The sequence below is a fragment of the Salvia miltiorrhiza genome, unplaced genomic scaffold (genome assembly GCF_028751815.1).
Source record: "Salvia miltiorrhiza cultivar Shanhuang (shh) unplaced genomic scaffold, IMPLAD_Smil_shh original_scaffold_259, whole genome shotgun sequence".
NCBI classification, from domain to species: domain Eukaryota; kingdom Viridiplantae; phylum Streptophyta; class Magnoliopsida; order Lamiales; family Lamiaceae; genus Salvia; species Salvia miltiorrhiza.
Window position 1 is genome coordinate 242,804 of NW_026651511.1, and position 126,271 is coordinate 369,074.

The 126,271-nt window shown below is 37.2% G+C and overlaps 5 protein-coding genes, 1 long non-coding RNA gene and 2 other non-coding genes across 12 annotated transcripts; 2 read left to right on the forward strand and 6 right to left on the reverse strand.

The window, feature by feature from the left end:
• Positions 1-13,268: 13,268 nt before the first annotated feature.
• Positions 13,269-16,427, reverse strand: LOC131003699 (uncharacterized). The gene has a single exon (XM_057930245.1). The coding sequence runs from the start codon at positions 16,425-16,427 to the stop codon at positions 13,269-13,271; it is 3,159 nt and encodes a 1,052-aa protein (XP_057786228.1).
• LOC131003688 (gibberellin-regulated protein 6-like) lies at positions 15,242-113,530 on the forward strand. Its single transcript, XM_057930234.1, has 5 exons — positions 15,242-15,252; positions 112,532-112,621; positions 112,726-112,761; positions 112,865-112,898; positions 113,109-113,530. The coding sequence occupies exons 2-5, from the start codon at positions 112,559-112,561 to the stop codon at positions 113,288-113,290; spliced, it is 315 nt and encodes a 104-aa protein (XP_057786217.1). The 5' UTR covers positions 15,242-15,252; positions 112,532-112,558; the 3' UTR covers positions 113,291-113,530.
• On the reverse strand, positions 30,500-30,573 carry TRNAN-GUU (transfer RNA asparagine (anticodon GUU)). The gene has a single exon. It is a non-coding gene; the product is annotated as a tRNA-Asn (tRNA).
• On the reverse strand, positions 55,401-57,000 carry LOC131003686 (zinc-finger homeodomain protein 9-like). Its single transcript, XM_057930233.1, has one exon. The coding sequence runs from the start codon at positions 56,615-56,617 to the stop codon at positions 55,616-55,618; it is 1,002 nt and encodes a 333-aa protein (XP_057786216.1). The 5' UTR covers positions 56,618-57,000; the 3' UTR covers positions 55,401-55,615.
• TRNAT-UGU (transfer RNA threonine (anticodon UGU)) lies at positions 68,473-68,544 on the forward strand. The gene has a single exon. It is a non-coding gene; the product is annotated as a tRNA-Thr (tRNA).
• Positions 77,728-79,920, reverse strand: LOC131003700 (uncharacterized). The gene is made up of 6 exons (XM_057930246.1): positions 79,884-79,920; positions 79,700-79,819; positions 79,293-79,588; positions 78,987-79,142; positions 78,270-78,803; positions 77,728-77,748 (listed from the first exon to the last, which is right to left on the reverse strand). Exons 1-6 carry the CDS (start codon positions 79,918-79,920, stop codon positions 77,728-77,730), a joined length of 1,164 nt encoding a protein of 387 aa, XP_057786229.1.
• Positions 80,039-92,339, reverse strand: LOC131003689 (uncharacterized). 5 transcript variants are annotated; one of them, XR_009094769.1, is made up of 4 exons: positions 92,211-92,339; positions 90,461-90,539; positions 80,926-81,004; positions 80,039-80,327 (listed from the first exon to the last, which is right to left on the reverse strand). It is a non-coding gene; the product is annotated as an uncharacterized LOC131003689 (long non-coding RNA). The 5 variants fall into 5 exon arrangements; XR_009094767.1 differs by lacking the exon at positions 92,211-92,339 and having other exon boundaries at positions 90,461-90,806; XR_009094771.1 differs by lacking the exons at positions 90,461-90,539; positions 92,211-92,339 and adding an exon at positions 82,673-83,101.
• A 2,218-nt stretch (positions 113,531-115,748) lies between the features above and the next one.
• Positions 115,749-119,765, reverse strand: LOC131003701 (uncharacterized). Its single transcript, XM_057930247.1, has one exon. The coding sequence runs from the start codon at positions 119,763-119,765 to the stop codon at positions 115,749-115,751; it is 4,017 nt and encodes a 1,338-aa protein (XP_057786230.1).
• Between the last annotated feature and the right edge of the window lie 6,506 nt (positions 119,766-126,271).

Below are 126,271 nucleotides of genomic sequence, written 5' to 3' on the forward strand. Positions count from 1 at the left end.
TGTATAGATAGTATATTCTTTGTTTGCTTCTGGAACGGCTAGTACTGGGGCAGTAGTCAATCTCTTCTTCAATTCTTGAAAGCTTTGCTCACACTCGTTCGTCCACAAGAATTTGACTTCTTTCTTGAGCAGATGAGTTATAGGCTTGGCTATTTTGGAGAAATCTTGTATAAAACGACGGTAGTAGCCTGCTAATCCTAGAAAGCTACGAATTTCGTGAGGTGTCGTTGGTGATCTCCATTCTTGCACTGCTTGAACTTTGGCAGGATCCACTTTGATTCCCGCAGCTGAAATGACGTGGCCTAAGAAATTGACTTCTCGTAGCCAAAACTCACATTTGCTATACTTAGCATAAAGCTTTTCAGCTCTTAGCTTCTCTAGCACTGTTCTAAGGTGCTCTTCATGTTCCATCTCATTCTTTGAGTAAATCAAGATGTCGTCTATGAATACCAACACGAATTGATCTAAATATTCGTGAAACACTCGATTCATGAGATCCATGAATACGGCGGGGGCATTTGTTAATCCAAAAGGCATCACTATGAACTCATAGTGTCCGTATCTCGTGCGGAATGCTGTCTTTGGAATATCCTCAGGTCGTATCCTCAATTGGTGATACCCTGTCCTTAAATCTATCTTTGAGAAAGCGCGTGCTCCTCGAAGTTGATCAAACAAATCGTCTATACGTGGCAAAGGATACTTGTTCTTTAGGGTCACCTTGTTCAATTCCCGGTAATCGATACACAATCTTAAACTTCCATCTTTCTTTTTGACAAACAGGACCGGCGCTCCCCAAGGCGAAGCACTGGGTCGAACGAATCCCATGTCCAACAACTCTTGTAGTTGCAACTTCAGTTCTTGCAATTCTGCTGGTGCCATCCTATATGGTGCTTTGGATATTGGTGCTGCTCCAGGCTCCAAATCGATCGTGAATTCCAATTGTCGGTTCGGGGGTAGACCTGGTAGAACGTCAGGGAAAACGTCTTGATACTCCCGCACTACAGGTACATCTTCAATCTTCACTTGTGCTTCCTCTTCTTGGTTCAAGTATACTAAATAGGCTGTCGCGCCCTTTTCTTTTAGTATCTTGTTCGCTTGCACTGCAGAGATGATAGGTGTCTTCTTCCATTTCCTATTGATGGCGTAAAAACATGTAGGTTCCACGCCTGGTGGCTGGAATGATATCCGTCTCTGTTCGCACTGTATCACCGCATGGTGTTCTGCTAACCAGTCCATTCCCAAAATGATGTCTGTGGTCCACATTCGCATTAGTCTCAACGTCTTAGCCTTAAGCTTAAGAGGTCCTAATTCGAATTCCAAGTTAAGACACACATGAGTAACTGTGGTGACCTTTCCTAAGGGAGTGGCTACCCTTAGTTGTAGCTGGGCTGGTTCTATATTCAGTTCTAACGTATCCACACAGGTATGTGAGATGAAAGAATGTGATGCTCCCGTATCAAAGAGAATAACAATGGGTACACCTTTCAGTTCCCCAATACCTGTTAGGTTTCCTTGGTTCTTATCCTGATTCTTCTGATTGATAGCATACATCCTTTGATATTGCTGTGGTCTTCCTGCTTGCGGTGCAGGTAGCTGCTTGTGAGGCTGGTTTGGACGGCGAAAAGGTTGTTGCTGTAGTGGTTGAGGTAGAGGGAGAATTCCTTCCATTGCCCTGAGCTGTGGGGTTGGAAACTGATTGGGTCTTCCTCCACTCATCCCTTGCTGTCGGTTGGGGCACTGGCTCGAGAAATGCCCTGGTTTTCCACAAGTGAAACAATTTGGGTTTCCAGCTTTGCACACTCCTGTGTGTAACCTGTTGCACTTAGGACAAGGGGATATCCCTTGGTGTCCGGGGTGTGACGTCGCTGGTCCACCATAAAAAGACTTATCGCCCTTCACGAAGGGAGGCTGAACATTCTGGCCTTGCCATGGCTTCTTGCCGTCATTTCTATGATTATCCCATTTGCGTTTTCCTTTCTGTCCTTGATTAGAGTAGGGAGTGTTTGATGCTTGCGTGTAATGGCCTGATGGAGGCGTTGGTGCGTGTGTTGCTTTCTCCGGCTGCATTGCTAGCTCCATATCTAGAGCTCTGTTCAAGGCCTCGGCATAGGAAAGTGCCGTTTGACTTGCTAATACCACTCTTATCTCTTGCCTCAGTCCGGCGCAAAACAACTCGGACATCTTCTCATCTGTATCCACTCTATACGGTGCATAGCGGGCTAGATCACAGAACAGTCGATCGTACTCCACTACAGTTTTATTCCCTTGCTTTAAGGTAGTAAACTCCATTTCTTTCTTTTTCCTATAGCTTCTGGGTATAAACTTTTCACACAGGGCAATCTTAAAAAGATCCCAAGTGAGTTCGTCTAACTGCTCTGGGGCCATAGTTTTCTGCTTTGCTTCCCACCAATAGTCGGCGGTTCCTTTCAGCTGATAAGACATGCACATAAGACGTTCTGCGTCGTTGCATCTCAGAAATCTAAAGATTCGTTCCATAGCACGAATCCATTCTTCCGTTTCAGCAGGGTCTCCCGTGCCTACGAAAGTCGGTGGGTTCTGTCTTAAGAAAAGTTCTTCCACTCTCCTATCTTGAGGTGGAGGCGGCGGCGTAGGTTCTCTGGGTTCTTCCTCATTCTCGGGTATATTTCTATTCACTCTTCGTGGAGGCATTATGTCAATCTACAAGTTTGATCAAATATAAGTTCCTCTATGTGACAAGGCTTCTCATACTCTAATCTCATAGCTGAGAAATTTACAACATATCATGCATCTCATATATGTATCATGCATCTCATGTATACACATATATATACATATATAAATATATACTTTCACATAGAGTATGCTTAATGCGTCAAAGTACTTTGCTTTCAATAAATGCTTTCAAATTGACAATTACTTCATAACAATGCATCAAAACAAGTAATCTCATTACTCATTTCGTCAAAAATGGCCACTTTGGCCCATCATGTATATACCGTGAAAATTGCCTCAGCGAGGACTTCTTTTGTACAAAATGTACACTATGATCTATAACTGCTATAGGTCAGTACAAAGTACTACTCTGTTAAAGACCTAGCTACTGCATCAATCCTGCGTCTATGTACAATCAGCCCTACAACTGGGTACAGATACTATCCATTACCCGTGTACTATAGGGGCCTAACAAAATAAGTACAAGCCCTGGCCTGGGATGGAACTATCCATTGCCAGCCAAAACTATGGGCTATCTAAACAAAGCTACTATATACATATGCATCTCTACATAATACTATCATATCAGTACCATATTCACCTATGACCTCTACCGTCATCCCGGCTACCCTCGTCACTCCCATCCTCCGTAGCATCATCACCGTCATCCTCTCGAGCGTCGCCCAATCGAGGCACATATGGCACGCCGTCCTCACTATCAGAGTCGGCACGGTGAAACGGGTCGTAAGAGGCTCTCTCTCGAAGCGGATCCCCTCGAGGAATGTCCGTCTCGAATGCCAAGCCCATGCTAGGAAGATCCAGGGGCTGTGAGACGAGAGTCCCAACAACCGGGACTGATCCTGCGTCGTCCTCCGCGTCTCTAGCCATCCCCTGGGGTCGTGAAGGCCCTGGTGCGAAAGGGTCAACATCAGTCATGGCAATCTCACCCTCTCCAACCGTAGGGAGGGGTGGAACAGGGAGGGTCTCACGAATGGGGCTCATCAACTGCTCAAGAGTGTCGATGGCCTCAGTAGTGTCAATGGTCATCGGGGTGACATAGGATAAATATCCAAAAGTCGGGGAGTACATCCCGGGAGAATACATGGGGTAGTCAGGGTCCAAGATAGCAATAGGAGGAGTCTCATCCTCGGGCAGAGTGCCCTGAGGAAGTGAAGAAATAGGGTCATCAATCGGCTGGGAGCTAAGGAGATCTAGTCCCAAGGCCGTCAAAGGATCCTCAGTCTCAGGAAGACCCTGAGGCTGACTCTCTGCCTTCCCCTCTCGGGTGTCACTCTCCGTCAGATAAAAATAGGGTGGGTTCGCATAAATCACGAACCGGCTCAACAGAATGGATAGGTACTCCGGAAATCGCACCTCAAATCCTCCCGGTGCCAACGGGCTATAGAAGTCTGGGGCGATAAAATGACACCAGGCCTACCAGTGGGGTGGCATCCTATGTGGTAGTATCTGCATGGCCTGTTGCGCTGTGACTCCGTACTCCACGGCGTCTATCCACCTGTGGTGGAAACGGGCCAAGAACTCCCCAATAGTCTCATGGTGCTCTAAAGTACAGTCGTAGAAAGCCTGTACTATATCGAATCCCTCTGCCATGCTATAAACAAAATAACAACTCTTGTTATTAAGTCAAGAATGACTTACTCGTTTATTCTCAATAACATACTTGCTTGCCTACGATTCTCGTAGTGCATCATGCACTTATCGTGCCACTTTCTCAACTTATAAAACACTTTCTCATTAACTTGCTCAATTGCATATCTCATGCTCATAAGAAACTTTAACTTACTCAAATGCATATCTCATGCACATAAGTAACTTTAAACTCAATCAAATGCATATCTAATGCATATAAGTAACTTTAAGCTCATTCAAATGCATATCTCATGCATATAAGTAACTTTAAACTTAATCAAATGCATATCTCATGCATATAAGTAACTTTAAACTTTAACTTTGCATACCTTGTCAAGCTGGCGGAGATGGGGTGTTGGCTCTTGTCAGTGACATAACTCTTTTAGTCTAAGACTCTAGCTTAGACTCAATCAAGAAGGGACTCTATAAGGGATTATGCTCAGAGCAGACGAGCTGCTCTGATACCACTCTGTCACAACCCGATATAGCCAGTGATAGCGTATACCAAGTATCGTACGACTAATAAAAATAATCATGAAAGAAATAGAATTTACGTCTTGCTTTAGCGGAAGCATTTGCAACTATACTCTTTTTCAAGAAAGACTTTAAGACTAAATTAAATTACTTGCTTGGTAAAACATAATTCGAGACTTCGCAAGGTTTGAGAGTATTTTCCCTTATGGGATATTACAGACCAGCAATATAAATAAGAGGTTCATCAGAGTTGTGCAGCGATGCATTACTATATGTGTGAAGACATATAGCAGGGAGTATAATATCCTATAGAGTCAAAGCAATAAGATAAGCATGAGACATAGAAAGACACTGTCAACTGACAATTCCAACAGCCTTCACCCATCCTCGCGCCAAGCCAGACCTGCACATTTAGAAATATATGCAGGGCTGAGTACCAAAAAGCACTCAGTGGACACATGCCGGAAATAATTGAAATTCTGCTCTTAGAGCTATATGTTAATCTTGCCCTTTTCAATGCATCAACAGGATTTAACTGAGATTTAAAATACCTGTTCATGTTTTTCTGTCATAAACTCATATGCATCATAACAATAATCTCATTTGTCTGCAGACAATATACTCTGGGTATGTGCCAACTATGAATACTCATATAATATATATATATACTAGGTGAAGAGAATGAGGCCTCCTTCAAATCACCGTGACCGGCCGACTAGAGACGGCTCACGATCACCTCTTGTGCACATAACCTTTACTGTCATCTGGATCAGTTAAAGGCCGATATCTTGCTTCATGAACTTAGTCATGTCTTTCATAAGGCAACATACCATACTTCTTTCTCATCAATAATAAATATGGCAAGATGACAATTTTCATAATATGCATCAGTAATGCTTCAACATGCTTCATTTTCATAATACTCATCAATAATGCTTCATCATGCTTCTTTTTCATAATACTTTGCATTTGAACTCATTATCATGGTAGCTAGCCATAATAGAGTTAGAATAAAGCCCACCTGTCTCAGGAGTCGATGACGTAACGCTCGGGGTCGTACTAACGCCGGCCGTCACTCGAACCTTTAGTGGCGCACGTGTTTAGATTGCCATGTGACAAAATAAACTCTAGTTAGAAACTCATCTAACTCATATCTCATACTTAAGCTTAAACTTTCATCATGTGCTTAATCTCATCTTATAACTTCTCCACTATTTACCCAACTGGACTTCCCAATATAATCGGATATCTTATCCAACTAAAGGACTCTCAATCCTAGGCAAATAGCATTCAAAAATCACTTAATCATACATGCTTCAAATAATCACTTATTTCACATAAAATGCATATAACTTATCTTAATAATCAAATGACTTAAAAGTCATTATATGAACTTGAAATCTTTTTCCTTGTAGGGAAAATCTCAAATATTCATATAAGCCCCGAAAAATATTTATAAAACTTTCTAATAGCATTTTCATGTCATATCATGGTGTATAATTCCACCAAAACCCTTTAAAAATTCTTAACACAAAATCAAAGTAAAAATTTTCGGACCTTCCAGTTTACCATTCTGTTTTGTCTCGACTTTAATGAATAAACTGCTTTAACTCAGGAATCTCCTGGATTCGAGACTTATACCGAGGAAAAGCTCTTTGAGTCTAGTTTCGTTTTAAAAAAAGTAGACTGAAAAACTCCAAGTGGTTTAAGAGATATGGGTGTTTTCCCACAGTCTACCAGATTCGGCAGTTTGGCACGACTGGAAGCTAGGATTTTTAACAATTAGCAAACGTTGTCCAAAAGCTTTGAAATTTTACATGAGTCTGTATAACACTTGTATCTATCTCCTATAAAAATTTGGGAGGCTGAATATGTTTGAAAATTACTGAAAAGTGTGACTCCACAGACTGCCCTTCAAAATTTCCGGTGGAAATGCGCAGTAAATGTTTTGTATTTTAAAAAGGTAGTAAACCAAGTCCAAATGACTTGAAATTTTACCAGTGCTTACAAGACTCATATATGTACACACTGTAAAATTTTGAAGAGTTTTGGACGAGGGAAACCTCGTCGATTCATCAGTCCAGAACGTAAGAAAATTCCCGAAATGGTCGAATTTACAACATATACACATATCCTCATAGATTCATGCTTTCACTATCATTCTCATGCATTTTCTTACTAAGAACTTATCATGCTTCACTAATCATAACATATACCCCTTTCAAGGGTTCTCAAGAAACATATCTCTTCCTCTCATGTATCTAACATGGAGAGGTGTATGAGCACATGAAGGTAGTGGAAAGTTGAAAGAATTCATCATGCTTTCTTATATCAAAATTTTCGAGAATTACAAGAGTGGAGAGGGGACTATCATGCTTCTATATACTTCAATAAACATGCTTATATATCAAGGAAAATATATATATATATATATAACATGAGAGGAGAATTGAGGTTGCTACCCACAAGATTAATGGAGGTGGAGTAGGGGATGATGTGAAATCCTCTTGGAGCTTGCGCTTAAGATTGATACACCCTTGATGGCTTTAGTGTGTAGCTAGAACACTTTTGGCTTCCTTAATCCTTACTATATTTGGTGAAACAAGAAGAAAAGTATGGTGGAGTGAGAGGAGAGGGGCGGCCGAAGGGGGAGAAAAAGGGAGAGAGAGCTTGCTTGCCTTTATGAGAAGTGATGGTGTGATCTTGCTATTAATGCATATCTTGTTAGTAAATGAAGAAGTGATGGTGAGGATGTCATGAAGTGAGGGGAATAGAGAGTGAGAAGAGAGAAGAAGAGAAGAGAGAAGAGGGAGGGCCGAGAGAGAGAGAGATCGAGTAAAGGTGGGGGGGGAGAAAACTTGCATGTGCTTGTGTGATCTTCTTTTAATACACTATCTTGTAGTCAAAGATGGAGTAATGGTGGAGTATGTCATCCTATGAAGTGAATAGAGAAGGAGAAGAGAGGAGGAGGGAGGAGAGAGGAGTGAGAGCCGAGAGAGAGAGATATGAGAGAGAGGTGTGAGAGCTTAAAGTTTGGGATTGTGTTTGGCTAACTAGGTTAGCCTTTTAGGTTAGGGTTTAATGTTGCATGTGTGCAACATTTATGGGGGAGAATGAAGTAATGAGGGAGAGAGAGAAGGGGGTGCGTGAGGGGAGAGAGAGACCGAGAGTGAGAGAGAGTGAGGGAGAAAGAGAGAGAGGGAGAGAGATTGAGAGAGAGTCGAGAGTGAGAGAGATTGAGAGAGAGTCGAGAGTGAGAGAGATTGAGAGAGATTGAGAGAGATTGAGAGAGAGTCGAGAGTGAGAGAGAGTGAGATATAGAAAAATACATACACATATGCTTGACTACTTTACATCACTAATTTAGTGTGTAGGAATATATCCCACGGAAATATATTTATTTTCGTGTGGGAAAAACTTATCTCAATTATGATATATCTAATATCATAATAACAATGTATCAAAATCATATGTGAATATTCTACCACGTAAAATATTAATATCACATAGATATCTCAATTAAAATGTAGGGCGAATATAGGCTTCTCCATAATAGGATTTATAAGGCCCGAGAAAATAATATCGCCGCCTATAAACTCAAAAAAAAAATCTTATCTCATTTATTCGCCCTCGTGCATTATTCCTCTAGCTATTTATTTAATAACTCAAATTAAATACGAGCTAGGGCATAAAATAGCTTCTCAAAATACGGGGTGTTACAATGGCTTTGCTTCTTTCGATCCGAGTGGGCTTGGGGTTTAAGCCAGCTTCTTTCTTAATCTGCGCCGACATTGATCATCGCCGTTGTGTTATTTCGGTGATCGTGTGGTGTATTCACGCTTCTTGGGCCGAGTGTGTCCCGGGGCTAAATCGGCGCCGCTATCCTTGTTCGGGGTAGGATGGCTGATGGGATCCTTACTCCTCATCAGCTACTCCCCCCCTAGTCTACGAAAAAGAGAGCTTTGAATTTTCGTAGATGTTCTTGAAATCAGGACTCCCCTATTCTAGTTTACGCCGACTTATATTGGAACTGCTACTTTGCTTTGATCGTTGTGTAACACGGCTCTGCTCTTCCGAGTCAGGTGTGCTTAGAGCTTGGTTCAATTCCTTTCTCGACCAATGATGCCTTAGATCTACGCTGTTTTCTTGTCAAATATGTCTTCTGGGCCGAATATGTTGATTTCTTCTACGCGGCGCAGGCTTTAGTCGGCGCCGATTCTCTGGTATTTCTAGGGTGAGAGGTTTTTGGATTTCTTTTTGTAATTGTATCGAGCGTTTGGTGCTTTCTTGTCTTCGTAGGGTTTCTTTCCTCTGTCCATGACGTCTTGTCATTTAATGACTGACACCTTTGTTATTCCCCGTGCACGTCCTTTCACAGCCCCAGACTCGATCTGCACCCTCCCTTTTCAACCGCCATTTCCGTGATTAAATCTGGACCCTTAGTTTTTAACCCTAATGATTTCCCTCCTTTTCTGTCTCTTCGAATCCATCTCCTCTATAAATGTTTGTTCTTTCTCCTTTTCCTTATTCTCTTTCTTCCTTCACTCTTCTGCGTTCTTCGTTTTTTCTGTTTCAGTTTCTCCTCTCTCCCCGCCGGTTGTTCCCCTTTCTCTTCTCGCCCTCCCTGTCGCTAGGTTTAACCAGGTATCTCTTCTCTCCTTCCTCTAGCTTTGCGATATTTTATTTTTTCCTTTTGACGGTTTCTTCATCCCCCTTCCTTCCCCCTTTCTTGTTTCGTACTATTTTCTTGTTTGCAACTTTGCATTATCCATGGCTGCTTCGTCTGCCCTCCCCCAATCCACTTTGTCTACCCGATCCATGAAGATGATAAGGGATGCCCTTCGTATCGATGTTGGTGATTCGGATTACAAAGTCCGGATCCAGAATCCTGCTGACCCTGATTCCGACATGCCTAATACCTTTCGAGGCATTAATCCCGATGTTGTTCCGATCTGGGTCGATCAAGTTGATGCTGGACTGCGCATCCCTCCTTCTCCTTTTCTAATTGAACTATGTAATTTGTATGGCATTCCCTTTTTTCAACTTTCTCCTTCTTCTATTCGTCGAGCCCACGTGCTACATCTAGTCTGCGCCGCTAACAATTATCCCTACAGCGCTGCCCTATTCCATAAGACCCATGTTCTGAAACGAACAGGGTCCCATTATAATTTCACCTCCAAGGCTGGGGGTTACATGGCTTTTATGAAAAAAATGACTTCTTTAGACAAAGACTTCCAAGATAAATATTTCTTTGTCCAAACCCGAAATGGAACTTGGCCAGACATTATCGGCGCCGATGCCCAACTTCAATGGCATGAGACTAAGCACCTCACCCCTTCTAGTTCTGCGCGCGTAACTGATATTGAAGATATTCTTCTGACACGGTTGGCCGAGGCCCGGGTCAAGGAAGTTTTGGACGTGAAGGTGCTGGTGACTAGACCCTCTGTCCTGGCCGGTGCAGGCTTATTCTCCCGCTACCCCCTATCTCCCGAGGGTATTAAATGTGTCTTAACATTAATATTTGTCATATTTTGCTTTTTACGTTAGTCCCTCTTTCTTATGCGTGTCGGATTTGTTCTTTGGATTGTGTTTCTGATGTGCTTTCCATTTTGTTTGCTTTGAGTTAGGTATGGATACGTGGAAAACCCCATCGGTCGGTGTCATTGATAGCTTCAACTTTTCCCAGAGTGGTGTTGTTGAACCATCTCCGGCTGCGCAGACTGTAGGCGGTGCCGCGCAAGCCATTGCCGTGGGGTCTTCCGGCTCTCGATGCCCCCAGCTTCGCGAGGAAGATACCGGAAATGCGGAAGAGGATGATCTTCCAGTTCTGAAGAAACGAAAAGGTGTCTCGACTAAGAGGCAATTGCAGCAGAAGAAAAAGAAAACCACGACGTCTGCGGCGCAGCCGGAAACCGTCGTATTGTACTCAGAGGATGCTACCTCCTCTGCTCAGATGCCCGTTTCTCCTCACCGTTTCCGTGATGCTGGGGTGTCCTTTGGAACGGGGATCGCCCCTCGTGTTCTTGGAGATCTAACTGGTGAAGAATGTCGATCTCAAATGATCGCCCAGATTGCTCCTGCTGATGTTCAAGTTCAGGAGTCCTTGAACCGCCAGCAAATAGCAGATGGCCTTGTGATGACGATTGAGAAGGTGGGCTCATTTTCGTTTATTCCATTTTCGCTTTTTAGATGTGTGTTCTCTAAGTTCCTTTGTTATATCATCTGCGCAGGCCAGGGTTGAATGTTTGGCCGCTGTTCGAAGTCTTCTTCGTGCAGAGGGCGAGGTCCAGACCAAAGATAAAGAATTTCTGGCGGCGCTGGCCCGATGTACTACTGCTGAGGAGGAAGCTCGCCGTTTGCGAGAGGAAAACGAGAAGTTGAAGGCTGAGAGGTTGTCTGTTGATACGGAGCTGGCTCAAGCTCAGGAAGAGTTGACGCGTGTGAAACGTGAGAGAGAAGAAGAACTTGCAGCGGTCGCCCAAGATCATGCGGAGAAGTTGGCTGCCCTCAGGCGAGAGATAGTGGCGAAAGAAAACGCGGCTTTCCAAAATGGTATCAAGCAACACCGACTGCGCTATTTTCTTTCCCCTGAGGGTCACGCGTTCTTGCGTATCATGTTGCAAGAAACCATCATCGCATTCAGCTGTACCCCCGAACTGCTGACTGCTGCTGCCCCCGCGTTGAAATGGCTTGTCAAGGAGTCCACCCAGATTACTCTTAACTTGATCCAAGCTTCTCCTGAGCAGAGAGCCTTGTGCGAAAATGATGCGGTGCTGCATGCCATCGATTCCAATGCTCTTGGAAAAATTTTGGGTATCCACGCTGATTCGCCACCGACTCCCGAGTGGTGGTTCCCTATCGTAGACAAGGCCATCGACTTGTTTGTGATGGGCCGTAATGCTAACCCCCCGCCTACTCTGCCGGCTCGTCCCTTTATCAGGACGCCTTACATGGACGAGATCCGCTCTCGTATCCGCTCAGTTCGGGGTAACTACCCAGGTGGCGGAGTGTTCTATGAGCCAGCTCCTGTGATCGTGGCGGCGCCGACTTCTATCGCGCAGGAACCTCCGCAGCCCGAAACTTCCGGTGGGGACAGCGGTGGCCACACAGATGAGGAGATACAGATAGACAAGCCCCCAACTTCACCTTCCAACCCTTAGATGCTAGAACACTTCCTCTTTCTCGTTTTGCAGACTTCGTATATTTGTAATGGGACCTTCGTATGAATCTTTGTATTTTGTAATTTGTTTGGCTCTCATATGAATCTTGCCTTTTTGGTATCTTCTTCTCCTTTGTAGCCGTTCATTATTTCTTGTTTGGTTTTTTTTTTTTTTTAAATGTCGTGTGTTGCTCATAAATTCTCTGTTACTATTGCGCAATGATATTTCTCGAATCAGAGTACTCTCTGAATGACCACTAGGCCCGTAATCTTGTTTGGTGCTCTACACCCCCATGTTCGTCAGAATGTTCGGACTCGTGATTCGACCATGGAAATTTTGGCTGATTCTCTGGACAAAATATTTGTCTGTGCAGACTCGAGGCCTCGTTCTGCGCTGACTGGGGGACCTGGATCATCGTGTTTTAAACCTTGCAGTTAATGCCTCAGCCGCTATCAATGATATCCTCGTATTGCCTTAGACTTTGCAATTCACATCTTGTATTGTGCAGTTAATGTCTTAGGCCTTGCAATTTAGCGTATGCAATTAATGCCCTTATTTCGTGGTTGATGCTCTTGTGGTCATCGTCCCATATTCTTATTTGTTGATCATTCGCCTCGAATCCTAGGGGTGACGTTTTGAGTGAAATCGACAGTAGCAGCGCAGATGAGCTCTTGCTAATAGTGGCCTCCTCGTGCGATCCACTGTTTGATATTTCTATGATTACTGCCCTTGTCATGTAACTTGTGCCGTGAATTTGTGCAATGAATGCCCTCGTTGTGCAATTTATGCCTTGAATTGTGCAATTTATGCCTTCGTTGTGCAATTCATGCCCTCGTCGTGCAATTTATGCCTTGAATTTGTGCAATTAATGCCCTTGAATTTGTGCAATTAATGCCCTCGTCGTGCAATTTATGCCTTAGATTGTGCAATTTATGCCTTGAATTGTGCAATTTATGCCTTGAGTTTGTGCAATTAATGCCCTGAGTTTGTGCAATTAATGCCCTCGTCGTGCAATTTATGCCTTGGATTGTGCAATTTATGCCTTGAATTGTGCAATTTATGCCTTGAATTTGTGCAATTAATGCCCTCGTCGTGTAATTTATGCCTTGGATTTGTGCTTGCGTCGTCTTCTTAACTTGTGTTGTAAATTACGTTGAAGAAAACATAAAAGGCGAATTTCCCCTAAAACCATAGATCTTTATTGATGACGACCATGGCCCCAGACCTCATTAAAACCCCTGTGGGGAAAAAGAGTATCTGGTCTACATAATGACGAGACATGAATAAGATTCACACATAGAATTTCTTGAGGTGATTGATGTTCCACGGCCTCTCGAGAACTCCCCCCTCCTGATCAGACAGATGATAGGCTCCGCCCTTTAAGACCTCGGTGATGATATATGGTCCTTCCCAGTTAGCTTCAAATTTCCCGGTAGCTTTCAGAGCATCCGCGCGCTTGAGTACTAGATCGCCTTTCTGGAATCGGCGCTGCTTGACCTTCTTATCATACCCTGCTTTAATGATGCTTTTGTACTTGGCAGCCTTGACCTGGGCTTCTTCTCGCTTTAGATCTATGAGGTCCAGTTCAAGCCTGCGCAGTTCTTCATTCTGCACCGGATCATATGTACAAATCCGATGTGATTCTAACCTTACCTCTGCTGGAATGACCGCATTTGAGCCATAAACCAAAGTGAACGGGGCTTCACCTGTGGCTGTTTTGGGACTGGTACGCAGCGCCCACAAGACCGTGTCCAATTCCTCTGCCCATCGTCCCCTGCTTCTTTCTAGTCTTTTCTTGATTCCCTCGCAGATAGTGCGGTTAGCCAGCTCGACTTGACCATTGGCTTGGGGATGGGCTACTGAGACGAATCTCTGCTCGATGTCCATCCTTGAACAAAAATCCTCGATTCTTTGACTAGTGAACTGTGCTCCATTATCTGATATTAGAACTCTGGGCACCCCGTATCTGCAACAGATATTTTTCCAGATGAATTTTTCGACGGTGGTCTCATCCACCCTTGTTACAGCCTCTGCCTCCACCCATTTCGAGAAATAGTCTACTGCCACTATCAAGAAACATTTTCCTCCCGGCGCTGTTGGCAGTTTACCCACGATATCAATTCCCCATTTGTCGAAAGGATACGCCGAGTACATCACCCCCATTTCTTCCCCAGGGACGTTAATCCTTGGCGCATGTCTTTGGCAAGATTCGCACTTCTTTACATAAGCTTTGGTATCCCTGTCGATGCCAGGCCAGTAAAAGCCTGCTCTGATGATTTTTCTGGTCAGGTCTTTGTATCCTGCATGGTTTCCACAGCATCCCTGATGGATTTCCTTTAGGGCGAATTCTGCCTCCTCCGCTGATAAGCATTTAAGGAACGGGTTCGTGAAAGATCTCTTATAAAGCTGGTTGTTGATCAAACAGAAGTTTTCATATCTAGCGTATTTTGCTGTGTCTCCCTCCATTCTTTCTCCCGTACGTAAGAAATGAATAATTGGGACTCGCCAATCATTCCCCACTTCGACGGCGCAGACTTGAGTCCCTGGGCTCTTCTTTGGTTCAAACAAGAGTGTGATTTCGTCATTCCACGATTGTTCAACGGCGCTGGCCATCCTCGCTAGCAAGTCAGCCCTTCGATTTTCTTCCCGGGGTACTTGTATTATTTTCAATTCTTCAAACTTTTCCTTGAGCTGCTGCATCCTATCATAGTAAGCTCGCATTCTGTCATCACGAACCTCACATTCGCCTCTCAACTGCTGGGCTACCAATTGCGAATCGGTCTTGATTATTGCTGTGTCTGCTCTGAGCTCCTTCAAGATATGGGCAGCCCTTATCACTGCTTCGTATTCTGCCTCGTTATTTGACAGCTTGTCCTCAAACTTGATCGCAAACTGGTAGGTTCCATCTTCTGGCGATTCAATGTATATTCCGACTCCACACCCCTCTTTGGTGACGGAACCGTCGACCTGCGCCGTCCATGGTCCTCGCAACGGCCATCTCGTGGTCTCTTGAATGAGGTCAGCTAGGGCCTGTGCCTTAATGGTTGTACGCGGTTCGAACGCCACGTCATATTCGCCCAGCTCAATGGCCCATTTTACCATTCTCCCTGCGAGGTCTGGCCTCCCCAGGATTTGTTGAAAAGGCAACGCTGTTCTGACGATAATTTTGTGTGACAGAAAGTATGGGCGCAACTTTCTTGCCGTGATCATGATAGCATAAGCTGTTTTTTCCACTGCGGTGTATCTGATCTCCGCTCCTTGGATGATTTTGCTCACGAAATAAACTGGTTTCTGCGTACCCCCTTCCTCCCGCACTAGCACAGCGCTCAAAGATTCTACCTCCACCGAAGTGTATAGATATAGTGGTTCCCCCGGTATCGGTTTGGTCAAGACGGGTAGTCCTTTGAGATATTCTTTGAGGTCCTCAAAGGCTTGCTGGCACTCGCTACTCCACTCGAATCGACTTTCCTTTCTCAAAAATTTGAAGAAGGGCAGACTTCTTTCTGCTGACCTCGATATGAACCGACTTAGTGCAGTTATTCGTCCGTTCAATGTTTGTATCTCTTTGACGTTTCGCGGCGCCGTCATGTCAATAATAGCTCTAACTTTGTCTGCATTCACTTCTATCCCCTCAGGCGTAACCTTGTATCCCAGGAATTTCCCCGACTGCACCCCGAAGGTACATTTAGCCGGATTGAGCATGAGCTTGTGTCTTCGTATCACCGAGAAGATTTCCTCCAAGTCGTCCGCATGTCTGCGTGCTTCAGTGCTGCGTACCAGCATGTCATCTACATAGACTGACACATTTTCTTTCAATTGATCTTTGAAGATTCTATCCATCATTCTCTGGTAAGTAGCCCCAGCGTTTTTTAGTCCAAATGGCATACTCACATATGCGAAGATCCCTGCGCAGACTGCGAATGCTGTTTTAATAACATCGTTCTTATACATCTTAACCTGATGGTATCCTTGGTAAGCATCCATCATTGACAAAAGTTCGCATCCTGATGTTGCGTCTACTAACTGGTCAATCCGTGGCAATGGGTAACAATCCTTTGGACAGGCTGCATTGAGGTCCCGATAGTCCACACACATCCTCCAAGTATTAGCCTTCTTTTCCACCATGACAGCGTTTGACACCCAGTCCGGGTATTGCACTTCTATGATATGTCCCGCTTCTAATAACGCCTGTATCTGCTCTCGAATAGCAGCATCCTTTCCAGTACCGAAGTGTCTCGTCTTTTGCTTGACTGGCTTGATCGTGGGGTCCACGTTCAAACGATGCTCGGCTAGCTCTCTGTCGATTCCTTTCAGGTCCGCCGTAGTGAACGCGAATACGTCAGCGTTTCTGCGCAGGCAAGCTATTACTTTTCTTTGCAATTCTGGCTCCATATGTGCCCCGATTTTGGTGGTAAATCCCTCCTTATCCTTGAAAAGCTCAACAACCATGCACGTATCATTGGTAGTGACGAGGGGTGTTTTATCATTTCCCCCTTGCAGCTCTGCGATCTCTCTCCGCTCAGGCCGTGATCACTCCAATTTTTCCCTTCTTGCTTGCCTCTACTTGGTGTACTGACCTTTCTCGCTTTTGTCCGGAGTATTGAGTTAATACTTGTACATGGCATTTCTTCGACACAGCCTGGTCTCCCCACACTTCACCAATTTTGCCTCCTTCCAAGGGGAACTTCATCTTCAAGTAAAGAGTAGAGATGATTGCTTTAAAAGAGTTCAGCGCCGGTCTCCCAAAGATCATGTTGTAAGAGGGTTTCGGTGCGTCGATGACCAAGAACTTGACCATTCGGGTCTTTTTTCCCCATGGTTGCCCTATCGTCATTGGCAACTCAATTATTCCCACCGGTAGGACTGATTCCCCTGAAAACCCATAAAGAGGCGCCGCAGCGGGCTCTAACTTAGCCTCCAAACCCATTGCCTGCCAGCACTCTAGATATAAGATGTTGACGGCGCTGCCTGAATCAACAAAGATGCGGTGTACCAATACGTTGGCCACATTGGCAGAAAAAACCAAGGCGTCGTCATGAGGATAGAATAAAGACCTAGCATCCTTTGGTCCAAAGGATATTATCGGTTCGTCGGGCGCGGTGTTGATTGTCATGACAGCTTTGTCATAGTATCCAGATCTGACCGTGCGGGCCAATTGTTTTTTGGCCCTGTTAGATGTTGGAATATTATTTTCTCCTGTAATCATGTGTACCTCCCTATCATACTGGGCGTGGTTTGCGGGGTTGTGTCTGTCCTGGCTATCTCGCCTATGATTTCTTTTTTCCCTTCTCTCCTCATGTCTGTGTCTTCTTTCCCTGTCCTCATGGTCGTGGCGGGTATCATCCCGTCGGCGCCGCTCATCCTCCCTACGTTCATCGTAACGGTTCTCTCTATATGAGCCTCGTGGTCTTTCTATGAATTGATCTAGGAACCCTTTCCTGACCAAAATTTCCAGCTGATGTTTCAAATGTCCGCACTCGCGGGTGAGATGACCGTAACGGTTGTGATATTCACATAACAAATTGTTCCTGCCTGGGGCTGGGGCTCCGGGTTGGTAATCCTTTGGAGCTCTGAAATAATTCTCTTCTTTGATCTGATGGAAAATTTCGTCTATGTGACGATTCCATTGAGTTGGATTTTGTAAATCATCTCGGTAACCCCCGCGCTCTTCCCTCTTCTCTGTCTGCGCCGTGATTAATGAGCCTGCTCCAGCTTCGATGGCCCTTGTTGGGATCCTGGGAGGTAAACCTCGGTAGGGATTTCTCGGGATGTATTTTTCTCCAGCGTCTGCGCTGTCCTGCTTCTTAGGTTTGAGCTTATCGGCCTCTGCCTTCCTTGCCATTTTAGCGTCTTCCAGTTGGAGGTATCCCGGTATTATTGTCATGATGTCTTCGAAACTAGTGGGCGGCTTGATCTGGAGTGCCTCAAAGAGCGGGCCTTGTTTTAACCCTCTAGCGAAAGCATACCACTTAATCTGAGATTCGGCGTCTGGTATGTCTAACGCGATTGTGTTAAATCGTGCTACATATTCCCGAAGTGTTTCTTGTGGTTCCTGCCTGATGTCCATCAAGGAAATTGGTGTTTTCCCAACCCGCTTCGCGCTGGCAAACTGTCTCATGAATATGAGATGAAGATCATCGTATGAGTATATAGAATTATTTCTCAGATTGTGGAACCATCGCTGGGCCATGCCCGATAGAGTCGTGGCGAAGATCCTGCATTTGATTCCCTCCCCATACTGATGTAGCGCCGCCAGCCCCTCGAAACGAGCTATATGCACCTCCGGATCTGTGGTGCCATCATAATCCAATGAGATGGGGCGGTAATTTGCTGGTAGGGGTTCCAACAATATTTCCTCCGAGAAAGGGCTCTTGTGCATGGGTGTTGATATAGGGATGTCGGAGTGGTGTCCCTCCCGGTCTCTTGTGAATATGGTATCATTCGGCCTGCGCCGACTTCTTTTGAGGAGTTCCCTCCGGGGCTCTTCAGGTCTCAGTCTGTGCTGGTCGGGGAATTTGTTCACCTCTGTGTTATGATCGTGCTCCCTGAGTTCTGTCTCCAGACTTTTCAGCTGGTCTCGGAGGAAAGATACTTTTTCCTTCAGCCTGTCATTGTCCTTGTGTGCACCTAAGCTGCGCTGCGGAGTGGTCCCGCTGGTTGAATCAGTCACATCTTCGATCTGGACACTGTTCGTAACAAACTTCCGCTTGTTCTTTCCTCCTTCTTCTCCTCTGTCTATTCCTGTTTGAGCGGCCATCGCTGTCTCTCCACCTCCTGCCTGCGCAGGCGCGGTTGCTGTTTTCTGAGCAGCTATGATTCCCTCTGGTGAGACTGTTGGCTGAGTAATGCCCATTAAAGAGCGAATAGTTGCATAGTTGAGCATAGCCAAAACTTGGTCATTGATAGGGACATTGGTCGGTCCTGGTGCTGTAGTGATAGTTGCCACGGCGGGCACATTTGCTCCCATATTAGATTGTACAGAAGCAGGGATCATGTTGTTGATCGTAGTGAAACCCGGCGGCGTAAGCCCAGTCAAGTCGACTCCCTTAGTCGATGTGTCGTCAGTAGGTTTGTCAGATGTGTTCCCTGCAGCGGCTTCGAAATCCTTGTTTAGATCCTTGCAGTGTTGATGAGTTGCCATTGTAAAGTACCTGTTCACTGTATCGCAGTAAGATAAGAAATAATGAGTCAAGGTTGGAGAAGTATACCGGCGCAGGCGGGCTGCGCAGATGTCGTTGTGTTATATCGGAGGTAGGTGGGCCCATAAATATTCCAATAAAAGATAAGCCCCAGAAAAACCCACGAACTTCGGCCCATGGAACGATTCTCGATTAAATGTACGGACATCCATAGATATAAAGGAATTTATAGAAATCCTCTTTGCAGTTCTTTCTGAGATGAACATCTCCCTCTTCTAGGAAATAAACTCAGAAAAAAGGTGAAACAGAGTTCCCGTCGTTCATAATTAGGTAAAGGACATTTCTGCAACGGAAGGTCCTCTCCGGTAGAAAAATGCTCTCGGAGAAGCACAAAGGTTAGCCAAAATAAACAGTGAAACGTCAGAAACACAGAAAGGGAGTTACCTCTCTGTATCGCGCCGGGAATGCATCAAAATTAAGCAAGTAACATTAATGCACAACACGTATGGAAAAGTTCAAAAATTCAAAAACAGCACAGTTCCCAAAGAAAAATTCAAAAATGGCACAGTTCCCAAAAAATATTTGAATAAACCGTCTCTTTCCCCTGCTATTTCCCCTTCATTCATGCAAGGTGACAAAGGCCACCCAGAATCCGAAAATCCCAGTGGATTGCCGATACACACAACAAACATACATATCACCCATTATAAACGCAAAATAAGCCACGTTTAAACATTTATGCACAAATCACTTGATTATTCCATCCATTTCTACGTATAAACCTCAAATGCGGTAAAGTATAGCCATAAACGCAGGCTTGGTAACGAGACCCCCTTCTTCCCTTTGATTTATGCCAGGATGAACAGATCTAAACCGAATATGGACAAGGACACTCAGACACTCTCTCAAATCTCACGCCTTAGCCCAGAGTTTCCCATAGACGGCGCCAGTTGGTGAGGTTTAACGTTCAAACCTATCTAAACTAGTCGGAAAAGGACGTCGGAATCACCTGTATCGCAGTGTGAGAGGGGATTTGCTTGAAAACTTGCAGATGAGATTTCTTAAGGTAAAATTGCATATCAAATATTGGTTTACAGAGCGTATTTATAGGATTACATTAGGGCGAAGGGTAAAATGGGCTTTTCGTGTCGTTCACGTACTCCACATGCGGCGTACGTGAACATTTCTCTCTCTACTAACAAACTTTCTAACTATTTTGCAGCTTTTTGTTGAACACGTGCTCTTTTCCAGCTCTCATTACTGGTTGTTTTCACTCCTTAAGTCTTCTCCGTATGTTGCTTTTAGCGTTGCACTGTCCTCTCAAGTCTGCGCAGATATTTGGCGGCGCCGCTATCTCTTATGATATGGCTTTGCTTCTTTCGATCCGAGTGGGCTTGGGGTTTAAGCCAGCTTCTTTCTTAATCTGCGCCGACATTGATCATCGTCGTTGTGTTATTTCGGTGATCGTGTGGTGTATTCACGCTTCTTGGGCCGAGTGTGTCCCGGGGCTAAATCGGCGCCGCTATCCTTGTTCGGGGTAGGATGGCTGATGGGATCCTTACTCCTCATCAGAAGCAGTCAACAACGCATGCTACACGCAGAATCGCTCCTTCCTCACTCAAAGACATGGGAAAACCCCATACGAACTATGGAAGAACAGGAAGCCTTCAATCTCATATTTTCATGCTTTCGGTTCTAGGTGTTTCATCCACAACAATGATAAGAGGAGATTAAACACATTTGATAGAAAGGCTGATCTAGGAATCTTTCTTGGATACTCTGGAACTGAACGATCCAGCAAAGCCTATCGAGTGTTTAATTCTCAAACTCTTTGTGTTGAAGAAACACCACATGTTGTTTTTGGTAAGTCTACTGATGATTTCAGGATACAGGAAACTGAAAGAAGTGTTGAGAACACTGAAGTTTCCATGACTGAAATAGACAACACCGAACCTTCTACAGTCTTGGTGTGGGGACTAGGAAAAGAAGAAGATACTGAAAAGCTTCAGTATCAGAAGATCAGTTAAAGGTCTGAAGCTCAGACTGGAGCCACTGCAGATGGCATCAGTCAAGGGGAAACTCCAGTAGCCAAAGAACAAGTTGAACCTACTGAAGCAACTCCAGTTCAACACTCCTCAGCTCAAGAAAATGCTCAACAATTCATAACCATTCTGACTGAAGAACCTCCACCATCACCAGAAGAGATCAAGAAGTATCGAAGATGGTTTGAACTCCATTGAAAGGAGAACATCATTGGAGAACCATCAGACGGTGTAAAGACTCGAAGATCAATGTGCAACCTCGTCTTTGATATCAACCAGAACTGCATCAACGAAGATAAGAACTTCAGATGTTTCTTATCATCTACAGAGCCCAAGGACGTCGAAGAAACTCTGAAGTCCACTCAATGGGTCATCGCAATGCAAGAAGAACTAAATGAATTCAATCGATATTCAGTTTGGGAATTTGTGGATCGACCAGACGATGCAAAGGTGATCGGCTTGAAATGGATTTTCAAAAATAAGAAAGACGAAGAAGAAAATGTTGTGAGAAACAAAGCAAGGCTAGTAGCAAAAGGTTACAGTCAAGAAGATGGAATCGACTATGATGAGACTTTTGCCCCAGTTGCCAGATTGGAAGTAGTCAGGCTCTTCTTAGCCTTTGCAGCTCACAAAGGATTCAAGGTACACCAAATGGATGTGAAGTGCGCATTTCTCAATGGAGTGCTCACCGATGAAGTCTACGTGGAACAACCTCCAGGTTTTGAGGTTGCAGGACCAGAAAAGGTGTACAAGCTGAAGAAAGCGCTCTATGGTTTGAAACAAGCACCAAGAGCATGGTACGATACTCTTTCTGAGTATCTTGTTGAACAAGGATTTAAGAGAGGATTAGTGGACATAACTTTGTTCACTCTCAAGGAAGGAGAAGATCTTCTACTTGTTCAGATTTATGGCGATGACATAATCTTCGGATCCAAATCTGAACGCATGTGTAAGAAGTTTGCTGATATCATGACTAAGAAGTTTCAGATGTCCATGATGGGAGAAATGAATTTCTTTTTTGGATTACAAGTCAAGCAGACCAGCAAAGGAATACTGATCAATCAGTCAAAGTACGCCAAAGAACTGATCGCCAAATTCGGTATTCAGCACATGAAATCAGTCAAGATCCCAATGAACACAAACTGGAAAGTTGATCCAGGATCGGAAGGAAAATCTGTATCGTCAACCAAATACAGAGAAATCATTGGATCATTGCTGTATTTGACTGCAAGCAGACCAGATATCGCGTATGCAGTCGGGGTTTGTGCAAGATATCACTCAGATCCAAAAGAAGCTCATATGGATGCTGCAAAATGAATTTTGCGATATCTCAAAGGCACACCCAACTTAGGACTGTGGTACCCAGCTGACGATGACTTCAAGCTCACCGGATATTCAGACTCAGATTTTGCAGGATACAAAATTGATCGCAAATCAACTTCGGGAACTTGTCAATTCCTAGGCAACAAGCTCATCTCTTGGTTTTCAAAGAAGCATACTTCAGTCGCCACCTCCACCACTGAAGCTGAATATGTTGCTGCGGGAAGCTGCTGCTCACAACTCCTATGGTTAGTCCAACAACTGAAGGACTATGGGATCGAAGAGAAGGAAGTCCCAATCTATTGCGACAGCTCCAGTGCTATTGCAATCTCACAGAATCCAGTTCATCACACCAGAGTCAAGCATATTGCTATCCGACATCACTTCATTCGTGATCATGTCGAAAAGAAGGATATCTCTATTGAATGGATTTCGACCGCAGTTCAGAGAGCAGACTTGCTGACCAAAGCTCTTCCTGAAGAAATGTTCAACGATCTGTGTGCAAGGATCGGCCTCATCAACCCAGAAGAGTGATGTTGTGTTTGAAGATCTCCTTAAACAGTCACGATGACTGGTGGTCAACCAACTGGTGCTCCACAACTGCTGACGTGGAAAGCAATGAAGATAAGTCTTCATCTGAAGAGAACTCATCCTGATAAGTCAACCAGGATTAGTAGTATCGACTGACTACAATGATCAGTCGATCAGTAAGTATCTTCAACTTACTATTTAAATATCAGTTAGTTCAGTTATGAGTCTTTTGTCTATTTTCAAAAGTTTTCACTAACTGATCAGTTTGTTTCAAAATCTTTAACTGATTGTTGGAAAATGGAATATCCGAGAAGGACAAGTACTTTTAAAAGGGAAAATCTGTATTTGATTTAACTTGTCCTGATCTTTTCTTAAAAATCTTTCCAAGCTTTTGTCTCTGAAATGAAAATCTTGAGAATCTTATTGATTTGACAAAATGCAATGATCTTTCTCACCTTTTGAAGCTTCCGTCCTCTGCAGTGACGGAGGACGTGAAATTTTCCTTCAAAAAAAAAATATATTAGGCACAGTTTTTGAAAAACTTTTTCATCTTCCTTCTTGGTAAAATTTATCTATTTATACCTTGATGTCTTCGCTTATTTTCTGCATCAACTAACAATTCTCCACAGCCTTCACTGTGAGAAAAATTTTCAATCTTTCAAAAAGTGCAGAGAAAATTTTGTTCCGACAAAGGAGAAATTGATGACTACAAAGTCATGGAGTAGGAGAATGACGCTCACATACTTGGTCTTCACCGGACCCTTCCACTGGATCTAAACGACTCTCCGACGTCAAAGCTTGCTCCATTCTCATTTGTATCCAGCGACGAGAGTGTCTTCCATCCTCATGCCCGGCCCATATGGTTTGAAGTACTTGTCTCACGAAGACGGACTTCACCTGGTTCTTAGGCGAGCCACACACCTTTTTGTGAAGCTTCCACATGGTGCAACAATAATGAGCAGGAGCTCGTTGTCAGCCGGCGCAATATCGACAGTGTTTGTCCTCACGACTATCACTGATTCGATTTTTCATGTATGACGAGCCGCCTTTTGCCCTACTTCTTTCACCAAAGGCTCGCCATGCATTTCCTTCATATCCCTCCTCACTTCTATCACTCCTCTTCCTCACCACCTCTTGTCTTTCACCTTCTTCCTTTAAGGTTTGTGTGCATAGCTGCATCTCATGAATATCTCCAAAATGCTATGCATACTTTCCTTTCCTTCACTTCTCCGTCTCCCTTCTCTCTCCACACGGCGTCTTCCTCTTCTACATCTCTGGACTCATCCTCTTCTCAAGTCCTTCCACAAGTGCTTTAGAATCGGAGTTGAGTCCTATCCGATCATAGCTTCCATCATCAGCTCTCTTTTTTATGTTGCCAAAAAGGGGGGAAAGTAGGAAGTCAGAAGATTTTTTCCTGCATCTTGTCGAAAGACTGAAGATGGTAAAGCAAAAGGATCACCAGAAGTTGTAAGGATGACTTTTCAGTAAAGACCTCAAGTCAACGGAAAACAAGTGTGAGTGAAACAAGCTTAGGAACATGAAGACTAAAGATGAAGATCAAGAAGTTCAAGGCGCAGACAAGCAGACTGCTGGAGTCCATGGGTTTCCCATGTGTTTGGTTTTGTTGTTTTTACTCCTTTGTAAGTCTTGCCCTGTACCTTGACTGATGTCTCATCAGTCTTTCTTTTAATGAAAAGAACTTCTTTTGATATCAACCTGAAGACAATGACTCTTTGTTCAGGCTCTGATTAATATTTTTCTGTCTTGTCCTTGTTCTATTTTTGAACAGTTGTGTTCTTTCTCTAAGTACAAGTTTTAGGCACTATTGTTAAGGGGGAAAAGTATTCACCCTGCTTTTTGCTCTGAGTTCAGTCTTTTTCTTGCCTAGAACTGTTGTGTGGTTTTGGCATCATCAAAAAGGGGGACAATGTTGGGAACTTAATGGAATATCCTAATCCTTATTTTGATGATACCAAAATCCATAGGTTTCATTTGTAATAGACTAGAACTGCTCAAACTCAAGTGTTAGAGTTCTTTTTCTAGTTTAGTTGTTGTTCTGAAGACTAAAGACTGAAGAACGAAGGACTGAAGACTGAAGACTGAAGTTACCGACTGAAGCAACAGTCGAAGAATCAGTCTTGAACTGATTACTTAATGCGAGCCACATGGAATCAGCGGACTGATACTAAAATCAAGTATCAGTTAAACATTCTTCCTCGGACTGAACCTCCAATGTTCAAAGGAAGCCACGTACTCCAGAAGTACAGCCGCATTAAATGCAAAGATCTCAGGATCGTCCTTACTCTGCAGAGGTCATTCCTATTTGGTGACTACTTTATCAGAGACGTCGCATCTCCTGCTCTTCAACATAACTGTTGTCACCAAACAAGGAACCTCGAAGATTGAAGCCTCAGCCCAAGTTCAAATTACCCTCTAACGGAAGAAATCTTGAAGACTTTCTCCGCCAACGGATCTATTCAAGACTTCTCCTATAAATAGCGCTCGAGGATCACTTCAATCTTCACCGATTCAACAATATAAGCTGAAGCTCTGCCAAAATTGCTTCTCAGCCAAAGCTCAAATTCTCCAAAGCTTAAATCGAAGGAGAGAATCTCAAAGCCAAAACTCAGTCACTTCTGATTACATAAATTCTCTTAGACATTAGGCAAACCTTGATTATCCAAAGCCTAGGTCAAACTAACTCCAAAGAACTTGTTCTTTGAAGTTCAGTTGGCAAGATTTCAAACCTCCCTTCGACCGATAGAATCGAGTGTTTGAGTTGCAAAGGAGTTCAGGAAGGTACTCTGTCTCCGTGAGGTCCTAGTGCCAGTTCGTGCTAGGAGTGAGAAATCCAACAAGGTGCGTTGGTACTGAAGATTGGATCTTCAGTTGTTTCGGTTGTGTGCACCTACAAGCACACGTTTCGGTTTGTTGTGCACCCGTAAGCACGAGCATCGGTTCGCAGTGCACCCGTAAGCACTTGCAGAGTGAAGTTATTGGTCTGATCAACCGACCGTGGATGTAGGAAGTGTTTTCCGAACCACATTAAAATCTCTGTGTTATTTACAGCTTTCAGTATTTAATTTCTTACTTGTGCTCTTCCTCTCTTCAACTGAAAACTGATTAATTGCAAAGAGAAACTTAAGACTAACAACATGCTCAACCCAAAAGGCTATTTGCGAAACAAATGTTTTCCGCTGCGTGTGTTATCAGTCTGACTGATCTGTCCTCTGATAGTCAGTGAGATTTATAACATCTCTGTTTATCAAACTCGACTGAAGCCTTACGTGCATAAGTTAAGTTCTTGTGACTTAACTGATAACTCCTTACTGAAGAGTCTTTCAGTATCATTCGTCAACCCTGTTTTGATCAAACTCTTTTCAGTAAACAGGAGTCTGAGTTTGTGTTTATAGTTTCGCTTTTGATCTCTGTATTGAGATCTTGACAAAAATAGCCTATAGGTGTATTTCCCCCCCCCATACACCTATTCGAGACCCTTTGAACCTAACAGATAAAAATACTCAAGCGTCGCGTCCATATAATCAATTATATAAAGTAAATATACCCTAATTATATTTTATATCCTAAAAATCATAACGAAAACCTCTAATTTGACATCGCCCCAAACATAGTCACATAGTGACGAATTAGTAATTAGATCTTGTATGTTTTTTCTTATTGTCGTGATTATGTGCGTATTATTTCCCAACATAAAATTTGGACTATCTATAGAATAATCCGATTGTAAATTTTAGTTATATGTCGGAGTTTTTTGGGTTCAAATTCTTTTGTGGGCTAAATTGAACTGTTGTTGGATTGAAAGCCCAACATAGGAAAAAAGAAAATCAAATTTAGTTTCATGTTTGAATTTGTTTTTAAAACTTCTTGAATCACGAGTTTATGAAACTTAAAAAAAAATGCGCGTAATAATGAAAATGTGTTTGATGATATTCTGGAAATTGAATTTTATTTCTTTTAGATGCGTATCTTGTGTGTGTTACGGTGTTTGAGTAAAATATATAGAAAATAAATCATCATCAAAATCTAAAAAGCTTAACTTAGGCTTAAAAATATTTGTTTTATCTCATCTTTTTGTATTGGTGAAAGGAATTAGGATATAAATTAATTTGGAAGGAATAAGCAAATTCAATTTTTTTTGAAGTGGCAACATTAATGTAGGAGAGTGATGAATTAATAGTGTTGCAGAAATCATGTGTTGAGAGAGTGAGACTGACACATTTAAATCAGTAGATAGAACCATATCACAAATTTCTAATCTTTATGTTTTCCAAGTACTGTGGTCCAACCCTAACTTTGTCATACTTTAATATTGTTAGAGGCATTTATAACAAATTTTACCTAAATTTGGTTACGCTCTGACACTTCTTTTTTCACTATATTAATTAAGTAACAATAATTAAGAGTTAATAATATTCAATACAAGCATGCAACATGTTGAATTTCTTCAAACCAACTCAATTCGTGAAACTTTAATTACTAGTACGACCTTCAATTTCTAATTCATCTTTTTTTTTTTTTAACCTTCTTAATCATAGTGGCTGCAGAAATCTCAAATTAAAAATTACTAATTAGCTATGCAAGTGGGCCGATTGATCCATTCACTAAGTGCAAGAGAAATTGAGACCACTTTTAGGGGACCGCTTTCATTAACTTTTGGTCGAAATTATTTCCCACGTAAAGTCATTTAAAAACAACTCAAATTTTGCACCATTTGATTTTTTACTTATTTCAACCAAACACAATTATTCCATTCTAAATTTGTTTCTCACCAAAAGAAATCCTTAACACTCTCAAAAACCACATGCCATTCTAATAAATAATTTCACTACCACATGCCTCTTGATGGTGAGATGAGAAATCGCATGATGTTATGGGCAAACAAATACAATCAATTCATTCATTGATCACATGGAAAGGCCGAAATTGTTTTCCACATAATTCATTTATATTCATAGTATTATGTCTCCATCTCATAATTTATCTTACTATAATAAAACGAAATACAACTTTCTTTTTTATTGAGAACTATATTTCTTCTCATTTTATGTTTGGAATAACAATTTATAAAATTGAAATATTTATATAAGTGTAAAGGTTGCGAGGAAACATGGCATGAGAAAATAATTAAGGCCGCCGCCCAATTAATTGTTGTGACATTCCATTTTCTGCATACTTTGAAAGTCGAACTCTTCTCACATGTATCGATGTTGTGGGATTTTTTGGAACTAATACGGCAAAACTCTTTTTGGTGATACAATTAATGTTTATATAGGGAAATTTTTTAAGGGTAAATGACTTTTTTTTAGTGAGTGTTAATCTTGGTTTAAGAGAAAATCTTATAGTGTGAAATAAAATTAAAAATTAAAAATATTTTATACTAGTATTGTGGAAAGGGGGGATTAGCTTTTTTGTTTGGCAACCAAAATTATGAAAATGGCTTTTGTTAGTATGAAAGTAAATGGAGCAAAAATATTTTGTTACAGGGTGAATGGAGCAAAAAACGGCAACACTATTTTCGGTGATACAATCAAGTTTATAAAGGGAATAACTTGAAGTCTAATTAAATATATATATATATATATATAGTGAGATTTATATACAATAATTATGAGTACTAGTTCTCTGCAAAAAAAAAAATTAAAAAAAACATAGTACTAGTAGTTAATATTTTTGGCAATGAGAATTGTGAAATTAGTTGTGTTTTGTTATGAAATGTAAATAATCAAAATGTCAAATAATAAAATGCTAAAAAGTAAATGGGGTGAAAATATTCCTAAACATGAAATAATAGTAATATTTTTTAATAAAAAATATTAAATCGAAAATAGTTGCGTTTATTTTAGGGTTAATGCCGTGAAAAACCATGAACTTTGGTGCGATTTCCAAACTTTCCATGAACTATTTTTTTTTATCAAATTTTCCATGAACTCAAACACTCGAACAATTTTTCCACGATTTTTACCTCCGATGATGCTCCGGGCTGACATGGCAATTACAAGCTGATATAGCGCTGACATGGCGCCAATTATAACTAAAAATTGACACATGGAAAATAGAAAAACAAAAAAAGCAAAAAGAAAAAGAACCCCCCCATCGTCTCCCTCATTTTCCCCATCGGCCAAACCCTAATTTCACCTCCTTCCACCCGCCGCCACACCAGATCCGGCGCCCTTGCCGCCGCCGCGCCAGTCGCCGCCTTCCGCTGCTCCGATTCGCGGCTTTTACCACCACCACACCAGATCCGCCGCCCCTACACTGCCTTTCCCCACCCGCCAAACCCTAATTTCACCTCATTCCACCCGCCGCCTCCCTAACCAACCCTGTAGATCCGTCGCCGCGCCAGTCGCCGCCCTCTCCGCTGCTCCGATTCGCGGCCTTTACCACCACCACACCAGATCCGCCGCACCCTACGCTGCCTTTACCACCACCACCCTACAGATCTGCTGCCTCCCTCACCACCGCCTCCGGCACCAAACGTCTGCTGATTCGGCGCCCTCACCACCGCCTCCGGCACCCGCACCAGATCCGGCGCCCCTGCCGCCGCCGCGCCAGTCACCTCCGTCCCTCGATCTCAGACACGCAGACCTCCACCGCAGACCGTCCACCACAAGCCACGCGTCGCCGTTCTTCTTCTTCCCCAAACATCCATCGCCGCCGTCGACTTCTTCTCCCTAAAAAAATCTTCTTCTTCCCCAGATCTCGCGCCGCCGACAACTTCTTCTCCCTTGCTGCCTTTCCCCACACCACACCTCTCTCTCCACCGCCCTCCCCCACCACCTCGCAGATCCGCTGCCTCCTTTCGCAGTACCAGGTGGTTAGAAGAGCTCTGCCCATGGAGACGAAAAACCTTCTTTCCGGCGAGCTCGACCACTAACACACACACAGGGAGAGAAAGGTAGTTTTGGGCTCAAAACGACGTCGTTTTACCCCACCTAAACGACGTCGTTTTGATTCACCGCCGGTGACGCCATGTCACTTTTCAGGTCTCTTAAAAATGCCATGTCAGCACTCAATTTGGGGATTTTTGAAAATCATGGAAAAATTGTTCAACCCCTTAAGTTCATGGAAAATTTGATAAAAAAAAAATAGTTCATGAAAAGTTTGAAAATCGCACCAAAGTTTATGGTTTTTCATGGCATTAACCCTTTATTTTAGTATGAAATGTAGATAGTGAAAATATAAGAAGTAAATGGGACGAAAATATTTCAAAATATAAAATAACCATATTTCAAAAAAGAAATTAAATTTTAGTCAAAATGTAGAATAATAAAACGCAAAAATGTAAGTGGGCGAAAATATTTGAAAATATAAAATAAAAATAAATTTTAGTCAAAATGTAGAATAATAAACGCTAAAATGTAAGTGTGGGCGAAAATATTTGAAAATATAAAATAAAAATAAATTTTAGTCAAAATGTAGAATAATAAAACGCTAAAATGTAAGTGGGCGAAAATATAAAAATAAAAATCGCTAGAAGAAGGGGTTGAACCTTCGACCTTGTGGTTAACAGCCACACGCTCTAACCAACTGAGCTATTCCAGCTTTTATTTGTAAATCGTTTAATTTATTTTAAATTATGTTTTATTTTAGTTTTTTTTTTTCTTTCAGTTGTTTATAAACTAAACTTAGCCATACTAGCTGCGCTAAAATAGAGAACTCCTTCCAAATTTAAAAACTTTATTATTTAAATTTATTTGATAATGCAAGTAAAGAACAATTTATTTATAAAATAATCTTATTTTAAAGCCAACAACTAAGATAACACTAACACTAAGGGCTTGTTCGCTTTTTAATCTTCTAAATAGAGGAATAATATAATGAGGTATAAATTTATCACTTAAAGTAGGCACCATTAGAGCTGGCAAAAATTGACCCGGCCCGACCCGCCCGTGTTTTGGGCTGTACAAAATGTAGGCCCGAAAAAAGCCGGGCCTAAAAAGCCCGCCCAATGAGCCCGCCGGGCTAATCGGGCCCGGGGCTAAAAAGCCCGTGGTTTTCGGGCTAAAAAGCCCGCTCGGTTAATTTTAATATTTTATTTTTATTAATTACTATTATTCTATTTTTACTTAAGTTTTGATTTGAAAGTGGAAGAGTTTCAATATATATATAGCCGTGTATTACCCATTTTAGTTGGAAGAGAAAGAAAATTATCTTCTCTTTTCAATATCTCTTATTTTAATTAATGTTTAGAGTAGTTGTATCATTCCATAGAAAAGAAAAAGAAAAACTTAAAATATATGTATGCAGAAATATATATGTATATGTTAGAATTATTGGGACCAATTGTTAGGAAACATAAAATGAAAATAGTAAAATAATGCAAATTGTTGGGAATAATTTCTAGTTATACAAAAGAAATGTTGTAATTAATGTGATATGAGTTGTTGATTGTAGTAGACTAATATGATTTTATATTTCTATATTGTTTATAATTATTATTTAGATTTATCTTAGTTTATTTAATTTTGTGTAAAAATAAAAATAGAATTTAGTGAAAAAAAAAACATTGGGCGGGTTTGGCCCGACCGCTCGATAGCCCGGTCGAGGCTGGGCTGGGCTTGAAAATTTGCAGCCCGGTCGAATTCGGGCCGAGCTGGCCCGACCTGGTCAATCTCAAAAGCCCGCTGGGCCGGGCTGGGTTGGCCCGGCCCGCCCGTTTTGCCAGCTCTAGGCACCATACTTTTATATCTTATTTGATTTTAATGATAATATATTTATCGATCCACTCTTCATAAGGTGGTATAAAATAATAAAATTATAGTACTACCCTCTTTTAGATATAAAATTATCTTTTTTCCAATTAAAAAAATATTGCTTAAAAATTTATGTCATCAGCCCGAAATTTTTATTACGTCAAAACAAATAAGGTATAAGGTGATAAATGTAACGTATTTCTTCCTTATACCTCAAAACAAACACACCCTAACACTAAATCCGAATTCAAAAAACCTATACGATATTCACTAAAGCAAGATAAAGAAAACCAAATATTTTATCATGGTTTAGTTTAAATTTGTTTGTAAATTCCTAACTCGGTAGTTAGTTTTGGCAATGAATTAATGAAAAAGTAGAACAATAAAGAAAAAGGTGAGAGACAAACAAACACCCACCGAAAAGGAGAGAAAAAATCCCTCACGCTGACAAGTCGCAATCGACCGCCATACATGTTGAATCTTGAATCAATGCTCTTTGCCTTTCCTTTTACAAATTTTAGATGGAGAAAGCCCCAAATTTTTACACCTAAATCCTCAAAAATCATCTCAATGTTTCTTTAATTCTTTGAAATTTTGAAACTTTGCATAAAGTTTCGATGTTGGCCCGTGGCCAAGAATTTGCCATCGGAAAGTTAAATCAGCTCGTATGAAATATACGATAAATAAGATAGAAACCAATTCAACTTTACAGTTATATTCGTCGTTTCAATTCATAATACCACTTATTCATGGTATATCTAGATTCTCAATTGCGGACCAAAATTTAAATTATATAGTACAAAGTTTGAGGTTTCAAGAAATTTAAATAAAAAATTAAAAAAGGAGTAAATTTTCAAAAATATTCCAAAGTTGAAGCCATAACCTATACTTAACCTAAAATTAAATTAAAAATATTACTCCCTCCGCCCGATGAAGCATGACCCATTTCTTTTCGGCACGGGAATTAAAAAATTGGTATTTTATGTGTTAAATGTGGTAGGTGAAAAAGTGAAAAGGTGAATAAAGAATAAATTTTTGCCATTTTTAAAAACAGGTCAAATTTTATGGGAAAAATTAAAAAAGAAACTGGGTCATGCTTTGTGGGACGGAGGGAGTAGTATATAATTTACTTGTAATATCACTAGTTGAAGCGAATTAGACGAATCCACCTGTGTAAAAATGAATAGACCACTTAAAAGAGCAATTGTGCATGTGGTCCTCGCAGGAAAGCTTATTAACTATAATGTGATGGGTATAATTGAATTGAAGAAATTAATACTTTCAACAAAAATCATGTAAGTCGTATAATTTTATTTCGAAAATAAGTACATATTTTAATTAGATGGTTGTACATTAAATTATATGTCAAGTATTACACGATACAATGACATGTGACAAAATAACATAACACGATTAATCATGTCTTCTTCCAAGTGTCCAACACGTTTGGCCAAGGCTAAATGCTGCAGAATATAGTCATCTACTTACAAATATAATGATTTTATTTTTTTTATGACGGGGAGAAATTTATAATCCTTATTATTTTAAAGGTTATTTGCCGTAAAATGCATTAATTTTCAGTGAATTCTGATTTTTTCTATAATTGTTTAGTGTTGAAATAAAATACACCATTTTTATGATTTATTTGATTCTTTTCATGGGTGTCAAATTCTCCTAAATCAATCATGAGATGGACGCCTGAAATGTTAGAAATTGCGAATGGGCAATTGAACAAGGCATATTAGTACAATTTAAGAGGGTTTTCTAACACTCATTTCTGGCATTTCAGACATCCATCTCAACATTGATTTGAAAGAATTTAATATTCATGAAAAAAAATCAGACAATTCGTGAAAATTGTGTATTTTATTTCAAAATTTAAAAGTCATAAGAAAAATCAGGTTTTGTTGAAAATTTGTGTATTTAATGGCAAATAACCCTATTTTAAATGTACTTTTACATAATCTATACTTCAAACAAGTAATCGGCTAGTTATTTCATCTAGTTTAAATTTGATTTGATGATTGATTTGAATAGCTTAATGGTTTTATTATATATATATATATATATATATATATATATAGGGCATGGCTAAAATAAGAGTATTTCTTAAAATATAAAATAAGAATCATGTTCAGCCCTTAGATCATCAAGATCTACGGTTGATTCATAATCCTGTTGGATGGATTTATGATCTTGAGTTCGAATCTCAAATGTAGCAAAAATTTATTTTTCACAATTCATATCTTTATACAACGAATTCATATGTGTTCTACATAAAATTCATACATTAAAAATTGCTATGATATGTATATTGTACAAAAAAGTAATCGACTAATTCTTCACACAACGCATAATGAGAGGCAAGCCTTGAAAGATCTGAGATGGATCATTGATATTGGGTGACAATTGGTTTTGATTAATCATTTCGTCAATGATATATGTATCTTTCATCGCCAATAATCATACATTAAATAATCATATTATAATAGTAATCATGTTTTAGTGACATCCCCCTATCCAAACTCACTTAAAAAAGAAAAAACACATGCTTGATTTCCCTAAAATATAAAAGAACATTGTTTTGCGTGAAACAATAGAAAACTGAAAATTCTCTATCTTTAGTATTCCAAAAGCACATTCAATATCCTTAAATTCTTGCATATTTGGTGTTTGGGGAAAAGTTCATATTTCTAATAAAGTTGTGCAACTCACACGAAAATCATTTGGGAATTCGAGTGTAGAGACTTTGCGAAAAATGTGAACTTTTCTCCTAAAAATAACATACTATAATTTTGTCCAATTATGGGCATTCATGCACTTTGTGCTCCTAATTTCTTCAACAATAAAAATAAAACATGTAATTTCGAAATTGAGGATACAGAAGCAAAGTAAAACTAGTTGCGTATATTTTAATTTCTTGATATAATATATATTTTATACCTAAAAACAATCGGATTTGTTATTTTTTTTTTTCGTAAGTCTTAACTTCTTTTCTTTGTTTTAGTGACATCTTTTATGTTTTCGTAATCTAGAGAATTACTCTTTTTATTTTTACGAGGTGTTATATACTCCCTTCTTTCCACTTATTTTGACATACTGCTTTGGGCACGAAATTTAAGAATAAGATGTTAAGGGTGTAAAAAATGTAGGAGTCACTTATTTAATATATGTAATTTAAGAATAAGATGTTAAGGGTGTAAAAAGGTAGGAGTCACGTATTTAATATATGTAGAGAATACAGGGATCGCATACTATTTTTGAAAAGAGTGATGCTAAATAGCCATATCGTGGCTACCCACAATTTACCTAAATAGAAAATAATTTAATTTATTTAACTTATTTTTTAAAATAAAAATAAAATATAGTTATTTTATTATATTCTCTACATTGTAGTATCATTATAAATCGAACACACTAGAAAGGAAGTGTTGAAAATAAATGAGACAAAGTCACTATTGTGGATTTGTATTTCCATTCTCTCCGTATTGATATATTCGATCTTATGTTGTGTGGTAAGTATAGGCAATGTGACTTGAAATGAAGCCACATTAATATGAATTTATAGAAAATATCAGACTCATGAGCTGGCCTATGCGACGGTCAAAGGAATAATGAAATTAATGATTATTTAATTTGAAGTTATTATCCTTTAATACCAAAGTGGACGTAGATCCTAGAAAGAAAAAAAAGTAGACGTAGATCTTCCGCCTGGGAATTATTTATTTTATATATATATATACAGCTTCTCAATTTTATTTTATTTTTTAATAGCACATTCTCAATTTTAAATTAACCATCATATAATTCACATGCTTTTATGTAGGGGTGGCACGGTACGGTATACCTTATTAAATCGACCATACCTTATACCTTACCTTTACCTCCGGTATGGAGAAAATTCATACATTTACCTACGGTATACCTTAGTTTGGTATACCTTAAGTACGGTATGAAGAATACACAAAACCTTTACCGTACCTTTATTTTCGGTATACCTTACCGAATTTCGGTATACCGTACTTTCATGGTATACCGCACTTTAACGGTATACCAAAATAATCGGTATTACCGAAATCGAAAAAATTCAATACGGTAAAAAATTGATAACTTATTTATTTAAAACATGTTTAGATAATGAATAATATTTAACAAATATAATAATGACATAATAATTAAAATATATCACAAATAAACAAAAAATAATACATTTATTAATAATGATATCAATGTAAAGTTATATGAGACTTATAAGTTAGATGTAATCTAAGTTATAATATAATATCAATATTAATTATAACTATGCTATTATATACATAGATGTATAATTTGATTGTAGAACAATAATCTTAGTTATATAACATAGAATATTAGTATATTATAATTGTGTTATGATATCAATATAAATAATTCAGTTATATTAAATTATATAACTTACATACTATATTATATTTTATTCATTTTTATATCATTTGATGATATTTATATTCGCATACTTGTATGCATTCATGTAATATATAGTAAATTATATAGATGTTATACGTTACATATAATTTATATGTTAGACGTAATATTATTTATAATATAATACTAATATTATAACTATGCTATTATATATGTAACTAATATAAGTTAGATGTATAATCTATTGTAAAACAATAATTTTAGTTATATATTATAACTATATTATAATATCAAAATAAACAATTTATTTTATTGTATGACTTATATTATATACTACTCCCTTCGTCCACCAATTAAAGGCCTATATGAAAAAACACGGGTTTTAAGAAAAAATGTATTTTTATTAGTTGAGTGGAGAAAGGGTCCCACTTTTTTGTAAAGAATTTTTGACTTTTTTGATTAAATAATGAATAAAAACTTACCAAAAATATGTAGGCCTTATTTTTGTGGACGGACCAAATAGGCAAGTAGGCCTTGAATTGGTGGACGGAGGGAGTATATTTTATTTGTTTTTGCATCATTTGATGATATTTATAAATTCGTGTACAATTGTATATATTCACATAATATAGACATCATTTTATAAAATTTATAAATATTTTTAAAAACATAAACATAAAAATATATATTATATATTTTAAAACTATAGATTTTGATATATCAGAATAAGGTATTGTACCTTATTACCGGTATATACCGAATATTAAAGTATACTAGAATAAGGTATGATACCGCATCACCGGTATATACAGTAATATTCGGTATACCAGTAATACGGTATCATACCGTGTTCGGGTATATACCTTTAATACAGTATTTATTGATTTTTCCGGTATACACCGCGGTATCGGTATACACCGCGTTATCGGTATACACCGGTATACCCCGGTATCTGAAAAATCCATACCTTTACCTTACCGTAAATCATCGGTACGGTATCATACTTTACCAAAAAAAGCGGTATACCTTAAATTCGGTATTTTCTGGTATTTTACGGTACGGTATGACCGGTATACCGAATTTTCGGTATATTTTTTCAGCCCTACTTTTATGATTAAGGCTTCAGCGTGTTTTAGTTATTTTAGTGACTTATTAAGATTAAAATGGGCCAAGCCTAAATCTATAAAAGTGGGCTTCTTTATATGCAATTACAAAAGTTATTAAAATTGGTTGATTCTCTTCTCGCCAATTGGTCTGATCGATAAGGTAACATTAAATAGTAGTAAAACCGAGGCACGAAAATTTTCTCACGAAATATGTTTTTTTTTTGAGGCAAAATGTGATATACCCTTTTTGAAAGATGAAACATAAAATATACCCACTTTTTTTAAAACAATAAAATCTACCCACTTAGGACATTTTTACCCCTATGTGTAATTCGCGCATTGCTCGCATTGCTCGACACTGAAGCGTCGAGCATTGAACTGTCGAGCATCGAGCATGTCGAGCAATAGTTTAAATTGAACTATTGCTCGACGCCTCGAACATCGAGTGTCGAGCAATTAAGAACTGTCGAGCATGTCGAGCAATTAAGAACTGTCGAGCATGTCGAGCAATAGTTCAATGTCGAGCAAGACGAGCAATAGTTCAAATTGAACTATTGCTCGATATTAAGTGTCGAGCATTGAGTGTCGAGCAATGTGAACCGTCGAGCACTGAACATTTTGGCACAAATTCAAAAATCAAACTTCAGATCTTGGCACAATTTCAAAAATCAAACTTCAGATCAGAAATCGTGCGACATCAGATCGGAAATCGTGCGACATCAGATCGGAAATCGTGCAGGTGGGGGAATCGGTAGAGAGAGAGAGAGAGAAGAAGAAGAAGAAGAAGAAGAAGAAGAAGAAGAAGAAGGCTGCGTTGGATCTGTGGCCACGGCGACGGGATCTGTTGCTGCGGTGACGGCGCTAGGGCGACGGAGGCGGAGGCAGAGGAGGAGGAGAGGCTGGACGGCTGAGACGGGAGGCTGCGGCGGAGGCGTGCGTGGAGGCGCCGGAGGCGCGCCGGAAGCGCGCTGGAGAGAAAAACGGCGGCGCGCGACTGAGGCAGATCTGGGCGGCCACGACGACGGGATCTGTGGCTGCGGCGACGACGCCAGGGCGGCGGCGGCGGCGGAGGCGGAGGCGCGCTGAGAGAAAGAGAGATGGGGAGAGGCTGCAATTTTTTTGGGGGGTGGGGGGAAGAGGTTGCGATTTTTTGTGTTTTTTTTGGAGAGGGGATTTGTTTGGTATTTCCTTTTTGTTTTAAGGGTATCTTAGTCCTTTCAACCTCAAAATGAGTACATTTTATATGTTTAATTTTGGGTGGGTATATTTTATGTTTCCTTTTTCAAATAGGTTAAAAAACACCATTAACCCTTTTTTTTTTTTCAAAAACAAAAATCGTTTTTTGTTTGGATTTAGTTTATACTAGTTTATTTGTTATGCGAAATTTAGAGTAATTTGTAATTAATTACGACATATATTATATATTCTGTATTTAAGAGAATAAAAAAAGGCCGAAAGTATGCAAATATTGCAATATTATTCGTACAAGTGAAAAACCATGTGAAATAAGTAGGTGTGTGGTCCATGAACTTGTGATTCAATCGGTTTTTCCTTTTAACATTTCTTATACACTATTTACGATCCGTTGACTTTTATGAAAAATGAGATAATATATATTTTCACAATCTTTTTATCAATTTTACATATTTATTATAATAGAAAATTTTATCCGAGCATGATGAAATATTTTTTCTCGGACAGCTCTTTTTCACTCATTTTTTCTGCAACATAAAATAAGGTCAATATGGTAAATTTAATAATTTATCCACAAATTTCGAACAAAGTAAACAAGTGTATAGCATAAACGTAAAATTATTAAAAAAAATCATCTCTAATAAATATATGAAAAAAGAGAGAGAAATATTACTAATTTTTTTTATTCACTATTTTTCAATAAAAATTTACAATCAAAGTAAACATTCTCTTATTATAAATTTGTACTGCATATACTTTTACTTTTCTCTTATTATAATTTGTACTGCATATACTATATATTCTACACGCACCACCTTGGATCACATTAACTTACTGTATTGATTGGAGCAATAAGTTTTGGTTATTTGTTAAATCCTTGATGATTGATTTTTTTCAATCATCTTCGATATTTGTTTTAACTGCAGTGAAACTTTTTGTATAAACTAAACGTTATAAGCTTTTTTCTTTTTTTTGGGGGGGGGGGGGGGGGATCTGCCCTAAACTCTCAAAAATGTTTGATTTAAGTGATAACACATGAATAAAATAATTTAATCCTAAACAAGTGTTTGATTTACATGATTAGATTCGTGATTAATAATTTGACCCACATATAATCATCCAAAAATGATTGATTATTTATTATTCTAAAGGTAAGTAGTTTATTTAATCACTCATTCAATTATATCAATTTTATCAATTTTTTATCAATCTCATCCACCAAACTAAACACCTTCTCAAGGGTTAGGATAGATCGTAGAGGCGAAGACAAGTTTTGACGACAATTTGAACATTTATTTTACTATATTTAAATAGTATTTTTTTAAAAAAAAATCCTCAATTTCTTCAAATTCATAAATATAATCTCGTTTATCTATTTCTTAAAATTATAATTTTGCCCATTATAGATTTCACAACATTTTATAATTAATAATCCTTTCCTCCACGAGACGTCATCATATTTTTCCATTTTTTTCGTCAACGAAATATTTTTTATTCTATTTTTAGAAATAATTCCACTAACTATTATCCTTATAATTCTCACATATTTATACACATTTTTGCTATTGGACTCACCAGTTTTGAAAACAACCCCATTAACTATTACCAATTTACAAAGATGAGGAATCCAAATACTCTCCTTTGTGAGAGGTCTTGGGTTCAATCCCGCCTGCGTGCAATGATGTTTTTCCACTTTGTGGTAGTGTTGTATTTCCGCTTACATACGGTGTAGTTTTCCCACCGTTATGCAGTGTTGAGGTTACGTCTGTATGCGGATTGCATAATTGATTATATTCAAATATTTTTTATAATTCTAATTCAAAAAACTATTACCATTTTGCATTATTTACATGACCCCTTCTCCACTCATTAAATGTACTATTATTATTTTTCTTTAAAACCAGTGTCCCCTCCTCTGGCCTCCTCTTATTAATTTGAGTATAAGACCTTTTTTTTGTCTTTTGTACAAAGGGAATCTTTATAAAACTTGTCAAGCATGCCGAAATGGCTCGCTATAGACATCAATTTTGTGGAAGCAAAGAAAAATCAGTTGCGTAACGATGTAAGTACATTATATATAATGATGGGTAGTGACACGTTGGTAATTTACATTATTTACGAAATTCGTAATATAATTTTACTCCCTCTGTTTCAGTTATAATATTATATTCTTTTTTTCGACATAAAATTTAAAAAAAAAAGTATTTTATGTGTAAATGAAAAAATAAAAAATAATTTTTTGTCAAATAAAAAAGGTTTTAAGATAAGTGAAACGTCCAAAATAAAAATTGTTTTTAGGACGAAGGGAGGGAGTATTATTTACGAAATTCCATAGATAGTGTTGCTGTGCAACTCGCAAGAAGTCTCATCATTTTTACATTTAAATTTTATTTGGAAAAAAGGTGAGTAAAAAATGCAGTTAGGTTAATTGATGAATGTAATAAATCAAGGGACCACAAAAGGAAAAAAAGTAAGAGAAAAAAATAAAAATGAAAAAAAAAGTGCAGAATCCATATTTATGCGGTTAAGGATGAGGTGGTCCAGATTCGTGAATGATCTTAAATATGAGATTATCTCAATCTGGAATTTTTCAAATGATGGATGCGTTCATTATTTCAATTTTGGGACGCGTATTTGACCTAATTAAGGAACCCACTCCCACTTTAACTCCTTCTCTTTCTTTACGTACAATGCTCCCAAATAAAAATCATGCCCCAAATTAATATTTGATATCTCCCATTTTCAGCTAAGCCCTATTGCTACCAATCACCAGCTGTGACTCTATCCTTACCCCACCCCCACACCTATATGTTTTCAATCTTTTTTTTTTTTTCCAATTTTCATTTCTTGTGTTTTGGAAACTTTTTTAATTATTACCTACTCTTATTTATGATATGTTTCTTTTCATATTGTGTGTAATGAGATATGAAGGAAATACAACACCGCGTATTATTCCGCGTTGCTTAATTAGTTTTTAATTTCTACTTTATGCTGCACTCGTTGATTTTCTAAATTCTATTTTGTCATATAATTAGGCGTCCATGATATGATACTTCCTTCGTCTTATTAAATATGGCACACTTTTTATCGGCATAAAGATTAAGTAGAATGTGCGAAATGAATAAAAGTAACAGGGTTCACAATTTTTCAAAAGTTAAATACTACTCCCTCTGTCTTCAAATAAGTGTCGTAATAGAGTTTTTCTCATCCCCTTTTAAGTGACATATTGTGGAATTTTAAAGTAAAAAATCTAAACTTTCAATTCTACCCTTGTCATAATATTATATATAAATAAATGAAGTTAGAAATAATTAAGGGTATGCATGTAAAATTATACCCCTCCTTGGTATGTGTAATTTTGTGTTATGTGACATTTATAATTTAAAGACGGAGGGAGTATCTTTTATGAAAATGAGTCATCTTTAGTGAAACGATCTAAAATAGAAAGTGAGCTGGGATCACTTGTAGGAATGACATAATGCTAATGCATGGGAGTAATATACATAACCCATCTCTTCCTTAGTAAGTGAGGTTCATAGTAGTTTTAATCATGACAAATCTTGATTAAATAATTATCCGCGATCAATCTGTTTTTATTCACTAATAACCACGTAATTATTCACGCGAATTTTATTGAAAATGACTTAGAAAAAATTTATTTTATTTTTATATTGTTACCGTGATTTATTCACGATCAATCAATATTTATTAGACCAACAACATAATTATTCACGAAAATTTTAATTCAACATAAATTTGAGATCTCATTGAATATAAAAGGTGACGAAATTATTGAAATTTCATTAAATTAGCTTTTTGCTCAAAAAAATGTGGGCATATTATATCATGGCCGTAAAATTTAAAATAATTTAAAATTTATAATTGGTCTTAATTCTCACACTAATATTAAAATTCCCAATGTAAACTAACTCTGTATAAATAAATTTGAGCTTAGTGAGAATATGTATTGATTTTTAAGTGAGAGATGATAATTAATGTGGTCCTATGATTTTTCATTAATTTTTTTAATTTAACGGCCAAAACTAATGGGTAACTGTTTTCGCCCTATAATCAAGGGTATCTATATTTTATTTATGGTAATTATAATTTGTTTCAAAAATTTGAAAATTTTAAAGATTCGAAGTTCAAAATTTGAAATATTCAAAATGCATAAGAACTATTATTTCATGAACAACAAGTGAATGCTTTGTTTAACCTTCCTATAATCAAGGGTATCTATATTTTATTTATGCTAATTATAATTTTGTTTCAAAAATTTGAAAATTTTAAAGATTCGAAGTTCAAAATTTGAAATATTCAAAATGCATAAGAACTATTATTTCATGAACAACAAGTGAATGTTTTGTTTAACCTTTCTTGAAAATACGACTTAGGGGGGTGTATTAGTTGTGGAGTTTAATAGATTTCTATGGATTTTAAAAGTCTGGGTGTATTCGTTCCAGACTTTTAAAAGTCTGCAGAAATCTAGGTGTATTCGTTCAAGACTTTTAAAAGTCCATATAAATCTGGGTGTATTCGTTTCAGACTTTTTAAAATCCATACAAATCTAGGTGTATTCGTTATTCCATTGACTTCAAATCCGGAATGACTTTCATGGATTTCATCAAAAAAATACACACGACGAAATTCGGCCAAGAACCACGAGAATTGAAATCCATGGATTTTTGAGCGAGCGCTGAGTTCCAGCGCCTGCGGCCAAGACGCCAACGAGCGCCGGAACTCAGCACCCGTTGAGAATGTCCAGCGCTCGCTGGGTTTGAGCGTGCGCTGGGTTCCCAGCGGCCGCTGGGTTGCAGCGGTCGCTGGGCCCAGGCAGCCCAGCCCAGCAACGCTTTTAAATACCCAGGTTCAGGGTTCTCCTCACACATTCGCCAGACGCCTACCACCCCTCAAAAAAAGAAGACAAGTTCAGTTCAGGGTTCTAGGTATTTTTTCATAAATTTTATATCTTCATAGTATTTTAATTATGCAATTTTTCTATAGCATGAATCTTGTACCTTTATAAATTGTTAGCAATTGTATATTGTGTTTCTATTGCATGTGAGTTGATTTTAGTTTTTTGTTGATGTTTTTTATTTTTTATTTTTATTCATTCATATAGTACTGTTCGGTGTCTAGTAATATTATTATGGGAGACTCTCAACCACAAGATTCCAAAAAAAGGGCAGTGTATGAAGCATGGACGCAGGAACAAAGTGATGCCTTGTTACGAATTCTGGCTGAATCTGCAATTAGGGGATGACGCGATAATAGTGGTATATTTAGCAAAGCAACAGTAGAGGAAAGGATATTGCCTGTTCTCAATGAAAAACTTAGGTCCAATAAAAATTATAATCACTACCAAAGTCATATCAAATGGTTTAAGAGCCGTTGGAATGCGTATTCAACACTGTTGAAGTTTAACTCTGGTTTTGGTTATGACAACGACACCAAAAAATTCAGGGCCCCAGATGAAGTATGGGATGCGTATATATAGGTAAATTTGTTATCAATTATTTTTTAAACACAATTTAATTTAAATAATATAGTTAATTAATAATTTTCTTATTTATGTTTTTAGGCTCACCCAAAAGATGCATACTTACGCACTGGGAGTTTTTCGGATTATGATGAATTGAGGCTTGCTGTTGGAAACGGTGTAGCTGTAGGAAGAAACGCAATTGGAGTGGGCAGTGCTACTGATGCTAGGACAATAGGAGTTGATGAAAGTAGAGGTCCGCTCATAGAGGAGTTGAATTACGATACTGCTACTGAGGCGTTTGTAGTACTGGGTGAAGATGATCCACCGTTATCCGCCTCCAAATCACCTTTGGAGCCCACTGAAGTGCCTGTGGAGTCCACTCAGAGAAGAGCTCCCGCCAAAAGAAGCAGATGCCAGTTTGAGACAAATTCAAGCCACACTGAAAATAGTTCGCATCAGGAGCTCATGGTAGAAATTAAAAAAGTCACTAGCACAATGGATCGAGTTGAAAGCCTCTTCGTAAAACGAGATACTATGATGGAGAAAAGAGAAAAGGAAAAAAGTTTTACAACTTGGGATGCTATCTTAGAAATTCCTGATTTGAGTGAAGATGACCAATACACAGCATTTGACTTGCTTGTTACAAAGTCACAAAAAGATGGATTTATGAAAATGACTGTTCCTCAACGCAAAAGATGGATAGAATTCAAGACTAGGAAGTAGAGGATAGTTTAGTCATGTTTTTTGAACTATGTTTTTATTTTTGTTTCACCATCTTTTTATGAGTACATTGTTTTGTTGGTTTTATATTTTAATACTTTATTTTGTTGATTAATGAATGGTTTTTTATGAGTATTTTTAAAAGGCTATTTTTTGTGAGTCCCTTTTATTCTTATTTCAATTATTGTTTCATTGTTTTAAATGGCAGCATGAATTATGAAGATAAAATTAACATTGCAATTGAAGAAGACATAGATGAAGAACTTGAGGATGAAATCGAAACAGAGATGGAGATTGAACTTTATGATCTTGTTAGGCAACTGATGAAAGCAGCTAAGGTAGTTATCACTCTATTGGGAAATATTATGACGCTACATCCGACAGCTGACAACGCTCTGATGCGACGACCAAAGACTAGGGAAGGATTCCGTTTTATTACGAGAATGATGGATGGAGATCCGAGCCAGTTTCGACAGTTGTATAGAATGTATCCTGACGTCTTCATCAAATTATGCCAGATCATTTGGGAGAAAGCCCATGTGGATGATACACGATATACAACTGTTGAAGAAATGTTGGCAACATTCCTCATCATTGTAGGGCACAACGATCGTTATTGTAACGTTCGTAATAGGTTTGGTCGTTCGCATTTTGCTACTAGTCAGAACTTCAACAAAATATTGAGAGCATTGAACACCATAGCACCGGACATGATGGTTAAGCCGACTGGCGCAATACCCGCTAAAATTCGGGAAAGTACCAGATTTTATCCATTCTTCAAGGTATAATATTTCTGCTCTTGTATCATATTAAATATTTTTGGTTTTTGTATAACACGTTCACCTATTATTTTAGGATTGTATCGGGGCTATAGATGGCACTCATATCCCGGCCACGATAATAGGTAAAGACGTGAGCTGTTATCGTAACCGTCATGGGGTGAATTCGCAAAATGTTTTGGCATCTTGCAACTTTGATTTGCAGTTCATCTATGTGCTTAGTGGATGGGAAGGCTCAGCCCATGATTCCAAAATTTTAAGTGATGCGTTGTCTAACGTGCCTCAAGGTAAATATTTTCTAGTAGATTGTGGATTTGCTAATCGTCGTCAGTTTTTGGCTCCGTTACGTGGCGTTCGATATCATCTCAAAGATTTCGGTGGTGATGGTCGTAATCCAAGAAATGCAGATGAGTTGTTCAATCTTCGACACGCATCATTGCGAAACGTGATTGAACGCATTTTTGGAATCTTCAAATCACGTTTTACAATTTTCAAAACAGCTCCTCCGTTCTCTTTTCAGACACAAGCAGAGTTAGTTTTGGCTTGTGCTGGATTGCATAACTTTCTCCGAAAGGAGTGTCGTTCTGATGGATTTCCAATCGATGTTGAAGAAGGAAATGTTGCAGCAGATGTTGAGAACGATGCGGACATTTTGGATTATCTTTCTCAAAGCCAGCTGTCTCAGAGGAATGAAGCTAATGCATGGAGAGCAAGTATTGCTAATGCTATGTGGGAAAATAGACACATAACTGAAACCGATCAAAACACACAGGCGGAGACCGAAGATAATAGTTAGGGAGGTGTTTTGATGGATGTCGTTGAATTAACGTTTTATTTTTCAATGTTGGATTTTTTATGGATGTTGACATTATTTTTAGATTTTTTTTAATGGATATTGGTTGATTTTATTGAGCATCAATTATATAATTAGGGGTGTATAAATTGGGGATTTGATGAATTCCACGGAATTCAGCATGAATTAGGGGTATTTGTTTGGGATTTGAGTAAAATCCACAGAATTCGAGCATTCTTTTTTGGAGCTCCAGCGGCCGCTGGAAGGCAGAACTCGCTGGGTTACCAGCGCTCGCTGGGTTCCCAGCGAGTTTTGCCTTCCAGCGGCCGCTGGAACTCCAATTCACAATCGTCGAATTCTCTGGATTTTACTCAAATCCCAAACAAATACCCCCTAATTTATGCTCAATTCCGTGGAATTCATATTTTTTGGGGTTGCTTATGTTAAGAATTTGTGTATATTTTTTTATTTTCAGTTCATCATACGTTATATTCATGTAAAATTGTATGATCATAAAAATATAATAACATGATTAAAATGTAATGAAAACATGAAACTCATTAATCAAATGCAAACATAATTCATGAAAACAAACATTAATCATTGTTCAAAAGATAAAATTATCCAAACTCATAAAACAAACATTAATATAAAAACTCAGAAACGTGGTCTCCAAGAATCCCACTGGCGCTGCAGCTCGGCAATCTGCTGGTCTTGTGCATCAAAGCGAGCATTCATATCATCCCTCATTGATGTCATCGATGAGTCAAAATGAGCTCGGAATGCTCCCATGGATGAATCAAAGTGTGCACGGAATGATGTGAGATCATTCTGAACCTGCTGATGGTAGTCTCTCGACATTGAACCACCAGCTGCTCGCTCTCTTCTTCATCATCACCGGCGGTCCCAGATGGACCGGCACCAGGATCAATGCGGGGACGTCGGCCTGCTGCAATCTTGGCGTGTATGTAGTTAACTACACAACTCCTCTTCTCATGAGGAACCAGCGTGTATCGGTCAGAAATCAATTGAGCTGCTCTGAGCTCATCATAATTAATGTACTCACCATCCAGCTCATCCTGACCATGATGAGGCTCTTCTGTCGCAGCAAGAACTCCATTCTTGTGTGCCAAACCAGTGATAATAGTAGCGAAAGAAGCATGGGCAGTAGGGCGCTTCTTCGCCCGAATCATAGCAGCCCAAATAAACTGTGAGATGCACACTTTTGTGCCATCTAACGCACACTCCAGCAAAAATACCTCAACTGCATTCACCTTATTCGCCTGCTCCTTTACAGACACATTATATGCAAGAAATTTATGAACAATAGCCAACGCCGGATCCTTAATGTACCCACTAGGCATACCCGAACTATCCCAATTATCACAGTCAGTCAATCGATTCCACGCTTGATTAACATTCCATCCCCGAGTTTTATCAGATAATCTACCAATACTGAAACCAAAAACAGCTTTCATTCTAGCCAAACTAATGCGATACTCTCGCTCATACATCCTAACTTTAATCCATTTCATATCACCAGCTATTTCCACAGTAGTCATAAATTCATAGCATAGAGGATCATACCCAGAAAATTCAATATTTTTAGCATACCATTTCATCCCTAGATTCTTCAAATACAAACCAACTTGCCGCTCAAGATTCAAATCAGTAATCAACTCCCAATCCAAGTAATGCGGAGGAGTAATATAGTTCGAGTTAAATTTCTTAAAAATTTCTCCCTCTAATTCGCTTTGCAATTCAAATGGACATTCATACCTTTCGCTCAAAGTAAGCTCCCCTCTACCGACGTTTGCGTTCTTCGTTCGGACCATTATATCGTTGAAGGTGATTTTAGAGGGTAGTGGTATGGAAGAATTGTAGTTGAAGGTGATTTTTTTGGGGGAGGTTCTGGAGCGGCGCGGCGCTGGAGAGGCGATGAATGAAAAAAATTAGGGCACCAGCGCTCGCTGGCCCTTTAAATAGTGGTTATTTGGTCCCAGCGCTCGCTGGGTTTCCAGCGGTGCTGGGACTCAGCGGGCGTTGGCATCATGGATTTCAATTCTAGAATTATCCCCCAAATTCTTCGAAAATCAGTGAAAATCGGGGTGAAATCCAACCGCGAATTCTTTGAAAGTCGTCTGGAATCTATGTGAATTCCATGGAATTTAAAATCCATGGACTTTTTAAAGTCTGTGAAAATCCACAACGAATACACCCCCCTTAGATTAGTTTATTTCATTGTAATTAATTTCGTATAATTGCGAGTCAATTCAATAAGTGTATTGAGCTGAGTCAATAATAGAAGGAAACAAAAAACTTACCGGAAAAAAAAAAAAAAACTGATGTTTCATACTCCATATTAGATAGATGACATGAATATAAAATATTTTATTATCTTGAATTATCGAACAATAAGATTAAACTAAAAAACTACAAATACTCGTAATGCATAATAACTACCACATCATGCCTCACATAAATTATATGAACAACGCAAAATGGAGCGTGAAAGATACTCCCTTCGTCCCACGAAGCATGATCAAATTTTCTTTTTAGTTTGTCTCACGAAACTTGACCAGTTTTCTTATATGGCAAAAAAAAATAGTGTTAATGGGCAAAAATGCCCCATCCCTTATGTGTTTTTTGAAAAATGTCATCTCTTATCATAGAAAGCATTCTATGCCCTAAATATGTGAAGTGCCTAATTTACCCTTTGATGTTGATGGGTTTGCTTGGTTTTTTGTGAAAGTCTTATACGTTTGACCGATTTGACAGCCATCGGTTATAAAAGTCAACGATTTGACAGCTATCAGTCAAGAGTACATATGATCAGTGGGTGGCTAGATCATGTGTCTGGCCGGCCGGACACATGATTTTACCGGCTGGACACATGATTTTATCGGTCGGATCATGTGTCCGGCCGGGCGGACACATGATCTAGCCACTCACCGGTCATATGTACTCTTGACTGATAGTTGTCAAATCGTTGACTTTTATGATTGATAGCTGTCAAATCGGTCAAATGTGTAAGACTTTCACAAAAAACCAAACAAACCTATCAAATCAAAGGGTACTTAAAGAATAGGGCATAAAATGCTTTGTATAATAAGAGAGAGCATTTTTACAAAAAAAGATAAGGAAGTGGGCACTTTAAATTTTTACTCAAAAAAATAACCCTTTATATTCACCTTTTCACTTTTATACCTACCATATTTAAGACACAAAATATCAATTTCTTAAAATTTGTGCCGAAAAGAACTTGGTCATGCTTGATGGAAGGGATGGAGCGTTCAACATGGAATTTTTTAATGGAATATGAGTGATTTTTAGGATGAGATATCCAAATATTAAATATCAATCATTTAGTTATTTTTAATCACTAATTAATTATAGGTCATCCGATTTTTTCAATTTAAAATGATGGTTGGTTTTTAAGTATCATATAAAGTAATTTATATCACACCCAGATGAATATGTTAAAGTGAAATTTTCTTTTAACATATAAAATATGAATTATTTTCAACCACTAAATTATTAATATCTATGATTGTTTGATTATTTTGTTGGATGAATTCAAGGTATTGAGTTCGAATCCCACAAGAAGCGAAAATTTTAATTTTCGAAATTCAATATTTAAACAACAAATTCAGACAAATAATTCAAACAGTTATACACGATCTCTCAAAGATTAAATCTGAACTATTAGATTATGGGTAGATCAATGGTGTAAATATGTTTCTATTTTATACTCTAAGGGGGCATTTACTTTGCTTGATTGATAAGATGCATGATTGATTAATTTTATCATTAAAAATATAATTTTTCCAATTTCATTTATTTAATGGGATATGAATCAAGCAAAAAAAATGATAGACATAATCAAGGCTATTGGAATATTTCAAAGTTTCAATACATCAAAGTAAAAAAGGCATTAACCTTACTATTTTTATCTAATCCTCCAAAGTAAATACATGTTAAAAATGGCTTACAACCTAATTATTCCATATATATATATGATAAAATAAAAATTCCTTTTAAAATATAAAATATAAATCATTTTCAACCCTTAGATTATCAAGATCTACGGTTGATTCGTCACTTTGTTGTATAAATTTAAGTCACTGGATTCGAATCCCATAGGGAACGAAAATTTTAATTTCCGAAATTAGACACTTGCACTGCGAATTTAAACGTATTCAACATAGAATTCAGACATTTGCACTATGACTACCCAAAAGTTAAATCTCAACCGTAAGGTTATGAGTATATCAATGATATAAATTTGTTCCCAATTTATTAGGTGAGAACTTCAAATATCGGTGGGAACTAAGAACCCATCATATCCGTTGATTTTTTAAATTCCACGGTTGATTTGTTATAAAATTAGGCGTCTATAAATTATATATATATATATATTGCTTTCAAATAATACTCTGGAAAAATATAAAATGCGGCGGGCATGTTATATAAGACATCGGTATTCAATCGACAACTGGAATTCGTAAAATGTTAGTACTAATATTCAAACGTCTCAAAAGTCACAGATAGTATTTTTTTCGTGTAATTTTTCTCTTTAGACTAAATGATGATTATTATTATTATTATAATTCAAAATCGCATCTTCAAAAGATTATTCTGTCATTTTTCCAGTGACAGTTCACCATGTGTTCAGGTATGTTAATACTCTCCATCAATCCGTTACGTAATTAATTTAATTATAAAAATATGTAGGTATTAAAACCCACTAATCATAGTACTCTCACACTGTTTTAGAGCAACTGTATATAATGCTGCAAATAGTTCTCGAAAAAAAAAAAAGAATGCTAAAAATATTTTGGCTAAGATAAGATGGACTAAATTCTAAATCTAATCAAGTGGTCAAATTGGATGTGTGTTTGGGCTAAGTATTCGAAGCTTTATTTTGTGGCCCCTTAGTATTATTTAATTTAATTACACACGTCCTTAAATATCTCTTTCAAGTCCCCACACTCCAATTATTTTACTTTTGTCTCTCTTCATCTCCTGAGACTCTGAGACCGAGACGCCTACTGGCCACCGCAATGCATCCTTTATTTTATTTTTTTTATTGCCTTTTTTAGGACATAATTGATACTAATGTACACTCCATTTAACATCACCTAACACATGACTACACTAAAGTAAATCTCTATTAAGATTTTACTTTCGAGTTTCAATACATGAATAAAAGGTCTATAAAAAAATTAATTTTAATCTTTGTGAATTTTGAAGCTTTATAAAAAAAATAATAACTTTGACTAATCGATTTAAAGAAAAATAGACTTACCTCTCACCCATCCTTACTAGAATATGTCTTACAAAAACATCCTAACATGTGAATAATTACAATGTGGTTCCTAACTTCCAAAAAAAAAAAAAAAATTCACTCGGAAAATAACTTATTAAAAATAAATAATGAAAACTAATGCCATATATCCACATAAAGTAACACAGATTTGCCGCTTCGTATTCATGTTCTCTAATAAAAGACAATCTACGGTGTGGTTGAATGCCCGTTTTGGAACCAAAGCGAGGATGTATTGGTCAATTGAGTGGGGATTAAAGAGCATTGCATAATTGGACCGTAAAAAATCAACGGTAACATAAATGGTAATATGCTCTTTTTGGCAACAAAGATGAGAACTTAATTGTTGGTTAATTGGGTGTGGATTAAAGAGCGCAAAATCCACATGCCTAGACTGTCGAAAATCAGTAACAATATACGCGGTTGAAGGTCCTTTTTGGAATTGAAGTCGAGGATGTGTTGGTCAACTAGGTGAGGATTAAGGAGCACGAATTCTACATGGTCGAATTGTCAAATATCAACGGTAACATATGCAGTTAAATGCCCCTTTTGGCAATGAAGATGAGGATGGTCAACTAGGTGGCGATTAAGGAGCGTGAATTTCGCATGGTCAAATTGCCAAAATCAACGGTAACATATGTTGTTAAATGCTCCATTTGGCAATAAAGACGATGATGTGTTGGTCAATTGGGTGAGGACTAAGGAGCGTGAATTCCGCATGGCCAGACTGCCGAAAATCAGCAACAATATATGCGGTCGAATGTCCTTTTTGGAACTGAAGGCGATGATGTATTGGTCAACGGGATGGGGATTAAGGATGAGCATGAATTCCGCTTAGTCGAACTGCCAAAAATCAACGGTAACATACAGGATTAAATGCCATTTTTGACAACGTAGACGAGTACACGCTGGTGAACTGCCAAAAAATAGCGGTAACATATGTGATTAAATGCTCTTTTTGGCAGCAAAAACGATGACATAATGGTTTATTAGATAGGGATTAAGGAGCGCGAATGCTGAATGACAAGACTGTAAGAAATCAATGGTAACATACGTAGTTAAATGCTCTTTTTTGGCAGCGAGACGATGACGTAGTGGTCAATTGGGTAAGGACTAAAGAGCACGAATTACGCATGGCCAGACTGCGGAAAATCAGCAACAATATATGAGGTCGAATGCCTTTTTTTGGAACTGAAGGTAAGGATGTGTTGGTCAACGGGGTGAGAATTAAGGATGAGCACGAATTCCACATGGTCGAACTGCCAAAAATTAATAGTAACATACGTGGTCAAATGCCCTTTTGGCAGTGAAGAAAAGTATGTGCTGGCCAACTGGGTGGGGATTAAGGAGCGGGAATTTTGCATGGCCAAACTGCAAAAAATCAACGGTTACATACGCGGTAAAATGTCCTTTTTGGCAGCGAAGATGAGGATGTACTGATCAACTCGGTAGGGACTAAGGAGCACGAATTCCGCATTGCCAGATTACCAGCGATTAAATGCTTTTTCTGGCAGCGAAGAAATTGACGTGTTGGTCGATTGGTAAAGGACTAAAGAGAGCAAATTTCGCATGGCCAGACTACTGAAGATCATCAACAATATATGCAGGTCGAATACCTTTTTTGGAATTGAACGTGAGGATGTCTAGGTCAACGAGGTGGGAATTAAGGAGGAGCACGAATTTCGCATGGTTGAACTGTCAAAAATCAAATGTAACATACTAACATACACGATTAAATGCCCTTTTTGACAGTGACACAAGTACATACTGATCAACTAAGTGCAGATTAAGGAGCGCGAATGACTCATGGCGAAATTGCCAAAAATCACTAATAACATTACACGGTTAAATGACCTTTTGCGCATGATAGACTTCAAAATATCAATGCCAATAGACACGGTCAAATGCCCTTTTTGAAACTAAAGACGAGAAGATGCTACTTAACTAGGTGGAGATTAAAAAGCACGAATTCCGCATAGCAAACTTAAAAATATCAACATCAATAGACGTGGTTAAATGCCATTTTGGAACCGAAGATGAAGATGAAGATGTACTAATCAATTGAATAGAGATTAAAAGACACTAATTTTACATGATCCGACTAAAAAAAAAAAAATCATCGCGGTTTTTGGCGCGCGGATGACCGTGGCGGCCAATGAGCACCGGAAATCAAATTGATTGGCGCGGTTTAATTTCATCCCCGATCCCCGATCGGAAACAATGAAGAACAAAAATAGGATGTCATTTTGACTTAATGTAGTCATCATTTCAAATTCTTTAAATTTCAATTTCTATATTGTTTGCAGCTATCTCCATGGACAAACGAATGACTTCAGATTCATGGGGACACCCACATAAAGTTACCCTGACTCAAAGTCAACCCAATTTTTTTCCCAACAGCTTTCCAGACAATAAATAATAATTTTAGGATATATGGCTCATTCCATCCAAAACTAATAATAATACTAACATGTGACATGTAGGCGTAACAGCATATGCAAATCACTCCGATCTTATACAGAAATTAATTAATCAAATACTAGTATTATTTTCGCCAGTATTATTAGTAAAATTTCGTATAAGACAACAACAAATCTTCTTCTCTATTTAAATCATAAACAACATCTTCGATCTAAAAACAAATTATTAATTAAATTAGGGGAATTCAAAAACAAAATATAAAGTGAATTAGTGATGAGTACATGCATCATGATTCCCATACTGGGAAGAAACAATGATAAGTGTTAAGACTTGAAAGAGGCAAATAAATTGCAATAATGAAGAAGGTGTTAAGGGCTGCCAAAATATATTACACAAACTTAGATAAAATCTCACAAAAATCCAGCTATGCACCCATTACCCACTCTCTGAAGAAGTTAATGAAAGGACTGTCCCATACCTATGGTTGTTGAATTTCTCTCTCTCTCAAAAACACACACACAAATGCCTTTGCACCCCTCAAAGAAAACAAGATTACTGACTTCACCACCCAAAACCCTCTCTCTCTTCTCTCTCTCTCTCCAACTCAAAAAACCAAAGCACACACAGTAGCAGAGGTGATGGACAAGACATTCCCATTTCGTCACCCTCCAATAATTACACACACACTTATAATACTATTACATACATATCATTCATCATCCGTGCTTGTCTTGAAAGTAAAGTTTTATTAGTACAGATTTCACTGATTAACGTTGGATTAGCTATCTTACCTTAATCTCACTCACCAAACACATATTTTAGGTATCAAATCTTGGTTTATTTTTTAAGCTACCATCATCATTATCCCACACCAGAAGAGATTAAAATTAAATATGACAAATAAGGTAAGAGCTAACTGCCTAAGATGTGCAGTTGAGGCGGTAACTATGTTAATTGGGATTTTATCTAATTTGTGAGAATTGGTGATGGAATTTCTTGCAATAGGGAATCCCTATGCGTGGATAAAGATTAAATATATGGCATAAAGTAAAAGATGCAAGAAAACAAAAGGAGAAATGGGCATCTAAAGCACCATTAAATTATGCAGTTAGGAATAATATTTTAAAATCTTGAGGAAATCAGTATCCATCTTCAATTCTCTGCTGAGATAAAGAAGAGAGTATCTAGAGAAGATGCTAATTCAAAATGAAAATGAAATAAAATTAAACCAGCCTCAATTTATGCACACACCACCACTTTTTGCTGCTTCACATCGGACAAAATCACCCCCTGTTTCTTCGCAGAATTCAGACATCATACCCCATGATTTCATGCATGGCGATTCAATTTTTTCGAAAAGCTAAAATCTTGCAATTAAACAAAAACCCTAATGATACACAGACAGCAGGGAGAAGAAAATGGAGATGAAAAAATAGACAAAATTCCGAATATGACCATATATCTAATAATCGCTCCATTTCGTTTGATCCTCAGAAATTTTGATCATGGCTAGTCATATTAATAAAGCTAAAATTAAACAAAAGATGAAAAATCTAAATAAGCCAGAAATTAAGAAACTAATTAACGATCCCACAATTCCGATATTTCCTTTTTTCCCCCTTTGCCTCGCTATCTAAAATATTTATTAAATCCGTCGCGATTAAGATCAAGAAGAAGAAGATCCATTAGTACCAAGCGCGTGAGCGTGAGCGTGAGAGCTTCGATTATCATGGAGATGGAGCTGATGCCCCAATTCCTCGGCGGCGTGGACATCCTCCTTGATGTTGCAGTAGCTCAAGCCGTTGCCGTTGCCGTTGGCGGGGGGCGGAGTGGAGATTTCGGTGGTGGTGTTGCTGTTAGATAAATGCGGCGGCGGCGGATGATCCTTCTTCCCGAATGTGTTCTTGTTGTTGTGCATCCACACTTTGAAGACGCCCTTGTCGACGCCGATTTCGCCGCAGAATGAGTTGATGGCGTCCTCGTCTCGCTTCTGCATTTTCCACTCCACTTTCTCGGCGAATTCGAGCATTTTCTCCTTCTGAAATTGGGTGAATTTGGTGCGGTAGCGCTTGCGGCTGCTGGAGCTGAGCATGGGGGTGGAGCCGGGGTTAATGGCGGCGGAGATTGGGGAGTGGTGGTTGGAATCGGGGGGAGGCGCGGACAGGCCGTGGCTGAGGGCGAGGAGCATGTGCGGCGCGGAGGGGTAGTAGGAGGAGGAGATCGGCGGCGGAGACGGGGAATTGTTGGGGCTGTTGCCGCCGCCGGCGCGGGGAGGGGGAGGGTGGTGGCGGTGGTGGGGCTGGTACTCGAGCGCCGGGGTGGCGGCGGGGGGCACCGGGAGGGGATCCTCGGGGTCGCGGCGGTGGAAGTTGCGGTGGCAGCCGCAGGCGGCGCATTTGAGGGAGGTGGGCTCGGCCGGGTTGGAGGCCGGGGAGGGCATGAACTCGCCGCAGCCGTCGACGGCGTGGCCGCCCAGGGTGGCGGCGTGGTTCTTCAGGCATTCCTTGTAGGTGACGACGACGGGGTGGTGGTGGAAGTGCTGCAGCGGCGCGTGGCGCTTGAGCACGCCGTTGGTGAAGGCGGAGGCGGACTTGGTGGTGGGCTGGATCCGGGTCGGGGTCTCGGATTCTGCTTCCGGAGTCTTCACGCTCGAATTGCCTAAGTCCATGTCAGCTGAATAAACATCTAAAAATTCCACAGACCTCACATGCACTGATTTTGATTCTCTTCCAGCTTATCAACAGTAATCGATTAGGATCGTAATTAGGGTTTTTTCATGAGCCATCTAGAGAGAGAGAGAGAGAGGAGATGAAGGAGAAGATGATGATGATGATGATGATGAAAATGTAGATAATAAAAATCTGTGTGTTTGTGGTTGTGCTTCTTAACCACTTGTTTTTGGGGAGTTTTAACCCCAGTTGTAATCCTCTAGTTAACTTTCTTGCTGTAAATTTATACTATAAATAAATGCCCCCACCCTTCCATCAACTGCTTTCTCATGTGAATTCATAAATATTTTCACTTGGACTATTTTTTTATACTACAATTACAAACACAGATTTTTAAGTTGGATAATTATTGTTTAATAGCTGCAGTATGACATGACACCACGCATTATAATAAATGTATACTTTTGGTATTTTTTGTGTATATATCTTAATTAGGCAGTCAAAGGTAAGCTACAACCTAATGTTGGAAATTTAACAGCATGCTTAGTTTAAGTAATAATTAAGATTCCAACTAATGCCAAATCCAATTAGGTACTCGTCCTACTCACTCGAAATAATAAGAAATTAATTAGTCAAACTCAAAGAGCATTCAAGTACAGATCCATATTAATAATAACAATAATGCTATTTGGACAAAATTTGTCCGGACAAACTATGATAAAATACTTTATAAAATAAATTTATTTAATAATTTTGGTTCAAAATAAAATAAAATTTAGCTAGTTTTATTGTTTTCTTTATATTGTAATTTTTTTTGTAATTTTTTAATAACCTTTTTAATTATTAATATTTTTAAAGTACACAAACTACAAATAAAATAACAAAAAATAAAAAAAATGTTAAAATATTACGAAAAAACTACAATATGGAGAAATCAATAAAACTAACTAAATCCTTTTAAACTTGAATCAAAATTTATAAATACATTAATTTAAAAAAAATTAATCTTATTTTTGTCCTGACAAATTTTATCCAAATAGCACTACTCTAATAATAATAAAAAAAAAACTTAAGTAATAATTTAATGGACGGAAATTCCGTATAAGTAAATAGTGATTCCTCCTCTCCCAAAAAAATAAAAAGAAAAGAGAATAAATAAGCAATAATAAAGCAGGAAGAGAGGAGTAAAGTACAAGGTTGCGTGAGAGTCGCATATTATTTTTACCCTGATTGACGTAAAATAAAACAAGGCAGGCTCTGTGCTTCTGCTGCATTTACTGAACCCACCTTAATTTGTCAAAGTTACCTGACACCCCCACCCTCCAACCACCCCCCACCCCACCCCACCCCCCCACACCCACCCTAACCCCACCCCACCCCACCCACCCCTTCTTCGATCTTTCAACATCAAACCCCCAAATTGCCCATTCCACCTCACTCCAATACAATATTTACTTTGTTATCCCTTCTTCCCAAATTACCCTTCTTTACACACATTGCTTTCGAATATTTTGAGATGTAAAGTTGGAAATCCCACGCTGCTTCGTAATTATGGATTGGGTAATATCTTTATTAAGCCTGCGTTTATTTTAATTGTAAAATCTTTAGTGAAAAATGATGAAAAAAATAATTTTTTTTCCTTTATTTTCTTTATCATATACTGCTTTTATTAGAGATGAAAAAACTTGTCATATAATACAATATATATTTTTCTATTTTGCATGGAGAGTTTTTTTTATCATAACAAACATGTAAAAAATGAAAAAAAAAATAAAATTTTATCATATAAAGATGAGGGGTAACAAAAAAAATGTATGTCTTTAAATGTCTTCTTTTTTTCATGAAATGATAATATTATAATTTCTTGAAGTGAAAATAGGGAAGAAAAAATGGTGAACTATTTTTTTTTTGTATAAATTGTGGAAAAGAATTGAGGCATTTAAATTTTTTATTATCATTCTTTTTTTTGTTATAAATTTATTCATCAAAATAAACACTGCTTTAGTAGGCATCATTACTCATTATTTATTAACGGTTTTGTGATTGATAATCGAAATTTGGGTTAGTAAGATTGAGAAAATAAAACTTACTGCGTTACGTGCAGTGACTTTTTTTTTAAAATATTTTTAAACGGGGTTTTAATTAATTAACGAAATTGATGGAGGGCAAAAGAGTCAAATCGCATGGTTCATGAGGACCATCGGTTACGCGATGGCTACATCCCTAAATTTAAAAGCACTTTTGTCGGATTCCATAGAATTTTGAGACGTTGAGGGTTTTGTCCGATTAATAATAATATAAACATATTTATCTGTAACAGCTTACTTTTAAATTTTTTTTAATAAAGCTGGTTTAAAAATTAAAAAAATAAAATAGAATAAAATAAAAGCGAAGTGATCGTAATCCGTTTTTGATCCCTAGTAGTTTGAAGTCTACGAAATTAGTATTAAAATTTTAATCTCTCAAAGTCCAACGCTTGGACGTATGATTTTTTGGAGTTTACTGCATGACATGTTTAATAATTAAATAAAGTACGTTTAAACTCCTCTAAATATTCTTAACTATAGCCACGTGTTCTAAACAACCCTCATGCTCCAACACGTGTAATATTTTATAATTGTACCTTCATTACAATAATTGATACCTTTTTTAAGGTAATCAACTTTAGGATTTAGGATTGACAGTTAATCAAGGTATTTAATATCTAATTCAATGATTCCTCCATAGTTTAATTAATTGTACTTTACAAATGGACCGAAGAATCAACTCATTTGACTTGTCCTTGCTTCACAAACTTTGGTTTTGGATATATGGTTTTATATTTTTGCAATATAACTTTTTTTTAGGATTATTAGCGTCTAAATACATCAATTTTGAAGGTAATTTAATTTTACACATGAATTTTGAGAGGAGTAAAAAATACATAAATTTTACTTCTTTCGTCCACAAAGAGTGTGTGTTTATTACTATTTTTAATTGTCCACAAAGATTGTGTGTTTTCCTTTTTTAAAAATCTTCTTTATACTTTAAACATCATTCACACTCAATATTTATAAAATATACACCCTTTACTTTTACAATTTGATAGGCGAAATATTACCTTTTAACACTAAAATCACATCTACCAAATTTTTTATTAAAACTCGTGTCTTTCACTCCACCACACACTCTTTGTAGACGGGGGGAGTAATATTTTAATAATTTTACCATAAATTTAAACTTTCTATAGAAAATCATATGATTTTTAGATTTAGTGTTTTATCAATTCTCTCAAAATGCGATGTCGCTTACAGATATCCTATACGACGTCATTTTTTAAAATGTTCGATGAGTACACGTCAACATTTGAACATGCTACGTTAAGTTTAATTTTAGTTAAAATTAAATTTGTGGTAAAATTGCTACGGCAATAAAATTTATAGTATTTTTTTATAGTTCACGTGTAAAACTAAATTATCCTCAAAATTAGTGTATATAGACGCTAATAACCTTACTTTTCAAGGTGTAACAAAATAGATACATCTATATTTTTTGTTGATTAATTGAATTTATTTTACATGACGAGATTTTGTGCACCTTGTTAAAAAATATTACTTGTACTCGTTAGTGTTAATGGGCAAAAATGCTCCATCCCTTATGTGTTTTTTGAAAAATGTCATCTCTTATCATAGAAAACATTCTATGCCCTAAATATGTAAAGTGCCTAATTTACCATTTGATGTTGATGGGTTTGCTTGGTTTTTTGTGAAAGTCTTACACATTTGACCGATTTGACAGCCATCGGTCATAAAAGTCAACGATTTGACAGCTATCAGTCAAGAGTACATATGATCGGTGGGTGGCTAGATCATGTGTCCGACCGACCGGACACATGATTTTACCGGCCGGACACATGATTTTAACGGCCGGACACATAATTTTATCGGTCAGACATGTGTCGGACCGATAAAATCATGTGTCCGGCCGGTGAAATCATGTGTCCGCCCCGCCGGACACATGATCTAGCCACCCACCAGTCATATGAACTCTTGACGGATAGCTGTCAAATCGTTGACTTTTATGATTGATAGCTGTCAAATCGGTCAAATGTGTAAGACTTTCACAAAAAACTAAGCAAACCTATCAAATCAAAGGGTACTTAAAGAATAGGGCATAGAATACTTTATATAATAAGAGAGGGCATTTTTACAAAAAAAGATAAGGAAATGGGCACTTTAAATTTTTACTCTACTTTATATATTATTATAGACACACTTATTATTGATTCTGATAATTTATAAAATGCATTGACAAAAGATATCAGGTCAAAGTTCTCGAGTTCTTTTATTAATTGATCTAGAATTAATATATTTATTAAATATAATATTTTTTTAAATTTCGGTTAATTGATTTGATTAAATCATTGACATGTATAATTTCCTCTTACAATATAATTCTCATCCCAGAGAAAATTATATTGTTTGCCCTAATCTAGTTGACTGATGGAAATTTTAGTGCCTTCTTTTTCCTTTTCAGGTTAGGCTAAGAAATTATTTAATACTATCAACTTTTTTTTAAAAAAAAGGAAAAAGGTTTGTTGGAAGAGTTCGATGGAACTTTTGTGGTATTTAGATAAAATAAACAAATCACAGAATTTAAGTAGATTTGGGTTTACCGTACAATCGAGTTGACCCACATTTAAAATAATGTTATTTATAATATCCAAATTAAGATGCAAATTCAAATCAAAATGCGGATTAGGATTTAAGTGAAGATACAATCCGATTGTATGGTATTCGTATAGCCAAGACTACCGCTAAACAAATTAAGAAAACTGCATACTAATTAGTATTGAGAAACTTTATTGACTACTCAAATAGTTAAACTACATCAGTTCATGTTGCATGCATGATATATAATCAATAATGGTCAAACTTCAAACCTAACATCATTATATTTTATATTTTTATTCTGTGGATAATATCAAAGTAGTTAAATCATTATCCGTAATCATAGTTTCTCTATCTCTATATATATAGTACGAAAAGTAAATCGAACTTTATTTAACCTTACTATCTACAATCGTGGTCAATGTAAACATTTAAATCCCTCAATCTCACAGCTTTTTCAGTTAGTTTTGTTTTTCTATAGAAATAATTTATTTGAGAACTATTAATTTATGTAGGAAGTAACATTACTTCACATAAAATTTCAAATAAATTTGTTTAATTTTTTTTATCTTTTTTATAAATTACATAAATAACTAAAAAAAATTTAAAGACCACACGGTGATGTGCTCGAACCCAAAACCTCAGACAATGGACATTAATAATCCACCGATGGACCAACATACGCACGTAATATATTTATTTATCTTGAATTCAGATCCACGTGTCGAGGAAGGCACGAAAATAAGCCTTAATGTTTGATGATAATGAGTGAAAGCTCGTCTCTCAATAAATAAAAGTTATTCTATGAATTTTATAATTTCCATTATATGTCTTTTTTTCCTAGTATTTAAGTGTATTTTAAAAGTAGTCACACTTTTTATGTGTGAGTTGTTTGCATTGGGATAAAAATATTTGAGTTGTTGACGCTTTTGACAATTTAACGCAAGGAACCATAATTCAGTTACGTATGTTTATTAATTTGTCGTGGATGTACTGAATGATAAAAATAAAAATGAATGTGTGTATGTTGGCTAAGTAATAATATCATTGATCTTTTAAGTTAAACATTTAAGTTAGAATCTGCTGTCATACAATTTTTTAAAAATATTTGCTTTTCCTTGAAAAATCAAAATTGAAACTGTGTTTATTTCACTACAAAAACGAGCATTATGCAAAAGCTCTGTTTATTTTATGGAAATGGTAGAATATATTTATATTATTAATAAAATGGTAGAAAAATATTTTGAATGAGTCACGATAGGATGCATAGGTGTGTAAGTAAATGCTGAAAGTGGTACAATTGATGAGATCAGCCAACCAATCATGCACCTCAGATGCTAAGATTATCTTCGATAGCTGTGTATTCTATTTTTTACTATATTTCTCATTAATTCTTCACGAATTGCTTTCAAATCGACAATTTCAAAGCATATAAGTGTCATCTTTAAAAAACACAAATTCTCAAATAAACATTATATATATATATAGAAGGATTCAACTGAGAAGCTAAATATTGTGGAGAATAGAGAATTCGTAAAATAAAAACGAACAGATCTATAATTTTAATGAACAGATCAATGTACCACACGAACAACAATTTGCCAAGCGTTCGAATCCTGCTGGTGGCGAGTTTTTCTTTATTTTTACTAAATACGACTGTTCATTACTTATGTTAATCTGTTCGTAAAATGAATAAATTTGTTCATAATGAATAAAAATATAATTCTCTATTGAACTCAACCATATATATATATATATATATATATATATATATATATATATATATATATATGTTGAAAATAACTACGGTATAAACACTTCTTAACATATAAAATAGGAACCAGCTAAAATGGATGAATTCTATGTAAAACACGTATGATTTCGCTATATAAATGTATGAATTGCGAAAAATAATTTTTTTTCTATTTATGAAATTCGAACTTGGGATCATGAATTCATCTAACAAAAGAAGTTGATCAATTTAATTGAAACGGAGGCAGTAATACATAATACTCCACTAAATTATCAAATTTATTCTTATTCGTTTACTTGAAAATATCCAAACTATCAATTTCCTTTATGAAAAGAGAAAGAAGCTGATGATTTAATTTCACCGTTTCCTTTTTTCCCAACTCAATAAAAAAATATCTATATTCAATTTTCTAGTACTAATAATATATAACTTTGCTTGTTCTTGATATTCTTCACAATAATTCTGTATAATAAATGTTTATTTCCTCAGTTCTTAATATACGCACGTTTTTTTAGTGACTAGAAATACTTATTAGGAATAAATGGAGTATATACGAAATTAAACCCAAAATTCGACAGCACATTGTCCAAATTGCATGATAAGTGAATTTAGGCAAGTCCGTTTCATAAATTCTAGTATATTATTATGATCTTAATATAAATAAAAATTATTATAATTATAAATATATTATTGAATATGGATATATCATTTGACAAAACATGTTCCATTATTGTGACACAAGTAGTAAAGAAGAGAAATATCCATATTTTCTTAAACCGAGACAAAACATAAAATAAAAAATTAGCCATATATTTTTCTCAACGCTATATATAGAGAGAGAAAGGATTCAGTAAAAATGATATTTTTTGTAAAAATATGAATTAATATAAATAAAGCATTAAGATTGAATAAGTTGTTTGTAATGCACGAATAATTATTTAAACTTGAGTTCAAATACTAGAGAGGATGGAAATTTCACCAATTAATTATATTACGGTTATTCATGCATTACAAGTATATTATTCTACCTATATATTGGCTTATTTGTTATTCTCATTTTCACACAAAAATAGTCATTCGCAATATAATCTAATCTTATTAGATTAGTCTATTATTAATCTTGTGTTATATTTTATAATTTTTATATTATATATAGTTAAATTAAAGCATATAGTAATATTTATATAACGCTTGTATAGCTTTTTGCACTCAATTAATGCTAATAGTAAAATTATTCATGGAATAACAAACAAATTTACGAATAATTAGACGCACTCACATACGCACAATTATAAGTATTAAAATAGAAGTGATAAATAAGTATAATGAAGGTATTTTTGGTCCCGAAATAGGAAAAGGAAAGCGGCTTGTTTTACAGGAATTTGGCGCAATTATATTACTTAATGATTTGGATAACACTATTCAAATGTTAGAAAATTTTGGTCATTATTACATCTGAAATGCAACATTTAAATTTTTACAATGACAGTGCGCGCAAGTGTCAGTAAATTTATTGATGTTTAGGTTGAAGCTTTAAGATTGGTAGCTCTGAAAAATAAAGTCCAAACTAAGTACAAAATTTACTCTCGCAAAATACCACCAACTTCGTCAATTTCATTTTGAGAAATACTATTGTTACAGTATAGTTTGGTTGTACAGAAATGGATCGTTTGGTACGGATGATTAGGATGTATAATATCTTATTTGATACTTTATCCGTTCCACTTCAATAGGCTCACTTCTTTTTGGCACTGAGATTAAGAAAAAATTTACTTTTTAATAGAAAAATGATAGTAATGTGGTCCACACCAGTTAAGTACAACTCTTTTACCTAAAAAGGAAAATGAGCCTATTGGAGTGGGACGGAGGGAGTAAAAAATAATACTACAAAACACAACGATATTCTTTATAAATTAAAAGTCCCAAAATATTACTACTCAAGTGCCATGTCAAGAGAGATCACAATGTCATAGTTTTGATGAATTCTGTACACCACTCACGCAAGTGGTATTAATATAAACCTTAATTATAACTATTGTTACTTTTATATAATTTTAATACATTGCGCATTGTTATATAATTTTTGTTGGGAACCCCATGGAATATCGGATTTTATTTTGATGATACCAAAATCCTTAGGTTTATATTGTAATAGACTAGAACTGTTTTGAACTCAAGTGTTAGAGTTCGCTTCTAGTTTAGTTAGCAGTTCTGAAGACTGAAGGACCGAAGGAGTGAAGACTGAAGATACCAACTGAAGTATCAGTTAAAGAATCAGTTCAGAACTGATTACTTAATGCGTGCTCCGTGGACTCAGAAGACTGATACTAAAGTCAAGTATCAGTTAAACATTCTTCCTCGGACTGAACTTCCAACGTTCAAAGGAAGTCACGTGCTTACATAGTACAGCCGCATTAAATGCAGAGATCTCAGGATCATCCCTCTCTGCAAAGGTCATTCCTATTTGGTGGCTACTTTATCAGAGATGTCACATCTCATGTCTTTCAAGAGAGCCGTTTCCACCAAACAAGGAACCTCGAAGATTGAAGCCTCAGCCCAAATTCGAAATGCTCTCCAACGGAAGAAATCTTGAAGACGTTCTCCGCCAACGGATCTATTCAAGACCTTTCCAATAAATAGCGTTCGAGGATCAACTTCAATCTTCACCGATTCAACAACCTAAGCTGAAGCTCTACCGAAATTGCTACTCAGCCCAAAGCTTAAACTCCCCAAAGCTTGAATCGAAGAAGAGAATTCCAAAGTCAAAACCAGTCACTGCTGATTACACACATTCTCTTAGACCTTAGGCATATATCTGTTTACCCAGAAGCCCAGGTCAAAACTTGCTCCGAAGAACTTGTTCTTTGAAGTCCAGTTGGCAAGTTTTTCAAACCTCCTTTCGTAAGAAAGAAACCGAGTGTTTGAGTGGAAAAGGAGTTCAGAAAGGTACTCTGACTCCGTGAGATCCTAGTGTAAGGTCGTGCTAGGAGTGAGAAATCCGATGCGAGTGAAGCGTGGGTACTGAAGAAAGGTCTCTTCAGTGGAACGGTTGTGTGCACCCGGCAAGCACACAGTTCGGTTTGCAGTGCACCAGTTAAGCACTTGTGGAGTGGATTGTTGGTTTGATCAACCGACCGTGGATGTAGGAAAGTGTTTTCCGAACCACGTAAAATTCTCTGTGTTATTTACAACTTTCAGTCTTTACATACTTATCTGTGTTCTTACTCTTGATAAACTGAATACTGAATAACTGCAAAGAGAAACCTAAGACTAACAACGTGCTCAACCGAGGCTATTACGAAACAAGTTTATTTCCGCTGCGTGTGATATCAGTCTGACTGATCTATCCTCTGATAGTCAGGAAGACTTATATCATCTCTGTTTTAGCAAACTCGACTGAAGCCCTTACGTGCATAAGTTAAGTCCCAGTAACTTAACTGATAACTCCTTACTGAAGAGTTTTCAGTATCAGTCGACAACCCTGTTTGGTCAAAACTGTTTTCAGTCAATAGGTGTCATAGTTTGCGTGTAAAGTTTCGTTTTGATCTCAATCTTGAGATCCCTCTGTTTTTAGAGGAGAAATTTGAAAAATAGCTCATATGTGTATTCCCCCCCTATACACCTATTCGAGACCCTCCGAACCTAACAATTTTACGCAAGTGCCATGTCAAGAGAGATCGCAATGTCATTGTGCATTGCTTAGCTAGAGTTGCAAGAGATTTTCCTACACACCATGTTTGGAATGAACCCTCGTTATTTGTAGAGGGTCATCTCCATTTACCATGCTCATGTGTTTAATGAAATCGTCTCTTATTATCCTAAAAAAAAATACATTATACCAAACTATATATTTATTATATTTTATAAAAAATTTAATACATTTTACCATGATATTAATATCACGTATAGTAATCAAAATCTAAATAAAAAAGTATCACAATTACCAAATGAGCCCAAATTCATCAAATTTACCTTCATTAATTCTGAATATACGTAAATATAGAATCAAAATTAATATTCCTCAAATTAAACCCTTTATTGCAATTATAATTATTGATCACATACATATTAGAAAAAAAACTCTGACACAAATATATTAACTTAATAGAAACATGGATTGAAACCAAGCGGTCGTATCTGATAATTTGGAAAATTGGGGACTGTTTTTTCGCAGAGATGACATATATATAACTGCCTATTTTAATCATGAAATCTGAATCCGAAAATATTTCAAAGGTCGAAATTCGGTAAGTCAAAAACCCAAAGAAAAGACAACATAAAAAATTACTTGTGCATTGGATATTGAAACAGAAATATTTGCTATAGATTATTATATTCTGCAGACTGTGCCAAAAATATAAATATGTACTGTTCACTTCACGCGCAGTTGAATACCATTTTATTATTTGTAGACTGTATTTTTTTTCCAATAAATCTATGCAGTCACATTATCGCCACTCACAATTTAATTTAATAGAGAAAATTTTAATTTTTTTTAAAATAAAAATAAGATTTAATTATTTTATTGTATTCTCTACATTATAGTTATTTTTTTATAATTTTTTTTTGCAACTTTTATTTTTAATTTATTTTTAATAAAAATAAAAAGTTACAAAAAAATTATAAAAAAATAACTACAATGTAGAGAATACAATAAAATAATTAAATCTTATTTTTATTTTAAAAAATAAATTAAATAAATTAATTTTTTTTCTATTTAAGTGAATTGTGGGTGCCCACGGTGTGGCTATTTAAGAGCATTCCTAGCAGAAATCCCAAAATTATGCTCCTATATTCCTCCCTAAATCTTCCCTATTTAATTTTAGGATCTCGATTTTATAAATGCATACACCAGATCTCCTATTTTCTACATAAAAATAATAATTATGTGTGGGCCCTACTAATTATAAGCTTAAAATAAATTTAGGGTGAGTGTAAATTTAAGATTGAATTTAGGTAGGTGTAAAATTTTTTGTGGGCTTTAGGGAATCTGCTGGATGCATTTTTTTATCTCATTTTCAATTATTTTAGCCTAAATTTAGAGTTAATAATGCATTTAGGTGATCTGTTGGGAGTGCTCTAAAATTACTCTTTTTGTTTTTTTTTTTCCTATTTCATTTGGTGCATAAAAAAACTGCAGTAAAATTACGTCATGGTTAAGGTTTTTGCATCATTTTAAACAGCTTTTTGACCACGAATGTCCACTCAATCGCTGTCAATTTGTGAAATCACCCAATAATTTTTCCACGGTCGCGTCTGGTTTTTCGTGCATTTTATTTGATTAATTAATTTCGAATTGTGATGTTTAATACCACCAAAAATGATTGTTTATGCGAGTGATTATCGAAAGCTAGTTTGTTTTAAAAATGTGACAAGTTTATTCAATAATCGTAAATGGAGCTTTACTGTCTGGAACATAACAATATAGAGACAACTTAAATTCAAATAAAAAGCCCCTATAGCTCAGTGGTAGAGCGTCAGTCTTGTAAACTGAAGGTCTGTAGTTCGATCCTGCATGGGGGCATATTTATTTTATTTGGTGATTGTTTTTCGTTAATTTATTTTTAATTTGGTTTAATTTCCCCTATGATAACTTAAATTTCTTTATTGTCCTTAATTGTTACTTGTTCTGTAAACGCGCACAGAGCTCTATTTTCAGCCTCTTTAATTTTAAAAATGACTAATTTGTCAACTTCATAAATTTTACCACACTATTCAACAAGCTTTTTATGTCTGAAAATCTAAACCTTGTCAAAGTAGGACATATAATATCACACATTGGTGTAATGTTGATAAGTATCAAGTACTATGATCTTTCTTCTAAAATCAGTTCTGGTTCTTGTGTCTCAAATTAATTTGGTAATGATTATTTCTTCAATGTATATGTTTGGGATAATTACCAAACTTTATATTTGAAATATGATCATTACAAGTCGACGTGGGATAGAAATTCAAATTTTAATACTTCCTTAAAAAAATATAGATTTAACATGCCCCGCACGTATAGGCTTATATGACCACTAAAACGTGTACAAAAGACAAATCACATTGAACTTTGGGCCTGCTCTAATATCATACTCTCTCCGTCGTAATAACAACGTCCCAAAAAACTGAGACACACAAATTAAGAAAATGTAAATAAAATAAGATAGAGATAAAAAGTAAATGAGGAGAGAACAAAGAAAATAGTAAAAAAGTTAAGAGATAGATAAAGTAAATGAGGAGATAGATAGAGATAGTAGATAAAGTAACTTTTTTTGTTTTTAAATGAATATTGTAGATGGGCCCAAAAGGAAAATTTAGGACATTATTGAGACATGGGGTATTAAAATTTGGCCCAAAAGGAAAATGCCTCTTAAAAGGATGATGGACACAATTTATATAAGATAGCGCTTTTAAAATAGTTGTTGGGTCCCGGAAGGTCTAAAATAGGTGTATGAGGGGAGAATACACCTAAATGCAGTTTTTCAAAATCAAACACAATACAACCTTTAACAGTAAACGAAAGGTTGAAGACTGATACTGAAAAACACTTCAGTAAAGGTATCAGTTAAAGTAAAGACTTTAACTGATACTCTCGTAGAGCTTCAGTCTTGGATTGAACAGAGAAGTGTTATGAATCTTACTGACTATCCGAAGAATTATCACTTATACTAATAACACACGCAGCGAAAAACTTTGTCTTCTGAAAAAGCCTTATAGAAACACGTTGTCAGGTTAACGTTTCACTTTGTCATTAGTCAGTTTCAGTTAAGAACGTTTGTGCACAGATATGACAGTAAAACTGAAAGCGATAAATGACAAAGGGATTTTTACGTGGTTCGGAATCCAATTCCTACATCCACGGTCAGTAGATCACACTGACAAACACTCTGGGCTTATGCTTACGGGTCCACAACAAATCTTGAACTGAAACCACACGTTTCAGCACCAACACACTGGGTTGGATTTCTCAAACACACTTAGCGCGCACTGGGCACTAAGATCTCTTGGAGTCAGAACACTGGTCTGAACTCCACAAAACTTCAAACACTCTTTTAGCTCAGTTGAAAGGAGGTTTGAAAACTACCAACTAGATCACAGAGAACATGCTCTCTGTAATCAGCAACTTAGGCTTTGGATAAACAATATTTGCCTAAGGTTCTAAGAGAATATATGTAATCAGCAATGGACTGATTTTGGTTTTGTGATTCTCTTCTTCGATTCAAACTTTGGAAGGCTTTGCTTGCTGAGTTGCAATTTCGGCAGCGTTTCAACTTGTGTATTTGAATCGGTGAAGATTGAAGTGATCATCGAGCTCTATTTATAAGAGAGGTCTTGAATAGATCCGTTGGCGGAGATGGTCTTCAAGAATTCATCGGTTGGAGAGTAATTCGAATTTTGTTGAGGCTTCAATCTTTGAGGTTCCTTATTTGGTGAGAAACGGCTACTAGCGTACAGGAGATAAGGCGCCTCTGAAAAGAACGATCATCTGTATCTCTACATTTAAGTACTACTAATATAGCTATAAGTACCATTCTTGCAGAACTACATAAGACAGAGTATATGGTACTAATAGTGTCATATGTGCCTAACCCGCGTGCAAACCCGAATTCGGTCCGCCCTATTTAAGGGCAAAACAGTCCTAAAACGTAAAAAATTGCCAAAATTTGTGCTTTTTCAATTAGTGGCCAAATATTGTGTTTCCTTCTTCAAAATGGTCATGCGACTATATTGTTTCATCTATATAATATGTAGAAGATGAGTTTTCTCCCTCCATTTTTTATCTCTCTTCTCCCATCAATTTTTTCACTATTTTATATGTCTTTTTATTTCAATATAATTTTAATTTTTTTTATAAATATCGTTAAATTTGATTTATGAAGAAATATTCAATATGCATCTTAAGTTTAAGTTCGTAACAAGATCTTTACTATGGTATAAAAATCATGAAAAATGAATTTAAAACGAATATGCTATTACAATTTTAAAATATTTTATTTTCTTTCTCTTTTTTAAAATTTTAAAACTTTTTTATTTATGTCTGTTTAATTTTTTTTTTAGCAGAAAAAAGGATGAAGATTTCATTGAACCGGTACCAGCGGTACCAAAGAGGGGAAAACAGAGAGAGAAGTAAAACAAGACAAATAAAAAACAGCAGAAACTGCACTACCAGCCGAGCACTTCACAAAGAAACCATCCGGAATTCCTCAAAACGCAGCTTCGAACCATCTCCTGAAGTCCTCAGTTGATTTCTGCACATTGTAAATCGTCATCCAGCTCCATAATCTCGATTTAGCTCCGCTTCAGTTCTTTTATAATTCCAAACTCCTTGCTGAAATTTGCATTCGTTTCTCATCTTCCAAATACACCAAATCAGTCCCGACCAAACACCAATTAGAAACCGTTTGTCTTTCTTCTTTCCAAGGTTAATAAAAGCATTAAAATGGTTAATCACCTTGCAATGCATCGCCGTTTGTTTGCCAATCCATGAAAGCGTCGCATTCCACAACTCCAAGGTCTTTTGACAGCCAAAGAAAATGTGATATGCCGTCTCAATCGTCGACTTACAGAAAACGCAGAGAGCCTCCTGTTGCTGAATAGCCACCTTTCGTTTCAAGAGATTATCACATGTAGCCATTTTGCCTTTGAAAACTTTCCACGATGTTGTAATCACTTTGGGTGGAGCTGGGGCTTTCCAGATGAAAGAAAATTCACTCACATTTCTCCTGTTGAGATCAATTCTGCCGTCGGTACTGATGGTCACTCACATTTATGTCTGTTTATAAAAATATCTATTTATTATTATCTATAATAACAATGTGTATATTAATTTTCATTATCAAATAATATAAAATTATTCAATAACTATAATTATCATTACACTTTATACATAATTGAAAATTAAAATTTTAAATTCAAAATTTTATTGAGTAATTGATATTTATATTTAAACCATATTTTGTATTTATTTATATTTTGATTCTGTTTAATAATTATATTTATTTATTTAAAATATCATTTAATTTTGATTTTGTCGTGCATCGCACGGATGATCGTACTAGTATATATAAGTTTGGAGTATTCTTTTCCCTTATGAGCCTTTTAAGGGGAAGATAGGCTAATTGTTCTAATAAAATTAATAATTGTAATAAAATGATACTCCGTTCGTCCCAATAATCAAGTCTCCTTTCTTTTGGGCTCGGGTATTTAAGAGAGTAAAATTAAGAGTTAAATTGTGTATCCCACAAATTTAATTTAATGTTAATTTTAATTAAGGGGGTTGCCCTTGTTCTCTCTCCCGTCCCTAATCTCCTTCCACAGTTCGACCGGAAAAAACAGCGGCGAAAACCACCGTACCGCCGCCTCATTTCACTCTCTACCTGATACTGAAACCCTCCCCTGTCTTGCTTCGATTGACAGTAACAGAGCCGCCGCCGGAGCTCTATATCCTCAAAACCACCGACACCACCCTTCGTCTCATCTCCCTCGTCTGTTGCTACATACTCAGATCCCTAAACTCCCTTCTCTAATTTTCGCCAACGGCGACGCCACCCACCTAACGCCGCCTCCCTTCGCCCACAAACTTGCAAGAAATTGCTCAGAAATTTTCAGTAGCAAGAACTCCACAACAAGAGGTATGAGCCCTTTTCGGGCGGGCACGGCCCGTAGAGTAGATCTCAAGTCAAGAGAAATAGTGGAGGAGAGGGGGAGGCGGCGAGAAGAAAGGGAGGTTGGCGTCGCGGTGGAGGCGCGAGGTTGGTGGTGGCGGCGGCGGCGGTGGTGAATTATCTGATCAATAGTTTGCATGTATAGCTATTCGGTTTGAGACCTGACGGAGATAACTATTTAGCGGATTCAGGAATGTATGATATGATTTTAACCTTGAGACCTGACGGAGATAGGTGGATCATTCATCATAGGGAGCTATTGGGAGTTTGTAGATTATCTTGAGACCTGACGGAGATAGATAGTTTATTAATCTTCGATCTTTGCTGCTCTGACGAGAGTAATTGATTATAATTATGATCTCCCATCATAACTGGATTAAATTGGTTATTAGGATTAATAGATTGATTATGTGGATTTAGTTGATTAATTTACTACCCTAGGATCAGTTATTTTTATTATTTTATTTATTTACATGCGTTGTCTTTGCTATTGTTTGGAATTTTAGTTTTAAGTTAATATTCTCATTTTTCTGATTGTCTGTCTATTGTGATAGTTTGTTTAGGAAATAGATAAAGTTATTTCGTTGTTTCGGTCCATGTGGATACAATACTCTGCTTACTATTTTCATGCTACAATTACACCGTTTAGTTGCAGTTATTGTCACTAATAAAATAGTGATCAGCGGCGAGAAAAGGGGGAGGTTGGCGTCGCAATGGATGCGCGAGGTTGGTGGTGGCGGCGACGGCGGGAGGAAGAGGGTGGAGGGAAGACCGGTGGAGGTACGAGGTTGGTGGTGGCAGCGGCGGGAGGAAGGGGGCGGTAGAAGGAAGACTAGAGAGAGAGAGAGAGAGCAGAGGGTGGGGATGAAATTGGGGGTGGGGTGGAGACCCCTGATTAATTTACTAAGTCTTGCTTAATTAATGCTAAAAAGGGAAATGCGACTTGTTACATGGGACGACTCAAAAAAGAATACGAGACTTGATTATTGGGACGGATGGAGTAATTATTATGAATAAAAATAATAATTGTATAGGTTTTTTTTTAAATGTTAAATTCCTGAAAATATTAATAAATGAAGAGTCAAAATTATCATGGGATAAATTTGCAAAATTTCCCATAATATGAGTTTTAAACGGTTAAAATCGATTAAGTTGTGATAAACTTTAAGAAATACTAATAACTCACTACTCCAATTTAATTATTTAATTAAAGAAATGCAAAATGGCCTAGAATCTTGGAATTGAAGAATAAGGCACGCCGTGAAGAGAAAAAACGTTACACTTTTTCCCTGCTTGGTCAAAATCGTGATGAGTTGTGTTAGTACAAAAATGAAAAGAAAAATATATAGTAATATATATATATAGTTAGGAAAATCATGTGGGTATGGGCCTAATACAAAGAAATAATGAAAAAGGTTAGCATAGGGCCCACCATTATACAATGGATTACCAACCAAATACAGAAAAAGCCCACTACTTAACCCATAACTCGCCACATGCCTGTTTATTTCCCTAACTGACAGCGTAATTCTGAAGTTTTTATTAATCAATCAAATTCTACTATTTATAAATCAAGCAAAGTCTGCATCATGGATTTTAGAAAAAATATTAATCATGATTTCGAAGAAATGTTAGGACGCCACAGAGCTAATATTATCGATGTGTAGAAGTGGTATTAAAATAAGGGGTTATCGGCTCCTATAAATTTTAGGCTTAATTTGATTTTTTCATGAACTTTGAAAGCTGTCAAAAAATACACTAATTTGGATTCTTTTTTATTTTTTCCATAAATTTTGAAAATTATTAAAAAAAGATACAAAAACTTTGGTTCATTTTATTTTTTTTCATGAAATATATTGTTATAAAAGAATATCTAAATAATTCTTTTGTTTTAATTTTTTTCAAAACGACGTAATTTTGATTACGAAATATATTTTAAAATAAAAAAAATCATATCACCCATGAATAATTGTCATCTATCATTAATTAAATTAACTAATTAATTATAAAAGAATTATTAGAATAATTTTTTTATAACAATATATTTCGTGGGCAAAAATAAAATGAGTCAAAGTTCATGTATTTTTTTTACAATTCTCAAAGTTTGTGAGAAAAAATAAAATATGAATTAAAATTTATGTATTTTTTTGACAACTTTTAAAGTTTGTGGGACAATCAAAATAAACTTAAAGTTCGTGTATTTAGACTCCAATAATCCTTTAAAAAAAATGATGAAATGCGAATAGCTAGTGATAATGATGAATAATTATAAAGTTTTGGTTTAAAATCATTTTGTATATAAAAGACTTAAAATATTTTGACTCACAAGTTGATTGGACAGTTTCTGCAGTTTGTAATCAACTATTCCGTTCCTTTTTCTTTTTCATTTATACTTTCCAAAATTAAAGTTCGTTTTGTTTTATTAGATGTGCATTATTAAAATTTCTTAATGTATTCATCTAATGTTATTAAGAGTCATTTTTCTTTTCTTTTTTTGAGGGGGAGTCATTTTTCTTTTGAATGAATAAATAAGGGTATAATGGGATAGATTTATGCAAAAATGGAATATTGCTATACTTTTTGGGCAAATGGAGCACTTAAAAAGCGTATTATGTGGAAATAATAAATTTGTAGTATTATGTGGAATGACAAAACAGAACGTGGAACATAGTCTCGTCGTATATTAGATTAAACATTAAAACCCCACAAATAATTCTAAATTTGGAATAGATCGACATTCTACTTATATTTAATTAGTTTTTCGTCATAAATTATCAAGAACTCGATATCTGGCAATTTGGCAGCAGGCATCAACAACCATATCGGATTAAACTCATCTTACCTAATGTAATTATCATTAATTGTGATGTGAAATAAGATTTGTCATCTAATGTAAATTAATTTCTGATTGGCCTACAATCTACCGCATTTTCGCCTTCCGACCACGCACACTTTTTTTCCCAATATCATTAGGCCTATAAAATCCTAAGTGGATCTATGATAATGTAATTATTGTGATTTACAGTAACATACTTGAAATAATGTCGGGTATCAACATCACTAAACATGGTTGATTAGACTTTCTTCTAAGGGATGTTCATATTGAATGATGGGATAGCTAGATGGATAAAAATGATTCAAGTTAATTTATCATTTTATTTTGGTAAATTGATTGATTTTAATTTTTGTTTCATCATATTTTATCCTTAAAATACTCGATCATATATTATATTTGTTAATTATATATATCACTTAAAGTAACTGTAAGGCCTATGGGTGTTTAATTTATATTATTGATGAAATGTAAGTAGTATTGTAGTAGTATATAAAAACGAGTTTTTTTCCCTCCATTTTCTCTCTCTTCTCCCGCCAATTTCTACACATTTTCCTTTCTTGTCCTACAAATTTTCTCACTTTTTTTTTCTAAACATCGCCAAATTTGATTCATAAAAAAATATTCGATATGGATCTTAAATTTAAGTTCGTGATAAGATCTTTAATATGGTATAAAATCATCAAAAAAGAATTTAAAACGAATAAGTTAGGAAAAAACAAACTTTTAAAATACTTTATTTTCTCTTTCTTCATTAAAAATTTACAATTTTTTATTTATATTTTCGCATGAAAATATTTATTTATTTATTATGACGTGTAATACTCTATGATAATAATGTGTAAAGTTAAATTTTCATTATTAAATAATTTAAACTTATTTAATAACCATAATTATAATTACATGTTGAAAATTTAGGTTTTTAAATTCATAATTTTATTGAATAGTTGATGTGAATTATTTTATTTTATTTTTAAATTATATTTTGTATTCGTTTATTTAAGTATGTCGTTTAATTTTGATTTCATTGTGCATCGCACGGATGTGCGTACTAATTTTTAAATTATTATTATTAAGAGATCTTCAATCTCACTATATGAATAAAATAAAACTAATTCAATTGATAAAAAAAAAATCAAAAGCCTTTATCATCTCAAACTTCTTAACAAACAAGAAATAATAAATCTTACTCTATTTTTATTTATTAAAATTAATCCTAAAAATAATGGTACTTAATGGTCGGATTTCATGATCTAGATAATTAGTGATTGATGGGTGTATGAATAAAAGCCTTTTTTTGCGTCCACGCATTTTACTGCGCCAACAACTCCAAGTTGACTCGGCACCACGAAAAGTTAGTAAATTCCCTGTTTGGGCAAGTGGTGATAGACTGATAAGGATTTCAACTCAAGGTCAAAACTTTTAAGATTAGCTAGGAAGATGCTTGGCTAACTTTTTTTTTTTTTATAAGGAAAGTAAATATTATAGAACGAAAAGGCACCAGTAGTACCAAGAAGATTATAAAATTAGCGGGGATTCATAATTCGACATCCACCTATGAATCCCAACTCCATCATTAACAAAACCAAAAATTCTACCCCAACTCCACACTCTAGCTTTGATTTCTCCAAACAAGTTTGCACTCTCCCATTTTTTGTTCTCAAATCTACTCTCATTACGCATTTTCCAAATAAGCCAAGTAGTACAACACCAAAGAGCCATCAAGAGCTTCTTATTTCTTTTCCGGCCACTCAAACTAGTAAAGAACTGAAAGTGCGAGGACACGTCATATGGCTGCGCCATGCTAACTCCGAGCCATTGAAAGATTGCTTCCCATACCTTTGAGGTCTTTGGACAGTGGATCAACAAGTGGTTCGTGGATTCCTGCCGATGAAAATAGGCGTTACATCCCACCTCGACTTCACACAACATCACATTTCTTCTCAAGAGATTGTCACACATCGGAATTCTGTTCTTCAAAATTCTCCATGCGGTAAGCTTGACTTTGTTTGGAATAGGGATCTTCCACACCTTCGTACTCATATCAGTTTCCTCCACCGCCTCCGTAGTCTCGTTTGCTTGATTTTTAATAGCTTCATAAGCGAACTTGGTTGTAAAGCCTCTCCCGATGTCGCCACTCCATGTCCATCCGTCCTTGTTACCTGCACACATATTAGTACCAGAAACAAGGCTAAGCAGCTCCGAAACTCCTTCCCTCTCTCTCTCAAACAGCTCTCTTCTCTACCTTAAATCCCAACACCATCCAGTATCAGTCCATTCCCCAACTTCACAGATTGCAGCTTCTTTATTCACACTCAACTGAAAAAGTCTAGGAAAAGTAAACTTCAACGGCTTTTGTCCAACCCACCACTGACTCCAGAATTTAAAGGTCTTCCCATCCCCCACCTTTGGCTTCAAATTTTGAACAAACCAAAAATTGCTCGCCCCTCCCGCCGCAGAAACAATCTTCGGCCACCACCCATCTCTAAATCTACCTTTCCCCGCGTTTTCCAGACCTGTCTCTCCCCACTCAACCTCACCATAAATGGACCTAACAATTTTAGCCCAAAGCATGTCTCTTCCAGTAAGGTACCGCCACAACCATTTAACGACAAGTGCCTGATTAAACCACTCAATATTTTTAAGCCCCAAGCCTCCTTCATCTTTTGAAGCACAAAGCACCTTCCATTTCACCCAAGCAATCGCACTTTTACTAGAACCCCCTCCCCACAGAAAATTACCAAGTAAAGCATTTAGAGAACTCACAATTGATTTTGGTAAACAGGTAAAAGAGAGCTGGTAAATCGGTATAGATTGAAGCACAGCCTTCACCAAGGTCACACGGCCAGCGAGAGAGAACTTCCCATTTTTCCACGAATCGATTTTCTTTCTCACCTTCTCAACCAAGTATTTCCAATCAGCAACCTTTTTGCCCTTGCTACCCACTTTAATACCGAGGTAATTGAAAGGTAAGGAGCCTACATCACAACCCAAAATAGCCGCCATCATCTCGATCTTATCCTCCTCGACCCCAACTCCGAAGAGACAACATTTTTTGAAATTCACGGCAAGCCCTGACAGTAGCTGGAACACTCTGAGAATCCTTTTAACTGCCACTGCATTTCTTTCATCATCCTCCATCAAGAAGACCGTGTCATCAGCGTATTGGAGGTGCGGAATTGAAATGTAATCATTTCCTACCTTTACCGGCTTAATCAGCTCCTTCTCAATAGCTCTCGTGATCAAAGAGTGGAGCCCCTCCGCTGCAATAAGAAAGAGAAACGGGGAAAGCGGATCCCCCTGCCGTAATCCTCTTTCTAAACACACCTCACCAGATGGAGATCCATTCACCAAAATATTCGTCGTCGCCGAGGAGATACAACCTCGGATCCATTTCCTCCATAATGGCTCAAAATCCATTCTTTCAAGCATTAAATCCAAGAAATCCCACTCGACGGAGTCATATGCTTTCGCAAAATCCACCTTGAAGATAATCCTCCCTTTTCTCTTCTTAGTAGCCTCCGCGATTGCTTCATTTAGAACCACGACCCCATCAAGGATGTAACGGCCGCCAATGAAGGCACTCTGATTATCCGAAATAACTGAATCCATGACCTGTTTCATCCTATTCGCCAAAACCTTCGCAATGACTTTGTAGAGGCTACAAATAAGTGAAATAGGCCTAAACTCCTCAAGTGAGCAAGCTCCTTCTTTTTTAGGAATGAGAACGATGAATGAAGAGTTACATCCCCGAGGGATTTTGCCATTGGAGTGAAATTCAGTCATCACCTTTAAAAAATCTTTCTTGATAATCTCCCATGACGCTTTCCAGAACTTGAGGTTAAAGCCATCCGGTCCCGGGCTCTTGTCACCGTCACAGCTCCAAATGGCCTCTTTAATTTCTGATTCTGAAAAAGTTTTGATCAGCTCTGCATTATTTGCTGCAGAAATTTTCCGAGCAGTGAAATCTACCGGTATCATAGGTAGGACGCGCGGCGTCTTCTTGAAGTGATTCTCGAAGAACGTTTTGACGTTCTCCTTAATGGTCTTTGGATCCTCGATCCAGCAGCCCCCAACATCAAGCCCTGCAATTTCATTCTTCTTTCTTCTCCCAACAATTGCTTTGTGATAAAAACTAGTATTAAGATCGCCCTCCTTGACCCATTTGACTTTCGCCTTTTGTTGGAGAAGACTACATTTTTCTTTGGATTTAAGGAAAATCTTTGCTCGTAATTCATTTCTCCTGATTGTCTCACTCTCCTCAAGACCAAAGGTGTCATCAAAAATGTCCAGCTCCTGAAGTTCATCCTTAAGATCTGTCAATCCGTGCTCAATGTTGCCATAAATCCTCAGATTCCACTCTTTCAACGCACACTTCACCAATTTCAATTTCTCTTTGAACACAAAGCAGCTCCATCCTTCAATCTTAGCTTCATCCCAAGATTTCCTTACCAACGCGCAAAAATCTGGGAGGGTGTCACAGCCCACTATCCCAATGACGGGTTAACCGGGGTTATGACTTGGGGTGAACAATAAGAAATGGAAATGGACAATTACTTAACATTAAAGTATATGGAAATGTCACTCATAGATAAAATGCTAGGATCATATATGATTATTTGGATACACATAATTGAGAACTGATTAAGGTGGTTACCCAATAACACGTATCACAACTTCATATCATAGAGCTATCTTAATCAAAGTGTTTTGCAGCGGAAAACGTGTGAGATATACATATGAAGATGTATACTCAAGGTTACATTTCTTGAAATGTCAAAGGAACACCCGCTCAACATCATTCCATTCCATCAGTTGCTCAACCTGCACATTTAGAAATACATGCAGGGCTGAGTATAAAAATACTCAGTGGACATAGCCGAAAAATACATTCATGCATACATATATAAATTGAACTGCCATAACAGTAACACACAGGGGTTTTCTTAAATGACCTGTGCTTACTAAAATATTTCTTTCATTTTCATAAAGTCGATCGGCCGATCATTTTCCTTCATATGATCCATATCTGTTCCTTTCTGTCACGCGCCGGGAAGGAGGCCTCCTTACCACGGACGCCAAGACCGGTCGCAAGCGACTCGCGGTCTCCATAAGTGTACACGTTAACCCTAGCTAGCGACCTTTGTCTAGCATAGGATCCCAATTGGATTTCCTTTAAAGTTGGCGAACCAACACAGATAGGATACATATAAAAACATAAACATTTTTGGCAGTCAATCATTTCATAAACATTTCATTTCATTTCATGAACATTTCATTTTCATTTCATAAGAGTCATTTATCATTTGGGCATAATAATAAACTGAAATTAACAGTTAAAATCATCTCATGCATATATTCGTATAAGAGGCCTACGACACGCAGGGGATCTCTATATACGTATAGTAAAAGTAATGCCCACCTGGATAGGCAAAGCCTGAAGATCATAATCACATAACCTGTCTTGGGAAAGCAGTGCTAATCCCCTTGGTCCACAAAGCCTACAAGAAATTCTATTCTTAATAGGTCTCCTTGAATCTAATCTTAAGTCATGGTATAGTGCTTAACATTCTATGATTCACTTAGCCGGGTTTTCAAAATTTAATGAATAAATAATTGAAAACATTTCTCTTGAGTTAAGAACACCAACAATATTCTTACTCGACTTTCTTTAATAATTGGAATTATAATGAAAACCAATTTAAATCATGAGTACTTTTATTTGCAAAAATGCATATGCAAATGCATGTCATGCTTAGCATATAATAAGTAATTTACTTAAAATATACACATAATAATAATATAATATTATTATGCAAATTAAAAATAATTAATCAAACTTAATAAGTCTAATTAATTAAAATAGTGCAGTCCATTATAAATAAAGAAGCTGCACAGCCCAATTGAAGAAAATTAATAAAGGCCCAGTTGAAAATTTAAAACAAAATCATTGGCCCAAGTAATTGAAATAAATCGGCCCACACTCAAGCCCAAAAATCGGCCCAGCTTTCTTGATTAAATAAGAGGCCCAAATGCTCATCTAAATAAATGAGCCCACTGAAATAAAAATGGCCCAAACTCAATGCAAGCCCTAGCCCAACACTAGTCTTCCTTCCTCCTTATCTCAAAACAAATGCACGCATACACACAACCACAAACGCAGCTCACTTCCCATCTTACTCTCTCTCTCTCTTCAATCGCGGCTCTCTCTCTCAGCCATATCCCACGGCCGCGACTCCTTCCGGCGAGACAGCCGGCGACCGGCCTCCATCTCCCTCAACCTATATCTCCTTCAACCTCCACCCTAGTCTCGATCTCCGGCGAGCAGCGGCCAAAACCGCCACCACCGTCTCTCTCATGCTCACACAATCCGCTCGGCTTCTCCGGCGACAACAGCTGCCGGTAATCGCCCCATCTCCATCGGATCTCTCTCTCTTCGGCTGGTAACAGCCGCCTGGTTCTTCTTCTCTCCCTCAAACGTCCGTGGCCGAGCAGCAGCGACGCTACAGCCGTGCCCTGCCTCTCTCCGCTGCACTTTGGCCGACGGCAGCAGCTTCATGCCGCCACCATCGCCGCCCTCTCTACCCTTAACCAGAACATCACCCTCGACTCTCCAAGATCTGCTCGTCCCTCTTTCCTCTCGAAGTTTCACCGCCGCCGGAGCTCCATTCCCTTCACCCAACCGACCGACAGCAGCAGCAGCAGCAGCAGCCGCTGCTTCCCTCGGTCTCCCTCATCAATTTCCCGGCGACAGCAACCCACGGCTGCCGCCGTCCTCCGCTCAACCCTCCACCTAGACTAGCTCCGACCAGCCCACCTCCTTCTCTCCAACCGTGGCCGGGCAGCAGCGGCACAGCCGCCGTGCCGTGCCTCCGTCCATCTCCCGACTCAATTCACACAGCCACCACCCGACAAAGCTCAAGACTCAAGTTCGATTCATACAGTATACATAACATTTCTCTATTTCTCTTTTTATTGTTCCATTGTAAATGCAGTACATGAAATTTATACTGTATGCATATATCAAGTAAAGTTCACATTTTTTTTTTCTTTCATATAACATGCTTATACACAATGAAATCTTATGCAGTTTAATGCTCATGAAAATTTGACGAATTGCTAAAACGAAACTGGTTGAGTAGAATAGGCAAGGGAGTACATGGATGAACCTTTAGAAGTTTTGAGTTGAGCCGTTGAAATCTGAATTGGCTCGATTGCTTGATTTGTGAGGAGAATGAATTGCTTTCTGTTGTTCTTGGCTAAACTTGAACTCTGAATGAGTATATGTTGAGGTTGGTGACTTGTGAATTATTGGCGTAGGAGAAGAGTGGAAACATGACTAAAATATTTACTTTCCATCATGGTTTAAAGCTGGAAAGAGAGTAAGTACAGGGTGGGAGTAGGTGGTGGATGGGAATTTAGCTAATTTTTAGTGTTGTAAAGTGGAGATAGGTGGTGGATGGGTGGAAGACAAAAGTAACGTGTGAGTGGAAATAGGTGGGAGTAGTGGGAGGAATAAAATAATAAAATAAAAAGTCTTCCCGGTTGTACTATGAAAACTGTAATAATTCTTCAGTGTTTGCTTAAATAAAAGCTCGTGAAAATGCTTTGATTGCTAAATTAAATAAATATGCAATGCATATAAATTTAATAACTAAATTTACAAATGTTTTTGTAAATCATTTTTGTTGGAATTAAAATAAATTCTTTTTCTCAATCCGGCGTGAATCATCTTAAATCTTAAGTTCAAAATAAATTCTAAATTGAACTCAGGGAAACGGGGTATTACATTCCTCCCTCCTTATAAAAATTCCGTCCTCGGAATTGCATATCTGGTATTCTATTTTGTGATACTAGTCATTCGTTTCATTCATCTCTTTTGTGGCCTTTTCCATCCTGTGATGGTTCCACTACATGACGAGAACAATATTATTGCCTCGTAAAACTTGAATCTTGCGATCAAGTATCTGGACTGATTTCTCATCACAACTTAGGTCCTGGCTAGGACTACTTTATCTTGCTTAATCACATGCTTTCTTAATTGCGAGGTGCTATACGTATTGTATACATCCACAATGCTTGGTGGCAGAGCCAACTTATAGGCTACAAAGACCTAACTTATCTAGGATCTCAAAAGGTCCTATATAACGGGGTCGTAACTTGCCCCTCTTTCCGAAACGTATAACTCCCTTTGAGGGAGAGACTTTGAGGAAAACTCGATCCCCAACATTAAATTCTAATTCCGATCGGCGTTTTTTTTTTTTTTTTTTTTTGGGCGTAAGACTTTTGTCTATCTTGAGTTTCTTTGATTCTTTGCTTGATGTGGTCGACTTTCTCAATCATCTGTTGGACCAGTTCAGGACCTAACAACATTCTTTCACCCACTTCATCTTAGTAAAGTGGTGAACTACCTTAATTGTTTCCTTCGTCCTAAGTCACCTTCTCAGATTTGACTAGGGAATTCTAATATCAAACTTTTCTCATCATCTTGGTAACTTTCACTTAAAGATTAATGGCACTCCTTCTGCCATGTAAACTCATTTTCTCATTTTCAAATGATTATTTAATGGGGGTTCCTAAGTTTCTATTGTGGTGGCGTTCCAACTTTATTCTTGCTGTAGCTTCTGGCACTTTAGCCAAAGCATTCACTCTCTTAACTTGAGCCTACTAGCCTTGGGGTTGGGTTATACCTTAAGTTTAGTTCTATTGTTTTCCTTCCATTTTCTTTTTCTTTACCTCCATCTTGAGGTGGTGTACATATCTTGTTTGTGCGTGAACTTTTTCCTTCTCCAATTTGTTGTAGTGACTCGGTGGTGAGAGTCTCGTTCATTGCTTGTTCCTTCATAATATCTCCTTAGTTTACTAGGGAAATTGAAAATCTCATGCCGCGATTCATTTACGAACTTCTTTACGCATTTCTCATTATTCATTTATAAATGACTTAAATAAGCATTTTAAACTCCATTAAAAAGGAATTGATTTAAAACATTTTAATCCTTTTAAAATCCATACTCATAAAGCCTTAACTCATGCTCTATCTCATATTCTATCTCTTTACTCAACTTTATATAAACTCTCCACTCATCTCAAATCCTTAAGTTCAAGGATAGGTTTCAAGAAAATCATGGTACTAAGTCTCGATTTATCTCTCATATAAGGCTCGTCTAATCTCATTCAACACATAGACAACACAATCACATAAGGCACATAAGAAAACACAATCAAACATTATCAAAACATGCTCTGTTTTTACACTGACTCAACTTCAAAATCTAACCTGTTCTTACTCCGACACCTCCTGGACTCGAGACTCATACCAAAAGAAAGGTCATCGAGTCTAATTTCATATAAAAAAAAGTAGAGTAAAAAACTCGAAGTATTGTAGGAGATATGACTGTTTTACTACAGTCTACCATATTCGGCAGTTTTGAGTAATCGAAAACTTGGATTTTTGAAAAAAATAGTAAATGTTGTCAAACTGGGCTCACATTTTGTGGATATCTAGCTAACACAATAAGGTTAATACCATAAAATTTTGGAAAGCTAGATCACACAGGAAGCTACTGAAATGAATGACTCTTTCCCCTGCTCTCTGAAACTCTCGGTAGTAATATGCGGTTTCGGTTTTGTATTTTATAAAAATAGTAAATGAAGTCCAAATGACTTGAAATTTTACCGATGTTCTCAAGACTCATGTAGAGACTTGGTATAAAATTTTCAAAGCTTTTTGACATTTAAAAAAACCGTCGATCACAGTAGGTCAGTAGGCCTACGAAATTCACCAAAATCTCATCTCAAACTCTTAAAATACTCAACTCAACATTCCTTCAAGGAAACTCATCAAAGCTCATTTTAAACACATATAACACTCACAAACATTCAGGCACATTATAATGCTCATCATACTCAAATCTTGACTCTCTTCTTACATCATAACCTCAAATCTCTAGTAAAACGTTTCAATGAACGCATCATTAAAATTCTCTTTTCATTTTCATGCACAAAATTACTCAATTATTCAAACATGATCTCATTCATCATATAACTCATTATACACATATAGATTCCCTTTTATCATGTACTAAACTCTAATGAAACTTCATGTATCATCATAAAACTCTTAATAAAACATGACAAACTTTCACATAATGGTCATAAAGCAATTAGACCTCATTTTATCAATCATCGACTTCTCAAAATATGAAAACTCAAAAACTCATACAAACTAAACTAAGTCAAAAAAAAAAAAAAAAAAAAAATTCTTAGCCAACAAAAGACTTACTCAAACATAATTATACACTAATATCATGCTCAAATACATATATCTTAAGCCAAAATAACTTAAATAACACATAGGCAAAAAGTCCTAATTTTTATTAAACTAAACTCTTTTGAAAATATCACTAATCATGTATAACCTATTGATCAAATCATAGTTCTAACATCCTAGGTTACCAATTAGCACAAATCAACATCATAAAACAAGATCACATATAGATACATATGTATGTCATCTTCTTCCTCAAACTAACACTTTTCATTTTTCATTTCTCAACCTCAAACTTCAATCTCATCCATCATTAATCATCTAGATCATCTCATAAACTCAAATCCATCATCAATACATCAATTGATTCATAGGATCTCAACATCCCAATTTTAGGTAAACTAACCTAATAGAAAAATCTATATCTCATGGCTAATCATCAAGATATTCATATATATTAACTCAATAATCATCAATCATCATATAAATCATCGACTCACAATTTCCCAATTTTTTTTGTAAACTAAACTCAATCGACTTTCACATCTCAAAGCACATACTTTCACAACACACATCAATCATCAACAAACACCACATAGGTCTCATTTTTTTTTTTCCAAATCAAGGAAAGAAAAAGAAAATTTTTGAAGGGTAAAGACCCATTTTTTTTTGAAAATTTTAAGAACAAGGGAGAGGTGATTTTCTTTCTTCATACAACATCATTCAAGCAAGATTTATGGAATACATGACCACTTACCCAAATTTCTCACCAAAACTCACATTTTCTCACTCTAGCTTGGAAGCCTTTCTTCAATGATTCTCTTGAATATAAGTAGCTAGGATGTGTTTATGGAAGATTTTAGAGTGGATTGAGGTGTTTTGTAAAATTTTTGGAAGCTTCGAAGGTCTCTTCAATGGAGGAAAATGGAGGAAAGTGAGAGAAAGAGAGAGAGAGGTGTTGGTCGAAAATGATGAGTGAGTAGTGAGAGAGGATTTTGCAAGATTGTAAATGATCTTGTGATCTTTAAAGAGGATTTTGTAATCTTAAGGAAATATTGGCAATTAATGCCTTGATCTCTCTCTCTCTAATCTCTACACTATCTCTCTAATCTCTACACTCTCTTCAATAATCTCTACACTTGGCAAATTGTGGTATTTAGTCACATGGTAGGGAAATTAAAGTAATAGTGTGAGAAGGGTGATCAAAAATAAATCACAAAAACTATGGAAATGTATTAATTAATAAAATACCAATACATAATTATTCATGTGACCACATAAAATAATTATAGCACTAATATTAGTGCACTCACTCAATTATAATATTCCTCTCATAGAAAAAAATAATTTTAAAACAAAATATATGCTTGGAAATATTTTCATTAACCGGCATTCTTTGATTTCTCGGTAAAAATAAACTGCACTTGCTTTAGAAACTTAATTAAAATTCCAAGTGCTAATATCCTCAAATAAAAATCATAATAACTTGCTCACAATGACATACGTAACAAAACTCACATAATCAATCAGTCACGTAATTTCACATAATATCACGTCAAAGCAGTCGGCAAACACAGACAAACTAGACGTCTCTCCGACCGTTTTTTTTTTTTTTTTTTTATCAAGGTTTTTCACTCTTTCTTTCTCGACTCTATTTCCAACTCATTATTCCTATTTTCTTAATAGGACAGTCAATCTCATCTCAGTATTCTCAATAGTGTTAAGACACTATCTCACAACATAGGGAAAAGTACGGGGTGTTACATGTACTATCAAATTTAGATAAAATTCATGACTTCATGCATAATTTAAAATTCATGTGGCTCATACACTTAACTCACCAATTAAAACTTATGCACCACATTTATAAAAATTTTCCTTTAACTAAGCACATTAAAACACATATATAATGATTAAATCACATCAGATAAATCAAACCAGTTTTTATTATAAATGGATGCCGAATCCTAATTATTAATAATTAAGCCCTTAATCGGGGATTAAAAGTCGGGGTATGACATACTATCCACTTTAAAAGAAATTTCGTCACGAAATTTGTACCACAGAAAATAATTCTGGGTACTTCTCATTCATGCTAGAATCGAATTCCCACATCGCCTTTTCTTGATCATAGTGCTTCCAAAGAACTATTACTAAGGGTATCGACTTATTCCTTAGTACTTTAACTTTCCGATCTAGAATAGATTCGGGTCTCTCCTCATATCAATTGGATTCCTAATTCCAATTTATATACACGAGATTTACTTGAGAATAAGTTCCCTCGTCCTTTTTCGGCGGTTCATTTTGCTCCTACCTCATTCCTAGGGCTCATCTACGGGGTATTCTTTTTTCCAAAGACTAAAATAGTCATCAACCCATTTCTTGTTACCTATCACATGAATAACACTTTCCTATGAATTTATCTTAAAACTATCATAGACCAATTAACTTAAGTCCTCGTACTCGAACACTATATTACGGTCTTAGCTTGGACTCTGAATTTCTATCATAATGAGTGGTCGATATCATTTATAGGACAAAAACTAATCTCAACCAATCACGATGAGACACAATAATATAAAGTCATAGTTTGGGTAGTATACTACATCGGTAGACTAACACTTCTTGGTCTTATCAAACAAGGGAATCTATTATGACAACTCACGAGTTGCAAGGCTCAAACTCAACACAACATCAAAGCAAGGTGTTGTAGAAATTGTTCAAGAGAATCAAAAGAATGATCAGAGGGTATGAAATGATTAACTACTAGGTCGAACAAAATGACCTCGAGTAAGAACCCATCTGGCTTTTCAACCGAAAGTTGAAACACATGGGTTTTCAACCCAAAAGACGTCTACTGAGATTTGGATCATGTGGACTGGCCAGGTCCAACATCATCACCTCCCAGTCACACGGGAAACATCGTCCCGAACTTGGAGAGCCATGAACATATTATACATAACAAAACATAAGCTCATTATGACAACTAAACTTATCTTAAGGTTCTCTATCCTATTGATCTCAAACCCCAAACCTCTCTTAAGACATATACATACAGACATACGTACACAGGCAAAACACACTATTCTTAAAATCTGCCCTGTAGCAAAAGTCGATTTGATATTCCGTCGTACTTGAACATTTGAACGTAGAGACTATGGTTCAACCTTTGATGCAACGTTTACCTTGAATTCGTCGCGTATCGTCATTCTGTGTTTTTCCTTTACCTCGTACATATCTTTCCATTCCTCTTTGTAGTTCAAAAGAATCATTGTTTTCTTGAGGGAGCTGAAATGCTCTAAGTTCTCTTTCATTCTTCTACATCATCACCTTAAGAATCTAGATTGTAGAGATATCCTACTAATCTAGTAGTCTATGTTCTTTTAAAATTGTGATCATGCAACTTATAGCAATCTATGTTCTCCGGGAAAACATATGTCAATTTTTCTATCATTCGTCTGATCATAACATCATAGATTGCGAAAATATGCCATGAAAGGCAAAACATTCAACATTTCATCATAACCTGCTTTTCACATAAACATATTCATGAAGCATTTTAGAACATTAACATCTTTAAAACGTTGAAACTGCAGTTACCTTCTTTCCTTGATTGAGCACGATGCAATGGAGTGTTGAGCGGTGCCATATGAACCCGTGTAAGTCTAAAGAATCAAACTAGACTCGACTCTTTAGAATAAGGTTTCTAGGGCCAGAGCGAACGACCCGCTCTGATACCACTCTGTCACAGCCCACTATCCCAATGACGGGTTAACCGGGGTTATGACTTGGGGTGAACAATAAGAAATGGAAATGGACAATTACTTAACATTAAAGTATATGGAAATGTCACTCATAGATAAAATGCTAGGATCATATATGATTATTTGGATACACATAATTGAGAACTGATTAAGGTGGTTACCCAATAACACGTATCACAACTTCATATCATAGAGCTATCTTAATCAAAGTGTTTTGCAGCGGAAAACGTGTGAGATATACATATGAAGATGTATACTCAAGGTTACATTTCTTGAAATGTCAAAGGAACACCCGCTCAACATCATTCCATTCCATCAGTTGCTCAACCTGCACATTTAGAAATACATGCAGGGCTGAGTATAAAAATACTCAGTGGACATAGCCGAAAAATACATTCATGCATACATATATAAATTGAACTGCCATAACAGTAACACACAGGGGTTTTCTTAAATGACCTGTGCTTACTAAAATATTTCTTTCATTTTCATAAAGTCGATCGGCCGATCATTTTCCTTCATATGATCCATATCTGTTCCTTTCTGTCACGCGCCGGGAAGGAGGCCTCCTTACCACGGACGCCAAGACCGGTCGCAAGCGACTCGCGGTCTCCATAAGTGTACACGTTAACCCTAGCTAGCGACCTTTGTCTAGCATAGGATCCCAATTGGATTTCCTTTAAAGTTGGCGAACCAACACAGATAGGATACATATAAAAACATAAACATTTTTGGCAGTCAATCATTTCATAAACATTTCATTTCATTTCATGAACATTTCATTTTCATTTCATAAGAGTCATTTATCATTTGGGCATAATAATAAACTGAAATTAACAGTTAAAATCATCTCATGCATATATTCGTATAAGAGGCCTACGACACGCAGGGGATCTCTATATACGTATAGTAAAAGTAATGCCCACCTGGATAGGCAAAGCCTGAAGATCATAATCACATAACCTGTCTTGGGAAAGCAGTGCTAATCCCCTTGGTCCACAAAGCCTACAAGAAATTCTATTCTTAATAGGTCTCCTTGAATCTAATCTTAAGTCATGGTGTAGTGCTTAACATTCTATGATTCACTTAGCCGGGTTTTCAAAATTTAATGAATAAATAATTGAAAACATTTCTCTTGAGTTAAGAACACCAACAATATTCTTACTCGACTTTCTTTAATAATTGGAATTATAATGAAAACCAATTTAAATCATGAGTACTTTTATTTGCAAAAATGCATATGCAAATGCATGTCATGCTTAGCATATAATAAGTAATTTACTTAAAATATACACATAATAATAATATAATATTATTATGCAAATTAAAAATAATTAATCAAACTTAATAAGTCTAATTAATTAAAATAGTGCAGTCCATTATAAATAAAGAAGCTGCACAGCCCAATTGAAGAAAATTAATAAAGGCCTAGTTGAAAATTTAAAACAAAATCATTGGCCCAAGTAATTGAAATAAATCGGCCCACACTCAAGCCCAAAAATCGGCCCAGCTTTCTTGATTAAATAAGAGGCCCAAATGCTCTTCTAAATAAATGAGCCCACTGAAATAAAAATGGCCCAAACTCAATGCAAGCCCTAGCCCAACACTAGTCTTCCTTCCTCCTTATCTCAAAACAAATGCACGCATACACACAACCACAAACGCAGCTCACTTCCCATCTTACTCTCTCTCTCTCTTCAATCGCGGCTCTCTCTCTCAGCCATATCCCACGGCCGCGGCTCCTTCCGGCGAGACAGCCGGCGACCGGCCTCCATCTCCCTCAACCTATATCTCCTTCAACCTCCACCCTAGTCTCGATCTCCGGCGAGCAGCGGCCAAAACCGCCACCACCGTCTCTCTCATGCTCACACAATCCGCTCGGCTTCTCCGGCGACAACAGCTGCCGGTAATCGCCCCATCTCCATCGGATCTCTCTCTCTTCGGCTGGTAACAGCCGCCTGGTTCTTCTTCTCTCCCTCAAACGTCCGTGGCCGAGCAGCAGCGACGCTACAGCCGTGCCCTGCCTCTCTCCGCTGCACTTTGGCCGACGGCAGCAGCTTCATGCCGCCACCATCGCCGCCCTCTCTACCCTTAACCAGAACATCACCCTCGACTCTCCAAGATCTGCTCGTCCCTCTTTCCTCTCGAAGTTTCACCGCCGCCGGAGCTCCATTCCCTTCACCCAACCGACCGACAGCAGCAGCAGCAGCAGCAGCAGCCGCTGCTTCCCTCGGTCTCCCTCATCAATTTCCCGGCGACAGCAACCCACGGCTGCCGCCGTCCTCCGCTCAACCCTCCACCTAGACTAGCTCCGACCAGCCCACCTCCTTCTCTCCAACCGTGGCCGGGCAGCAGCGGCACAGCCGCCGTGCCGTGCCTCCGTCCATCTCCCGACTCAATTCACACAGCCACCACCCGACAAAGCTCAAGACTCAAGTTCGATTCATACAGTATACATAACATTTCTCTATTTCTCTTTTTATTGTTCCATTGTAAATGCAGTACATGAAATTTATACTGTATGCATATATCAAGTAAAGTTCACATTTTTTTTTTCTTTCATATAACATGCTTATACACAATGAAATCTTATGCAGTTTAATGCTCATGAAAATTTGACGAATTGCTAAAACGAAACTGGTTGAGTAGAATAGGCAAGGGAGTACATGGATGAACCTTTAGAAGTTTTGAGTTGAGCCGTTGAAATCTGAATTGGCTCGATTGCTTGATTTGTGAGGAGAATGAATTGCTTTCTGTTGTTCTTGGCTAAACTTGAACTCTGAATGAGTATATGTTGAGGTTGGTGACTTGTGAATTATTGGCGTAGGAGAAGAGTGGAAACATGACTAAAATATTTACTTTCCATCATAGTTTAAAGCTGGAAAGAGAGTAAGTACAGGGTGGGAGTAGGTGGTGGATGGGAATTTAGCTAATTTTTAGTGTTGTAAAGTGGAGATAGGTGGTGGATGGGTGGAAGACAAAAGTAACGTGTGAGTGGAAATAGGTGGGAGTAGTGGGAGGAATAAAATAATAAAATAAAAAGTCTTCCCGGTTGTACTATGAAAACTGTAATAATTCTTCAGTGTTTGCTTAAATAAAAGCTCGTGAAAATGCTTTGATTGCTAAATTAAATAAATATGCAATGCATATAAATTTAATAACTAAATTTACAAATGTTTTTGTAAATCATTTTTGTTGGAATTAAAATAAATTCTTTTTCTCAATCCGGCGTGAATCATCTTAAATCTTAAGTTCAAAATAAATTCTAAATTGAACTCAGGGAAACGGGGTATTACAGAGGGAGAGCCAAGAATTGAGGAACCTAAAAGGTTTGGGTCCCCAGTTCTTGGTTTTTGTAGTCAGGAAGATCGGACAATGATCCGACACTGATCTCTGAAGCCCCCTTCCGACTGTGTCCGGCCATTCCTGCATCCATTTCTCGTTGACCATAAATCTGTCTAGTTTGCTCTTGCATCCTCCACCAGGTTGATACCACGTAAACTTTCTCCCCTGTGTTCTGATTTCCAGCAGATTACTTTGCCGAATAAAAGCGTCAAAAGACCTTGCATCTGCTTGATTAAAGACAACACCTTTCCCCACCCTTTCTCCTGGATCACGCACTGCGTTGAAGTCGCCAAGAAAACACAGGCAAGAGTCTTTGTTTTGAAGAGCAATGAGCTGTAATGTATCCCACAAAGATTCCTTTTCGGTGGTTCCCATGGGCGCATACACATTAACAAAACAACAATGCATGCCTCCTTGTAGCCAAATCCCATTAACAATAACAGCCCCCGTCACGTTCCATTTACTAGTTGCCACAAACTTATCCTTGTTCCAGACCGATAGTATTCCACCCGATCTGCCTTCTGACTCCCTCACAGCCCAATCAAAATTACTCCTCCCCCACCACTTATCACACATTGAGGAACAGAAAATTTCCATTTTGGTTTCCTGAACAAAACAAAAATCTAAAGCATTTTTCCTAACCAATTCTCCGATATCACTCTGTTTAATGGAACTCCCCAAGCCTCTAATATTGTAAGATAAAATATTCATTAAAAACCTGTTTCAATATCACCCACGACCTTCGGATGTCCTGCCTTCGCTCTTTGCTCCTTCAATTGCTCGATCATGACCGCGTCTTGGTGATTGCTCGACAAACCCAACTTCTTAGCAAAGAGCCATGTTCTTGTATCTTCATCTCTCTCCGAATTCTCCCAATCAGCCTCAGTAGATCGCGAACCGCTTCCATTCTTGCCCATCTCACCCTCTGATTCAATATCAGCAATGAAATTGCCCCAACTTGATGCTGATTTTCGGTGGCTTTTGATTTCTGAGTTTTCTTCCTCGAACCTCCTCCTCGTCTGTTCGCCGCCGTTCCTTTCTTAGAAACAACCCCCGCAGTGAGAGAATCTGGTACCCTCGAGGGATCGCACTCCTCTCCCTCAAGTTCATTTTGAAATTCCTTCTCTTTCTCTTTTCTACTCCCTTCACTGATCTCTCTACCTCTACTCTCTGGCTCATTTGAAGGCGATTTATCAGTCCCTTCGGAGGAAACCCGCTGGAGTAATGTGAGAACGGTCCCTTTATCTGTGCCAGAGTAATGTGAGAACGGGCCATTAGTTTCCACAACCTTCCTCTCGAGTTCCGAGATGCCGTTTTTTTGAGTAACCGAATCGTTTCCTTCACCGTCCTCTGTTTCCGACTCGACGATGAAAGCCTTCGCCGGAGACTGTGAGATATCTTGTAAAGAACATTCTGAGTCAGCATCTTCGTCCAAAGACCACACCTCCTCCTCCGGGGAAACAAAATTATAGGGCATTTCTTCCACCCGGATTTGGAACGAAGCACCATCGATTTTACATTTCAGTATGTTTCCGATGGAGTTGAACCCAGTAGACATCTGTATAAAAGCCACGTCCAGCCTCTCTTTCGTTCTTGTTTTTTCTTCAATTTTCAGAAGCAACCCGAACCTCGCGCTTGCCGTACTGAAGAAACGGGAATTCCAAACATGTAGCGGGACTCCGGTCCATTTAGTCCAGACAACTCTTTGATAGTTGATATCAACAGATTTCCAAGGCCTCCACCACTGCAACCAGAAGTCTCTCCATTCGTTGAGCTTATTGAGATTTTCCTCGGTCGTCTGCTCGTTGCTGCTTTGGATTAGGACCATGTTGCCACCAAGGGAGTTCAGCTTAAAACAACCTGCACATTCACTATTTATTTCATCTCGAACTTCCTCCCAGAGAAACTCAGATTTAATGTAACCTGTAAAAGCCCCATTAAGCCAAACCAAGTCTTCTTCCGTCGTCTGGAACTGTAATGTTTCATCATCAAGTTCTTTATCATCTTTAGCACCTGTAAGAGCTTCCTTAAATGAGACACCTGCGTGCCTATTATACACCTTCATGGTGCATGGCTGTATCTGTTCCAACTTCTTTTCTTTGACGCTATTCTGCTCATTCCTTCTCTTCTCATCAACCCTTTCAAATTTAGGTTTATAATCCCTTTGGAATTTAGGCTTATAAACTCTAACCTTATAACTGCCAATCCAAATTTTGTTCAGGTCCACCAGTAAAGTCTCAGACCTCTCCACCTTTTCAAATCGAACAAAGCCGAACGGTCTTCCCCAAAGATCTCTCTTCCTTGGGCAGTATACATCCACCGTCTTCGCAACCGTCTCGAACTTACGTCTGAGAAAATGAAGGCTGCAATCCTCTGGGATGTTGTTAAAGAAAAAGGTTGTAGTGCCATCACGTTCATTCGAACTCCAATCTCTCCTCCCATTCAAAATGCTCCGATTCCAGCTTCTTGCCTGTTTTCTCTCGACATGTTTTGGACCAATCCCTCTTCTTCTCACCACTCTCCACTCTTTCTCGCTCTCTCTAGGCTCCATTGTAGAGAAAATCACCTGTTTTATGAAGTAATCAACTACAACGAACAATACATCAATCTAACCAAACAACTGTAATGTAAGCTCTGTCCTTAAACTTTTCTCATTTCAGTTCAAGTCTTGTCCATTCGTTTCAACATGGCACATTCAATTCATTACAATTATCCTACAATACATTCAACCCCAACAACAACCCATCTGCTTGAAAACCTTCAAGGTAATTTGCTGTCTCAAGTACTAAATTCAGTTCGCATCCATATCAACTGCACATCACCCGAGATAAGGAAGTAGAACTTAGCTTTTGAAAAGGAAGGGCTGACTTGCGAATGTGGACGCTGATATTTCGTAAAGAGTCGGAAGGCCTGGTTGGAGGCGCGTTCTCGCCGGACTTGAGGGCTGCGTTGGGCCTGTAGGCGTGGTCTCGCCGGAGTGGATAGTCTCGCTGGTCTGGAGTCGAAGGTAGCTACCGCAGGTTTCGCCGGAGGAAGGTGTCGCCAATCTGGAGTCGAAGGCAGGCTACTTCTGGGCGGCGGATCTGTGGGCGGATCTGGCTGATAACTGTGCGCGGTAGGGGAGGGCTCGGCTTAGAGGACGTGGCCGGCAAAGACCTTTGGGCGGCGGATCTGGACGCTGATCTTTCGTAAAGAATCGGAAGGCCTGGCTGGAAGTGCGATCTCGCCGGACTGGAGGGCTGCGATGGGCCTGGAGGAGTGGTCTCGCCGGAGTGAACTACTGAAAGTAACGAATTCTAGAGAGAGAAAAGCGAGATCTGATTATGTCGATGGTCGTCGGAGGGAGAGATGGCGGCGATGGTGGCGGTCCGGCTGACTGCTACTGTCGGCTGGAGTAGAGGGGGGCCAAGACCGGCGGTTGCCTCGCCGGAGGTAGCCTCAGCGACCGTGAGTCCGAGAGAGAGAGGGATTTATGAGGATGGGAGACGAACGGCGCTGCTTCCAGGAGGCAACCGCTCGCCGGATTCCAGACGGAGGTGCGACAGCGGCGAAGCTGACCGGAGCAGTGATGGCTGAACGGCTGAGGAAGATGACGCCGACCGCCAAGTAGTTCGACTCATTTGGTTTCTTTAAATATTTTATTAACTTTTTTAATTACTATTATTGAAAAAAAAATCATCAATAATGATTTTTAATCTTTCATTTTAGTGACTCGAATCTTGGACCAATTATTTATAACTTGTATAGATAATTAAGTTTATAAATTTGAAAGAGAATTGTAAATTAAAGATATAAAATCGAGAGAATATATGCTAGAAATAACAAATTATATTATAGTGATATTATTTTTATCAATTGATTATTGTTTATTACTCCCTTCGTCTCACAAAAACATGAACATTTGTAAGTGACACGGGTTTTAAGAAATGTTAAGGGTCAAGCCTCGTTACAAAATCTCTTCATAAAAAATTCAATGGGAAAAACCCATGAAAAAAGAAAAAGAGTATTCGTCTATTATAAATAAATAAACTATTTATTTATAGGGATATTTGTTGTAACATACACGAACTTTCAACAAATTCTGATTTTTCTCATCTTTAAAATTTGGAAAAAAAAAATACATGACCTTTCGATTTTTTCTAATTTTTCCACGGGTATGAAATACCCTGTAAATGGAAGCTAATTATTTTAGAGTTTTTTACTTAGATTTTTTGATACCTAAGCGTGAGGGATAATAAAAGTGGCATGATAAAGCTGATGTATCTCTGGATTGAAAATTCCTTACACTTAAGTATCAAAAAATCTAAGTCAAAAGTCTAAAATCAGCTTATATTTGGGGGTATTTCATACCCGTGGAAAAAAATCGAAAGATGGTGTATTTTTTTTTTCTTTCAAGTTTTAAAGGTAATGGGAAAAATTAGAATTTATTGAAACTTTGTGTATTTTAAAGCAAATATCTTTTATTTATAATTTTATTTTGTTAAATACTTCGCAAGAGCTTATAAGCACACGAACAACTTACAAATTGTTTTAAAGATTTTATAAGTTAGTCAAACACCTTCTAATGGGCTAAAGTACTTATAGCCTTCTCTTTGATGGGAAATTTTGAAAAACATATGTATTTTTACTCATTTTTCATTATTTTCACATATCCTGTAGGAAGGATAATTTTCTCCGCGTAAGATGGAAAAAATTTGGACAGTCCATTTTCTCTCTTTTCACATCAATTCATGATAATATTATCACGGGGGATTGATATGATAATACTCCCTCCGTCCCGCGAAGCGTGACCCACTTTCCTTTTTGGGTTGTCCCACGAAGCTTGACCTATTTCTAAAAATGGCAAAAAATTTACCCTTTATTCACCTTTTCACTTTTTCACCTACCACACTTAACACACAAAATACCAATTTTTTAATTCCCGTGCCAAAAAGAAATGGGTCACGCTTCATGGGACGGAGGGAGTATTTTCTTTGGGGCATTAATATGATAAACTATATTTTCCACCTTAAAGAACACGAAAAAAAAAAATGGGAAAGATAATATTTTTTCATTTTTTCTTATTCCTCATCTTTTTATGAGAAATTTACAATCAAAGATAACATACGCATAGCATGGGTATCCGAATCCGATTTAGAGACGCACTTACGTGAGCGTCGTACCATTTCTGCGCGCACAGTGAGCGCGGGTTTGGGCCGGGTCGGACCCGAGATCCGGCTCCAATTTATGTATTAAAAAAAATGTAATGACTTTATTACTAATTATATATAATTCGAAAGGAATTGTTACCAATTGAGAAGGTAGCGCAGTTGGGGCCTATATGTAGACATTGGGTTGTGGGTTCGAATCCCAGCTCCCCTTCTTTCCACACCCACATTATTAAAGTGTTTTAATTTGTGTTTTTAAAGTTTTTTTTACTAAAAAAAACAGTGTCATTGTTTCATTCTTTTCCAAGTGTTTTAATTTGTGTTTTTAAAGTGTTTTTTACTAAAAAAAACAGTGTCATTGTTTCAAGTGTTTCTCACTTTTTTGACATATATTACGTATTTTTTCTCTTTCTTTTTGTTTTTTCAATTTTAAATTATATATACATATATATAGTTTTTAACTTTTTTCTCAGTTTTTCATTTATTTCTATAATTTCTTTATTTTATCATTTAATTTCTATAGTTTCTTTATTTTTTTTCTATAGTTTCTTTCTTTTAAATATATAGTTTCTTTCTTTTTACTTGTAGTTTCTTTCTTCTATAAGTTTCTATAGTTTCTTTCTTTTAAGTATGTAGTTTTTTTTTCTCTTAATACTTGTAGTTTCTTTCTTTTAAGTATGTAGTATATAAATGACACTACAAGATTTCAAATGACACTATGATATTTCAAATGACACTATGACATTTCAAATGGCACTATGACATTTAAATGACACTACGATATTTTCAAATGATACTATGACCTTTTAAATGACACTACAAGATTTCAAAATGACATTTCAAAAGACACTACGAGATTTCAAATGACACTATGACATTCCGAATGACATTACAAACTTTCAAATGACACTACGATATTTCAAATGACACTATGACCTTTTAAATGATACTACAAGATTTCAAATGACACTATGATATTTCAAATGACACTACAAGATTTCAAATGATACTATGACATTTTAAATGACATTATGACATTTCAAATGACACTACGAGATTTCAAATGACACTACGAGATTTCAAATGACACTATGGCATTTCAAATGACACTACGAGATTTCAAAAGACACTACGAGATTTCAAATGACACTATGACATTCCGAATGACATTACAAACTTTCAAATGACACTACGATATTTCAAATGACACTATGATATTTCAAATGACACTACAAGATTTCAAATGACACTTAGAGTTGTCAACTGGGCTGGGCCAGCCCGGCCCGGCCCAGGCCCGGTTGAGCCCGTAAGGAGTTAGGCCCAGCCCAGCCCAAGCCCACATTTGAAATGGGCCGGTCCTGGGCCGGGCTTTTTATAAAATATCGAACCCAGCCCGATTCAGGACCACATGTCTAGTGGGCTTGGGCCTCAAATGGGCCGGGCCTCACATGGGCTTATGCTGGGTCGAGTATGATGGGCTTATACTGGGTTGTACTTCGAATGAGCTTCAGTTGGGTACGAATGAGTTTTCAATTTTAGATTGTTTTAAATTTGTAATTATTATCTTTAAATTATTTTGAGCTTATTTATATATTTGACAAATGGTCCTTGGGCTTTAAATAGGTTTAATATTTTATTGGGTTTAATATTTTAGTATTGCTAAATTGTGTAGGGAATTGAATATTGAATAAGAGGAATAAATATATAAATAATATTTAACCTAAATTATTGGGCTTGGACCGGTCCTGGGCTGGGCCTGGTCCTGGTCCTGGGCCGGGCTTGGGCTGGGCTTCTAACGATCCTGGTCCTGGGCCGGGCTTGGGTTTGATAAATAGCCCAAATGGAGCCCATTTCAAAGGGTTGGCCCGGCCCAACTAACCCATTCGATCAAGTGGGCTGGTCCTGGGCCGGCCCATACCGGGCTTGGGCCGGTTCGGGCTGGGCCGGCCCGGCCCAGTTGACAACTCTAATGACACTATGACATTTCAAATGAAACTTCAACAATTGAAATGATACTACAAGACTTCAAATGACACTATAACAATTCAAAATGAGATTACAAGATTTCAAAACGACACTATGTGTCATTCTAAATCTTAAAGTGTCATTTCAAATATCATTTAAAATGTTATAGTGTCAATTTCAAAATCACATAGTGTCAATTCACAGTGCAGAGATCCCGCTGCACTGGACTCCGCTGGACTCGATTCCGCTGGACTGATCCCGCTGGCACCCAACTTCGCTGCTCGTCAGAGGGGAGACTACTTCGCTGCTCAGCGGGGAGACGACTTCGCTGCTCGGTACCTTCTTCACTTCTCCGCTCTGTCGGACTCGGCTTCTCTGCTCTGTCCCTGCAGAACACCAAGAAAAGCAACAAGAAAAGCAACAAGTAAGTGCGTCTCGCACCTTGCAGACTCCGGGCAGAGCGAGCGCGATGGTCTGATTGACCGTGATGCCCAACCTGGAGCCCCCGCCTTTGAGCAGCGTGCACAGGCACTGCGGTTGCGCCCCCACCACGCTCGACAAGCTCGTGCAGCACGACGCTGACGGGTTCGACGAGTTTCCACTCACGTAGTTCAGGCACGGGCTCAAGCTCATCTGCGCCACCGTGCACCCCGACTGCGCCGCACCTCCCTTCACAAGCATCTCCACCACCACCAGAACCAAGTGTCGCAGCTACAAATGCAGCTGGCGGTGGCATTTATGAAGTAGATAGTGTAATTCATAAGTAGTGTTATTCATTTATCCAAACAATGTCATTTATGAAGTAGATAGTGTCTTTTACTAAGAAAAATTGTGTCATTTTTACTAAGATAGTGTTTTCTGAATGTGAGGAGAAACACGTAAGGAGTAAGATGAAGGAGAGGCAGGGCCTGCGACAAGGCGCACCTCGCCGGACGAAGCCACGGCGGCTAACGCCCTTGAAGAGAGAAGAGGCGGCGAAATTTCATCGGGACGCAGGAGTGGAAGAGAGAGAAAATAAGAGAGAGAGAGAGATCTTTTCAGGCGGTGAGAACTGAGAAGTCCTGGCCAAAAAAAGCGGATTTTTTTTTTTAATTTACAAAATGGGTCAAAAGACCCATTGCAGAGCGGGTCGGGCGCGCGCATATGGTGAGCGCAAATTTATAACGGCGCTCATTTAAGTTTTTGTGTCCGATTTAATACAAAGAATATTGTGTAAGAGTACTTGATAAATCAAAATTCATGAGACAAGATAAAATTTTGATCCTAACATAATATAATTATAAATATATAGATAGATACGAGTTTGGATTCAGATATACCATTAACACTCTCGCGGAAGTTTTTAGTGCATTTAACATCTTATTATGATGAATTTGATATCATACTTAGATACTGAGAAAGGTATAATTTATCTTTGGATATTTACTATGGATAAGTGTTGTGTCCTCAAATTTTACTATATTTTACCAATAGCTCATAGCTTCTAATTTTATCTTGAGACGAAAAGAAAATTTATTCATTCAAGAAGCCAAAATGAAAAGTCCGACCTCCGGATCATTAAATCTTGAGTAACAGTTGCAACTTGTTAACCAATTTATGAGCGATTGCATTCGCCTCCTTATGTGTATGACAAAAATAAAAAACTATGTGCTTCCTTGCATGTTCAAAAGCTTCCCAAAAATTATCGTTTAAAGAGCCGACTCAAAACGGAACCCAAAAAAAAAAATCAGTAAAAATATCCACCAATCCAAAATCATACTCAAAACAGAAACCAACACCTAGCAGCAAGATGTGAAGTTCTCCAAGTAAAACCGTAGTCGTAGAACCAATCGGCCTGGTCACAACCGCCAACACCACCCTAACGTGATCCGGTAACGAAAATCCAACCACAAGACATTGTCCCCCTTATTGGAAAGGAACGCTATCGTCCAATATTAGCATCCCCGGCTTCAGTGTTGTCCACTTAGCGTTGTTGGGAGTGAGAGAGCTAGAAGGACATTATTGGTCATTTTATGAGAAAGTTGCTCTCTCTATTATCGAGTGTAATCGCAACTCTTCTTTGGAGATTCTTTCTCTTCAAGAGCTTATAAGATGAAATATTTTCAAAAAATTACAAGTTGTCAAAGTGTGTGGATAATTCGCTCTTATAAATTAGAGCGAATTGTGAGGTAGAGACAAAAAGTTATAGAGTGATGAAATTGAAATTATATATAATGAAAATAACACATCAGAATTGAGTTCGTTTTGTAAAATGATTGTTGCTTATGGTGCGTTTCCTTTGATGGATAAATTTATCATTGGAAAATGAGAAATAACAAAAATTTATGCTTTTAGATGTCTCCTTTCTTTTTCAACATTTGACACAAAAGAGAAATTCACCATTTTTCCTTCCTCATTTTCACTTCAAGGATGGATAATATTATCCCTCCATTTTTGAGTGGATAATATTATCCATCCTTGAAGTGAAAATAAGGAAGGAAAAATGGTGCATTTCTCTTTTGTGTTAAATGTTGGAAAAGAAAAGACACATTTAAAGGCATAAATTTTTGTTATCATTCCTTTTTGAATGATAAATTTATCCATCAAAATAAACGCACTCTTATAAGATAATAAGAAAATAACTTGTATACGAACTTATTTATTGGGGCATTTATTTTTATAACTTATTTTGCCAAACACTTTGAAAGAGTTTATAAACTACAATACACAACTGAAATTCTATTTTAAGGAGCTTACACCTCTTAGTCATTTACTCTTGCTTAGGAAGATACTCTCACTACTTAGATTTTAATGTCTTGATAATCAACTAAGTGATCGACCATTGGCACATATATACGCACCCTCAAACGGAAACTAATTAACTTTTGTTCATCAAATTGATTTTCTTAAATAGGGGACTGTGGTGAATAAATATTAAATAGGGTCTGTTAATAGAATTATCCATAATAATAATGCAGGTCATTATTTCGAGGCCGAATAAAGTTTAGCCCAAATTTCTTCAAATCGTGCTGCTATTTTTAATATGGGCCATACCATTGTTTGAATCATAATAACGTAAACTTCGTTCTGAAAAAAAATAAAATTAAAGGTCTGAATTTTAATATGTGAAGGCCCACTCTGGAAACGATCATGCAAGATCGAGAAATTTTTCAAGTTTCACCAAATTTTCTGTTCATTTATTTTTTTTGGCAAGGCTAATAATAATAATAAAAAAAGAGTCTAAAGTAGTTACCTTTACGAAAATAATTTACGCGAGTGTGTTTTAAAAATGAAAATGGAAATCTCCCAAAAAATTGTACATCAATCAATTTCAACCATAAGTATAACAATAACAATAAGGTTTCGTTATTTGTTCTTAAATGGAATCCTTAATTGCTTCATTTATTATACTAGCATTTGCACCCCGTGCAATGCACGGAAAACGTTTTTATATTTTTATATATATAAATTGATACCAGCTCAATTAAATATAAGAAAAAAATTAATTTTTCACTTAATATATTTGAGTTGAATATTAAAAAAAATAAAAAAACAAAGAAAAATCCACAATAATAAAAATTGATATTGTGAAAAGGCATAAATAATATGTAAAAAGAATAAAATAGAAAAAATTGATTTATTCAAAAAAAGAGGAGAGATGAGAGAGAATTTTTAAAAATCATTAATCTTTAAATAAATATAACTCTCCATTTTAAATCAAATATTTACATAAAATATATCAAATTAATGCTCTTATCATGATATTTAATTTGATATATTTATAAATAATTTTAATTTCACAATTTTAGAAAGAAATAATATTAAAAAATAAGAACACAAAGAAAAAATTATATTGTACAAATAAAACTTCAATTTTTTATAATTACAAAATTGCCACTTATTAATTTTGAAATCAATTTGAAATTAAAAATTATCTTCTTAATATATTATAAATTATTATATAAATATAAATTTATAAATTATTTATAACCAATGCCTTATAAATTGTGTATATATACACATATAAACATATAATTCATTATGGAATTATAAACGTGGGTTATGCAATTTTTCTTTTTAAACGTGGGGTGTGCATTTTTTTTTTTAAAAATGATGGGTTATGCTATTTTAATTGAGTTAGTTACTTAATTTTTGAATACATACAATAAGTCATTAGTTTTGTAAGAAATCACAAAATTGCCATTGAAATTGATTTGAAATCAATTTCTAATTGAAAACTGTTGTTTTAATATAGTATAGATATTACCTATATAATTTAATACATAGTGTAGATTTATAACTCGTTAGTTTTGTTGTTTGCGCTCAAAATGCTTGAACCCTTGAATAAATGAACGTTTGATCAAACCCATTGTTCTATTTGGATTAAACTTTCCTCTCACAATGTTTCTATTTCATTCAAACTCTTTGGATTGTTAAATTTTGAATGGCCTGCAAATGAATTAATTATATATGATTAATTGAAAATTTTAGTTTGATTGTTATGATTATTTCTAGTTGAGGCCCGTTCTAAGAAAAAGGCCCAATTAAATCATCCACCCTATAAAGAGCAACAGTAGTATGGTCCAGTTGCTTTGGATCCTACATAGAATGAAAAGGATAAATTCGATCCTACCTCCAAGATTTTTTTTTTTTTGAGAATTCGAAGGTATTATTGTTGTTGTTGTTGTTGATCTAATTGGTAATGAAAGTTTTTCATTTTTGTTTTAAAATGTACTATTATTAGAGTAAAATACAAAATTGGGTTGGCGTAGTATTTTCGAGACAATGTTGTGTTTTTCGTATTCCTTTTTGAAGAAATGTTGTGTTTTTGTAGCAATTTATTTAAAAAAAGACCATAAAAGGTTCAATTAATGTTTTATAAAAGAACGCAGGTATTTCGATTTTTTTTTTTTTTTGAGAACCAACACGTAACCATAATATTAAGAAGAGTCAACAGAAACAATCTCTCTAAGCCAAGAGGGGAACTCTCTCGTTCAACAGACGGGCTCAGAGCAACGACAAGAAAAGTTCGCTAAACTATGAGCAGCAGTATTAGCGTCACGAAACACATGTTTCACATTAATAAGGAAGGTTTGCCTCGCAGCTTGAACTATCTCTTTTAAATCATTGGGCAAACATCGAGAATGCTCATCTTCACTCACCATAACTCGCGCTGCAAGAATCGAATCCGTGTAAATTTCCACCGGCGAGATATCATTCTCCACACAAACGACGATCCCTTGAATAATCGCCATAATTTCGATTTTTGAGTAATCCCTCATCCAGGGCCCGGGTATATTAGAAGAAATAAGATGAGACATGGAATATAACACACTTTAATAATAGTAGAATTCACGGTAGTTGCTTAACGTTTTATAGTGATTTATTTTTATCTATTTTTCTTTTTTAATTAATTTTTAATTTTGAGTTTGAGTTAAGATTGTAAATTATTAATAATAAAAATTAATTTATTTTTGTAAAAGAATGAATTAAAAAAATACGTAAAAGATGATTATTTATATGCTTTCAATGTACATATATTATTTAATTGATGAAAAGATAACAATGAACTGTACGAAACTGCCCAAAAAAATTCAGATTAGAGGCTACCACTTCCTAACCTCGTGTAAATACCTACATATTCTATTTTATACCAAGTTCAACCTATATCGATAATTTTTGGATCTACACATCCCCTCATCCATAGTTTATAGTACTAGTATTTATCAAGAGGAAACTTATAAAAAATATCATCTTTTAAAAGTGATATGTTTTTTAACTCCTCTTTAAAACTAACTATTTTATATAACAAAATCTGCGAAAGGACTAAAATACTCCTTACGGTCCCCACTACTTTAATTTTCGCGCAACATTACATGTGTCCACGATGGTGGACACGATCATGTCCATCGTGCCCACGATGGTGCACACGATGATGGACACGATCATGCCCTATCTAGGGGTGTAAGTGAGTCGAGCTAGCTCGCGAGCTACTCGAGATCGACTCGAAAATTACTCGAAATCGACTCGGTATAAGTCGAGTCGAGCTCGAGCTACTCGACTAGGTATCGAGCCCGAGTTCGAGTTTCACCATACTCGACTCGTTAGGCTCGCGAGCCTAATCGAGCTTTCAAACAAATTACAATTTTATCCCTATATTATAGCTTAATTACTAATATAGCTCATAATATATACATTTGTTGAAGCATGTATGAGACGAGCTTAAACGAGCTCGGGCTCACCGAGCCTAAACGAGCTCGAGTTCGATTAAGATTCAATAATCGAGTCAAACCGAGTCGAGCTCGAGCTCATCGAATATGCAATCGAGTCGAGCTCGAGCTCAAAAATCTCAAACTCGAGCAAGTCGAGCTCGAGCTCGAGCTTGATACATATAGACCGAGCTCGAGCTCGAGCTCGAGCTCGAGTATGTCAATACTCGACTCGACTCGGCTCATTTACACCCCTAGCCCTATCGTGTCCACGATCGTGCCCATCGTGTCCACGATCGTGGGCACGTGTCATGTTGCGCGGAAATTAAAGTGGTGGAGACCGTAAATGATATTTTAATCTTTTGATTCATTTTGGTATACAAAATTGTTAGTTTTAATGTGGGGCTATTAAACGCTCCACTTTTAGAATGTGGTATTTAAAATCTTGAACCCATTTATCAATTACTCAAGTTTTCAACAACAAAGGAAAACCAATATTGTCCATAAAGAGGTAGTCCTTAAAATAAAAGTGAAGTTAAAGCTTAATAGTTTCATATATTATACATTTTAAAAAAAAATTACAAGAGGTATCTATTATATAATCAATAAGTCATCCCGCACGCAGGCAAGATCACTACACCACACAAATATAGAAAAACTATATCGCATGTAGACGGGATTGAACCCAAATTTTTTTACAAATGAGAATATTTGGGTGACTAAACTTTGTCACTTAAATTAGGCGTTTTCATATATTTGTTTGTACTATACTTTTTTCATCCCATTTAATTTGGCTAGTATTCTTTTTGGGTTGTTCTCATTTGATTTGTTTCTTTTTTTGGGAGTTAATTTTAACTATAATTACACATTTTACACTATAATTTTATTATCCTGAATAATGATGCTGAAAATAATTAGATGAAATAAAATGAGGTGCAGAAAATCCCACAGTAGCAGCTTGCACCGAAAAAGAATTCAAATTTATGGTTGGATTTTGGACAGACATTTGACGAAATGAACATGCAATGTACTGAAATGTACGTTTTGGATATGTGTTTTACAGCGAAGGGCACCGCTCTCTTGTCCAAACCATGTGCCCACCACATGCATTTTGCTCTTTCTCTTTCTCTCTCATTCTATTTTTCAATTAAAATACATACTATTTTCTTTAATATTTTTTTAAAAATAAAAAAACATTTAAAATAATTTTATCGCGATGAACTCGAATCTAAGTAATTTAAACTCAAACTTTAATTACACTATCAATAAATCAATATATTCAGAGAGTGTTTACTTTGAGTGATATGATTGATTAAAAAAAATAGTTCAAATTAATTAACCGTTTATTTTGAATGAATTATTAATTTTACACTTATTTAATTATAGTATTACAGTATTTCAATTTTCAGCTACTCAGTTCTACATTTTATCACTCTATCCCATGGCTTAAAATTAATATAAAACACACATTTTTTTGTTGTTGATAGAATTACAATGGAATGGGGTTAAATTTTGGGGTTGCAAAATATGACCAGTTTTGAAATTTATTGTTGAATGGGGCCCACTACCCCAACTTCCCTAACTAACGCCTCACATGCAATTAAATCTTTGCATCTCATCTTTCTCTACTTTCTAATAATAGTATATTATGTTTACCTCAAAAAAAGAGAATATAATGTTTTTATTTTTCTATTGATTACTATATGGGTATGGTGATTGGTGACGTATCATACTCTGAGCCATCTCCAATGCATTGGTCCTTAGAGCATCAACAACCCTTGCATTGCACCCACTCCAGCAATGGTATTGCACTCACTTGGGTGCAATAGATTTTATTTTATTTTTGATATAGTTTTATTCTAGTTTTCATTTTAAATTTACAATAATTGATAAATTAAAATTTCATTGAATTCAAATTCAAATCCTACATTGATTGAATTAAAGTTGCAATACAAGAAATTAAAATCCTAAATTACTTAAATTAAAACAAACATAAAATAAAAAATCCTAAATTATTTGTTGATATATATATATAGGTGCTAAGAATTAAAAAAAAAAAGGCAACAGATAGAAAAAAACGGTAAAAAAAAACGGCTACTGCCGATTTATTTAAATTGCAATTTTTTTTTTTCAATTTTCCTTTTTTTTTTTGGTTTGAAAAGGGGCGCGTGTAAACACGCCCCCTCCTTCGCTCCCGTTCGCTGCTGGTGCGTTCCATCGCCCCACCCCCATTGCACCCGGGTGCAGCAAAACCGGCGGGTGCGATAGGCCGGGTTCGATCCAGCCTTCGCACCCAGCGTTGTTGATGCTCTTAGGGGGTGTCTTAGATGGTGGTCCCCACCTAATACACATCCCTCTCCAATGCATTGTGTCTTAGAGAGGTGCTTAGATCCTCATTTCCACAAAATTAAAATTTCTATATTTTTATTTTTAAATTTTAAATTTCATTAAAATTAAAATTAAACATTACATTAAAAATAAAAATATTTTAATTTAAATAATTAAAAAAATTACATAATTTAAATAACTAAAAAATTACTAAAATTTAAAATTCCTACAAATTACGAAAAAGAATTAAAAGATGCTAAATTTTAAAATTCAAAAAAATCAAAAACAATAAATAAAACAAAACATATTAAAAATATTTAAAAAAAAAGTCAAACACCTACCCACCTACCCTTTTCTCCCCCCATCGTCTTCCCCAAAATTTTCCCATCTCTGCAACATTTTCCAGCCCAAATTTTGTCATCTCCAAATAGAATTTTTCGAGTGGGCTATATTTGTTTCATCTCCAAACAGAATTTCTCAAACAAATTTTTTTTAAATAGGCGCGTCCGCCGGACGCGTCTCATTCTTCTCCCCTTCGACCCGATTCTTCCCTAAGCCTCGACTTCGAATCTGGCCGCATCTCCAGCGCGGCCACCAGTTTGGCGACCCGGATCGACGCCCCCTTCGACACGTGGGGTGGAGATGCTCTCATATAGCCCTAAAAATTAAAGGTGCCGATTTTGAAACTAGCTACCAACGTTTTAGAGTGCAATTTTGGTTGATTTAGAGCATTCAGAGCGGATTAATTTATCCATCGATTCGAGTCAATATTGACGATGAATCAGTCGATATAGGGTGGAGTGATTTGAGACATGACTCATACCTATCTCATAATATTTTTTTATGTGTGACGTATGCATTCATGCGTTTGGCTCGAGCTGACTTGACCGATGAGTCAACTGATGCAGTATACATGTGACTTAATTCAATTAATTGATCAAATGAGTCAACATGATGAGCTCACCTAATGCAGAATAAATAAGTGCGTCGGAAGCATCGATAGGTCAAGCATTGACTCAATCAATATAAATGTTCTTATATCAAATTATTGGACTATAAAAGTATATATATATAACGACTTTCAAATAAACAAAAGAGAGAAATAATTTAAATACAAACGATCACCCTATAAGTAAGGTTATGAACTCCTTTACTCAAGTTATAATTAGCTTTTCAAGAATATTCGAATTTCTTTCTTGTATCTTTGTTTAGTCCTTGAAAATATATATTAATAAGATTTATTATTTGCTAGCTCATGATCGCTACCACATATAGTCATGTGGAGACTAGTGAATAGATTAATCGATCCTCTCGAAATCAAATTATCTGTTTCATTTCTGCAAATCGTGTTCATGTGCCACCACTCATAAAATAATATTAATGATTCTATGAATTAAAGTTGGTAGGTGAGAGTAATTTAGGAAACGATTAAGAATTTATCACTCGATAGTTTCATTACCTATTAGTGATATTTCATGTTTACAAAAAGTGTGATCTTTTTGTCATTTTAGTTAGTCTATAACAAATTTGGTACTTCTATTCAGAGCCGGCCCTTGCATAGGGCCAAAGGGGCAAGGGCCTAGGGCCCCTTAAATTTAGGGGGGCCCAAAATAAATACAAGTCCACTAATATTAATCCTATTAAAAAATTTAGATTATTTTTCTAATATTTTTATTGGATATAGAATATTGTTGATTATAATGTGGCTATTGTCCCCTAAAAAAAAGACTATACTGGTTATTGTAACTTTAGTAGAAAGAAGTTTTTTAAAATTAAAATCAATAAAATTATAGTATATATTTGCATTCTACTATATCTCAAAAAAAGTTAAATGTATTAGCAATTTTATACTTTAAACATGGGGTATTTTTGAAGAGGTTATTGATAATTGTTCCCAAAGTATTAAAAATCTACTTTATTTCTATAATTATTTGGTCATTAATTTATGATTTATTGCACTTTATAATAATGTTAGTTATATATACAACTATCTCAAATTTGCTATAAAATTATGAAGCTTCATTTTCTAGGGGGCCTTTTTTTTTCCTTTCGCCTAGGGCTCCCGGAATGTCAGGGCCGGCCTTGCTTCTATTCCGATATATTTTCAACCTCATTTATATATATTCAATACTTACAAAAAAAACTACTCCCCCCCTGTCCCACGAATTTTGACACGTTTGGTTTCGACACGAGAATTAAGGAGTTGTAGATTAGTGTTTTAAGTGTATAGTTAATAAAGTATAAAAGTGATAAAGTAGGAGAGATAATGTAATAACTTTATTTGAAAATGTGTTAAGATTCGTGGGACGGCCCAAAAAGGAAAACATGTCAAGATTGGTGGGACGGAGGAAGTAATATTCTCAAGTATATCATTTAGTAATTGTCTAATTAATAAATCAACTCTGATGAGTTTCTTTCTTCATTTTATACACATATTTCAACCATTAATTTATTAAAATCGATGCCTTCAAACCACTGCCATAATTTTAATAGATGGCGAGAGTATTGTACATAAAATTAAAGGGTTTATCAAAATTACTACTACTAATTTTTAATGCCAAAATCATCGTTTGTAATTTGTAAACTACTGCGTTTATTTCGTATTTACGAAGATAGTGATTTGAATGAATTTCATGAATTTGGACTCTTAGAAACCGGCGTTACTTCAATTTCCAAGAGCATTATTGGTGAAGGCAAATTAAAGGTCGATCGATTCAAGTAATTGTTCAAGTTATAAGTTTGTGTAATCTGAAATTCTGAATGCATTAAATGATTTCAAACCATTTTACGTATTGGCTAAATTAATTATATTCCTCGAAATTAATCAATCTACGTTTCAATTAATTTGGTAGACTATTGTACTGATGTGACGAGTGATGAATAGATCATGTAACACTGAAGTGCAACACAAATTAAGAAGCTGGTTGTATTTTTCCTCAAAATTAGTATTTCACATCATCAAAATAAATAAACAAATTAGTTTTTCACAAAAGTGTGTGAATCCATCAAAGATTTTGTATATAGCAATTATTGTTGTAGTGGGCTATAAATAGTCAATGAATTCTCCATCAACCAACCTGCTAAAACTTCTGTTCTTGTATATGTGTAGTGCAGATCTAAACCGTAACCACAAATGAATAACAAGAAAATGGGGATAATAATGCCAGAGAGAGAAAGAGAGATAGACCGTGTGAGGCATGTGATGCAACTATCTAAATCTAGCTAGTAACATCGATTCACACGGAATATTTTATTTTAGGGTATGATATTCTTCATATATTTTTTTTTTTTTTTGGAAGAGAAGATATTCACAATCACAACTATACTTAGATGCTATGTATGCGAGGCATATAAAAAATTAAGAATTTAAGTAATATAGAGAGAGAAATGTTATGTTACGCCGATTATTATTCACTTTTAGATCACGTTAGCGTTATCTTTTATACATTTATTTTGATTCTAATACTTGATCAAAATTGTTATTGAGATCATTCATTTTATAAATCACATAGAAAATCAAAACTCGATTTCATCATTTTTCCTTTCATTAACGTCAAATAATTAATAGAAAGAACAAATTGATTTTTTTATTTAATTTATAAGATTACTAATCACAAATAACTTTTTTTGAGGTATTAAAATCAAAATAAATGTATAAAACAAAGAAAATAACATATATTTATCATAATTTTGGATACAAAAGAATTTTAAAAATATATTGGGGGGGGGGGGGGCAGAACGTTGATTAATTTTCAATTTTGATTAGTCAGATCAGATCTAAAGTTGGGGGGGTTTTATTTCCGGTGAAAAATCCAGAAAATTAAAAATTTCATTTATGTGAGTGCAAAATGAGATGTAAATTATTTGGTTGTGCATATGAAAATTAGACAAGGTGGGACCTACAAAAATGATAACCACACCCAACCATCGTACCTCTCTATTTATAGCCCCCACAAATCAATGTTGCTTCCCCACACCAAAAACCCCTCTTCTCATCTCTACATTCATTTCTTCATAGAGGGGATTTTGCTTTCTCTGCCTCACCTAAAATATGGCTAAGTACTTCGCCTTTCTGCTTCTCGCTCTTTTCGCCATCTCCATGCTGCACATTCCCGTGAGTAATGTGTGTGTGTGTGTTTTCCACATCAAATAATGTGATTTAGTGCGTGAAGAAAATGTGCTCTACATTCATTTCTCACGCCCCTTTTTGTATCACAGGTCATGGCATCCCAGTTTGAGGGTCAGTTGAGCAAGGTTGGATTTCTATTAATTTATAACTTCTTTTTGTTCTTTTTCAAATTAAATTTTCTGTAAATTAAAATGTGCTAATTTCTGTGTTTTTGTTGGTGAATTACAGAGTGGATATGGCCCTGGCAGCCTCAAGAGCTACCGTAAGTGTTCAATTTTTGCTGCATTATATCTGATCTAGTTAAAATATATATATATATAAATCAGCATTACTAAAAAATAATACTAGTTGAGATCCGACATTCTACTTATTAATCAATGGAAATATGGAATGTTATGTGATTGAATGTATGAATCCTTTGACTTTGGTCAAATGCGAGTATACTAACATATGTGAAATGTGAAATGACCAGAATGCCCATCGCAGTGCACGAGGAGGTGCAGCAAGACCCAATACCACAAACCGTGCATGTTCTTCTGTCAAAAGTGCTGCAAAAAGTGTCTATGCGTTCCCCCGGGGTATTATGGGAATAAAGCTGTCTGCCCTTGCTACAATAACTGGAAGACTCAGCAAGGAGGACCAAAATGCCCTTGATTTTTCACATACTACATCATTAGACTATATTATCTACTATCAATTTAGTCTACTAGTATGTGTTACTCTTTTTTTTTTTTTTTAAATTTTATCTTATGATGTTTGTTTTGGGAGTTTTTGGTAACTCCCATTATAGTATGTGATTTGATATGTGTAAGCTGAGCTGCTATGCCACTCCATTTGAGGGCTTCCTCTTGAGTGAGAGTTGTTTATTTATGAAATCGACTACTCTATATTGAAGTTCCCTTGTTCGAATCTTACATCTTGTTGAGATTTATTCATTAGTGATATTGATTCTAAAATCTGAAATTTTGATAATTTGAAATAATCCTGTCCAAAATTGGTTTACTTTTTGTTTTGGGACTCTATGAGCGAGGTGGAAATCCGGAATTATGACTATATATTCATTGCTACAAGAAAGTTACCTTTTTTTTTCCTGCTTTTACTCTAAAATTTTTTGTCTTGGTAGTGGCGAGTGAGACATGGAATAAAATACTCATGAATTGAAAAAGTAAAAGAGTTCATATGGCTTCAAGATGTGAAGTGGAATATTAAAAGTGGTTTGCCATGTAGCTGATATTTCACATGGAAAGTTGCAAACATAAAAAGGGTAACAAGAAAACAAAAACTAGTGACGACTTCGAAATCATATCTTATGCATACTCTATGTTGGTATTCGCAGTGGGCTTTCAAAAGATCTATAGCACTCACAAGACCACCGAAATCTTATGCATAGTCTATATTAGGAAATTATTACTTCCTCCATCCCACATGAATTTTAAGGCAATTCTTTTCGGCACGAAAATTAAGAAAATAGTATTTAGTGTAAGTGTGGTAGGTGAAAAGGTGAAAAAGTGAATAAAGAGATTTTTTTTGCCATATAAGAAAACTAGTTGTGCCCCCGCGCGCGATGCGCAGAGTTACATATTTATATGTACATATATTATATATACACACAATAAATTATTTTATATGTAAATTTAAATATAACTCTTTTTTATATATAATTTGATGTTTCTTATTTATATTTATACTTTGATGGTGGGTTAATGATAGGTTGATTTGATTTTCAAAATATTTAATTAATAAAAGTTACATTAATCACAACTTTGGACTCTAAGGCAGATGCAGAAATCAATGAAATGGTACGTAATCTTTCACAGGCCTGATTGCTATCTCATAATATATAACTCTTTAAATAGCTATATCATCTGTTAATACTTCCAGTACTTCTGAATGTCTTGTGTATCATAAACCCATCTATCTTATGCAGCCAATACGCCATGTACCATCATTAATCATGAACAAAAATAGCAACTTCTCCACCACCTAAAGGAAGAAAACTACTAAAAAAATATAATTAAAACAATAAACCTTTGAGAATACATTACAATTGATCCTCAGAATAAACCTCTAAATTTTTTGTTCCTGAAAAAAAAAAGAGGCACAAAACTGTGAGCTTTATTGTTCCACAGGATTGTATTTAGACATCTTGTTCCCTTCTAATTATACGACTCATGTTTCTAGCGGGCAGAAGCTTACCAACAAAAATGGATTTTTGTGCATTTAACTGTTTCCTGCCAATTGCTGAGTCTTCTTAGCACTCAAGAAATACTACCAAAAAACCAAGCACCTGAGACAAAGAAACACTATTAATATATCTAGCTGTGGATCAGGAAGAGTGACAATACATGAACTCATGGCCAAAGCAGTTCTGTTGGATAAAACTATATAAGAATAACCAAAGCTGTAAGAAAAGTACAAACTTGAGGAACTACCAAAACTGTAAAAAAGTGATAAGCCTATATATCCCTCTCATAACACATATCAAATCAAGATATTAACGTCTTAATTGTTCGCCTTACCCTATATGGTATAATGGAATTAAAGCAAGAGAACAATGTGAGTGAAATATTTTGTTACTAATCTTATTCACAGTGTAGGGACGATCCTTTCTAAACTCACTCTCATTTATATGTTGAACCTTGAAGAGAAAAACTTGACCAATCAAATTATTTTCAATATCAGGGGCACTTACATCAGATTTTTCAACCTGGTAAACACACCATGATTTTTTTTTAAATAAAATTTTTATTAAAGAGGAAAAGAGAAAAAAGACGGCAGAACCAAAACCCTTGAGAGTACAGAGTGGAGCAAACTAAGGGCCGAGCCTCATTAAAACCTCAGCAAGAGGAAAATGAGTACTCGTTTAAGAAAAGGTGCCTAAGAAGCTTAGTTGGAAAATTTTCAGAAGCTCCGGCCGAACCATCGCCCCTTAAAAATCCCGGCTCCCAAAAGCACAGAAAAGGAACAAAACAACATAAAAGAAAAGAAGAAGACGGGTACATGGCCGGAAAGACGCCATCGCTGTGACCCCTCGAAACCGCAGAGCAAACAAAACCGAGGGCCAAGATGAATCGCTCCACCCAAGCGCAAGCCAAACCACAACCAAAACTCATCAATAACGTAAACGAACGTGGCTGTGAGAAGCCATGTCAAGACCAACCGCCGTCTTGATAGCCTCAATCGCATGGAGCCACCAACCATTTGGCACCCCCTCGCTTGCCATAATATCCGCCGGCTTATTGCCCTCCCTGTAAATATGAGTAACCTGCAAGTTGAAATCTCTAAGCAAACCCAAGGTCTTCTTCCAAGCAGCCACGAAGCGCCACGGAACCAAATAATCCCGCCTTCCAAAAAGATTCACAATATAAGTAGAATCTGATTCCACCCATAAAAACCGCCAGTTCCGCTCATGCGCAATTTGAATCGCGAGAATGACCGCAAGAAACTCCGCTTCAAAGGCAAACCCTTTGCCACCATCTTGATGAAAACACCCACGGACACAACCATGATTATCCCGAAAAACTCCGCCAGCAGCGATCTTCCCCGGAGCTCCCAAAGCAGAGCCATCAGTGTTGACCTTAATCCACTGTAGAATCGGAGGCCACCAATGCACATTTACAAAAATAGGAGGCGGCGAGGCTTTAGACGCCACCCCAATCCTCCTAAGAATCAAATAATCCGACCAACTGTTATTCATACAACCCAACTTGCTGAAGTTAGCTTCAACTTCTTTAAAAGTAATCCTAATGTGTTGTAGCAAACGCTGCCTGCTAAAAACCTTCCCTTTGAACACACACTCGTTTCTTTGATGCCAAATAGCCCAAAGAAGATAAATAATATCAGCCTTCCAGTACGTCAGAACTTGAGAGCTAGGCTTATGATTCCATGCAGTAACTAAGAAACCATGGATATCAACATGCTCACCATTAAAATTAAACCAGTTTAGGAACTCCTCCCAAACATGTCTAAGCTCGCTGCATTGCCAGAAAAGATGATCGATAGACTCCCCACTCCTATAGCAAAAACAGCAAAAATTAGGCATAATCAGTCCTTGCTTAATGAGGCAATCAAAAGTAGGTAAACGGTTATGAATCAGCCTCCAACAAAGCAACGAACGTCGAACCGGGATGAAATTTTCCCAACTCCAAGAACCCCACTTAACATAAGGAAACCCATGACAGCGTTTTGAGAAAGCTGCGGCAGCAGAGACCGTACCATGCACAGAACTCTTCCAAAACCTATCATCCGAACCCTCCCCGACAGGAAGAAGCAGGATATCACAAACGATTTCTGGGAAGACATTTATAAAGTTTTGAGTGAAATGCCAAATCCCTTCATAAAAATAATCCGCCACTGAGCAAGTCAGCGTCTGCAAAAGAAAATCCGGGACACCACAGCGCTTCACAAGAGAGTAACCAAGCCAATCATCAATCCAAAAATTGATCGAAGTTCCTTCACCCACATAACAATAAGCGTCATCAACTAACTCAGTGATTTCCGGCCTCAAGCCCAACCAGATCGAAGACGCCGCCGCCTTGGTAGGACGGCAAAGCGGCGTCAAATATCTACTGCGCATAATCTGATGACTGAAACAATGCCCACCAATAATGTTCCACGCCATCTTCATCAAGTAGCTCTTGTTCATAATATCAAATGAACGAATTCCAAGACCACCCTCCTCCTTAATAGCACACACCCTCGCCCAACGAACCGGGCAGCTGGGTCTCTTGGAGACATCGCCAGTCCAGATAAAATTCCGACACTTCAAATCCAGCTCCTTAATGAGACTTCTCGGCCAGCGATACACCATCATAGAATGCGTAATAGAACTCTGAATCACAGACTTCACCAAACAAATTCTACCAGCCATAGAAAGCTGCATGCCCTTCCATCTAGCAAACTTGAGAATAATCCGATCATGAATTGCACGCAAGAAAGAGGCTTTGACCCGCCCAGAGAAAATAGGCACGCCTAGATAATTGAACGACAGAGATCCCTTCCTGAACTTCAAAATATTAATGATATGACGTTTCAACCTGTTAGGAGTCTTGTCCCCAAAATAAACGTGAGATTTCTCCATAGAACAGATCTGGCCGGAAAGAGAGCCATAAAACTCAAAAATATGAGTGATCTTTCGAGCATTCGCAGTCGTTGCACGACCAAACACCAAAATATCATCTGCATAAAGAAGATGAGAAGGGAAAGCAGTACCTCTGGTAATTTTCATTGGAACAAGATTACCAGAATCAACACAATTCTGGAAGAGGACACTGAGCACATCTTCAGCAATTCCAAATAAAATTGGGGACAAAGGATCCCCCTGCCTGACGCCTCTAGAACACTGAAAATAACCACAAAGATTGTTGTTATAAAGAATTGAAAGTCTAGCAGAACGAAGAATAATATCAATCCATCTGATGAAAGTTTCAGAGTAGCCTCCAACTCGCAAAACCTTAAGAAGAAAATCCCAACGTAAGGTATCAAAAGCCTTTCTGATATCAATCTTACAAGCCATGTTAATCCCCCCATGAGAACGCTTGAGGCAGTTAACCCCCTCAGAACCAAGCATAATGCAGTCATGAATGGAACGACCTCTAACAAAACCAAACTGATGCTTGGAGACCAACTCCGCCGCCACACCGCTCAGCCTCGTAGCCAAAACTTTCGAAATGATTTTGAAAATGAAATTCGAAAGCACAATAGGCCTCAGATCAGTAACTGAATTCACCGTCTCTTTCTTCGGAATGAGAATCAAAGTATTGGAGTTGCAACCTGTCAGAAGATAGGAAGCCACAAAGAAATTCCTAACAGCCTCCCAGATATCCTGCTTAATGATACTCCAGCAAGCATGATAGAACCGACCACAAAATCCATCCGGACCCGCAGCACTGTGTGGATCCATGTCAAAAACCGCAGCAGTAATCTCCTCCTGATCAGGAATCCTAGACAGTAAGGCATTCTGAGCCGAAGAAACCGTGTGCTCAATAACAGCCTCAATCTGCACAATATCCACCTCAGCTGTTTGATCTTCTGCAAAGAGACTAGTAAAAAACTGAACAATATGACCACCAATCTCCTCCTGATCATAAACCATCTTATTATTAATCTCAAGATGGGCAATCATATAAGATCTCTTTTTGTAACGAAGCAGGGAGTGAAAAAACGAGTTGTTACGATCTCCATCATGCAGCCACTTGACTCTACATTTCTGACGAAGCAGACTACTCTTTCTGGATAAAGACACATTAATTTTAGCCTGAGCTAAAACCTCAGCGTCAAAAAGCGCATCCGTATACCCTTCCTGTGAAATCTGAGCCTGAATCTCCAATAACTCCTGCTGCGCAGTAGCGATTGAAATATCAACATTCCCAAAGACAGATCTATTCCAATTTTGCAGCTCTTTTCGCAGCCGTTTAAGCTTAAACATAACCCTATAAATCGGACATCGCGTGTCCACCGTGTTCCGCCAAGATTTTTCAACGAAACTCTCAAAATCCGGATGACTAGTCCACATATGTAAGAACTTGAAGAAACGACGACTAGTCTGCTGGGCTTGACAACAAATAAGCACCAATGGTGCATGATCAGACGTCACACGGGGAAGAGCATGTGACGTTATAGACTGCCAGTTATCGGAAAAAGAATTCGAAACAATTGCCCTGTCAAGAACTGACTCAACATGAGAAGGCATAAACCTCCGGCCCGACCAAGTAAATCGAAGACCAGAAGTCTGGGGTTCCACAAACCCAGAAGCAGCAATAAAATCGTTGAACTCTCTGCAGGCGGCTGCATTTGGGAGACGGGTGCTAATCCGTTCATGAGCTCCCTTAACAGCATTGAAATCACCAATGAAAACCGTCTGACCATCAAAATAATTCAGCAAATCCAGCCACAGAGTGCGCCGTTCAATATGAGAGTTTGAGCCGTGAACCACAGCAACCCTAAAGTTATGATGAAGCCAAACACAACTCAATAAAACAACCTGATCAGTAGATAACTCAATTCTGACAGAAACAACAGGATGAACGAACACCCAAATATTCGAACACATATCAACTCTGGAGTTCTGATGACAAGGAACCACATTCAAAGAACGCCAAAAAGAAGCAGGGCAATTATGAAAAGCCATTTTAGGTTCCAGAATACCGACCACCAACGGCGAAAAAGAGGCACAATGCTCTTTCAGAAGAAGTTTGGTTTCATCCGTGAGCCCACGGACGTTCCAGACAAGCAAGTTCATAAAAACTAATGAGTGTTAGTGGATTGGGACTCCCCCCTCTCCACTTTATCTGCCCAACTGTTAGCCGTAAAGTCAACAACATTGCTCATAACTTTGCCGCTCTTCGACGTCCGCTGTTCAATCACATAACCCATTGGGTTATGCCCCAACTCTTTCGCCTCTTGCATACGTTTGTTAATCAAATCCTCAGATTGTGGATTACGTTCCACCTCCTCTATTCCACGCAGCCTAGATTTAATTGTTCCTGCCGGCGGGTTCGTGTTCCCGGATTGAGTACCCTGTCGCTTAGGCGGCCTACCACGCGGCCGTTTAAGAGCGCTGTCTCTGTTTGACTGAAGAACCTCCTTAACACGCTGAGCTTTAATAGCTGCCTCCAACTGCGCTGTTTTTTTAGCCAAATCCAACCTAATCTCATCAACAGTAGGCTCCATTGGACAAACCTCTGAATCCACCCTAGACTCGGGACCCTCGAAAACATGGACATCATTCTCCAAATTTTCAGCAAAGTTTTCCTCATCCACTTCCTCACAACTGGTAGAACCCGTCTCCACTGTTTTCGAAAAAACTGCATGCAACAAATCCGGACCAAAGAGATCCGAATCCTCCTTCCCCGAGCGCTTCTCCCGAGCAATGTAACTATCCTTGTGAATTGGAGAACGGGAGTTATGCAACCCCACCTCCGCGTCATCACTATGCCTCTCCGGCATTCTACAATCATCCGCTAAAAAACCCCCCTGAATCACCCGATCCTCCTCAGCCAAAGGACCAAAGGGATTAACATCAGTTGCCACCTTGTCAAAAGACTCTCCCTGCAGATTTTCTCTTTCTTTCGGGGGAGAAACCCGTAAAGGTCTTCCAGTAGGCTGCCAACTTTTCCCACGAGCCCTGGGATTTACATCTTTAGACCTCGCTTCCTTCTCAGTGGCATCATTTTTCGACTGATTGGCATGATCTTTGGCTTTGCTTTTGATACATTTGTCCCGGCTATGCCCCGTAATTCTGCATGAAGAACAATAAAGTGGTAACTGTTCATAGTAAAATTCAACATAAATAGAATTATTGTCACACCTGATGGTCATAGAATCTTGAAGAGGAAGAGCCAAATCAACTTCAACAAGAATTCTTGCAAAGTGTCCGACTTCTTTATACACGGACGGACCATCAAACCGAATCGGAAGACCGATGGTTCTGCCTATAGCCGAGAAAACCTCAGGATGCCATAACTCAATCGGCAGATAGTAAAGCCGCACCCAAACTTGACATAGCGAGGAAATCTCTTTGTAGGGATCAAAGAAACGTGTCCATTCTCGGAGCCGAAAAGCGCCCTGCGTCAAATCCCAGCCATTGCGCTGCTTAGCTAACGCCTTATCCGCTGCAGAACTGAAGTTAATAATATAGAAACCCTTGGCCATAGGTGTTAGCGTCCAGCTACCTTTAATGCTCCAATGATGTTGGAGTTCTTCCTTAAGACCGAAAGAAGTTCTCGGTTTGTCCCCCTTTCGAAGCAACAGACGCCCAATGAGAGCATGATCAAAAGTTTCCACTTGTTTCTTGTAGAATTCAGAAGGGATATCCAAGTTGTATTTATTGCCAATCTTCTCTGAATTAAAAGCCTCAAACTTGTTGGCCAAGATATCAGGCTTACGGGCTGTACGAGGACGGACCATAGCAGCGTACGACGCCTTGATGTTCCCTTCCGAAGCCGCAACATCATGCAGTCCCGTAGTCTGCTGCTCAGCGGCGAGAACATGTTGGTCAGAAGCAGAGGTTCCCGCATTGAGAAGAGCACGCGCAGTAGGTAAAGAAATGACATCAACGTGATTTTGATTCTCAGCGGCAGAAATATGTGTTGCTGCAGCCTCCTGCTGCTTAGTGTTCGTTGTAGAAGACCGAAAGTTATTTGAAATAGGAGGGAGGTTGAGTGCCGACAGGTCGACATAACCTGCCATCGCCGGCACTGCGGCGGAAGCCGCCTTGATGATCTCTACTTCCAGAGCAGCAGCAACAGGCGACTCCAAGCGAGCAGTTCAGCTGCAAACGCGACGGCGTCGTCGGATGCAGCAATTTTTCAGCGAGCCAATTGCTGCTGCTGCGTGCGGTGAGGCGCTGAGGAGAACAGGCGGGGCGAGCCGCCTAGGGCGGCAGCGCGGTGCAGTCGCGCAGCTGAGGGTCGGCGAGAGACGGAAGTCGCGCAGCGCAAGGAGCTCCGATCTAGATCTGAGTCGCCGCCCAGAGGTGATGCGGGTTTTGGGCACGAGGACGCCGGTCTAACCTCCGACGCGCCTACGAGCTGTGGCCGGCTGGGTTCCGTCCAGCGAGAGCAGCGCTTCTCCCTCCGCTGAAAACGCCTCCCCTCGACGCAGGCTTGGACTCCGGCGTGCTGACTACCAGCGGACTTCGTCAGGTGAGGCCGCGCGACGTCGTCGGCGTGGCGGATCTGGCGGCAGCGACGGGCTGACGGGAACGAGAAGGGAGCAGCGGCTGCTGCTGCAAACCCAATTCCCAAACCCTTGTTGCTCCAAGTTTCACTGTAGCGAGAGCGAATATTTAGAATGTAAGAATATAACAAAGTAGAAAAACATTAAAAAAAATATATACCTCATGATATTGAGCAATAACTTCAGTTGCTTTGCTGCCCAATAACTTAAACTCTTTCTATCCTACAAATATATACCTACATAGTATATCACAATCCATACATAAATACTATAAATAAATAAATAAAACATTTTAACTCAAAAAAATGCAAGAGGAAGTTCTTTGTGTACTCGATATAGCCTTGGATGCCATGATGTAATCTCCACATCTAAACATCTCGACTATGGTCCTCTCCAACCATGCTAGCACCTATGCCTTGGTGCCTTGGTGGAAGAGCTCACATCTAACTCATTTTAGTTAGAATCAACACGTCAATATTAAGATTGATGATCAACTTATGGCAGAGAAAAGTTTCACAATTTCTATCACTGTTAGTATAGGTAACTCTTTCAAAATGCAATATACCTCTAAATTTTTGAGAATACATTACAATTGATCCTCAGAATAAACCTCTAAATTTTTTGTTCCTGAAAAAAAAAAAAAGAGGCACAAAACTGTGAGCTTTATTGTTCCACAGGATTGTATTTAGACAATATATGAACTCATGGCCATCAATATTTCACATAATGCAATCCCATCAATACCGCGGAGTCATAGCTTAAACCTTAACAATCGGTCAATTATAACATAAATTAAGGTCAGTACGAAAACCAAGCACCAAAATAGCCAAAAAAAAAAGAAGAAGAAAAGAATAATCATCGCGCAGATAGGGTAGCATTCGAATTAACAAATCCAATTTTCTCAAATGTAAAAGAAAAAAAACGGTGAAAGATGGCATCCTATGAGAACTTGCCAGAAAATTTCAGTGATTATTTCAAATCAAAATCTACAGAAATATATCGCAGAAGAGGAGATGAAGAGAGTACCTGAATAGGGAGAAGCAGCAAGGAAACAAAGGCTGGAGCTGTTGAACGATGGGCGGCCTTTATGAGCTTTTTATATGAGAAGCAGCGCCAAAAACCCTAACACTAACACCCTTTGTGACTTATTCTCAGATGAGGCAAAAATCAAGCACACGGAGAAAGATAGAGAAATCGCCGGTGCGTGTTGTAGTCGGCGAGGGTGCGGCCGTGTTCGAGCTGTTTCCCAGCGAAGATGAGTCCTGCTGGTCCGGCGAGATACCTTCGCTGTTGACGTTTTCTATGGTGTCCGAGGATTTTTATCAGGGCAAAAACCTATTCATATGATTTTCACTCAATGAAGGAAAGGCACGTCGATGAAGGAAAGGAGAGATAGGGAAGAGAAAGTTGGAGTCGAATTTAGAAGAAAGAGAGAGGAAGAAGGCCAGAACCAGATCTAGAAGAAAGAAAGAGGGTGAAGGCCGATTCTTGCAGAGGAAAAATAGAGGAAGAAAGTGATGGAATCTGAAAGGAAAGATGAATTGAAAGAGATGAGGGAGTAGTCAGCTAAATCTAAGAGAGAGAGGAACAGTAGCAAGATTTAGGAGAGAGAGTTAGAGCACTCCCAGCAGATCACCTAAATGCATCACTAACTCTAAATTTAGGCTAAAACAATTGAAAATGAGATAAAAAAATGCATCCAGCAGATCCCCTAAATTGGATGGGGCCCACAAAAATTTTTACACCTACCTAAATTCAATCTTAAATTTACACCCACCCTAAATTTATTTTAAGCTTATAATTAATAGGGCCCACACATAATTATTATTTTTATGTAGAAAATAGGAGATCTGGTGTATGCCTTTATAAAATCGAGATCCTAAAATTAAATAGGGAAGCTTTAGGGAGAAATATAGGAGCATAATTTTGGGATTTCTGCTGGGAATGCTCTAAAGAAAGAGAGATGAATATCATCAAATTAAATAAGTTGAGAATATGAAAAGATTCAAGAAATTACACAATTATGGGAAATCGGAAAGGACTATTAATTTGGACAACTTTTTCGAAAATAAAAATAAAAAAATAAAAATAGATGATAGTTTAGGCGGGAAAAATTGTGAATGACAACTTTCCTTTAGTATAATAGATAGATGACAAGATTCGTGGGACGACCGAAAAAGGAAAGTGACTCAAAATTCGTGGGACGGAGCAAATATTATTATTATTATTATTAAAACAAATAGTAATAATTATAATAACTAATTATTAGTATTTATTATCAATGATAATTAAAATAAATAATTATTATAACTAATTATCATTTATTATTAGAACTGAAATACCTTCCTGCCCAAATACACATAAAATCTCAGTTTCAATGCCCTGACCAACACATTAACTCCCTTACAACCTCAACCTTCAACTCACAAAGGAGATAAACAAAATTACTTTGCTATCAACAACAGTAAAAGCAAAGCAAAAGAAACAAGAACATAAAACCAAAACTATGATGTTATCTCAAAGAAAAACGTGTTGCACTAGTAAACTGCATGAATAAAAGCACATGAAGCAGAACCCTAACTCCAGGAAGAAATCGACTTATATAGAAGAGAAACCAAAGACTCATTCTTCGATAGGGACTCATTCTGGATAAGCTTTCAAGTCAATCCAACAGATACCAAAAGATATCTTCGAAATTATCTCAGATCGGGGAAGGATATCTTCAATATACTTTGTGCTTATCTGCAAAATAATCTCCAAACAATATTCTGGTGCAGCAAGTAACACACATGATATCGCTAATGGTATCTAGGGCTAGTAACGAGCCGAATACTAGCAGGCTCGAGCTCGGCTCGTTTAAATATTCGGGTATTCGAACTCGGTTTTAGCTCGATTCGAGCTTTTATCTTGATGATCGAGTTTGGCTCGTCACCCACTTACCAAGCTCGAGCTCGGTTCGAGTTCAGCTCGGGTGATACTCGATAATTCGAGCTCGAGCACGAGCTCGGCTCGTTAGATGTTCGTATACATGATGTTCAAGCTCGAATTTGTTATAAATTTAAGAAAATCTTCTTCATTAATATGTTACTCGAGCTCGAGTTCGACTCGTTTAAGGCTCATGTACTATCTCGATTGAAGGCTCGACTGAAGGTTCGTGAACAGGCTGGCGAACATGTTCGCGAACAATCGAATTCGAACATGTTCGCGAGCTCAACGAGCGGATCATTGTCAGGCTCGAGCTCAACTCGATAAAAATTTCGAGCTCGAAATCAAGCTCGAGCTCGGCTCGTTTATTATCGAATCGAGCTCCGAACGAGCTTTTTTCGAGCCGAATCTCGAAAGCTTGCGAGTAGCTCTGTTCATTTACAGCCCTAATGGTATCTGTGAAATACCAAACAACTATATAAATGACAATACATAGAATATAGTAAATCCTACTCTAACAATAATAAATAGTAATAAAATAAAATAATAGTAAAATAATAATAATAATAATAATAATAATATTATTATTATTTATATTATTAATTACCATTATATTGTTTTTTATTATTTCACTATTAATATTTTTTATTTATTTGTTCATTATTATTCTTTTATTTTATTATTTTTTATATTATTATTGTTACAATTATTTTTATACTATTTAAATTTATCAAAATAAAAAGTAAATAAAGAAATTTTCATTAAAATAATAATAATCTATTTTTTAATAATTTCATATACGTGAGAATACACAATACCATGAAGAAGGGGAAGAATGGCTAATTCCATATTCATGGGAATAAGCATTTCATCTGGAATGATGATTTCCATTATGAAATTCGTACCAACCATATGATTAGCAATGAACGATTTGTGTAATTTAGAGTAAAAGTGAATTATATATAATAAAGTTAAAAAGTTAAATTATGTTTTGGGGGTATTTATGTCAAATCAAATAAGAGAAGGTATATA

Bases quoted from the DNA above. Each gene is read 5' to 3' on its own strand.
- LOC131003699 (XM_057930245.1), bottom strand. From the start codon at position 16,427: ATGGTTGTTGAGCTTTTCAAGGATAAGGAGGGATTTACCACCAAAATC.
- LOC131003686 (XM_057930233.1), bottom strand. From the start codon at position 56,617: ATGGACTTAGGCAATTCGAGCGTGAAGACTCCGGAAGCAGAATCCGAG.
- LOC131003700 (XM_057930246.1), bottom strand. From the start codon at position 79,920: ATGGAGCTGCTTTGTGTTCAAAGAGAAATTGAAATTG. The intron at 79,589-79,699 runs GTAGTCTTCTCC...ATGAAATTGCAG, and splicing joins CCTTAAATCCAAAGAAAAAT to GGCTTGATGTTGGGGGCTGC. The intron at 79,143-79,292 runs GTGATGACTGAA...GTCATTGCGAAG, and splicing joins TCAAGAAAGATTTTTTAAAG to GTTTTGGCGAATAGGATGAA.
- LOC131003688 (XM_057930234.1), top strand. From the start codon at position 112,559: ATGGCTAAGTACTTCGCCTTTCTGCTTCTCGCTCTTTTCGCCATCTCC. The intron at 112,622-112,725 runs GTGAGTAATGTG...TTTGTATCACAG, and splicing joins TCTCCATGCTGCACATTCCC to GTCATGGCATCCCAGTTTGA. The intron at 112,762-112,864 runs GTTGGATTTCTA...GGTGAATTACAG, and splicing joins TTGAGGGTCAGTTGAGCAAG to AGTGGATATGGCCCTGGCAG.
- LOC131003701 (XM_057930247.1), bottom strand. From the start codon at position 119,765: ATGGCTTTTCATAATTGCCCTGCTTCTTTTTGGCGTTCTTTGAATGTG.